This window comes from Idiotropiscis lumnitzeri, chromosome 16 (assembly GCF_059441095.1).
Source record: "Idiotropiscis lumnitzeri isolate Australia: NSW breed Sydney's pygmy pipehorse chromosome 16, RoL_Ilum_1.0, whole genome shotgun sequence".
Classification (NCBI taxonomy): Eukaryota; Metazoa; Chordata; class Actinopteri; order Syngnathiformes; family Syngnathidae; genus Idiotropiscis; species Idiotropiscis lumnitzeri.
Window position 1 is genome coordinate 4,419,980 of NC_142406.1, and position 133,285 is coordinate 4,553,264.

The 133,285-nt window shown below is 38.7% G+C and overlaps 11 protein-coding genes, 2 long non-coding RNA genes, 2 other non-coding genes and 2 pseudogenes across 21 annotated transcripts in view; 5 read left to right on the plus strand and 12 right to left on the minus strand.

Annotated features, from left to right (window-relative positions):
- Positions 1-6,166, minus strand: part of LOC148320946 (gamma-aminobutyric acid type B receptor subunit 1-like) — a 73,476-nt gene extending 67,310 nt beyond the window's left edge. Inside the window, exon 1 of the mRNA XM_088319446.1 lies at positions 5,858-6,166. Within this exon, the coding sequence (XP_088175572.1) occupies positions 5,858-5,921 (64 nt within the window). The 5' untranslated portion in view covers positions 5,922-6,166. The remainder of the gene's footprint in view (positions 1-5,857) is intronic.
- A 12,730-nt stretch (positions 6,167-18,896) lies between these two features.
- On the minus strand, positions 18,897-32,326 carry LOC148320947 (SH3 domain-binding protein 5-like). The gene is made up of 6 exons (XM_088318855.1): positions 31,714-32,326; positions 29,735-29,797; positions 29,481-29,609; positions 26,957-27,118; positions 24,923-25,096; positions 18,897-21,945 (listed from the first exon to the last, which is right to left on the minus strand). Exons 1-6 carry the CDS (start codon positions 31,963-31,965, stop codon positions 21,331-21,333), a joined length of 1,395 nt encoding a protein of 464 aa, XP_088174981.1. The 5' UTR covers positions 31,966-32,326; the 3' UTR covers positions 18,897-21,330.
- Positions 32,327-32,886: 560 nt separating this feature from the next.
- LOC148320948 (general transcription factor IIH subunit 4-like) lies at positions 32,887-45,138 on the minus strand. The gene is made up of 13 exons (XM_088318854.1): positions 44,695-45,138; positions 44,509-44,613; positions 43,253-43,384; positions 40,436-40,621; positions 39,024-39,132; positions 35,726-35,794; positions 35,496-35,579; positions 34,861-35,011; positions 34,621-34,751; positions 34,382-34,429; positions 34,217-34,295; positions 33,819-33,880; positions 32,887-33,203 (listed from the first exon to the last, which is right to left on the minus strand). Exons 1-13 carry the CDS (start codon positions 44,841-44,843, stop codon positions 33,093-33,095), a joined length of 1,416 nt encoding a protein of 471 aa, XP_088174980.1. The 5' UTR covers positions 44,844-45,138; the 3' UTR covers positions 32,887-33,092.
- Positions 45,139-45,642: 504 nt separating this feature from the next.
- LOC148320949 (DNA-directed RNA polymerase I subunit RPA12-like) lies at positions 45,643-48,351 on the minus strand. Its single transcript, XM_088318856.1, has 5 exons — positions 46,639-48,351; positions 46,234-46,353; positions 46,051-46,154; positions 45,842-45,951; positions 45,643-45,779 (listed from the first exon to the last, which is right to left on the minus strand). Exons 2-5 carry the CDS (start codon positions 46,349-46,351, stop codon positions 45,755-45,757), a joined length of 357 nt encoding a protein of 118 aa, XP_088174982.1. The 5' UTR covers positions 46,352-46,353; positions 46,639-48,351; the 3' UTR covers positions 45,643-45,754.
- Positions 48,352-50,519: 2,168 nt separating this feature from the next.
- LOC148320950 (alpha-1,3-mannosyl-glycoprotein 2-beta-N-acetylglucosaminyltransferase-like) lies at positions 50,520-58,088 on the minus strand. 3 transcript variants are annotated; one of them, XM_088319426.1, is made up of 4 exons: positions 57,630-58,088; positions 56,958-57,197; positions 54,413-55,594; positions 50,520-53,438 (listed from the first exon to the last, which is right to left on the minus strand). In XM_088319426.1, exons 3-4 carry the CDS (start codon positions 55,268-55,270, stop codon positions 52,737-52,739), a joined length of 1,560 nt encoding a protein of 519 aa, XP_088175552.1. In that variant the 5' UTR covers positions 55,271-55,594; positions 56,958-57,197; positions 57,630-58,088; the 3' UTR covers positions 50,520-52,736. The 3 variants fall into 3 exon arrangements, with proteins under 3 accessions (XP_088175552.1, XP_088175551.1, XP_088175550.1); XM_088319425.1 differs by having other exon boundaries at positions 56,953-57,197; XM_088319424.1 differs by lacking the exon at positions 56,958-57,197.
- Positions 58,089-60,681: 2,593 nt separating this feature from the next.
- On the plus strand, positions 60,682-62,971 carry LOC148320951 (uncharacterized; annotated as a pseudogene).
- On the minus strand, positions 62,926-66,229 carry LOC148320952 (uncharacterized). 3 transcript variants are annotated; one of them, XM_088278451.1, is made up of 3 exons: positions 66,167-66,229; positions 64,715-65,562; positions 62,926-64,127 (listed from the first exon to the last, which is right to left on the minus strand). In XM_088278451.1, exons 2-3 carry the CDS (start codon positions 65,543-65,545, stop codon positions 63,795-63,797), a joined length of 1,164 nt encoding a protein of 387 aa, XP_088134577.1. In that variant the 5' UTR covers positions 65,546-65,562; positions 66,167-66,229; the 3' UTR covers positions 62,926-63,794. The 3 variants fall into 3 exon arrangements, with proteins under 3 accessions (XP_088134577.1, XP_088134575.1, XP_088134576.1); XM_088278449.1 differs by having other exon boundaries at positions 65,834-66,223; XM_088278450.1 differs by having other exon boundaries at positions 64,715-66,223.
- A 1,055-nt stretch (positions 66,230-67,284) lies between these two features.
- On the minus strand, positions 67,285-82,112 carry LOC148320953 (valine--tRNA ligase, mitochondrial-like). Its single transcript, XM_088318785.1, is given in 31 exon segments — positions 67,285-67,758; positions 67,760-67,846; positions 68,131-68,280; positions 69,356-69,552; positions 69,656-69,767; positions 71,209-71,451; positions 71,544-71,696; positions 72,576-72,706; positions 72,943-73,021; positions 73,114-73,182; positions 73,415-73,519; positions 74,710-74,835; positions 74,910-74,980; positions 75,279-75,372; positions 76,144-76,231; positions 76,416-76,492; positions 76,599-76,680; positions 78,268-78,371; positions 78,498-78,625; positions 78,765-78,855; positions 79,162-79,250; positions 79,452-79,560; positions 79,890-80,009; positions 80,283-80,364; positions 80,440-80,537; positions 80,712-80,778; positions 80,891-81,018; positions 81,124-81,224; positions 81,303-81,384; positions 81,567-81,744; positions 81,876-82,112. Coding segments are annotated over 30 exon segments (3,279 nt in total). The 5' UTR covers position 81,744; positions 81,876-82,112; the 3' UTR covers positions 67,285-67,719.
- A 305-nt stretch (positions 82,113-82,417) lies between these two features.
- LOC148320954 (E3 ubiquitin-protein ligase PPP1R11-like) lies at positions 82,418-87,377 on the plus strand. Its single transcript, XM_088278676.1, has 3 exons — positions 82,418-82,711; positions 83,441-83,549; positions 84,824-87,377. Exons 1-3 carry the CDS (start codon positions 82,634-82,636, stop codon positions 85,006-85,008), a joined length of 372 nt encoding a protein of 123 aa, XP_088134802.1. The 5' UTR covers positions 82,418-82,633; the 3' UTR covers positions 85,009-87,377.
- Positions 87,378-89,128: 1,751 nt separating this feature from the next.
- LOC148320955 (uncharacterized) lies at positions 89,129-94,027 on the minus strand. Its single transcript, XM_088278784.1, has 3 exons — positions 93,796-94,027; positions 92,319-93,557; positions 89,129-89,518 (listed from the first exon to the last, which is right to left on the minus strand). The coding sequence occupies exon 2, from the start codon at positions 93,182-93,184 to the stop codon at positions 92,327-92,329; it is 858 nt and encodes a 285-aa protein (XP_088134910.1). The 5' UTR covers positions 93,185-93,557; positions 93,796-94,027; the 3' UTR covers positions 89,129-89,518; positions 92,319-92,326.
- Positions 94,028-94,645: 618 nt separating this feature from the next.
- Positions 94,646-96,726, minus strand: LOC148320956 (uncharacterized). 3 transcript variants are annotated; one of them, XR_015846968.1, is made up of 6 exons: positions 96,594-96,726; positions 96,335-96,416; positions 96,125-96,191; positions 95,496-95,941; positions 95,278-95,315; positions 94,646-94,739 (listed from the first exon to the last, which is right to left on the minus strand). It is a non-coding gene; the product is annotated as an uncharacterized LOC148320956 (long non-coding RNA). The 3 variants fall into 3 exon arrangements; XR_015846967.1 differs by having other exon boundaries at positions 95,278-95,941; XR_015846966.1 differs by having other exon boundaries at positions 94,646-95,941.
- On the minus strand, positions 95,381-95,449 carry LOC148320957 (small nucleolar RNA SNORD52). Its single transcript, XR_015839512.1, has one exon. It is a non-coding gene; the product is annotated as a small nucleolar RNA SNORD52 (small nucleolar RNA).
- A 389-nt stretch (positions 96,727-97,115) lies between the features above and the next one.
- LOC148320958 (phosphatidylinositol-3-phosphatase SAC1-A-like) lies at positions 97,116-108,721 on the plus strand. Its single transcript, XM_088319564.1, has 20 exons — positions 97,116-97,277; positions 99,535-99,632; positions 100,613-100,687; positions 100,774-100,901; positions 102,792-102,941; positions 103,140-103,199; positions 103,295-103,328; positions 103,438-103,539; positions 103,666-103,751; positions 103,853-103,939; positions 104,019-104,087; positions 104,698-104,777; positions 105,016-105,114; positions 105,212-105,350; positions 105,421-105,490; positions 105,572-105,644; positions 105,774-105,867; positions 106,059-106,151; positions 106,231-106,288; positions 106,680-108,721. Exons 1-20 carry the CDS (start codon positions 97,249-97,251, stop codon positions 106,814-106,816), a joined length of 1,761 nt encoding a protein of 586 aa, XP_088175690.1. The 5' UTR covers positions 97,116-97,248; the 3' UTR covers positions 106,817-108,721.
- A 1,332-nt stretch (positions 108,722-110,053) lies between these two features.
- LOC148320959 (tRNA selenocysteine 1-associated protein 1-like) lies at positions 110,054-113,448 on the plus strand. Its single transcript, XM_088319013.1, has 9 exons — positions 110,054-110,218; positions 110,597-110,694; positions 110,766-110,880; positions 110,954-111,003; positions 111,140-111,271; positions 112,063-112,179; positions 112,540-112,738; positions 112,826-112,856; positions 112,937-113,448. The coding sequence occupies exons 1-9, from the start codon at positions 110,195-110,197 to the stop codon at positions 113,095-113,097; spliced, it is 927 nt and encodes a 308-aa protein (XP_088175139.1). The 5' UTR covers positions 110,054-110,194; the 3' UTR covers positions 113,098-113,448.
- Positions 113,449-114,072: 624 nt separating this feature from the next.
- On the minus strand, positions 114,073-114,208 carry LOC148320960 (U11 spliceosomal RNA). Its single transcript, XR_015839520.1, has one exon. It is a non-coding gene; the product is annotated as a U11 spliceosomal RNA (small nuclear RNA).
- Positions 114,209-116,944: 2,736 nt separating this feature from the next.
- On the plus strand, positions 116,945-119,752 carry LOC148320961 (homeobox protein MOX-2-like; annotated as a pseudogene).
- A 977-nt stretch (positions 119,753-120,729) lies between these two features.
- LOC148320962 (uncharacterized) lies at positions 120,730-121,128 on the minus strand. The gene is made up of 3 exons (XR_015846855.1): positions 121,088-121,128; positions 120,876-120,965; positions 120,730-120,776 (listed from the first exon to the last, which is right to left on the minus strand). It is a non-coding gene; the product is annotated as an uncharacterized LOC148320962 (long non-coding RNA).
- Positions 121,129-133,285: the final 12,157 nt, after the last annotated feature.

Below are 133,285 nucleotides of genomic sequence, written 5' to 3' on the forward strand. Positions count from 1 at the left end.
ATTCCCATTTCTACTTGCGTCCATCTATGAAGATACTAGAAGAAAGAAAACTTCACCCGTGTGCACAGTCAGACTGCACTCGCGCTGGACACAAAACTAGTGACTTTAGAGTTTATTACCGAGACTCAAATTTGCAGTGCTCCTTGACCATGAAACCAGATATGGAACTTTTTGCAACATGGAGATAGCGTAGCAATTAAAATGTTGCACGTTTCTGCCCAGGCTGCTAAGTACTCGATGGCTAAATATAGAATGATGGATTATGTCTGTAGAAAAAAATGCTTTGAAATTTTAAAATTCGAGCTCAAGCGTCTCTGTTCCACGGCATTTCCTCTCGATTCAGATTTATCTTTTTAATCACTTCTCATTGTTTTTTTTTTATTTTAATTATGCTCTATTACTCATTGTTTACGCAGTTGTTAACTTTAACGGCACACCACACTGCAGTTCGGCGAATGCAATAAATAAAACGGCAATCTTTCTTTAATACCAAACTGTCTGATAGGAGGCAGCGAAAAAAAACGCACCAAATCCCATTTGTCAATGTTTATTAGTCACACTGCAACTGTTGGATGTTGTAAAGGAAGACATTGCCTCAAAGTGAAACATACAATAGTTGTAGGCCAAAGGGCTAACAGGGAAGGAATATAATGAAGGCCTGGCGATAAACAATAGAAAACACTAAGCGTTGAAGGCAACGATAAATCTGCACAATTCTGCGCTACTGAGAGAGTGGAAGTCAGGAAGAAAGACCCTTACCGCTATCAAGAGGGCTGCAACCGTTGTGAACACGTATTCTCCCTGTGGCAACGCAGCAAATCTTTACCAAGCAAGCAAGTGCCGCAAGCAGAAACACTCCTATGTGGAAAAAACATCCTGACTTGAAAAACTAAAGCTGACAAGGAAGTGGACCATTTCATGGCATGGGAGAAGGACAAAGAGCACAACCAAGGCCAGACGTTTATCTCCTAAAGTACCTGCAAATATCTGAGGATTACAGACCACAAGGAACGAGAGAACTCTTCAACCCTTCTCCGTCTAAAGGAGCAAGCGCTCACACAAAGTCAGGATTTCATCTAATCTGCGCAGGACACAAATAGTCCCATCATATTTCATTAAACATGTCAAAGCAATTTAATCATTTTCCCTTCTGGCGTTCTGTTGTTTATTAGTCTTTAGATATTCACTTTGAACTAAAAATGTTTCAAACCCCCCGGAGGTGATGTCTCACAAATACAGAGAGAAAAAACAGCCAAATCTAAAATAAATAGAAATGTGTCAAACTAAAGGGGATGCAAAGTTTAGCATGGTCGATCCAATCCATCCATTATCTATTCCGCTTTTCATCAATGAGACGATTATTACTAACTTGTGCATTTATACTGTAATTTTGTATTTTTACAAAGGGAATAAATCATTTGTCCTTTTATTTACGCTGGAGGAATTGTGCAAACAAGGTGTTAGCTGATGTAGCTCAAGAACCAGTTATATATATATATGTATCATATCGGATTATTAAAAAAAATATATGGTATATCAAATAAGATTAAACATATCAGAAATCGAATAAGTCTCATTAGGAAAACAACACTAACTCCATCTACGAGGCCTTTCAACAAATTTTTATGGATGCTATGAAATGTTTGCTTCTATTTGCCGGGATGCAAATGCATGTTTGAGCACGGCGGCATGAACTCTCTGCTCCCTGATGACTGATAATAGCCACTTAATGAATAGTCTAACAAAATGTTGACCAGCAGTTTTTTCACCTTACCTACTGGCATATTTAAAGGTTAACGTTTTAAGCTTGTAAGTTTGTTTAGAGGGGGCTAGTAAATGGAAATATTTTTTGGCGTTGCTTCCTGACCTCCAAGATTGAGGTCAGTACCTATTGTATAGATTTTAATAGACTGTCCTTAAAAAAAATAAAAAAATAAAGCAATAATTTCTACAGTTTGCAAATGAAAATTATATTTGGCTCTTAAATGTTAAGAATCCAAATAATTATTCTTGTTCATCTTTCATCTTAGATGACAGACAATTAAATTACTTAATTGACTTCCACGTAAAATCTTTTTACCTGGCATTTTTAATTTGCATTTGTAGTTTTTTTTTAGCTTCCCAGTGCCTTCTAAAAAAAATGTAATGAAAAGGTAACATTGGATGGATGGATGGGATGTTCATGAGATGACATCATTGCAGCGTCATTTTCTATCTGTGTCGGGTCATACGAGTGTCGTAAAAACCTTGAAGCAAGCACGGCGTGCTCTTATTTGGAGTACTGTGCAAGAATAGGATATGCACAAGTGCAAATAAGAGCAATAGTTTGAAAAGTGTTTCTATTCAGAAATTATTCCGGTGGAATGTTGCTCTCAATATTCACGGCTTATGTTCCGTTTCAGGATGCAATTAAAATGAGAAACATCAAAAGACATGAAGGAAATAATTTCATTGCGCTTTTTTTTTTTTTCTACGCATGTGAAAAAAATCACACGTTTTTAAGTTCACAACACCAAGCCTGACTTCCTTCTTTCCTAAAAATTCAGGCTGTAACTTACTTGAAATTGTCGCTTATCAGACGTTTTTAGTTTAGACGTGGCCCCAAAACACTCGGCACAGCTGCCAAATCACGTTGTGGTCAAATGTTGGCTAGAAACAGGGCATCGCTCACACTACCCAATGTCTCATATTGCCCCGCTCTCTCCCAGACGTAACGCGCCGTAAGCAGCACTTACATCATCATCAAGCCATAAAATGATGATGATGATAATTGTGGTCATTACAACTGTAAATTAATAAATTACTAGTTGGACAAATTGGACACTTTTTTATACTTTATTATTGATTACTTGCCATGGCGACAACTGAAAATCTCTGGAACCTTCCCCCCCACCCCATGCTTCATTTGGACCAGGGTTCTTCGATCCTGTTCCCTCGAGGTCCGGTTTCTTGGATGCTTTCCATGACTCCCTGCTGCAAAACACCTGATTGAAATGATCAGGATCGTTATCCGGGTTCTGCGGACCTAATGTGATCATTGTGCTGCAGCAGGCAGGGATGGAAAGCATCCAGGAAATCAGCTCTCAAGGAACAGGATTGAATGGTAGTTTTCCTTGAGTCTTTTTGTACTTTGACCTTTGCACCCATTTTTGGTGTAATTGTGAATATTGCCGCTGAAAATATTTTCTCTCATGGGTGGGATGAATCCTATCTATACACTTCTATGCTGTTATTTTGAAACATAAAATTGCACCACTTCCGGTAACAGGTACATGAATGTCACAAACTCTCTAACAAGCCACTTTGGTCATCGCTGCAATGGTTCATCATAACAACGCATTTGGGTAGTCGTGTATTTGGATGACTCTATTTCCTCGTCGAAGCACGTCAGCGTACAAACTCGCAATGCTACACGCACATTTGTTTTCCAACTTGCAGCCGAATCACAACGCTGCTCCAGACGCACATTCAGATGTGCGTCACGTCAATTTGACTCTTCAAACAACGACATTATGTAAATGTATACAGCATTAATGAATGTTTAAGGCGCACAAATTGTAGAGAGTAACATTTCCTTAAATGTCTGCGGTTGTTTCTACAACCTCCCTGCAGAGACAACAATAATTTATGTGGCCCTCTCTCGCAGTTGAGGCCCGAAAGAATTCAGCGCCATGGACAGCGCCAAATGGCTACTACCTAATCAGGTTCATTTATTTAGTGTTATTGTTGTTAGCGATCCATATTAAGCATGTTTTATCTTTAAAGACTGTGAAGATTCCATCTTTCAGCAGATTAGCACACACCGCTTGCCATTCTTCACAGTGCAACTTGCATATCTTGATTGCCGAGATTCCCATTAGAGATTGCCACCAACTCAATCCGTTTATCATTTGTTTGTTCCATTTTCAACTGGCAATCAAAGCATATTTGAAAAAAATAAATATACTGGTTATTTGTTTACAACAATTCACATACTCAATATTTGGACATCCTATTTAGCTACACAAAAATAGGAAGCAACTCACAGTATATTGTATTAGTTTTTTTTAACATAAAAGTAGGAGCTGTTATCAAGGTTGTTTATACAATGCAGAATTTTACATTAGCTGTTGAAATAATAGCTTAAAAGTATATTTCTCTTATCATCTGTGTTAATGATCAACCACATTTATTTTCCCCATTCTGAATGCTGTAGTTGCTGGAAATGGTAGACTTTTGCATACCACACATTCAACTTTGCTGATGTCTCATTTGGGAACTGGATGAAACAAATGCAGAAACATAGAAACGAATAAATGAAAACAACCTATACAGCCTGGACATAATTTGAAGCACAATAAAAATCGAAGTTACTATTACATTTTTTTTTCAAAATATTTGTTTTTAATTCTTCCCCTTAAATGACACTTTGTTGTTAAATTACCCTACTATTTTCTTGGAAAATAATGACTGTTTTTCTTCTTGTATATAATTTTATGACATCTTTTTTGCAAGTGGATGATTTTCTTTTTTCCTGTTAAATTAGGATTTTAATCATTACTTCTTGTAAAACGACTACCATAGTCCGGTAAGAGAGTGACTATTCTAATAAATTAAGACTGTTCTTGTACACCTTTATAGTCATAAAATTAAAATTGTATTCTTTAAATATGACTGAGTTATTTTATTTCCTTTCATTATCGCTTTAATATTTATTGTGTTGTCCTGCATGAGTGTAATGAGCAACCCCAATAACAAGTATTTTCTTAAACTAATAAATCTGACTGTGTCTTACAAAAGTGGTTGTTGGCAAAGTTTGGTCTTCTTTTTTTATAATAATTTTAATTGTGAAAGTGACCAAAATAAAGTGTTACTTTCGCAAAGTCCACAGCTTTTCTGGGGATTTTATCTCCACAAATATTGGTATGTTTTCACTACTGTTTATTATTATTAGTAGTAGTAGTATATTTTATATATTTTTGCAATTAATGTCAACATTACACCAAAATAAAATGCCTGCAAAACTGAAGTACAGCTTTCCTTTTCCTCATTTAAACAGTGCCAGCATTGTCATTCATTGTTCAATGAATAATGTAAAGACTTCAAATATAGCAAACTCAGGCATGTACAGCAAGTGGTCATCTTTTGGGTGCAAATATAGTTACAGAATGATTCAAAATAACAGAACTAGCCTGTCAGTCAAAAGAAGAATACAATTTGCGTTAACCAATTCATTAATATACAATCACGGTGGCTTTGTTCAGGACAGTCACATCAAGTCTGCATTTCAAAGCGCGACAATTCCCGTTCCTCGGATGTTCCACTTCAAATGGATTGCAGTCTATTAGAGCCACAATGTAATCTGTTAATTGTCTCATTAAAACACTAACAACTCCAACGTTTCACTCACGTTGACGTCAGCTGCCGGCAGTATACGTTGATGATTTTTATTATTCATTTTTTTATTTTTATTTTTTTTGGGGGGGGGCGATGTACGCTCATATGGAAAACACGTCACTGTGTAGAAAAGAGCAACACCCACGCGTCTACAAGCATTTCATAGTGGGCTCGTTGTGCTAAAGAGCGCACGTGTAAGCAAGTGCCTAATCACAGCAAGCATCCTCGCAAGGGTGCCTTTAATTACGCTAATACGTTTCAACGTGCTCCGAACGTCTGTCATATCGCAACACCGGTACGGTACAATCACGTGACCAGCGAGTCATCTGCACATCACTGGACGACAGATATTAACTGTCAAACACAAAACGCTACAACTGCTTCAAACGTATGCGCCACAACGCAACCGCTGGAGACAGGGGGGGGGGGAATAAAAAAAGTTCAACACCCAGCAATTGAAATGCAGCGGAGTTATACTCACAAGAAGCAGCGGGCGGTTGTGATCGCAGATTGTCATCGATTGAGTGAAGTGTCCGTGCCTGCATTGAGTGGAAAAGTGTCTCCCGTGGATAATTAGTAAGGAAAGCGGCTTTTCAGTCCGAACTCGTTGCGCGCGTGCTCCGCGGCGCTAATTCAATCCTGTCAGCTCACCGAATGTTGTTCCGTTTCCACAAAACACACACACAGTCACGTACACACAATAACAAACATTTGACAGACACACACACACACTCCCACGGCGTTTCACCACCGTGAAGCTTCTGCCCTCACCCCCTCCTCTCCTTCACCGTAATCCCTCGCTCTCTGGTGACGTCACTGAAAAATTCGGCCGCAGATAACATTCAGAAGGGTTGTGTCAAAAATGTGAAAATGCAAGTGCAACACAAATTGAAAATGCGAACGCGAAACTATTTTTTTTAATTGATTGCGTTGCGCACAAGCAGGGGCGTTTGTGGACTGGGTGACAAGAATGACGGTTGAGCCCCCCCCCTAAAAAATGAATAAAACTAAAAAGCACAATGTGACAAAGTTATCCATCTTTGAGTTACACTCGGAAACCTTATAAGAGAACATGTATAATTGCATTCTTACCAGGGAAATCTGTGTAGTGCTTCTCCCAGATTTATTGGTGAAACCATGAAGAGACAGAAAATAATGTGAAAATGTCACGGATAAATCAATGCATTCAAGTTAGGTGAGCAATGTAAGATGGCCTCTGGTGGCTTCACTTCTTGCTACCATAAGTAATGTTCAGCACAGCGTATTTTTTTTGTTGAAAATGATTAATGTCACCTGCTGTAATCCTGCTTTTTATGCCTACAGGAAGCGACGGATATATGTTCATTTTTATTTACTGTATATATTGTAAATTTCCATCTGTGGAAATGATTATTGATGTGTATGGAGAGATGAGAAATTTGTGAGTTTAGAAAAAATGGGAATTATTTACTTTAAACTCATTGAGACATTGGAAAATTGTTACACTGTACAATATTTTGAGTGTTACTCATTGCTCTTGCTTGCTCTCAATATATGTTGTGTTTGAATGTGTTTTTATTATTTTAAAAGTATTTTTAAAGACTTGTAAGAAATAATTACTATAAATGCTATTACAAAAACATGTTTGGAGAGTATTGAAGTCTGGTATTTCTACATCGACTATTTCACTTATTGCTGGTGTGGGCTTGAATTTTTTTTTTTTAGAAATTTTGAAAAAAAAAATTCAATTTGGAGTGATAAAAAAAAAATTGGGAAAATTAAATGATTGGAAAAGCATTTACTTGCTGGTGTTCTCTCTAACTAACGCGCAAGTGGGCAGTTTTAAAAGATTTGAATTTATCGAGTAGCCTGACTGAAACCACGCCCCTCACTTATGCTAGCCAAGGCTGCTACATTAGTAGCACAACTTTGTAGTGGAAAGTCACAATAACACGAAATGTTATCGGTTCATGTCACTGCACTGTCTAACTGTTCGGAAGTACGGACAAATATTCGCCGTCTCTGGAGCTCACTAACAGCCACCAGCCAGCCAATCAACACCTTGTATGGGTGCCTATGCTATGGATTTATTAATGGATATGTGTTGCATTGTCTAAAGCAGTGCCATTGTTGGTTATTGATATGATCAGTGTCAGCCATTTCACTGAGCCCGCTTCAGCTCCGGACCCGTCGTTTGAGTTGCCTGCTTTGTCGCGCCGTCGATGCACACAGACAGGTATGTGACAATAATGTCATGGCGGTTATAAAACAATCTATAAACACACTAGATGCATTTTCTGCTCACATTCACATCCTACAATAGTGTTGTTGTTGTTTTTTTAATCATGACTATAAATGACTCTTTTCTAATGATGATCCTGATGGTGTAAAAATATGACAATTACAGAATGCTTTTTGTCCATTAAAATTAAATACTTGAAATGATTAAAGGGAATCAACCTGGAGCTATGACCAAAGATAATTCCATTTGAATGGTGAAAGTTTTCAAAATGTTTTGTTTTCAATCTCACTCCAAGCATTCTGAATATTAAGAGTGAAGGGATTATGTGCATGCGTGGAAACTGAATAACTTAAAGATAGGCAAATTGGATTCATTAACATATACAGTTGGTTATGATGAAAGGCCTTGTAAATAAACAGAGGTGCTCTCTTTTCATTGACAAGGAGGTCCGGCTGACATTCTGCTACAATTTACAGTGATGGGTCATAAAGCCATCACCAGTAATAAATCTAATAGCAACGTGATGAATTGTATCAAGTGGATTTAATGCAGCGGGGGAGCTTGCATGCATTGTAAGTGACATCTGAATCGCCCAACGCGGATAAAAATGCAGCTTCTGTGCTTCGTACTGCACTTATTTCTCAAATAAAGGCGTCAATATCTGTTACATGTGCATGGAATTGTTATGTTTAGCCGTTTATGTCCTTTAATATTTTTTGTGTCTTTTTTCACTCCCTTGGTCCAACAGCCCAGAATTGTCTTTTTTTTTACCCTTAAGGACCGCCATTGTTTTTTGTTTGTATTTGCCAAGTCAATTCAAGTCAAATTTATTTGTATAGCCCTTTAATCACGAAAAAAAAAGTCACAAAGGGCTTCACAAGTTGACAAATAGCAATGGCATGCTCTGATTTTAATTCTACAGGAGGGCAAGGAAAAACTCAAATAACCCCATCCGGGAGAAGAGAAACCTTGAGAAGGGGTTATCCCGCTTCCGGGATGACCAGGCTGCAGTGGATGCCGAGTGGGCAACGTTTAACACATAATGTGAAGTTATAAAAAGGTTAGATTCGTGTGAGAGCCGTTTGATAAAATAAAACCCTGCAAGGCGACTCCTTCAAAGAAGCGGGTCTTCCTCAAAACCTGGTCCGGCAGGTCAATGCGGAATTCTGCGTAGTCTACCTCAATTTTTGTCCTGATCAGTCGGTGCGGTGATATCCAATCTGTCATCAACTCGCCCCTTTCTCAAAGCCTGGCGCGGGGGGAGCAGGAAAAGGGAAGAGGCAGTTACCCAGGCCAAAATGTAGTTCAATTAAATGCAAGAGTATAAAATTAAGTCTTTAGTTGAGTTTTCGACAGTTGTACTGAGATCATGACTGTATGTTCTGTGGGGAACGAGAGCCCAAATAGAAAATGCTCTGTAGTCTGGAAAATAGAAATGTGTCAAGACTTCAAATTTCATAAAGTAATAAGATAGTATATTACCTGCGTGAGTCACCAAGTCAACAACTAGTTCAGAAAATTAATTTAAAAAGCAAGAGTAAGGGCTACGGAAACAGTAAATAACGATAAAACCGTAACAAGGCCGTGGAACGCATGACGAGAACTTCAAAAGTTTCCGATCCTTCATATGACGATGTGCAAGTCTGCAGGCAAGGTCTCATTTAGCGGTAAAAACTCATTTGGTTTTAACCTGGTCTCACAAAAACCAATCATGTTAAAATTAGGCTCTCTAATGAGATCATGTACTGGCTAGGCTTTCGAGGAGAGTGATCTAATATTCATGAGACCGATTTTCAATAAAGTAGGCTGATCTGTCATCACAGAATTCCTAGTCGTAATATCAATAAGATTGCATTGCCTGGGTCCCGTATTGTACATTGAGCGACTATAGGCGCCGCGGTTGGTTAATATCAGAGGAATCAAACGGTTGTCTGGCGGCTCGCGATTATTAGGTGCAAACACCATGTCATCGTCAATATGCAATCTAGCAGTATGCAGTGAATCGGTATGTAAAGTAAAATGCTATAATCTACAGAGAAATCTATCTGTGTTGTTAGCATCTAGCATAGCGTTAGTTAGCTCTAACCTTAGAGACTCCACTCTCGTTCTGTCAGGTGTGCCTCAGAAGGAAGACCAATTATCAACAAACAGCATTCCTTTCTTGCTACAAAAGCTAGCCAGGCACCGGTTAAGCGAGAATAATCCGCTAAACGATGACTTGTTTTTCTGGCGAGATTTAAATCCGAGCCATGTTGCTTGTTGTAATCTCTGATTGCCTCATCCGGTTGACATGGAGTCGACGTGTATTTCTCTATCCGAGTAGCTAGTGTTATTAGCCTTTTGCTGGTTTCTGGTCCTGTTGACTGCCAGCTCTCTAAAACGTCAGTGTCGGTTGCTCTGGCGGGAATGCCAGATTAATGTTATGAGCGATGGAGTCACCCAAAACTAAAGTCTAGGAGCCTGTAGACAAAAGCGGAATGGGACTAGCTAAGCGGCTAAATCTAGTATGCGTCTGTACAGACTCACCGCGATTAGCAGGCTAATGCTAACGGGCTAGCACATCGGCTACAACCCACGCTATCTGTTATGTCTGCCATCTACAGATACAAATGATTCTGCTCAAGATGATGGACACATCCCTCTAGGAAATTAAATAAATTCTGTCTTACAGATTTTGGGAGGTTTTGTTGAAGCTGCCATCTTGTCTACTGTTGAATACATTTTGTGCTACACTAAGAAAAGCTACGCTAAGAAATGGATATTGTTGAATTGGTCAATGACATTGAGAGGAAAGGCAGTTCATGAAGCCAAGCAGCCGAGACTTGTAAAAATCGACGATTCTCTTACAAAAATTTAAAATCGTCTCCAGAAAGTAAAAACATTAGGTGAGGGGTCATTTTATGGAATATGAACATTAGTTTGCTTGTTCCAATCTACTTTAAAGGATGAATGGAAGCATGTTGTCAATAGAATGGCTTCTAGAAAGAACAAATAGTGCCTCCATGGTGGCAACATTGTTTCTTTGGCACGTTGATCGTTCACTTTTAGAGCTCTTGTGCGAATTACACTGCCACTGAAAATCTGTACGTGGAAAAAAAAAATCTCAGCGTACATTATAGCTTACTTCTCTAGTACAAAAATCAGATGTGGCAGGCTTAGGCATTCCCAAGAGCTTTTACTTTACAACTGTTGGTTTACCTCTGCTCATTAGAAATGTTTTTAAGATAAAAAAAATACACTATAGTCACCATTGCTGCTATAGCTAGATAAGAAAATGTGCACGAAGCATCCTCAGTATGAGACCAGTCTCGTGCTAAGGGAATGACATTTGGATTTCCTTCCTCAGTATGTCACTCAACTCCAGGTAAGAAGTGGGAAATGATTAAATGGATGTGTTAAATACACAGTAATGGGATATCTATTCCAGTGTTGATTGGTTGACAAAGACAGAGGCCTCAAACGGCATGCTCGATAAATTGCTGAGACCGCAGCTGTCTCTGCATCGCTGTGATTCACTCATCGGGCGTGCCAAAATACTGTGAGCGCTAAAGCTCCAATGTGACAAGAACAGCAGTCAGCCGTCTCACACCAGGAAAATCGGCTGTTTTGTGTGTTCCCTCTGTTCATTGTTGTGAAAATGCTGCAGTGTGAGGGTCAATCAGGTGCACTCTGCATGTTCATTTATAAGAGTCCTCAGAGCCATTCAACTCCACATGCTGCTCAATCTTTTTTGCGACTGATACACGTTTTTTTTTTCGATGAAACGTAATTCTGAAGTGACACCAAACCAAGTGGGAGGAAACAGTTCGAATCATGACTTTTTCAAAACCTGCCGCGATGAGAACTGCCAATTTCAGGATTTATTTATTTTTTTTACCATGTTGCTCTAAGCCGTTTTTTTTAATTATTTTTTTTTATATGCGGGTCGCTGGTGATTGAAGGCTATAAGGGAGCCGAAACTTGGTGCAGGAGCCCACGGAGAAATGGTCAAAATTGCCATTCCCACCACATTTGACAGCTGCAGGTTATTAGGGAAAAGCAGTATTACGAGGGGTCATGCATGCGCTCTGCCAAGAGATCGCAAATTACTTTGTCTTCTAATCATCCGAATTTAGAAAAACTAGCCAAGTACTGTGCTTGTCGACTCACCGATGCTGGCGAGCGACAATCTGCCAGAGTGTAATGCTCTGTGGAGAGGAAAAATATCTGACCTCGCTGTACAGGATGTGGATAAGCATAGCAGTTAGCCTCGCAGCTACAGCATAAGTGGGTGTGAACGCCACTAGGAACATCTTACAACATTCGGACCACCAGGCAGGAAAAGGAATATGAGCATCGGTTCAAAGCGAAACTTGTCCGGATTTACATCCCATAATATCTGGACTGTGCTAACATCAATATAGCATACGCTAATGTTAGCATGTTTTGTGTGCATCTTTTTCCTCATCACCTTTTACAATGTTGGCGGGTCCAACATTCAAAGGGGGCCGACAATTTTTAGGAATAAGGTCAAAGGGTCGAGGCCGGAAGGCTACCCAGATCACGACCGGAAGGCGAGGGACTGACCGTCAAAAAAGGGTCAAGTGCCCAGCTCTGGAAATGAGGGTGGTTTTGACTCGTGGTAAATATGTTACAACTCGTCTTTGTATTCCAGTCTCTGTCCTCTGCTGACTTACAGTATCTGTTGTTGTTTGTACTTGAGGGGTAAGATGTTAATGGTGACAACTGGGAGAGAAATTAGACGGGGACCTTCGTTGAAAAAAAGGCTTTTTTGTGTGTGTGTGTGGGAGGGGGATGAGCAAGAAGTGCACAGTCATTGACACGTAGTTCCTGGATGTTGATGAACAAGGTGCTAGGAGTACTATCTGGTTTTGCCAGGGGAAATGTTTCGAAAGGAGTAAAACCATGGTGAGCTGAGTCGGTATCATGCAAGGGAAACGGGAAAGAATTCTCTAAATTTCTGTGGTAATTGCAAAATTTTAACTGCACTCTTAAGTAAATGAATAATTAAAAAATGTAAAAAAATAAAATAAAATGAAAAAAAATATGTTGCCTCGCATCACCTTTCACTCTTTTTTTGGGCACATGTTTTGGTATCAGTTTGTCTTTCACCGTTAATCGAGTCATATTGCTTTTAAAAAAATAACAAGAAAGAAAGGGCTAAAATAGAAAAAGAGCCGTATACCATATGCAGCATCCAGATGCTGTCCAAACAAGAATGAACCCGTGGCACAGTAGTGTGCACACAAATAGCGAATACTCCGATTTCTGCTTGGTGGTTATAAACCCAACGTAATTAGAAAGTCTGGAGTCTCTTTTTCCATCCTTAGCAATGCGTCTCCACAATGCTCTCCATGCAGCAATAATAAATGTATTACGGGTGGTTGTATTTCATTATTCCCGTCGCTATTTTACCTTGTTGAAGTGAGAAATGACACAGCAGCTGAGTACCACAAAGGGCATCCTTGATCATCACCACTGCCATCCATCTCCTTCTGCATTTTCTGTCAATTTCCAATGTGGCCGCTCCCCTCCTCCATCATGTGTCACCTTCACCCACTACAGTCATAAAATTACTGTCTATGTCCAATATGCCCCCCCCCACCACCCCCGACCCCTTGCTGCAGTGTGGCTGCAGCTCTATTTGGTCATACTGGCAGCTAATTATTATTTAAATCGAAACGTGATGAATCAATCTTCCTTAACAATGATAAAAAAAAAAAATAACGAAAAAAAAAAATCAACAATGCACGGAGTGTTAATTAATCCCTTAACCCGTAGTGTAAAATATCCCTCTTGAAATAAAAACCTGGACCAAAAAAAATGTTTCTTTTTAATAAAAAAAATACAGGTCATTTTTTTACATAAGTTTATCATAACTCTAGTGCTTAATCCTCAAAGGATGAACAGCTTTATAAATATTGTGTGAGTTGCTCAATTTAAAAACAAACGCACAGGAGCGTTCATTTCCCCATTGTCTTCATACATACATATTCACAAATTAGTCCATGCATCCATTTTCTTCCGCTTATCTGAGGTGGAGTCAGTCCTTCAGGGGTGTTCCGAGGCCAGCTATGAGGCAAAGTCTCTCCAGAGTGTCCGGGTCTTCCCCAGCAGATCCTCCGAGTGTGACATGCCCAGAACACCTCACCGAGGAGGCATCCAGGAGGCATCCTAACCTAGCCTGAGCTACCTAATGTGGCTCCTCTCGATGCGGAGGATCAGTGACTCGACTCTAATGACCGAATGTCTCACATCGTCTCTAAGGTAGAGAGCCCAGACACCTTGCGGCGGAATCTCATTTCGGTATCTTGTTCTTTTGGCCAAGACGCACAGACTATGGGTGAGGGTAGGAACTCGATCAACGGGTAAATCGAGACCTTTCACCGATACAGGCTGCGCATCACTGCGGACACTGCGCCGATCCCCCTTTCAATCTCCTGCGCTTTAACTTTCTGTGTAGGATTTTGGAAAGTGGGAGTTAGGGCAGTACCAGGCAGATGATGCAACATGTGATTGCGTCATAAAAACACCTGCTTTCTATACTGAAGATAATAATAAATAAATATATATATATATATATATATATATATATATATATATGGTTGTTGTGTTTTGTGGCTGCTGTGACATTTACCCGCAACTACTGTTACTGATGAATCGAATGCCTCAAAATCGTGCACAAACTCGATGATGAAGGTGACGACTTGAAAACAGGCTTTGACTAGTGTGTGAAAACGACTAACACTAAATCCCACTGAGCCGGAAAGGGGGCTGGAACATCTCAACACACTGCTGGAATTAATCTTTTCTGATTTACTGAATCTCCTCACCAGCATGAAGCATCAAGAATGGTTGATTCTTTTCATCTCAGTACGGCTTACTATCCTACAATGATGCGGAGAGATCGTCTTAGCTATACGGATGGAGCGTGAGAGGAAGTTTAGGGGATCTTCTGAAGGATCCCAAACTCACCAAAAATGTAAAGGAGGTCAGAGAGAATGTGTGAGGCTTGAATGTCATATTAACATGCTTATGTCATGGAGAAAGAACCTCGGTGTCGGGTGAATATGATGGAAATGAGCTGTTACCTAACAGAGGGCCAGAAATGCCGAACAGCTCGCTCACCGTCTTTCATAAAGAGGCAGCTAACAAAAACAATTACTGTTGATTCTTCAATTTCACACTTCAGAGAACCAACTTCAGTATTTGTATGTAAAGAATGATATAGGCACACACACACACAGACACACGCACACACACATATGCATACACAAAAGGAATTTCAATGAAAATGGGTATTCGGTCACTTCGTTAGTCAATTTCACCTTGGCTTTAACATCAATACAAGTGCATGCCAAAAATGAGTGTTAAAATTTGTGTGGTTAAAACTAACGAAGTACTTAAGTTTTAACACATAATGACAACTAGTTAAAAAAATGAGTTAAAAAAAATTCTAAAGATCTCTCAAATTTTGGCGGTGCTTGGATTCAATTTCAGGGTGCTTGAGCACCCCCCCCCCCAAAAAAAATGGAATAGACACGTGTGATACAGTTAAAGAAACATGCAAGGAAAGCTTCCTAATGCAGTAATTTCAAGTTACTCTCTTCTAGTAACTCATGTCTAAATCTTGGATAATGGTTTAATCATTTTGAACAAGTGATTGAAATATTCAATCCGAGTCTGACTCGATGCCGAATATTAATGCTAATAACATAATTGGCTTAAAATAAACGCAAGTGTCATGCTATTTTGACACCTGCCATCCGCTGATTTCCACCAGATAGCGCTGGGAGAACATTTCTGGTACAGTATTTTATCTATTTAATTGATCTATTTATTCTAAATGTGGATTTTTGCATTTCATTGTTTGTATGCGTAAGTTTCAAGAATAGATACAGCATAGAATATTGTGTTTTTTTTTCACATATATTATTTATTGCGTAATTGATTTGAAATAAATACTTTTTGTGTTTCATTTCGATGGGTTTTATTTTATTTCAACATTTGTTTTTAAAATTAAATTCGTTTTTAATGCATTGTTTTTGTTTAGTTTTTATTGGTTTTAGTAGTGGCATGTTGTTCCACAATTTTTACAAAAAAATTTACTTACGCAAGGTTTCTTGAGTGAACATTTCCGGGAGAAGGAGTGATTTTCAGTTGGGCAGAAGACACGCCACGCAGTTGACAACACCCTGCTGAGTATTTTTAACCAACCAGAGGCTGGCTGACCTGCATGGACATTCTGCTTCCTTTGGGTCTCAACTGTTCAGAACGCCCGGGCGACATAGGCGCCAGCTTGTGGATCGTTATGTCCATATTGCGAGCAGAGCCGCTCTCGCAAATTAAGCGGCTGAGACACCAAAGCAGCAATCTAACCTTAATTGTTAGCTCGCTAGATGTGGTGTGGAGGACCCGAGAGCAAAGAGGCAGATGGATTAGTCGAAAAAAGTGATGGTTTTATTTAACAAAAGTAAACGAGGCAAGGTCAGGATTCTAAAACATTTGTCGGGTATGCAACTCAAACTGGCCGGATGTACAAAATTATAAGTGAGGATGTTGATCTGGCGATGAAATGCAACCAGGGCCCGGCTTAAGTACTGATGATGGTAATTGATTGCACCTGGTCCCAGCACCACAGTCTCATCGACCCTGAAAGACCCTTTTCAATTAATTATCATTATTTTGAAAGCGCTCTCATTTTTATATTATTTCATTTTATTTTGAGTTATTTCGTTAGTTTTCATCAAGTATTATAACCTTTGTCGTGAAATATTATCATTGGAAAATTTTGTTCCTCCAAACCACACACCTTTCTTGCGAGGCAATCAACAAAAGCAGTTCATCCTTGTTAAATAAAACTCTCCTGTCCATCCGTATAATTGCTTCGGAGCTGTCTGCGCACGCATATGGAGCAGTCAAACAACAGATGGTGGAATTGATATTGCAAATCCAAGAAGGGCAAAACAATAAATTTGCTGTTTTAGGATAATGGGAGGCATTTGATGATACTGTACATTCCTGCTCTTGGTGATCACGTTCTCGTACCAGTTTACAGGAAAGCGATTAATCAAGACCACCAGACTCGTCTTCCTATCTTTTAAAATCTCGATGAAGGCTATGCCCACACGGATGTAAGTGTGAGGCATTGTTCACACAGTGCATGATTGCGCTCATGACCTGGACTCATTATCACATCTGTCCCCAGAAAGATTGTGTGTTTGGTAAAGCACCGAACATGTAGCAGGGAAATGTGCCACCCATTCATCGAAAGATTAAGGGCTGTGAGAATGTGGTGTCCAATTTAAGCCTAGACGCGATTTATCAACTAAAATGGTTTTATGAGAAAAACTATTCGAAAGAGATTTTTCCGGGTTAGATATTCGGGCTGTTTTCATCATAATAAACAATTATTTCCATGGCTAAATAAATGAACGGGTATGATGATGTGTTCAGATGGTAGCGCAAAATGGATGCAGCAATTCCACTATTGCCTACATGTGGCTGTTCAGTAAACCAAAGCAAATGTTTTCGACTAAAGTGATCATTTACAATGACTCCTCAGTGTTTTGCTCATCTGCGTTAAATAGTGACAAAATGGAAATTTTTGTACACAAAGTCAAAATGATCCAATTGTTGTCATTTGAGGGACTATTGTTGTATGGTGTCAGGAGTATGGTAGTCATTTAATCCATTTTATTCCTACACGGCCCAAAAAAGACAAAAAAAAGAAGGAAAAGAAAAATTTGTGTTTTAATGAGGAAAAATATCAATCGATTTAAATTAAATGAATATTTCTGTCACATTGAATTCCCATTGTGCTTCTATATCAGGTGTTCCCCTTCTGACCATCCGGTGGCTGTAAAAGACAATCAGAAATGGAAATATAATATTTATTGAGACATCTCAAATCGTCTCAGCTCATCTGTGCGGCACTAATATCGGGCGTTCTTTGAAGAGGATAAATAATACACGACTGTGAGTATTGTTACATCGCTGCACCATTTGTGTTCAATTCATCGCTTGAAAGGTTAACGGCACAACATTGATGCTATATATAAGGTTGTTTTAAATAAACAAAAATTCTTTTCATTTTTTTTTTGAAGAATTTAACATTCTCTGCCAATGGATTGCTTAACCGACATTAGCTCCAAAAACTCATTTTGTGCATGTTGTCACAAAAATCACCTCACTTGAAGATATCATTTAATACGACACTATCATTGTCGAGCATGTCATTTAAAATTCTTTCATTAAAAAGCCGAAGAACTCACCCGTGTCACAGTGCAGCCAAGGGCAATAAAGTTCATCCTGATGCGGCCTCTTTGCGTGATCAAGGCCAAGCCATCATACGAGTCTATAAGCATTGAATATATCCATGAAATCAAATCAAATTTGGTTTCATAACTCTCCACGCACTTCAAACGAACTGTCAACGGTTCTTTTGTTATGTTGTAGCATGTGAATATGTAAAGTGCTTATTGTACGTGAAAAGACACCACAATCGCTCTGCTTCTCTGATGCCTGACAGCCTTTCATTGGAGAAGCTGAAGATTTGTTTACTTTATTTACACCATGTATGATTAAATGAACTCCATTTAATCGTGCTATCATCCATCAATTATTTTTTTTTTTTTTTATTAAATATTGTACTATATTTTTCTGACAGTTCATTGAATATTCCTCCTGCTTTTTCTCGCGTCCTACTCGAGATCGCATGGCCTTCTGTTTCCCACCTGTCTCCTTCTGTGGATAAAAAATCCAACATGAATTGGATATCAGCCAATGTGACCGCATGTAAATCGACAGATTGCATGACGTAGAAGATGCATCGACACTTGTCCACCTAAATAACGCGGCCGCATTTCATACGCTAAAGAGAGGAAAAGAAAGCCATGGGAGTTCGGGCCAGATTAAACAGTTTGTTTACTTTCATTGTCACTTTGATTGTAACTCTCTTTGCATGCTGCTCGAGTGAGTCGTTAAATAGTCTCCAGCTGGTCTAAAATGCTGTGGTTTGAGTACTGACCAGAACGAGAAGGGAACATATTCCCACAGTGCTAGTTTGGCCTTCTGTCAAATTTAGAATCAAGTTTTCATCAACACAATACGTAAAACATTTTTTTGCGTCAAGTAATCTGTAGATCCGTATTTTTTTTAATCACAATATTATTGTTGCACCATCTCGAATCAGTCATCCTTTAAAAAATGACACAGTAAAGCTTGGTAACTGTAGCAATTAACTTTTTAATATAAATTATTTCAATTTGACAAGTAAAGATTTCTTTCTCTTTCAACTTGCAATGCAATTTGGAACAGTGGAAAAAATAAATAAATCAACATTGCAAAAGCTGCACACCGTTGACCCCAAAAAACAAAGTGCATACACATTTTGTGAAACACTATAAACAACATTAGCATGTTTCAGAAATATAAATGAAGTAAGAACCGCAAGAACTGTAAGACAAAAAAAAAAAATTATGGATAAATATTGCATAATGTTTGCTTACACACTCATCCAAGGAAGGAAATTACTGATTACAAATTTCCCTTGCTTTTTCTCCAGCACATCAAATTAGTAGTAACAATAATGTAATAGCAAATTAAGGGTAAGAACATTTTCAGATTTTTATTTTCTGAAATGCCCCAAAAAAAATAACAATGTATGGTAAAATCTATATCGCACACATTTCTATACATCAAACTAAAAACCAAAAAAATGAAAATCTCAAAAACCAGGTGAGGGCATTTTTTAAAAACTGTCAAAAAATGCATTAAGTGTCACTTCAAAGCCAACTCGGATTAAAATTTACAGTTGACCAATGTTATTTTTATCTTTTTATTCAACCCTCGTGGGAATGTCGTACCCAGTGAGCATATGTACAGGCCCAAAATTAAAATCTGAGATAAAGTACACTTCTGTTTGGTGAATTGGGATCATTTAGCTGAAAATAGCACAAAAAAAAGTGTGTTAATTAAGCATACCCAAGCAACAACAAAAAAGGCACACCAGTGTTTTGTTTAAAGCAACAAAATGAAATCTTGTGAGCCGGAAAAAAAGAAGAAGAACTGAATAAATAGCGTGCTGGAACAAAACACTGACTAAGCGAGTCTTGCGCAAAATACGCTGTCTCCACATAACGTCAGATCATCTTTAATACTATTCAAGGAACTTGTTTACAACATGCAAGGAGCCTCCATACTTAAATTCCCCCGGTGCGATGACAGGGGAATTTAGCGATGTGGATTAACTGGAGTTCAAATAGGCTCAACAGTTGATGCTTGTTCGTATGAATAAATAAAAAAAATGTAGAGGCTCATAATGTTATAAATAAAAATGCATTGACAAATACTTAACATGATGCAACAATGGCAAACATTTTCAAAAATGCAAAGCAGTATTTGACATATTCAAATAACTCATGCAAACTTTAAAAAAAAAAAAAAAAAGCTATTTTTTGTTTCTCACAGTTAAAACAAAATGAAATATTTGGCACATCAGAGGTCAGTCAGTGTAATGTTCCATTCTCACAAAAGTTAATTAAAATACTGTAAATCACCGGTGTCAAACTCAAGGCCCGGGGGCCAGATCTGGCCCACACCCTCATTTTAAGTGGCCCGCGAATGGCAAATCATGTGCATCAACTTCCTGTTAATTGCACATTTTCTTCACTTTTACAGCATTGCGATATGAGATATTGCCATTTATTTGTCACCAATACACCCCTTTTAAAATAAATGGAAGAATTGTTGAACATATAATTACTTACTGGTTTCTGATTTTAAAACTGGCTTTCCATCAATTTGTTGTGTGCATGTGATAATGCAAGGTGATCATACATTTAAATGGGCTCACAGTCATAACGGCCCCCTGTGGGAAACCGGAACTACGATGTGGCCAGTCCACAAAAATAAGTTTGACACCCCTGCTGTAAATAATAACAACTCACCAATTTAACAGGTCAAGTGATTTGGAATTTAGAGCAGTCAGCTAAATATTGTAGGACTTGGACTCAATAATGATTTTTGTGCCTAAACTAAAATTTTAATTTAATACCAATAACACTGTAATTGAAATCACCTTACAATGTACAAGTGCATTTAAATACAAATCGAAGAAATCCGCAAGCCTATTCCAGCTTCCTAATTAATACCAGCCCAGTTAAAATGAATGTACTTATTGGCTTCAATATCCGTCAATGGCAATGAATGAGTTAATGAAGGCTTGGCTTTATGTTTTATTAATTCCCTTGTCCAGAACTTCACCAGAAAATCAAAAACTTTAAACACACCTCTTGGTTTCGTCCCAAAGCTTACTTCAAAATTAAAGCAGTGATGCAAATACAATTCCAGGATTAGAACAATCAATAAAAGAGAGAAAAAACGAGAAAGGTGGAGAAAATATTCCTATGCTTGCCTGATTACAGGGAAATGTGGAAGTCTGTACTCTAAAGACCAATTGAGAGCAAAATGAAGAATCTTGAGTTGAGTTTAATGAGCATAGGGAACGAGTGCCATAAATACATCCACGTCTGGATAGCGACCCCGTCCGTCTCTGTGGTTTGATGACCGAATCCCACCATAGCTGGTAACAGACGAGACGATTTTCTTATATGCTGTATAAATACATCTGGCCAAAATATGAATAAATACAGTTTTTATACTTGTTTATCTAGTCCTCACTCTGTTTATTTGAATGTCAATCATGAACATTCAGCAGCATTCTCCACATATTAGAGACTTACACTTCTGTGGTGCTGCTTGACGAAGTTCTCCTGCTTCTCTTTATTAGCCGATTCGTTCTGCTGCCGTGTTTTGACCTGCTGGGGTCCATCGGTCGCTTCCGCCTTGTTGCCGGGCCTGAGTGGAGTCTTCCTATTCCAGTCCCACTCCTCGCCCAGCGCACTCCCGCCATCGCTGAAGTCACCCAGGTGTTCGACCGAATCACATTTTTCCAGGTCAGACGCGATGGTCTGTAGGCTGATGATGGACATGCGGTCAGAACCGGTGTGCTCCGCTTCCAGCTCCTCTCTCTGGCCCCAGCCGTTCTGCCGGTGCTTCTCCACCCACAGCCGCGTTTTCTCACCATCTACCCAGTCACTTTCTACCTTACCCATTCCCACAAAGCTACCAATCGGAACGCTCACTGCAACTCTGGTCTCAGCTTCGGCACCAACTGGTGAGCTACGGCCACCGCACGTCGCTAGCCGCCCCCTGCTCGCGCGGACTTGGCCTCGCTGCGCATGGATCTGCTCACTAATCTGTTCCAGGTTCCGCAGAGCCACAGAGTAACGGGTTTTTACTTTTGCTACTTGCTCCTCCAGCTGTACTACTTTAGCCTTGTGTTCCTGAAAGATATAATCGAAAAAAAAAAAATGATAAATTAGATACGGAAAACGATTATCATTTACACTCTATAATATTATTCGATAAAAAATGTTAAAATGGTTCTCATTTCACAACGTGTAATACAATAAGGACTATAATTGAGTATTCCATTGAAATTGTTAATTTCGATGTTCCAACAGTTCTATGGCAGTTTCTAAGCAAATAGCAAGAAAACGCCAATGTACTGTTTGTGCAAAGAAACCATACTCATATTTATTAATTATTTTAAGATAAGAGATAAAATAAATTTGTCATGATTTTGTTTTGTACCAACCCAAAAAAATCGTTTGGATAAACGTGATTTCAATTATGAATAAAAATAAAAATAAAAATAAAAATAAAAATAAAAATAAAAATAAAAATAAAAATAAAAATAAAAATAAAAATAAAAATAAAAATAAAAATAAAATAATCAATATTATTTTTTCATAATCGAGCAGCCCTAATTAAAGGGTTGAGTCCGATTTACACGGAAATTCAGGTAACAGCGCTAATGTAAGAACGGAACGTGTTTGTAAATTGAGTTATTCCTCTAGAACAGGGGTGGGCAAACTTTTTGATTGGCGGGCCACAATGGGTTCTAAAATTTGACAGAGGCGCCAGACCAGGAGCAGATGGATGGAATGTTTTGGTAACCTCACTTCATCGGTAAAAAAAAAATACATTTAGTTTTAAATGAAAGTGAACAAAAACATTCCAACAATATATATGTCTTTAAAAAACACACTATTTAGAAAATAAAACATTAACAAGGTTTATACATTTAATTCTTTTCAAGTTCGGCGGGCCGGATTAAAACATTTAATGGGCCTCATGTGGCCCCCGGGCCGTAGTTTGCCCACACCTGCTCTAGAAGCGTTCTATATTTTTATGCCTTGCCTTCGCTTAAACACGAAAATGTATTTATTTGTCAGTGGGAAACCTTCGATGCAATTGACAGGTGAGAATTTTACTTTCAAGAATTTAAATTTTACTTTCATAGGTCACCACGGTCACTGATAATGTAGTGGTTCAGTCGTCTGACTTCTGTACAGTGCATTTTTCGCTCAGTGACTATGTGGTGGCTTTCTACCCATGCGCAGTGAAAGAAGAGCACAGGATGCCTTTCGCCCACAGACGGGTAGAATAACTCCTACCTGCGACACGGAACAGGATAAGCAGTTAAAAAAAATGGATAGATGGACTTCACTTGCTTCTGCATTAGATTTTATTGCGCATAGGCCAGTGAGTGACTCAAACTCAAATTAAAACACACATTTGGACCCCTGTTTATAAACTTCGAGCTTCAAAATGTAAATGGAATCATTTGTTTTTGGATCCAACATAGTGGAAATAAACTTAAACTCTGAATTTAAAGCAGGCTGCTCATGCCCAGTTGAGAAAACCATATAAAGATTTAAACTACCATACATACAGAAGGTCAATGGAGAAAAAAAAAAAATCACATGTCAGATTGCACCAAATAAAAATATTATTTCCAGCCTAATGAACAAATGGGTGGGCGTGTATGTGAAACGTGGCTGCTAATTACAGAGTATGAAACTAATCAAACTAATCAGCACATCAATCACATCACATCCCAGCTCGAAGCACGCACTGACCAGCAGTGAAGCACATTACTATCACTCCCGAATCTAGACAGACGTGTGTGCATTGCCCTCAAGAGAAACCAGCGGAGCATGAACAACGTGTGAATAAATTGCATTTCATTGTGAGTAATCACAACCATCCAAAAGACTCTAAACTGGGCTGACGTCTAAAACTGTAGGATGGTCAACGCTTGTGAAATGTCTCCTTGAAACAGACTTTTTGAACTGCAGCACAGTGATTTCTGTCATTCTCTTTGAGGAATATGCCTGCGTCATCACTATATTTTGGTTCTTCTTTTATAAATAAATAAATGAATGACTAAATAAAATGAGAATTTTAAAAAAAATTTAAAAAGACATAATTCCAATGGGAGACAAAATAAACAATTTGGCTGACCTCAGGTTTTAGGAATATAACCTTGTTTTAGGCAATAAATACATTTGGGTGACAGGAACAAGAAGACTGACATAAGAATCAAAGCAATGCTCTGTATTAAGTATAATGCAAATGAGAAGTATGTTTCGTAATAAGCAGTGCTATAATGCCATTGACGCACTTTTCAGTGAAACAAAATCAGCGCGTCCCGCGGCAAGTAGAAGTGAGATGTACTTGGAAGAAACGCGGCTTAAGCTGCTAAACATTGCAAAGAAAAGTCAAAGTCACTAACGGTGGAAGGCCTTGACCTGAATTTTTAACACCTCTGGGCCACACAAGTCTGCAACTAACCAATGTGCAGATTCACACAGAAGAAAATAGCATGAGGTTAAAAGCATAAGGATAAAAAAAAATTTATTATGGGGGTTGGGGGCCGCGGCTCAAGTTAATCTGAGAGGAATAGTGGGAAGAATTATTACAGGGATATCGTTCTACTTTTATTCAGTTTTTTTGGGGGGAGATTTATTCTACTTTTATTCATCCTAATGCCAAAATCAAGCAAGTATGACATTATATCATTAACTTAAAACTAAAATGTTTGAAACTAGCAACAAAATATATTTATTAAAAAAAAAAAAGGATTCATCTGCAGCAACAGGGACATTGCAGTGCAGCTTCACACGTTGCAATTTTGAGCATTTACATAATTAGCAACACGCCGACGTCAGCGCGACATGACAATTGCTTCAACACAAATCAGTGTTGGCGGTGAGTCTTGGGTGTGAGAAAATTCGCATTTTCCTCAAAGGGGAAGTCAACCCAAACATTTTCTTTACAAGAATATGTTATATGCAGGCCCACTCGTCGAAACATGGCATTCTGTTCAATTTTTTAGCCATCTCGATGGGCGGCTATTTTGTCACTTCTGTTGACTAAAATTGCTCAGGGGATAAAATGCCGCTTTGCACGTACCTCCAGAATGTGGTTGAACTGAGCCTTTAGTTCGAAGTAGGGTTTGGACTTGACTATGACTTTCCTCAGCGATTTTTGGAGTGTTTGGACTTTTGCCTCTGCGTCCTGACACAGCTGTGTGACCCGCTGGTGCTCATGCTCGCTACGAAAGCGCTCCTCCTCGGCCTCGTTCACCTGATCAGGAAAAAAAGTTTGAACTTGGTGACCACGTATATCACTATATATAACAGGAGATTGCAAAAATAATAAATAAATACATTTTTTATATTCTACATTGTTCACTTGAGATTTATTATTATTATTATTTGAACAGGGTAGACATTATATTCAAATTACATAAATCGGTTTTCACAATAATAACTTCTTTCCCCTTGCCGTGAACTTTTTTTTTTTTTAAAGCAAAGTTAATCATTTTATTGTGACACTTTGCCAACTTTGCACATCTCCATAGAGCCATTATTACTAGATTCATCGTTGCAGCTCTGTCACTCTGCATCATTTCCATAACTATTGTTGATCAATATTGCGGCACTACTAGACATTTTAATGTGTATTTCGTAATGACTTTCCGCATCATTTGCTCATATGTTGATTATCAAAATTAGCGCAGTACTGGACAATTTATATTACTTCATGACTTTGCATCAGTTGCAGACTTGCTGATGAATCTGTGATTACCACACAACTGGACATTTTCCTTAATGACTATCAATACTTTTGGGATTATGTCCTAAATGTTTCCAGTTTGGGCTATTTTGGAAGCTGTGACTTTTTCAAATGGTGGTATGATTTAAAAGCAATAACTGGAGATAATTTCTTAGTAAAATGGACAATAAGGAGATAGTGAAGAAAAAGGAGAACCACTGCAATACAGGAGGAGACATTGTCAGAATGCAAAGTGGGGATGTCAGATTCAGGTCACACGGCCTATACGAGGTAATCCATACTGTGTTTACAGAAATGGCCAGCCGGACTATCACAATTCAAATTAAAGTTGAACCCTGCAATTGTATTTTTTTCTCAGTAAAGGGGTGTGCAATAGATGAGTCAGCTTTATTTAATGGAGAGTAATAACTCAGTTTGAAGCATTCTTCTTTAAACAAAGTAGCCACTTGCACGCTAAAAGGTTATTGTGAAATTAGGCGTTGATGAGGTTAATGTGCATCACTGGTATCAAACTCATGGCGCAGGGGCCAGATCTGGCCCTCCAGATTACTTTAAGTGGCCCACTTAGGCAAATCATGTTTGTCTGCTTGTGAAATGCGTGATATAAATAAAGTTGTACTGTATTGTATTGTATTCTTGTTAAAATACGAAAATTGCAAATAGTCTTCACTTTTAATAATATAGTGTAAGCATTTCAAAAATAGTTGAATGGCCATCCGTCCACATCACCGTCTGCGATCATACTGATATGGAAAGCCACAATTGTGCAAATAGATTTTTGTCATACTTCACAAAAGCAAAGGCCCATTTTTAGTCATCTTCCAATGACAAAGCCTCAACAAATGTGATATTCAAAAGAAAAGAGAACAAAGGTAGCTCATAAAAATTACTGAAAGAACATAAGTTGACATGTAAGCACATATGCAACCAAAATATTTAAACACATTTAAGATCAAAGGAAAAAAAAAAAGTAGCTTTCTGAAATTATTCAAAGGCCAAAGTGAAATAGATTTTTAATTATGCCGAAAAGACTTTAATAAAAAAAAATATATATATATAGTTTTTAATCCGGATTTAAATGCATTCATACTTGGGGCAGTACAGCATAACAGCTAAATGCTGTTTCACCATGTTTGTTTTGAAGCCCGGGCTCCACCAACACACCCAAATATGCAGACTTCAGAGCTCGGCTTGATTTATAATCAATTAACATTAGTGTGCGGCTGACAAATGCAACAAAAATCTAATTTTTAATATAACAATTTAATTTTTATTTTGACGTACAGTCGTAAGGAAAAGCGGTTCTGAGAATGAACGAATGTATGAATTACGGGATATGAAAAACATTTTTCATTCAAGGAGGCATACCTTTGCAGTAGCGTGGTTGAGCATCTCCTGCCAGGTTGGATCCATGGTGTTCCTGTCAGCCAGCAGGCCTTGTTCCGCAACATACACCATCTCTCTGGCGGCAGTGTGCATGGACACAGCCCTCTCATACCTGAGAGCAGCTTTCTGGGTCTCCTGTTGCGCCTGAAACAGAAACAAAAATCAGTTTAGTTATTTTTATTAACAGCATATTTCTTAAACAGGGTGACTGATTGTGCAAAAAAAAAAAAAAAAACATGTGAGATGATTGTGGGAAAACAAATCCATTGTGTGTGGATGTCCAGACTTCTGTATCGCAAATTCTATAGATTCTATATAGATGTTCCATTTCCACTTTAGATAGAATCTGTACAAAGATGCCATTGTGAAAATGTAGTTGCCCTCATTTCAATGTATTCTCTTGACCAATGGATTTGAGAGACATCCTGTAGTGCGGCTGTAATGATGTGCTCAAAGCAAACAACAATAAAAATTCAAATTCCTTTCACACCACAAAGCCGAGGAACACGGGGGGGGGAACACAAGATGGCAAACAAGGAATAGTCGTCAAATTCTTGAATTTAGTCTAGGAAATAATCTGCCACTTTAAAAATGCGTCCAAATCTTTGCAATTGATGATTAAGTACACACAATAAAATTTTATTCACAACCTGTATATGACTATTTAACTAGAGCTGTCATAATCAAATATTTTTAGAATCGATTATTTTATCAATTACTTGATCGATTCATCGGATAAAATTTTATTTTACATTAAAAGCTATTACAAAACCATATTTTCCTGACTACGGTTTTTAATTTGCATTGATTATCGAGTAAAAAAAACAACAACAACAACAAAACAACAATTAATCAATATCACATGAGGGGGATTGATTGTTGTATTCGTCAATCTTTTTTCATTACTTGTTTGATCAATGCAAGTAAAAGCTGATGTTTACAAATGTCTAATTTTGATTCAACGCAAATGATTGCTACTTTCATCTTCTACTTTCAATGATTACCCTTGAGAGGCAGAAAACAATGGCTGTAAATAATTACTCTATTATTAAAATAATTGATTTTGCATTCAGCAAATTAGTCCTAAAATGAGAATTTATATTGATCCGCGTCACGACAATAGTCAAACACAGTCCTGCTTAAACTTATATAGCATGTCACAATATGTTTTCCTTGCAGTGGAGAATAAATAAATGAAAGAAAGCCCAACCCCAGACTGCTTCGGTTTGCTTGCATTCGAGAGGAAAATGTACTTTTCGGAGGACAAAAATGGACCGTAAACAGTTTGGACAAATAACGCAGAGAGTTTGAAAGAGGAATGAGAGAGACCATATACGTTAAGGCTGAAAAAACATCTTTGGCAAAGGAGGATGCTTACGACACCATCTATCCATCACATAAAGTGCCGTCCTTTCATCCCTTCCAAAGAGACTCGATAATTTAGCTTTGAACAAAACAACACGTACACTTTTGAATTTATGGTACAATGAATGGAACAATGCTGAGTTGAAACTTCTCTGGAGACTTTAAAAATGATTTTTAAAATGAATATACAGTATATTTAAGATGTCACTATTTAACTGTCATGTGTATAAACGGACTAGACTCGACACACACAGCTTCGTCCAACAGGATGCATCTATAGAAAGTGTTAATCCATTTATCGTTGCCAGTCTATAATATGAAATAAATCTACCGGGTGAGATTTCACTTTTAATGCAAAAGATGCAGCGAAGGATGGTCTTTTGATGGCTCGAAATACACTTCAGAGAAACAGTGGATTAGGAAGTGTGGCACGCAATGTTGTAATTACCCGCATCAAGGTCAGACCGCTGCTTTGGTCCGGTGTCACAGCGGCTTAATTTACGAGTGCCGACTCTGCTCGCATTATGGACAAAATGCTCACAACGCCGCCTGCGCCTGAAAACTGCAGTGAGCCAAGAAGGGTTGAGGGAAAGCAGATCAGTTAAGATCATCTCCCACTTCTTGCTCATTAAACATACTCGGCACAGCGTTTGTTTTTAATGTCACACCTGCTTAGCTGCCTGTTAGAATATACTTTTAGTAAAAATTGTGGGATAAATTGCTATTATGCTGCTGCATGGACGTACCTGCGTGTCGAAAGTGTTTCCATAAAAGGGAAACAAATCAATATGGAGGTGTATTTTTCACCTCTTGTGGATTTTTCCAAGACACACTAATTAATTACTACGAATCTAGTCACACATGTAAAATTGAAGAATTGAGAATTTTTTTTTGTTTTCATACAGTGAAGTGAGATATCCTTTGATGGCATGTGACAATTTGAAGCAGTGTTATCTTCACAGATCCAGGTTTACCACGCAATGCACTGGAGAGAGGGGAGCTCTCCAATCTTGTTGTACACTGAGTATAATGACAATATATGGCATTCTGATTCTGATTCTGGTTGGAACCCTTAAAGCATATTTTTCCCAACTGATTTTGCAACAAAATGCAGTCTTTACTATACATAAAATACACACACCTCTTTGGCCAGTCTGCGGGCTTCATAGTAAGGCCTGGCTTTCTCAATACAGGAACCAAGTTGGGAGCCCTGCGCGTTCAGCTTCCTGGCGGAATCTGTGAGAATTTTCCTGTAGCTGGACCTGGCATCCTAAAGAAAGTATAAACAAGAGAATACATCTAAAAGAGTCTAAAACAGTCAGCCACGATATGACATTCAGTAAGAACTGAGATACACTGTCAGTATTGGCAGTGGTGAATAAACAACTTCCTCACATCCAAATTCAGCTCCAGCTTGTTGATTTCATCGCTGGCTTGGTTGAGGTGCTCGAGTTCCTCCTGGTAAACACAGGAAATGACGTGAGTATAAAAATCATCAATATATATATCTTCATCCTTGTCAAGGGTGCATATCTGAACAAGCTATTTATAACTATGACTGTTTTTATTTTTTAGTATATATGTTGGTCGATTAAATTATTTTTGGTACGATACAAAGATGTTTTAATAAAGCCCTCAACTATGGCATCTCATGGAAACGGAGGTGAAAAGAGGAACGGCTAAAATTGTGGATCATGAATGCGAAAAGATGCATGCCATTATTCTGCTTCCAAGCACCAACAAAGTAAGTTGGGATAAACTGAAAATGAAGTCTGTTTTATTTTGCACTTCGGTTAATTTATTACAAAGGAATCTTAAATCAGAGTGACTTGTTTATGTTGTATTTTTAAAAGTGAAAAGTGACTGTTCTGACCCATATCAGAAATAAACAAAAGGTATCTTTTGAAATTATCTGTCCTTGGTTTTAATAGAAATGTTACGTATCAAAAGTACTAGTGGTATTGGTTACTTGGTATCAGTATCAGTATCAAGAAGAACACCAAATGTGCCCTTTCTAAACAATGCTTGCCTTCTTCTTGAAACAAACAGCTACATAACCAGAAGAAAGACCACATTGTTGTGTATATTTGTATAGCTGCATCTCACCAATATACCTGAAAACCAGAACATGCTTTCAAATCATACAACTTTATTTATATAGCGGATTTCACAACAGCAACAGCATGTGGTGGTTGCGTTCCCTACACGAGGGGAGTCAGCAGGTCGAGGCAAGATCAGATGGATGTAGTCCATATAATATTACTAGTGAGACTTGTTTTCTCAATACATTGCTTTTTTTGTTTCGATTTTGACTTTTGCGCAATAAATATTCTCAATACAGAGCCCATCTTTTTCTCCCAATTTTTAATCCATTTCTGTCAGGAGCAGTTTTTTAGCTCTTATTTAGATTGATATTTATATTTGCGCAGAAATATGTATGTCTTTTTAACACCACTTCAAAATAAAGTGAGAAAAGGTAAGCAGTAATAGTATTTTGTATATATATTCAGGCTCTCACAAAAGCATTAACGCCGGAGATTAATTTAATTTAACTAAGTTAAATATTTTAACTCAGTTAACTCAGTTTGATTGACTTCAAAAATAATTTGCATACTTTGCAAATATTGTAACATGTTAGCTGTACATCTTTTTCACATCATCTCAGAATAAAACATCTCAAGTTAACACTGGGCCTTGTAAACCAACACTGCTGGAGTGTTGGTGCTTGTGGGCTGTTTTGAGAAAATGTCTGTAAAGATTACACCGTTTTGATCATATTCAAGAATCAAATTAAACTATTAGAACAGTCTTTGAATTGAATATCCTTCATATTTGGTGATTTTGCATTAATTCCAAGATATTATTCAAGTAAATATCTGTTACAAGTGGTACAAAAAATAGTAGTTGTAATATAAAAAAAATAATTAATTCAGAATTTCTTTGTGATTAATTACTTTAAAAATGTAATCGCTTAACAGCACTAATATAAATAAAAACAATAATTAGAATAACCGAAAATGTATTGTGGCAAATTGTTATCATGATATAAAGATAAATATTTTTACCCCGGGGGGTCACCAACTTGGCCTCCAATGACTAAATGAATAGCCAACAGGCCAGTTTCTAAAAATAACTCACCAGTGAAGGGGCATTGTGATTTTCTAGGAATGTTGTCAAAGTGATCAACTGAAAATGTAAACAACTGTTAGCGAGTTCTAAAAATATGGAGCTGCAAATTGATATTTATCTGTTTTACCTTTGCGAGAAATCATTGACATGATCACTGTCTTGACATGAATTAATAACATAATAATGACGTGAATTAAGGAATATATGATGAATTGATAGGAGAGGGGCTTTGCTTAGCATCTTACCTGAATTCTCGGATCCAGCTCTTCCTCATATTTGCCAGCATCCTCTTCCTCTCCGGTTTTCATCTGATACTCTGCTTCACACTCAGATTTCGCCTCCTTAAATTTGATGGCTTCGTCTCCTCCTTTTCGCCTCAACACCACTGTGCTCCCGTCTCCGACTTTCGCCTCTCCCCCCGGCGTTTCCTCTCTCAAGTTTGGCCGGTTGGAGCATCCGGCGTCGGTCGGACTTTTACGCAAGGTTTCGGGCTCCATTTGCGGCCTGTCGCTCGCCTTCCGTTCGGACCGTGTTTAAGATTGACACGAAACGAGGCGCGTCCGACATTTGGGGTTTCTTGAAGGAAATGTGTAGTCGCCCGTTAGAACGTTGCCGTTGAGGCTTCGATGCTATATGTCGCTGTCATGCTAATGCTAGCTAAACGCGTTCCATCCGTTAAAGCTGCGCGTGTGGCGAAGTACCCAGATTGGTCGCACATGACTCCCCGCAAACTCTTCTTCGTTTTGGCGTCATCTTATTCCGTTATGAGGGATGGTTGTCTGTGTGAATTCCAACGTCTTTTGACTTAATAAAATAAAATGACAAAGTAAGAGTGGCAAGTCACTGGTGTCAAACTCAAGGCGCAGGGGCCAGATCTGGCCCGCGACCTCATTTTATGTGGCCCGCGAAGTGCTAATTATGTGCGTCAACTTCCTGTTTCTTCACTTTTAACAATATTGATATATGAAATATTGTCATTTGTTACAAATCCTCTCCCTTTTAAAATAAATTGAAAAATTGTTGAACAAACAATTACTGACTGGCTTCTGATTTCAAAACTGGCTTTCCATCAAGTTGTTCTGTATATGTGACAATGTAAGTTGATCATACATTTATATGGGTTCACAGTCATAACGACCCTCTGAGGGAAACCATAACTACAATGTGGCCCGTTTAGAAAATTAGTTTGACACCCCTGGCAGATTGTTCAGTATCGGCACTATCTCCTCTTATTGTTGTGGACGAGTGGCAGCAACATTATAGATTCAGTATTCACCTAATCAAAATACTGTTTCCATCTCAGTTTGCAAACTATGAATGTTGCAATGTACCGACCGGTAATCTACCTGTGAGAACTTGTTTTTTTTTTTAATCAGTTGTAGTTCTCCCCCCCGCATGTTGAAAATGTAAGCATGGCATTCTTCACATTTGCAAAGGTTTATTTTTTTAGGAATACATTTTCATCACTGTTAACTTAAACAAAAGTGGGTCACGACTTGGTGACAATGGGAAAATGAAGGTCCCAGCATAACAGTTGAGAGCAGCTGCTCCACAGAACCAAAAGTACATCAGAAGTGCTGACATAATCATGGGATAGCATCCTTTCCGTTTCCTCTTCTCCTGGTTATGTATGAGACTTTTGTTGTTTCCAGAACCTCTTGACCTCACTGTGTCCATGTGGTGTCACCACCATCACCCTGTGAGCTACATCTTGCCACACCAGACAATCCAGACCCTGCGACAAAACAAATCAATTAGACCATGGACACTATTAGCACATCACTGACATCAAATTCAAGACGGACTTCTTGAAGTAGAAAGAAGAAGGCAGCATTCCTTTGTAGAAATACATTTTTAATTAAAAAGGGACAATTGAAAAAATATACTATTTAATTTGTTGTGTACAAATTGCTGTGTTTATGGAACACTGTCCCATCAATGAAGCAACCAAATAAATCATTTGTGAGCTGCCTATATCTGAAAATGTTTCTGTTGGTCACAGTAAGCTGGGAAAGGCCATAGTGAGGATAATCGGTACACAGAATAATAATGACACTATAATAAGAAACTGAATAGAAATGTTACAGGTGACTGACGGGTACAAGCCTTTAAAATACAAATAATTACCCATTTTTTAAACTATAATAAATACATTGCTTCTAAAGAAAAATGTATACAATATATTTGCATTTTAACATTACCATTATATATATATTTAGAATTAGGGGGAGAAATCATGTACAGTACGTTGAAGTGAGGTGTATGGACTCCTTTTTGACTTACTGTATGAAAGATCCTTGCTCAAAAATACAACAATAACCTTGGGGAAGAAAAAGGACTTAAATCCAACCTGAGCTCTGTCTCGCAACACTTCAAAGTCAGCCTGGGAGAGGAACTGGTTGTACAGCACACCTGAAAGGGAGAAGGGGAGAAATAGTTGAGGTCAATTAATTAGAAATAAAAAGAACATATGAAGGCTAATGGAAGTTTTGCCAAGGAAACAAAATTGAAAACAATCATCACAGCGTAGGATAGCATTCATTGCATTTCATTGTTTCTGCTTGCGTCAGTTTGGGACAGTTAGTTTCCCCCTTAACTCATTCACTGCCATTGACGGGTATAGAAGCCAAAAAATTAATGTGTTAAAAATAGAACTCCAAAAAGTCAGTGAGGATGCTTAGCCTTTTGCTCCGATCTTCAGGTAATGGCATGACATAATTTACACACAACATCAGTAAATGCGCCCACCCTCAGTGAATTGTAGTCTATCTCTCTCCAGCTCCCAAAGTCGAATCTGATCTGTTATGGTTGGAGGAAGCACTGGTGTCTGCAGCACAGAGACATCAGGATGAAGAAGACTCTACGTTGATCCATGTACAGCTAGTTTTTCATTTGACTCAAACAAATCATTACCTGCATCAGCATGATGGGGTGTGCTCTGGTTCTCAGAAAGTGGATGATCTGCAAAATTGAAGTAAGGCCATTTTGATATTGAGGATTCACAGTATTTGGATATGCCAGCATGACAAATATAACCGGTGTGAATATTCCGGCCATTCCTCTGGCAAAAATACAGGAACAGTTCAGAAAATTTGAAATTGGCAGTTTTGTCAGTGATCCAGATCAACTATGTTCTTTTGTTGTTGTCATACCTGTTGTGCAGTGATGCCATTCGCGATGGCCTGTTGCACCGACTCTCTTGTGACCTGAGCCACCACCACATTGGGAAAGCGATACAACATTTCACTGAAGAGTGCGACCAGAGAAACCTGGAGTTCCGAGTCTGGGGTAAAGAAAGATGAAAATAAAAACTATGACATTAAACGAATCCCCGAAACAGGCTTCCATCTCACGACCCGGGAAAGCAGAGATAAATTACATTCTCGACATACTTGTGTAGGCGTAGATGCGATAATTTGTTTCAACCACAATGAAGCCTGCATCCCCAGTACCAGGAGTGGAGCCCAAGTTAGAAGAGTTACTTGTGACTCCCGCAGCCAGACTGATTGCCAGTCTGGTCGGATAGTACCGCCTCGACTTCCTCTGGAAATGGGAATAAAATAAATAAATAAATATGATATATATTTTTTCCAGGTACAAAATAACAGTAAAGTCACACAAACCGTCCCGAACCGGGTCAAGTACCGATGGACCTCTCAGTCCATCACTGTTATATTTTATGCAGCCGGAAGAATGAATAATGTATTTGTGGAATCGAAATTAAAATATACATATATATATACATACACATATATACATATACACACATATATATATATATATATATATATATATATATATATATATATATATATATATATAAAAGCACACCTCTTTTTTTTTTTGCCGTCGCGAATTAGGATTTTACATTCCAGTAGCGAAGCAAGCAGACTTGATGGAAGCCGGCGCTGTTTTACTGCCGCAATAAATCGGCTTCCCCATGTGGGTCATCATGTCGCTTCTCATCTAAGGAAATAGTACTTGAAGGGAATGTAACAAAACCTCTCTTCTCCCTCTCAGTGTCTACCTTCCTTTGGAAGACCAGTCCAAACTCCCGAAGGTGCTGCAGAAATGTGAGTAATGACTCACTCATGCCCTCCACTGAGTAATCCTGAGGCCAACAGAAACACACCCTCAATAACGTTGAAAAAAAGTACAACCAGGCAAGAAACTGGCGACATAAATATGAGCACACGGACATGAGCACATGCTCGCACGCATGCACTCACGCACCCGGGTTAATTATTGTGTACTCACTCTACCCAATGTGGAGAAACTGAGCTGGAACAGAAAAGACAAAATCTCCACCAGGCCCATCCCTCTTGACTGCGAGAGAAAACGATACATGACATACATTTAAATCATGAACACTGAACAGCGGGGCTGAATGTGTGGCAGATATCTGTAATACAGTTTGGTGTTGTCAAAAAGAACATTTCAGATGTCTGCAACATGATTTCACCAACATATGTTGTGAGACTACAATACATTCGCATATTAGTTATCGATTTATTACATATATATTACATACGGCTTGACCGATTAATCTTCCTGCCGATTTCATCGGACGATCGGGCTTTTAAATGAGCTGATTTTTCCTGATTAAAGAGAAATTACACTTAACATAAAACAAAGATAATGACATTAAAACATCGCCCACCAAAAGAAAAAATGGGGGGGGCAGTTGTAATTATTTTTCTTTCTGTTATAAACAGTAAAGCACAAAGTAATGTAAACCATTCTAATCGTGTCCGTGTTATTCAAATTTGTATTGGTGTAACAGTTAAGGCCTCAAAAACGGACTTACTTTAGTCATTGTATATTTTGTAATTCAATCGGCCGAGTAATCGGAATACGTTTCCTCCGGGTACTCGGGTTTCCTCCCACATTCCAAAAACATGCATGGCAGGCCGATTGAACACTCTAAATTGCCCCTAGGTATGAGTGTGAGCGCGGATGGTTGTTCGTCTCTGTGTGCCCTGCAATTGGCTGGCAACCAGTTCAGGGTGTCCCCCGCCTACTGCCCGAAGATAGCTGGGATAGGCTCCAGCACCCTCGCAAGCCTCGTAAGTAGAAGCAGCTTGGATATTTGATGGATGGATAATCGAAATATAATTCTGCCAAATATCGGAATCAGCAAAAAAAATCCATATAGACCAGGCATCACCAAATGGCGGACCGCGGTCCGGTTCGGACCGAACCCATGACCAATCTGTGATGATTTTTTTTTCAGGGCACATTCGCAAAAGTTGGCGCTGCAATTCTAGTAAATACGGAAAAGGCGTCACTGATTTGAGCCAATCAAATCGTTTGTTTACGATCCACTGCCAATTGCGCAGCAGACCGGAAGAGAGTGCTGCTGACAGTATGCCTTGCTAAAAAGTTAGCGAGGTCGATGCGTGTTGTTTTAAATGAATGGACGGAGAAATTAAGTTTCGTTCTGGATGCAGACGATTCTAAACCAGTGTGCATCATATGCTCCGAAACCGTCGCAACATTGCGAAGCGCCACTACGAAACAAAGCACCGCCCTTTTTTGCAAAGTTATCCGCTGAAGTTTGAGGTGAGCGCACGCAAAAACATCGAACTTCGAGTGCAGTATAACAGATTTTTACGTTTTCGTTTACAGCCCAGCGGCATGCAAACGAACGTTCACTAAAAGTATCATGGATTTTGGGGAAAAAAAACTTTCAAGTGATGGGGAAGTTGTGAAGGAGTGCTTAAATGGTTGCACAAACATTATTTAAAGGAAAACACAACGGCCAGATGTGTGAAATAATCTACCAAATCCCAATGGCCCTGATTTAGTTCCAACCCAGAATTAAGTCACTGGCAGGGCAGTCACAAACTCATTTTTTCTCATTAAGAGAAGTTAAAAAAATATTCAAAAGAAAAAGTGGTGTCAAAGCTCATTTTGAATTAGTTTTTCATGAGGACAGCCATTTTTATTGATTGTGTTCTGAACATGTTGACCTGGTTGACTTGGATAATTAGGCTTTCCGTTTCTTCTTTGATTTGAGAAAAAAAAGGCAAAAGATGTTAACTCAATGCTTAGCACTTGATATATTTCTGCAGGAGATATTTTAATGTTTTTTCTGGAAGTGGCAAACTTAAATTCCTGGAGCCACATTTTCTTGAATGTGAAATAAACGCCTTATATTTGTTTGACTGGCAAAGGTGTTTAATGGGAACATTGCCAAATATTTAGTGTGCTCTGTTGAAAAGGACTAAATATTGAAACTAAATAAAAATGTGAAGATAGGCTAGACTAAGGGAAGTTGGACTTTGGTTCGGACCTTTTAATTGGAAGAAATTTTCGTCGTGGACCTCTGTGACTTAATTGAATACCTCTGATATAGACCCTCTAATCGTGGAATTTATACAAATTATATTCTAAAGTGCAGTAGCAGATATCTACAAAGTGATTCTCATTGGTCAAAACTGCATTTCAATCGAAGATATTCTATAATAAATATCTGAAATGGAGACAACGCTACCTTCAATTTAATTAATATAGTATTACACTATAAATAATCAGTAACTGAAATTTAATTTCAATACTCGAGTGAAATTTTGTCCTGAACATTGCAACAATCTGAAATTCTGTTTTTATGGGGGTTTTTTTTTTAGCAAAACTGATCCTATATCTGTTGACGCAACTAGTCACAATTATATATAGATATTTTTAAATAAATCTCTATTCAAGTGATAAATCCGAATCTGTTGTTGATGTAACTGTCACATTTACATTGTAGATGAAAAGTGAAGAAAGTGCCTACAAAATATTTGTAGTGCTTATTCATATCCATGTATTCACCATAACTGATAATCAAACAAAGGCATAATTTTTAAGTCATATGGTGATGATGCCCACTGAATCAACTCCCCTACAGATTGTTAAAAAGCTTCAAATAAACCAGTCCAAAACAAGAAAGTCCTCAGTGGTCGCTTTGGACATGGTTGTTAGGCAACTAACAGCCAAGCTGGTGAGTGAAAGAACAGTCAGTGACACTTTCTGTACTTCTTGGGCTCCCGACCTAGAAAATGACTGATTATAATCACAGTCTTGTGTTGCATTGTAGTAACATTTTCATCAGATTATAGCTGAATGCATTGCTCCTCTACATCGGGCGTGCACACACTTTTTCAGTAAGCGAGCTACTTATATATTTATTTAGGAATATATAGAGAATTCTTTATGTATAATATATCTTGATATTTAAATGAGGCTTGCAAACAAAGGTCAATTGAGTTTGATTGGTTATGCCCAAAAATTCAAAGTATCACCTTTTTAAACATGCCTGAGAAATGGCTGCTTATTCAGGTTGAATTCTTTCACCTGCAAGTGTTTGACGTGAGTGTCCTCAGGTGGCCTGTTTTACAGCTGATCATTAGAACGCAAGTCATGTATATAACAGCCAGGTCTTGTAGGATCTCGTATTACTGCGGCGCCCTCGCCACCCGAGTGTGCGCTAATCAGAGCAATGACAGGCTTTCAAGGCGCAGTGGCACATAGCTCATCTGAATTCTCAAGTCGGAAAAATGTCGATGGTTACCTGAGCGGTTTTAAGGTACTGCAGGGTGAAGTACCACAACTGAGAGGCGGTGTCCAGAAGAAGGAACTGGAAGCCAGCAGAGGTGATGGAGGGGGCTTCTCCTGCCACACTGTGAAACATTCAAGGTAACACGATTCCATTTGATTTCATTTTCAAAATTAAGTCCTTTGCTCAGATAGTTACATCTCTGCATTTCCAACAATTTTTGGAGTCATTTTCTGGTTTTGGTTGGTGCTGTTGTTTGGAATTGATTTTTACACTAGTGTCGCTAATGCACAACAGACATTCTGAACATTTACAGGAAAATTAAACATTTAAAGTTAGATTCGACCAGGGCTTCTCAAATGGTGAGACGGGCCCCCCTGGAGGGGTGCGATGCTGAGGGGGGCATGTGTAATCCTGGGGAACATGCTTTTTTTCTCTACTGCAATAAAGTGTAATTGCACATCCGCTCCAGTAGTTGGCAGTGGCGCTGTCCTTGACCTTTGTGCGCAGCGATTATAAACTCTACGGTGTAGGTTTGTTTTGCGACGAAAATGCTATTATTTATCGTTGTGGCGGAGAGGGGGTTGTGGTGGGGTGGTGCGAATTGTTTTCTTCTTGCTCGGGGGGAGAGGGGGGGCGTAACATAAAATAATTGAGAAGCAGTGCATTAGACCATGCACTTAAAAGAGCATCAGTTTTAAAAGCAAAATAAATCCAAGGGTTTGGTGAGCCTTGGTACTAGTACTAGTCTGAAGGGGATACCATCTTGGAAAAGTTAGTTTTTATAAATTTCGCCATGAATACAGGACAATATTAGATGACAAGGATTAACTGTGTCTGAATCCTTACAAAACATTTTTTTAGGTGCGTACATTTGTGAAAGCATTCTGTAGTAAAGTATAGTATGTCCTCGAATAGAGGTCACCAACCACGGGGCAGCAGCTTGGTACTTTGGACTGCATGGACGAAAGAAAGAAAAAATTGCAGTACTCGCAATACTGGTTTATTTATCATTCAAGGCTGGGAAATACATTTTAAATGCATAGAAAACTGTATAAAATAGGTTTTAGTGCACTTGTAAGAGCGATGTGTGATATTGTAATAATTGGTGGTAGCAAAGAGGCTAAAAAGGTCAGAAAGAAAAAGGATTATAAACCCCACTGCAGGTTTGAAGTTTGCCCATGAGCAAGGTAGTAAAAAGTCCAAATTCCTCAAAGGTGTGATATAGCAACACAAAATGGTTATTCTTGCAGGCAGTGCAATTTTCATGGAGGCTATTGGATTTTAAAAAAAAAAATGCACACGCATGCTTTTGTACTTCATAAATATTCACACCAGTCACGCCAAAGACTCACTCCTGGGAAGGCAGTAATTTCCTGGCTGAGTGAAAAATCAGTCCTTTGCTATATCAAAAGCTCTTAACCTACCTTTTCATGAGGCCTGCTTGAGTCAGCAGCTGAGCCAGGTCCTGACTGACCGCAGCACTGGGAGAACCCACCATGAAGTGCAGGATAACCTCCCAGCGTTCCATGGCATAACGGTCCAGACTCTCAATGTCGCGAGCATGACGGTCAGGGCCCAGGCTGCTGCCTTCGTCTGCCCATGCTTGGCCCCTGCGGAATGACAAACACTTAAGAATCCTTATTTGTCACTGAAAAAACACATTTAATGGGAATTGATTGATAGAAATGCTTCATTGTGCCCCTCACAGTGTCAAAACTCAGAAAAGTAGCCCTGTATTTTGAAAGGCCTTCTATGGAACATGCAAACTTGACATAGGGAGTCCACCACCAAAGGTCTCCAGTTGGTCCAAATTGCTGCTCCTCATGCCCTAAATGGAGCTCGAAGGTGGGAGCACGGAATTCTGGCCTCCTTTCACATTTTATTATTATTATTTTATTTGTTTTTAAATCTTTAAGGGTCTTGTCCCACCTTCCCTCTTCAGTCAAACATGGTAGAGATTCACTAATAGCATTGAGGTTGCTTTGCTGTTTCTGGTACCAGACGCCTCGATTGTGTACATGGAATCATAAAACCTGAAGACTACCAAATAATTTTGGTGTGCCATGTAGGGCCCAGTGTTGGACAGGCTTCTGTCAGAGATTATGTGTCTATCAGAAGAACAATGACCCAGAACGACCAAAATGGCTCGAGGCAAAGCGCTGGAGAGTTCTGAAGAAGCCAGCACATTAAAATCCTGCAGAACACCTGTACAGAGATCTCAAAACAGCAGTTGAAAAGAAGCAGCCTTCGGAGCTGAGAGACCTGAGGCACTTGGCAAAGGAAGAGTTCCAAATAGAGGTGAAAGAAAATGTTCAAACAATTTGTGTAAACTTTCAATAACCCACTCGTGAGCAAACTGCTCCAGGTGTCCATCCATCCATTATCTGTACCGCTTCTCCTCACAAGGGTCGCGGGGGGTGCTGGAGCCTAACCCAGCTGTCTTTGGGAAGTAGGCGGGGTACACCCTGAACTGGTTGCCAGCCAACTGCAGGGCACACCAAGACAAACAACCATTCAAAGTCGCACTTAGGGACAATTTGGAGAGTCCAATCAACCTGCCATGCATGTTTTTGTAACATGAGAGGAAACCGGAGTACCCGGAGGAAACCCACGCAGGCAACGTGGAGAACATGCAATCTCCACACAGGAAGGCCGGAGCTGGGATCGAACCCACGACCTCTGCACTGTGAGGCCATCATGCAAAGCTGTCATCCACCATGTTACCCATGCCCATAATCTGGGACATTTTTGGGTGATTTTACAGTAGCAAGAAGCATGTGACTGAGATCAAGCTTTCTGATCATGAGCAGCAGAGTTCGCTCTGGAATAACTTGACAGTCTTGAGATTTCATTGTAGCCTACACAGATTAAAGACACACTGTGCTCAATACAGAAAATCCGCACCAGAATATAAGCCTCCTCCGTGTTTCACAGTAGGGACAGTGTTCTTTTCTGGGCATGCTTTATTTTAGTTATTTGTGTCTGTCAGAGCTGATGTGCCTCGCCCAAAAGTTTTGTCTCGTCTGTCCATTTCGTGGCTTGTCAACATTCAGTTTGGCATTTTAAAAAAAATGATTTATTTTTGACAGTGGTGTCCTCCAAGGTCGTCTCCCATGAGGTCCACTTTGACTCAAACAACAACAGATGGTTCGATCTGACACTGACGTAGCTTGACCTTGGTGTTCACCTTTCATTTCTGTGGAGGTTGTTCTCAGCTCTTTTGTTAGTTGTGTTTGTCTATTTCATTTGTCATCAATTTTCCTTCCGCGGCAACATCCATGAAGGCTGTCTCACAGATCTTTATTGACAATGTATAATATACGTGCAGCTGAAGTCACAGGAGTTAGCCTGATTATCTATAATTTTCTTTCTAAACTGAAACAACTAAGTGGTCAGCGGTGCTTGATGTTTAGTGTAGTACGCACCATGTCACCAAACATCACAGCGACTGCTTGTCACCCTTTTAAATAGAGGGACTGACTGTTTAGAAGCTTGATGCGAATTGAGGACGACACACCTTGGTGAACTTTGTGTACCTATGGTCAAATTATTTTCACTCTTGTCTTGGCTTCCATATTTTTGTTCATGAGCTAGTTTTTTTTTTAATAATTGTATTGAACCACTATTCAAAAGGAATGTCTGGTTTCCACTGTTTTTTTTTTTTTTTACTTGTTACTTTTGGCAGATTCAAGTTATTTATGTGAGCACTGTAGGTTTTTGTTTCATGAACAAACTTACATGTACAATTGTATTCTCTCTGCAAGAAGTTATTCAGTAAAATGAGCAGCAACAAAAAATAAATACGCCAGAATTCCAATTCATTTTTGTCAATAATTGCTGGATCAATACATTGAACAGAGCAAAACTTCGCAGGCAGCCTTGGCAAGTAATGTGTTTCTCCCAAATTATCACACTCACAAAGGTAACTCTCTTCAGTGTGTGTTCAGTGAAATTTGCTGTGACATACAAATGATGCACAGGTGTTGTTCCACCTTTTAATTGCAACTCCAAACAAAAAAAAAAAAACAGATGGAGGCTGGCCCCAGCTTGGCATGAACAAGCGCAAAGCATACAAATAATATTTGACTTTTTACAAGAAACCTGATTGAATTTTTTTTTTACATCATTACAATAAGTTAAATATATATTTAATACAGTCAGCGTTAAATAAGCAGTTAAGAAAAACTGCAAAGTGAAGACAGTGCGAGAGACCGTCATGTGATGAAACAGAGCAGACATACCCGCCGAGCAGCGCTATCCTCAGATTGTCTTTGAACACTGGGTTCAGGATATATCCCTGCAGACCACCCTGCAGCTGCTGACTGTGCCAAAGGCGGAGTCCTGCCAGCACTGAGACACATTCATCATGATTCCTGTGGGGAGGGGTGGAAAGTGGGAGTGATTAAGTAGCCGGAGATAATGGGGGAAAAAAGAAAAAAAGTTACTCAACAAATTGGCACCGTTGTTTTTCCCACCCCACTGAAAAGTTGATCTTAAAACCTGGAGGCACTTTTATTTGAACTTCTGCGCACTTTTGTTTCCCAACCTTCATTACTTTAGTATCCAAAACATGCAGAGATTCCATTGGAAATCTTATTTTATACAAAATAAGCGTCACGGAATGAACAGGAAATCGGTAATGTCTCTGGTAAATGAAAAGCATGAGATTGAGTCACTGCCTTAAAACGGCGGGAGTTGTTCAACAAAATCAAGAGGATTGCAAGTCCAATGAATCTTAAGTGAATGAGCACAGAATGGTTTCCATGTAGTTAGGCACATCATTCCCAAAACCGACAAGTCAATAAATGGCTTGCTGAATGTATGCGTTAATAAAGAGCGTTTACAACAAAATGTTGTTAAAGAGACTTGTAACATTCGAAAACTGGAAAGCCAGATTAGACTTTGCTAGAAAACATCTTTAAAAACACAATCTGATTCTTCAGGCAGATAAAACTGAGATCAACATTTAGCATCCTGGTTGGAAAAGAAAAATATATTAATATAAGAAAAAAAAACGTTTCCATTTTATTGTTCACAAATTAAAGACTATACATAAGTACATTTAACAGGAATGCTACAAAGGATATTTGCAAAAAAGTATGTCTATTTTCTAATAGTAGCGAGCCATTTGTAAAAAATGGACACTTGATTAGTGATAGCAAGTAGGATAACAAACAGATGGAGCATGTGGAGCCTTATTGTTTTAGGTATGCACCCATGCAGTCCGGCTCTCTATTTTACTTCATAACAATTCATCAACATTTTAATCAAGCAGTAATGTTTCAGCATTGTGGACTACTTCCAATACTAGTGTGTATGTGATCCACTTGAGGTTGCATCCTTAGAGACTGTCTGGGTAGCAACAACAAATCAGAGATATCAACACATGCTAAGTGTATCTTGATAGATCAGATGCCAAAAATGTAAACATGAATACCACACCAGAGTAGCATACATGATGAATTTTGACATTGCCCATTAAAGTTAAGTAACTCACTTCTGGCTTTCTTTATTCACCCATAATGCCACTGCTGCTTGTGGAAGAGGCTGATCCAGGAACAGCATTCGCATCACATAATTTTTGGCCAGAGAGGGAAGCTCCCTGCGGAGTTTAACATCACGTTAATATCATAAATCAAAGTGATTATGGCATTTCCGGTAGCAAATATTACAATCAGCTCACCTGTAGACAGCCAAACATGTTGCTGGATGATTATATAGTCGGTCCAAAATCTCTGGACTCAGCTCTCTGAGGTATTCGTGCAAATTCTTGCACTGCAGCTGGACTCGTAGTTTCATTTTCGAAAAAATAACTTCTATTAAAAAGCACATAAAATATATGCACGCCCATGAAATCGTGTATTTATAGTGTAATGTAAAAGTTACAATTAATAGCTGTAGTAGCTCATCGGAACGAATGTGTGCAATCGTCGTGGTAAAAAAGACTTCAGCTTTATAAACCAGGAAACTTTTCGGTTTTCCGCGATCTCCTTAGTTCAAAAAAACTAAATAGTGTACAAACGCAACATTGTTGTAACCAAGTTTGTTGTTGACTTCATCGGGCAGCCAGATAACAGGATAATATTGTTTGGTTCTGTTTGCAAACGGCATTACCGCTACCGGATCATGTGACATTCATTGAACGCTTTTATTGGTTGAGCATCCTTCTTCTCTATAGTGGATCCGGTAGTTGTATTTGTAGGATGCACTACTGCCATCTAGAGGTATATTTAGCGACTGCGTTGGACTGACAAACGTCAGTGTGTTTTACACTTTTTATTCCTTTTAATTTGGAAAAATTGTGAAACAGCTATTGTGTGTTTAATTCAGACCAATATTTACTTGTTTCATAGAAATCCCCATAGGGCATTACTATTCTAAAAGATCTGTCTTAAGTTGATAGCTTGCCACTCTTTGTATTTTAAGATTTTCCTAGAATACTATTTACCCATAAGTATCATGGGTGGAAGTCAGTGTCATAAAATGAGAGTCAGGTGTCATTAAACAGGATACACCGATTTAGGTTTGCATTCCTTTTGTGTAGTGATGCAGAATGGTCATCATGAGAGCGAATTATCCGGCAAACCACTTTCTACAGAATGTCTAAGAAATCTCAGAACTGTGAGGCGGCTTTGCCTTTTTTAAAAATAGGTATTTTATTACAACATCTATAAAATTGTACATTTTTGGTGAATAAAATCTTCTGAAGGAAACAAGACAGAAAAAAATGTTGTAGAATGCTCTCAGGAGTCTTCCTTCTCTTGATACCTGTAACACAATCACAGTCATGAGCAAATACCACACAATGACTTGTGATTTGATATTTTTACCTGCAGTGTATACACGTAAAGAAGACGGTCTGGCCTTCATCTGCAGATCTCATCTGCCTTGTGTGATAAATCATGCCTTCTTTATTGCAGCGAGTGCAGCGTCTGTCGATCTGGAGAAAAATTATCCATAAAGAATACGGTGATTAACAATGGTCAAGAGGACCCTAATTATACATTTAAGAGTCAGGCACCAGACAATTCTATCGTACCACAGGGCCCTTCATTTCAGAGTCCCCACTAGCCTCCAGAACAACAGAAGACTTGTCCACTGGATTGAAAACGACAGTCGAACGTATTTCTCGGCCTGAGAACTCTAGATGGGAGAAAAATACAAAGAGTAGGTACAATTAAAAGACTGTTATTGTTGTCAAATGTGAATAGTAAAGCAGTACCTGATACACAGATGGAAAAGGAGCAGCGGGGACAGCAGACTGTGTCTTTCATCCCTGGTAAAGGAAGAACATTTCCACACTCTGGACAGAAGTTGGGATCACCACTAAAACAGGACATGACTGTATGAAGAGAAGAGACGTGATTAATGCCCTTTTAAGAAATCATGCATAACCTGACTAAGCCTCGGTTTACAATAGTATTAACCCACGAAACAGTTAGGTTTTCCTCCAAACAAAATGCATTCGCACGATTGTGCGGTCAGAAAGAGTCCTGCCATGAAATTGACATCAGGACTGCATGAGCTAAGCACGTGGCGATTTATATGCTACTGTAGTTAAAAAATGATTAATAAAGAATAACACTAATGTACGCAGTTTCGCATGTGTACCACAATCGCTTTTTACCTTTCCGTTGTCCAAAATAACGTTATAAACAAATGTTACGCGTCCTCGGTAGTGCCACAGTCCTTAGCAATGAGTCGCATAAATATGACGTCACTATTCCTTCCAACTTGATTTAAGCGTATATTTTTAAACTGTGTTAAACTCATGTCCACATTTAGTTAGTAATTATACAATAATCGTCAAAAAGCTTTGATTAGGTCTTGTCTGCACCTTTTGTCATGTTCTTAACAGAACTTTTAAAAGGCAACATGTAAAAACTAATGAGATTTAGTAGAAATCAGCTAAAATAATAAAATAATTTTTAAAAATCTGGTGTCACAAAATTTATATTGCTTAGTTTCAACTGACATTGTCACAGACAGAAAATACGTATTTTGTTTCTTCAACTGAGTTGTACAGGTTCAAGTGATGGTGTAAACCGTTTCTCTCTCTTTTTTAAATGTAATGAATATTTTATTTCAAATTTAGTGATTGCTAAATCCTGGAATTTGAATGCGGATGTGGTCGATTTATATTCACTTTATTACTTCTGATACTCACATAATAGCAAAAGTTGGCGAGTGGTCAATTACCTCACGGTTTTGATGTTGGCTGTTCAAATCCCAGATCTTTGTTTACATTACATGTTGCACTGGTGTTTGTACCCTCGCTTTTTCCTTATTCCAAGTTCATTGAAGACATTAATGCATGTAAACAAAGATACAAGGCTGTGCATGAGCAATATCATTTGTAATGTACAAACTATTATTCTGTAACTTTTAAATGAGTTGAAATTGGAGTATCTTTGATTAAAGTGTAATTCTCCAAGTTGGATTAGTGTAGTATTTCACTATACCATGTATTAGAAAAATGCATTGAAAATTTTCTGTGAGATCAAGACTCAGTCACAAACAAGTGTCTTGTATCTTGCAAAACAATGGAAGAGTTTACCACGTGAAACAGTTTTCACATTGCATGACATATCTCTGCTATTGAGAATTTAGTCACAACAGTATCTAGTGTTGAACCAAAAAAATATCATCTTCAACTTTTATACATCTATGCCCTGCTTGTTGTCATTTGTGTATAGGGTGAGCTGGATAGGGGACCCCATACCAGATGAGTTGTGCAGGGCACATAAAAAAGAAAAAACAGCTTTTCTGCATCTGGAACAGGATGTCTAGAATCCATGCAGGGTACAATGAAATCTCAAAACTATATCAAGGTATTAAAGACAAATGTGCGCGCACGAGCCCTGTGCTAAACGTTATTGAACATATGTGAGAACAGAAATGGCATTTGGAGAACACAACCTTCAAACCTGAGACGACTCACTTTACTAAGGTAAAGCTACCATTTTTTTTTGGCCAGGGTCGTTTTATGTTGCATTTATTTTTATTTTTTTAATAATCCTGTGAAACAGCAATTCTAAAGCAATGTCGGATTTTCATTGGTGATGACCTCTGTGGATTTTTTTCCTTAGGGCTACCAATAATTTTGTCCTTGCGTATACAAGACAGTATATTAAAAAAAAATTCCGTGTCCCACTCATCCATTGTAGGAAAATACTGTTCAAGTTGAAAATGTCTCATCTTTACAAAACATTTTTCAATACTGACTGAAGAATGCAATACACTGCTTAACAGTTTCCCCTCGCTATTTCCAAATCATCAATGGCATTTTCTCCTCCTGTTATTTGATGTTATACAATCCATTTATGAAGCTTGAATGCTTATGCCCTTGAGACACAACACTATGGAATGACAATGAAAATGTTTTCAGCCAATATAGCAGAGTATAAAACAGGAAGTCGAGCAAGCATCTAACAGGATGACTGACCAGAACCAGAGAGATAACTGCTGATCACAGACTGTTCAGAGGATGTTTGTCATGGCAGGATATTGCACCGCTTGCTGTTAGAGAGCTTTTCATTGTTATTCTAAAAGTTGCTACGACCCAAATCCTGGAAACTCAGCAGGTTCTGGGCCAAAATTGTGTTCACTATCCGTTGGTCTCCTCATTTAAAACGTTCCTTACCACAGAAGAATAGTAGCACAAGTAAAAAGTCAAATTATGGATATTCCACAATTTGGGCTTGAAGAAACAATGAAAAAGAGCAAGAAAGAAATTTGTTGGTGTCAGTTTTTATTTGAATTTTTTTTTTTTTTTTTGATCATGTAAATTTAATTGTCCAATTCTGAGGACACAATTACGGAATCATGAAAAACAGACCTAAAAAAAAATGTCAACACTGTACGACTTTGTCGCACCACTTCTGGCATTTAGAACAGCTTGCAGTCACTGGGGCACAAATTTAATCATTGAAATTAGGATTCTTCTTTAATCTAGCCCATCTCCTACTAATTGCTGCTGCCAAATTTTTCTTTAACTTCCATCGCAGATTTTCAATTGGCTTGAGATCAGGACTATTTGCTTGTTTAACACATGGAGATATCAGTACCATGAAAGAAAAGCTGGAATCCTGAACTTTTGTGTCATGTTCATCTTTTGATCTGAACCCAAATGTCTTCAGTATACAACAAAAACAAAAGAAATTGACCTTGTGCTTCAATATATCTGTACATCTTCGTTGGAGGGAAGTTGTTAGGGTTTTTCGCTCAATGGTAAGATTCATTATCTTAAAAAATAATTTCCTCAAAAAATAAATGGAAGTTTTCAAAACCTTGATGTAATAAAGGTGTAATAACTGCGCCTTGCCCAGACATGCAGCCCCATAACATCAATGACCGTGCAAGTTTCATATTTTCTTCATAAATCCATAGGAACGGCCCCAAACAAAGGTTTCATTATCACTTGCCCAAGACAGATTGGCCATTCTTCACGTAGTATCGATTTCATCCAGTCATCCACATGATTGCTTTTCTTTAGCCCACTTTATACCGTATAATTTTATGTAAATCCATTTCCTTTAGGCAGTTTATTATAGTTCTGTCACAGACGCTGACTGTTGTGCATTTTCTTATTTCAAGACATATTGCTGTGAGTTTTTGATCTTGATGCTTTGACGCCCTCTTTGGTTGACCGGGATGCTTTTCTTTTATAGCCTTCCCATTTTGTATGTACTTGGGCCAGAATTTAGACAATGTTGACATGGAAACGAAAAATATCAATTGCAACATTTCGTGCTGTTTTACATTTTGGAAAGTTTAGAATTCATTTGTTTCAACTGACTCTTGTTGGAGTCATAATTCATGTCGATCCACTTGGTGCAACAGCTCAAAAAAGTTTGAGTACTTTAACCGCTGACTAATTAGCAAATTTAATCTGAAACACATTTTTTTTTTAGGACTGGAAATTACGCAACGATTGCTCAATTCTTTACACCATTTTTTTTTTCGCTACTTGCTTTAATAAAATTGTTACTGGCTACATTATATTCCATTCTTTCTTATTGTTGGTGGGGGTTTTTTTTTAAACAGAAGGTTGGTCTTTTTGACTCTCAGTAAATTTTAGTAAGTGGTCTTTAGTTCTTCTTTTAAATCATGTAAAGCACATTGTTACTGCATGGTGCTCATAAGGTTGCAAAACAGACATGTTGCGAAAAAAAATTGCACTTGTCTGATGTAATTTCAAGCGGCAAATATTTTGCAGAGGTCACCAGTCCAAGACTACATAAAAAGCACGAATGACCAAGAAGAGCTGCACATATGCAGGAGTGTCGGAACTATGTGATTCATCAGTCATACAAGAACTTTTTATAGGCCTAAAGATAATATAGTGGAAATATATATTTATTTTTAACCTCACAACAGCACACATATAAATGTGTGACTCTTACCATTCACACGATGAGTAAAAAGCCTCCACTGAATTCTTTTAATATTTCCACACACGCACGCATAAAAGTGAAATTAAAAGTAAAAATGCTTTGAACATTTGCACAAATATCAAAATAGTTGATTTTATTCAGAATGTATTAAAGTTCTAAACACAGGCAGTGTTTCGTATCACCAAACTGACATGTCGGTATATGTCATGGACACCCTCCAAAGCGTAACATAGTACAGTGATGATTTCTTGACATTTGCCAGCCTTTTCTTTTCTTTCTTTTTATTAAGCAGAAACAAAAGAAAAAAAGCAGACAATCATTTCGGTTTTTCAACAAACCTAAGCTGACCAAACCATGGTTTGGATGAAAATGACAACCAGCCCTATAACAGGGCATCAAGTGGAAATGTCACTCTGCTTGGCAAAAGTTTTAAACTTCAAGTTCAAGACAGTTAAGTTACAACTTATAAAATCATCCTCCATTGTGGCAATATTTTTAGACAGAAGAAATTTAGTCCACTGGCGCAAGTGGTTCAATGAAGATTCGTTGACACGCAGATAAGTAACAATCAAGCTAAAGGGAAATTAATATAAAATGCTACTGCGACAATGAAAAAAAAAAAAAAAAAAAACAGTGGACAACTTTTCAAACTAAATGCAAAAATAAAAATAAAGATTGTCAGTCCATTTAATAGTATTTTAAATACACCAAACTGAATAATCAACCAAACATACCGAATTGAGAGCGGCTCTGTTTCATGAAATGCAATCGGTGGCAGACTTCAGACGTTTCTCCACTACACTACTTATCAAATCACATTAATTGATGAGGCACTGTAAAGAGCATGTGCACCGCTATGTTGGAACATGTCATTTTGTTTCATTTTAAGGGCACAACGGAACATTTCTGTGATATGAAATGAATACACAGGAACGAGTCAGTTTGAAGCAGAAGAAACAAACTGGTAGATTTAGCTTGAGGTTTTGCTTCAGGAAGTGCCTTCAGGACAACAGTGCTCGAATTTCAAGCCACAACAAAAACAAAAAAAAAAAAATTAACTCCACCCCGCCTGCATCCTTGACTGCCATATGATTCTCGTAGATAAGATACTCATTCTGCATTTACACGACTGCTTTCATCTTCAAGTACTGGTTTACTTTTCCGAGGCTGGGTTTCCACAAAAGTACAGCTCAGTTCCTTTTTTTCTGTTCCAATTGACCTAAAATAGCTGACAGGACTGAATTTATTTTTAGGTGAATTCTCTTGCAAATTCAAAACGTCTACCATATTTGGCAGCCTGAAAAGTAACCTGAAACGTAAATGTATATTTGAATAAGAATCGACATATAAAGATGTTTTGAAGAGCCTAGGAAAAAAGAGGCCGAGTATTAAAATAAATAATTCACAATAAGTTGTTTGTGACCGCTTGTTTGAAAATACTTAACACATTTACAGCAATAGAATGTGTCAAACTGAACTGTACCATTTGGTGGAAACATGCCGTATTTTGGTTCTTGCAATCGTTCAAATGGTAAAAAGTGAACGGGAGAACGTAATAAAAAGGTAGCGCTGATCCAGGAACCTCCTTTTTAGCTCAAGCAGCTCATGAAATTATTATTCACTTCAGCTTCGGTTTATTACTTTTTGATGCGTTTTGAATTTCAATACACCGTGTTGCAGGACGCAGCAGCTCAGCTCTGATATTTGGCTGTAAGGAAAAGATCTTTTCATCACCGTTATCCATAAAGGCCAAGTATCGCCATATCTGTCGGATGATTTCACAGATTTAAACACATAATCATTGCATTATTTACTTTAACGATTATTTTCATATGGGCGCATTGAGTTTCGAAGTCTTCCGATTTTTGGCTTCCACTGACATGGGAATATGAAACTTCCTGGCTGACTTAAATCCACATCGTCCTCTCTTGCCAAAGATTATTTACAGCTGCTGTGAACATGTGGATTTGTCAGGTTATTTATAATCAACATAGAATGAAATAAAATAATACACCCAACCTAATGGGTCAAAAAAAAAGAAAGGCACTTTGCCAAAAGCTGTTTAATTAAGCTGTGTTCTCGAGTGGAATTTTGCTTTCATGAGACTTGACTCTGTAGACTCAAGGTGGCCTCAATGCTATCTGATCCTGAGTGAGCGCCTCATTTGAGAAGCTTCCTGGCGAACTGGCAAGCTCACAGTCCCACTGGTGTGCGGTTGGAATTCCGGCTAGAACCATAAGGATACAGTCGGCTCTCAAGAGGTGCACCTCGGAGTATAACTCTTCTCACCAACACTTTTTTGCCCTCTTTTGAACAAATTGCATCTGTCTCAACTCCAGCTGACATCATATTGTGTCCAACCTTCTGGTGGAGCCAAAAACACTCTTCGACCACGGTGCAGGAAACTGACGACACCCCTATAGCCTGTCCGCGGGACTCCAGATTTCAAATCATCCATCACCCCCAGATTCCGGGCAAGGACTTTAAAACTATCCCTGCTAGAGTACTTGACTCTGTACGGACCCGGTCCTTTTAGACTTCCCCCCTGTTGCAGCTCCTCGATCTTCACCAGTGGGGCATTGTAAACTTCTTTGATAAACTTCTCATCATACTTTTCTTTAATCAAATGAGAGAAGTCTTGTTTGGTAAAAGGCACAAATTCAGTGTTAAGTCTAATATAGCGAAGATACTGGTCAAAGAATTGACCTAAACTGACGCCTTTTCGGCCAAAGGTGATAGTCCGGGAAATTTCAGGGCGAATGCATGAGCGGTCCTTGCGCTGCTCTGGCAGCCGCATCCAATCGTCCCAGAATGCAGAAGGCCATTTGGGTTCCAGCTCGTCCCACATTTCCTTAAGCAGCATCCAGCCCAGACCAGGGAAGAAGTCTGTCCGGTGAAGAAGACCAACTTTGGATGGATCGACCAAGGCGTCTCTGCCGTTATCATTCCAGGCAGACACACACCACAAGGTTGGGTCAGACCGCAGGATTGGGTACATGGCACGGAAATACTCAAAGAAGTCTGGTGCCACCTGAAAAAGAACAAAAGGGTTGTTTCAGTGTGACAACTGAACAGCTAAAAATAACATCGCGAATGACTGTAATTTCCGGACTTTGGGTTACTACTTTTTTCCCCACGCTTTGAACTCTGCGTTTTTAAACTTAGCATGGTAATCAATGGATTTTTACTAACAAGCTCCCAAACAATACATTTAGCGATAGTGTTGTCATATCTGACCAATGAAATTTCTGAACGCATCGTAATGGACCAATGAAAACCGTTCGAGGTCACACTCGTACTGAATTGTCATGTGACGTGATGGATTCCGATCTGCCATTCATCGTCTCATTCATCATTGAGACAGCTTGCGCAACACTGAGAGGCAATTAAAAACATAACTTTACAAAAATAAATTTGACTTTTAACATTTTGAGTCAGGACTCAATAACCACACAGAAATGGCGCTACAGTGGAACCATTTAACAATCATCTAGACCAGGCGTGGGCAAACTACGGCCTGGGGGCCACATGCGGCCCGTTAAACGTTTTAATCCGGCCCGCTGAACTTGGAAAAACATTAAATGAATAAACCTTGTTAATGTTTTATTTTCTATATACTGTGTTTTTTTAAGACATGTATATTGTTGTAATGATTTTGTTCATTTTAATTTAAAATTGAATTGTATTTTTTTCTCTGATGAGGGTGAGGTTACCAAAACACTCTATGCATCCTGGTCCGGCCCGTCTGTCAAATTTTAGAACCCCTTTTGGCCCGCCAATCAAAGAGTTTGCCCACCCCTGATCTAGACAGATTTCACATGCCACGAGAGAGGCACTTACATGCTCAGTTCAGCGACTTTTTGGAACAGAATCAGATCATTGGATACAATACAAGCAATAGTCTGCTTGAAATGACACGCACATGAGAATGCTAAACCACACCGTACCGTATGGGGTAGGTATAGGACTGCTATTAGAATAAGGCAGAAGCGTCCATGAACTCACCTCAAGGTCATCCTCCACAATGACCACAGTGGACTGCGAGAAAGTGTTGAACACTTGGTTCAGTGCCCAGCGATAATGTCTGGCAATTTTGTAGTAGCCCTGGAACTTCCTGTGTTCTGGTCGCACTCTGATGTCTGAGAGGTCTGGCTGGCTAATATGTGTCACTTGACTGCCATATGAGCCAATGACACCGGCTGTTTCAGTGTGACCGCAGTCCTGGCTGACAATAATAGGATAGAGTTCTTGAGAAGGACGGTATTGAATCAGTCTGTCAAGACTCCGTTTTACTGTAACTCTGTCACAAGCAATCACCAGGATGGGAATGACGACTTCTGGACTTGCAACTGAAGTTGACAATTTATCTTTGTCGGTGTTGTCCGTCTTCATTGTATTGGATTGACGCTCAGCGTCTGGGGCTACTGAAACGAAAGACTTCTGATTGTATTTTAGAGTTTGAACCTTGGTATCCACATTGTCTTTCAAAGGATGCAGAGGGTTTTGGGGCGGGTGAACCACTTCTGATTTAATGTGTTTGGTCACGGCCAGTTCTGATTTCCCAACATCTTTCCGCTTGGACCATGCTGCCCTGTGACTTTCGATCTGCTTTAGCAGCTTTTTCTGGGTCTCAAGCTGAATTTCAACTTCCTCTGCCAGCTGGATCACTTCCTCTGCCAGGTTGATCCGGCTTCCCTTGCCTCTGATCAGACCCCACTCCTCATTTCCTCCTGGTTCTGCGCCGCCACTCTCCCCGAGGCGGCCAATTGGTGGGCGTCCCCAAAGGTAAAGTAAAAGCAAAGCATTCCACGCAACAAACAGAAAAGCACCGCATAGTATAAGGGAACCTTTCCTTCGAACCATGGCCTAAGAACACTAAAAGGGGTAGGTTGTGGAAAAGGATAAAGCTCGGGAAACACTTATTGAAGCCAGAGAGAACTCCGACGGATCCAAGTGGAGAGCCTGTTCGACGGGAATTGAGGTCTGATCACATCATACCAAATTAAAGCCCAACCCTGTCTTCTTTTGACAAGGGTGCCCAGAGGTGAACAGGACAATCAAATTCACGCAACTTTACTATGGTAGACATCAATTCCATTAAATGATGAAGAAAAATAAGGGAAAAAAAATGGGTCACTTTGGGTTGAGGGAAGGCGACTCCTTGGACATTATCCTTCGGCCATCATCCTGAAAACAGACCAGAAAAAAAATGGTCATTGGAAGACGCAAACTTTCTTTGGTGGCTGGAGTTTGAGCAACACAGCTACACGTTGAAAATACAGAAATGAAAATCTATTGCAAATTGTGAACGTGTTTCAAACCGAAAAAAAATTCTGGTTGACAAGAAAGTGAAACAGCTGTGGAAGCATGTTGATGAAATTTGAAACACATGAACACTTGGTGGTTGACATTTTTTTTTTTTATAGTGAATGTCTCTTACCTGAAAAGGATTTGGGAATGAACAGAATTTACAGCTACTAAATCAGGATACCTCCTTCTAATGAGGCATCAGTTTATGCTCTGTGCATGCGCTCATGGAATTATTTTTGTTTTGTGTTACACAAAGTCCAAGTGGAAAAAAAAGGGCTCGATTAAGTTAGGGTAGAGGTGGATTTTAGTCCAGCCTCGGTGCGTGTGATGTGGTCGCGAGGCAGCCAAAAGACGCGATCGGGGGCTGACAGTTTATATGAATAAGGCCGGTGGGTCGAGGCCGGAAGGGCGGGTGACTGACCATCATAAAAAGGGTCAAGTGCCCAGCTCTGCAATTTAGTAAGCAGTTATTTTTAGGGACCTGTTCCTCACATCTATTTTTTGAACAAATGAGTATTAAATTAATCTTTATCACAATAAATAGCAGCTATGTTATAAAGAAACGTTTTGGTCTTAATAAAGGTAAATGAACCACGAATTCAATTGTAAGACAGTTAATCTACTTCAATGGAAGTTGTTCACTTTGTACTTACATTGATTAACAATCTCTAAAGCATTCACTACGATACTGTCACAAAATTCTAGTGAGGGGTAAACATATTTCAGTAAGTCATAAATTAGAACACCATGCAACAACGATACAAACACATCTGTTGTCTCATGATACGATGGTTTGCAAACACACACACACACACAAAAAAACAACCCCTGAGCCCATCGGGACTTTCACAATTCTTGGTACATTGCACTCAGGTTGAAGCAGCCATAATCAAACAAACTTAGCATTTTGACACTGAAAAATTACACATCACTCCCTGAGAAATGTTCTAATGGCGAAAGAATAATAAAACTCCTCAGTGTTTCTGCATTTCCGCAAGACGTTGGTAGTTTTGATGAAAGTCTAGTGAAAATGCCACGTTTGTTATTTTTAATGAGTTTAGGTAGGCTTGGGCTTTTGATAAGAAGCCCATTTTTGAGCCAACAAAATCGCAACATGTAATAAAACCTGCAGTCCGAACTGAACGGCCTCCACAAGCAGCACACATAAATACGTATTAAGCTGCAGGGCTAATAAATGTCAGACGAAGAACAAAATGTCTAAACTTTATCTGTACCTGACCTGGGAGCAGCTCACGGATAACATGTCCAACCCTTGCAAAACTGTTGAAAGTTCAGATTTGCAGACGTGAGGCGGATGATTGTGAACAAGAGGGAGGATGGGCAGTGGGAGGGAACTGTTGCTCCTTTACGAACTGTACCAGCTGGAACTATATTCTCCTTCAACACTCCCTTTGGATTTCCACCCGAGACGTGGAGCTGCCAAGAAGACGCAGACAGCAACCTTTCCTCGACAAAGCAGCTGTGAGGCACCAGAGAGAAATGCTTCACATGACTTCCACCGAGGCACAGCCAATTAATAACCACCCGGCACCGCCTCTTGTCATGTTATCACACATCAACTAACAGAAATTGAATTATTACACAGATCACGCTACAATACGATCATTAGGCCACCCGGACATGATTGTGATCCCAATAGTTACGGTTGCATTCGGCATGCTAAGCTAGCGAAAGTCAAATCAGCAACAAGGGGCTCTTTAAACGCTGTCAGGAGTGTCAGACATCTCTCTCCTCATTATCGAGTAACGACTTGAAAGTCAAAGCACAAACAACAAACTAATACGTTACGTTGACTTGCCTCTAGACTGCTAGCTAACACCAATCGGCGTTGCGAGTCACGAGCCGCTCAGCCCGAGGATACTTTGAATTCAGCCGCCGGGGGGTCACTCACCTCGGACACGGCGCTCCCAACAAAACGGTGTGCCTCTCATACTTGGAGGGGTGCTCGAGTCCACACCAAGTCCAGTCTGGCTCGTTGGTAGCTAGCTAACGTTAGCCACCCTCGTTTCCGCTTCGCTATCACGTTCGCAGCTCATCTCGATGCTGGTACTCAGCGGCTCTCCGACACGGTCTCTTGTCTCCGTGTATCCACCCCTGGCCCCGCAGACCGACCGACGACTGCTAAATATTAACGGAAATATTCGAGTTTTCCAATACGGAGTGTGAGCATGAGTGGCCTGCCGTGCATCCGCAATGTTACTTTACAGTGAGGGGTCGTGGTTTTTTAGTTTCGCTTGCTCCAGCTGCTTGTGCCACGGGCTACCTCCAGCACTTGGGTATGATGACGGCAACGCATTTTCACTTCACTACACTTCCGGATTACTGACTTCGTGTGTAACGGTTCGAGCCGAGTCAAGCCGAAGTCTCCAACAGCCAACCCAAAAAAGTCAACTCTAGATCGAATCTTTTCTGTCTGTGGGTCCTATTTTTTTAATCATATTTTCAATGTCCATAAATTTGCTAAAAGTTGGCAGAACAGAGTAATTTATTTGCAGCGACAACGACCCAACTTGATGCCCTTCATAAACATCTAATTTCCCACATAAATATATGGGAACACAAGAAGAAATAAAACAGACGGTTTCATTTAATGACAGGAAATAGTTCAAATTGAACCCTAAACAGGGGTGTCAAACTCATTTTTGTGGATGTTCCACATAGTAGTCATGGTTTCCCTCAGATGATATAACTGATGACGCGTGAACCCACACAAATGTATGATCACCTTACATTATCACATATACACAACAAATGGATGGAAAGTCAGTTTTGAAATCGGAAGCCAGTAAGTAATTGTTCAACAAATTTTACATTTATTTTATAGGGGGAGGATTGGTAACAAATAAATGACAATATCTAATTTATCAATGTTGTTAAAAGTAAAGAAAATGTGCTCGAAATAGGAAGTTGAGGCATGTGATTTGCCCTTCGCGGGTCACATAAAATGAGGTCCCGGGCCAGATCTGGCCCCTGAGCCTTGAGTTGGACACCTGCAACAATTCAGAAAACAGGTGAGCTGTGACTGGTCGTTACCTCAACTCTGAGCAACTGGGATGTCATTTATAGTCGAGAGGAATTACAAAATGGCCGCCCCCTGAGTTGGTGAAAAATTGATGGATTTTGAAACTTAATTCATATTATACAAATTCAATATGAACCAGAATGCCGTATTTAGACTAGTGAAGGTGCATAGACCATTTTATTCAAAATATATTTGAGGGTTAACTTCCCGTTTAAGTGGCAATGCATTTTATTATTTTCAATTCATTTATTTATTATGCTTTTTTTTGGGGGGGTGGGGGGGTATTTTTCTGTCTAATGTAATTTTTTTTGTCTCGCAAATGAGATGTTGGATCTCAAAGGTTTTTCCCCCATGTTCAAAAAGAATTTTCAACAACATGCCGACGTACAGGACCGGAGTGGTAATCTCACGTTCTGGCGCTGTCCCGGTGTGCCGGTCTGTTAAATGTGCTGCTCGCAGGGCCAATCCAGCAAGCACATGAACCTCCTCCGATCGACAATTTTGTAATCAGCAAATAAAGTGCATTTGTACGGAGCCCCTCTGGTGCCACAGTATGAGAAAAAAATATTTTTTGCTAATCTGTACCCACAGTTTACTAAACTGTACCCACAGTTTACTAATCTGTACCCACAGTTTACTAAACTGTACCCACAGTTTACTAAACTGTACCCACAGTTTAGCTAATCTGTACCCACAGTTTACTAATCTGTTCCCACAGTTTACTAAACTGTACCCACAGTTTACTAAACTGTACCCACAGTTTAGTAAACTGTACCCACAGTTTACTAAACTGTACCCACAGTTTACTAAACTGTACCCACAGTTTAGCTAATCTGTACCCACAGTTTACTAATCTGTTCCCACAGTTTACTAAACTGTACCCACAGTTTAGCTAATCTGTACCCACAGTTTAGCTAATGAGCTAGCGTTCACGCCCATGCCATGACGTCAAACGTTTGTGGGTGTTGCTTGATAGAGCAGTACCCACGCGGTCGTATATCTCTCAAGGTAAATTCTATTAGATGTTATATTGATAGTACGAGAGTATAGTGTGTTCTGCATCGCTTAAAGACTTGTAATTCCGTGATTTATGTTCACGCCCATGCCATTCCGTCAAATGTAAGTAAGGTGTACATCGCTCTAGTTCGTGACTGTTGCTTGATAGAGCAGTATTAGCAGCGAACGGCTACATTTAGCCTCCGTGTTTTCTATTCGTGCGTCACGTTTTAAACATTTTTCGCGCATTATTTCGCTCGCCACAAGTCACCCAATCATGACAACCGTCACCCTAGCCACGGTTTGATTTTATTGTCGTCTTTTTGGCGTATCAGCAGGCATCAGTGGTTTTAGTCGAGCCCTCGTCGGAGAAGTGTACAAACACTCACGAATCACCACAAGAGGAGACAAGTACGTCTCTGACATTCACTGTAAGTACATTGTCTAAAGTTACTTTTATTTCACGACAACAATTTGTTGTGTTTACTGCCGTGCTTGTCGTAAATTGCTTAATAACTCGCTTCTGGGCTATGTTGGGTTGCTAAATATGGCTGTATAATGAAACTGTGAAACGATGGAAACAATCATGCATTCTTATCTATTCATTTTGTCAGGATGACATGACATTTTTGTAAACGTGCAGAATCATATTTTCAAAGTACAATACTGTAGTTTTACTTTGCATCTTGTCTCTTTAATTGCCTTGAGACGATGTGTAATGCAGCAGTAGTGCCATTTTACTCCTCTGTTTCAGAAGATGGACTCGAATTTTCTAAAATTTCTCCAAGACCAGCGAAAGTTAGATGATAAAGTCATTGCCACCTTTATCGAGGAGAAGGTATGTACAACAGGCAATGACATGTCATTTAACCAATGTGGGTGTTTAAGGAAAACTGATGCCCCTGCAAAAGTGCTTGATGAGCCACATGACACCGCTTCTGTGCATTTTACTGCATTGGAGGAAACAGCCAAGGTGCCTCCATTGGACAGTGAAATGGTGGGAGCAGTAGGTGGACTGTTAGAAAATGTTATTGCTGATGAAGAAATAGTCTTCAGACATTCATTTGCTGATTATGCCACTTATGATGTCGATGACACCCTCGACGACACCATCCCCATGGAGCTGTTGGTTGAAAATCCATCCCCAGGGCAAGAATCTCATCCACTTAAAGCAAGAAAACTTAAACTGCACAGGGGAAATGTTTTCCATGAATTAAATGCAGCCTTTCAAAACGGCACTGTAACTACTGATGAGCTGCTGGTGGAGATCGAGATGTTCCAACCCAATGGAGCAATGGAAAAGGGAGAAGATAATGGTGGTGTGTTACGTGATGCCTTAAGTGAATACTGGGAAACATTCTTCAGTAAATGCACTCATGGAAGCACAATGAAGATACCAATGACACGACACGACATGAAAGACGAATGGGTTAACATTGCCAAAGTTATGGTCCTTGGATACAACATTGTGCAATATTTTCCCATAGCATTAGCCAAGCCCTTTATTTTGTATTGTCTCGGCGTTGACCTGATGGAGAATGACCTGCTTTCGGCATTTTTAGACACAATTCCCTCTGAAGAAAAACAAGTGGCTGAACAAGCGATGATTGATTTTTTGTCTATCGCTGGATCTGAGGAGTGGATGGATTTCCTCGAAACTCACGAGGTTAAAGTTATTGTCAATAAGGGGAACGTGAAGAAGACTTTAATTGAGGTGGCACATAAGGAACTGGTTCAAGATCCCGCCTATATTGCTGAGTGCTGGTCCAGTATATTGAAGGAACTGAAATTACCACTGGGAGGCCTGGAGGAAGTATATGGTAGCCTTACCCCAACACCAAGAAGAGTAATCGCCATGTTACAGCATGAGGGCCTCAACATGAGAGAAATGCAGAGTTTTGAATTTCTGAAAAAATTCATCAGGAGTTGCAACGAACGTCGGCTCAAGAAATTTCTTCGATTTTGTACTGGTAATCTTTCACATCTTTACGATTAATCCTAATTCTGTCATTTGTTTTCACTTGTCAAATTTGATATATATATATATATATATATATGTATACATATGTATATATACATGTGTATATATATATGGATATATATATGTATATGTGTGTGTGTGTATATATGCCAAAAGAAATGTGCCCTCAGCTGACTTTGAAACACGGGGGGCAAAATTTTTGATTTGTGGGCCACAATGGGTTCTCTTGACAGAGGGGCCGGACCAGCAACACTTGGATGGAGTGTTTTGGTAACCTCACTTTATCTGAGAAAGAAAATACATATCGTATATGGAGAAAATATATGCTCTAATTTTAAATGAAAATGAATGAAAACATTGCAACAAAATATCTGTCTTAGGGTGTGTCTCCTAGTGGGGACACTTATCAGAATTACGGGGAAAATAAAACATGAACAAGGTTTATTTATTTAATTTTTTCAACTTCGGCGGGCCTGATGTAAACGTTTAATAAATACACAGCTATTGAAGGCAATGATTAGAGAGCCTTCATTTGAGGTGATAGACACGAGTGTTCTAGTATAGAGTTGGTGGTGGTATGTGGTTCTAAACTAATATTTTATTTTTGTTTTCCAAAGGTGCAGATCTTTTAGTGGCTGAGAAGATCCATGTGCGATTCTTTGAGGCTGAGAACCTATTTACACGAAGACCAATGTCCCATACATGTGGCTGTGTTCTGGAGGTGGCCAACAACTATGGGTCGTACCCTGAGTTGTCTGAGGAATTTGGGAATGTACTTGATGCCAACATGTGGGTGATGGACATAATTTAGTGTCTGTTCTGCAAAATCTATTCCCATATACTCTTAGAGGGTTTGGCGGCTGTTTTGTCTGGAATTTGTTCATAATGGTATTTTATAATGTAGTTGCATGGTCTGATTCATGGGGGCCAGATTTACTGTTTTATGCCGGTATTTCATACTCTTGGACTGCAAGTCGAGTTGTTTATATTTACTGACTATTGAGTGAGTCATTGTTTGCATAGTTGATTCTTTGCAAAATTATGAAGCAATTTTGTTGTGGTAAGACACAATTTTGTTGCCTATGGTTGTTATGCAACAGCTTTAAGACGTGTGTTTTTTTTTTTGGTTTTTATAAAATTGCTCCACTGCTTGTATTGCAAGCAGATAGTTGTGTCGCTGGGGTCGACTACGATGTCTTGTTTTACACAAATTTTATAAAAATTAAATGTGCAACTGCTCCTATCTGAATTTTTTTCTCAGTTAAGACAGTGACATTCACTCAGCTCTCAGACAGACTGTATGTAGGAGACATTATTTGCTGAATTGAGTACCCAAATCTCAAGTCTACAGTTATCAAGTTGTCACCTTGTTGCTGTCTGATTTGACAGTGTGCATTTGTGTGAATTTGACCACTTCGCTTCACATAAATAGTTTCCACAAATACATTTAAGGATTGAATAGCAGTTTCAACTCAAGATACTTTGGCGACCTGAAAATGTAGAAGACAATCAATTTTACTTTTAGAATTTATTTGAATCACACACATGTATTTTAGCGAGCTTGAATGTGGCTTTTTAAATACCAATCAAAGATCTTTACATGTTGGCTCAATGCATGTCAATATGCGGAGGAGTTTGCAGCAATTTATTTATTTTACAAAACCATAAATCAGCAACAGTTAATTTGGGTAGAACCATCAAGCAAATTACAAAATATATGTACAGTATATATCAAATGAATTTCAACAATTCTCTGTACATTTCCCATGTATGTACAAGAATGGGTGCACACACAGTCACAATAAGTGTACAAAAAAAATTCTAAGTAAAATTACACATGTTGTAAAACACTTGATAAAATCCATAATGAGCAGAATGCTTCAAACTTAAAACAATTTGTCATTTAGTTATGTGAGGGCTCCATATAAACAGCAGTTGAGGTGTGGCGAGGGGGCACACACACCATTAGGGGGTAAGACAGGGCACATTGATTAATGGTGTGATACGTTATGGATTGTAAAAGGACTTTGAAGCCTTTTACACCTGGACTGCATCCATTAAAGACCTAAGAGTGTTATTAGCTCCTCTCTCAAGTTGAGGTAGTTGGTCGTGGCGATATATCCATCCACTGGGACTTGGAGGTTGTTCTGTGACATTATGTGTGTACACAGAGTGAACACATCAGCATCACAAGCAACATCATTGCGGTGGATGCAGTCACCTTCACACCTCAAAAAATCCTCCTCAGTCACTTGGCACAAAAAGTCCTCTGTGCCATACAGCTCCGGGACCAAGAACATGACATCAGGCCGACCATGAGGGACACGCTCATTCTTGGATGGACGAATCAGATGGCTGTTCCACACCTCCTTGACTGCATCCAACTCATCCTGCAGGTGATACAAAAACAATTTACATAAATGTTTTAAGAAACATATTAACTGAAAATATAAACTATTTCGAAGACTAATCTCAGCTCATTGTGCAAACACAGATGCATTCACGTGGAAGTCACCAAAATATGAAAGTGGCATGGAGAAAGTGAAGGAAAATACTGGCATTAAGTAGTTCAAATATTATCTGATCATCCATCCATTCACTGAGGTCAAATTTATCTGTAGCGTACTTCTGTGTCTGTGTCTATAAGGAGGTAGAATTAAAACTAAGTATGGTAACCATAACTGAAAAAATGCATGTTACAGTAAGGTTTGGTATGTTTGCAGTTACCACTGACCATTGGGTCCTCAACTTTTTACCAAGGTAGGCAAAACGAATGCACTGCAGTGTGAAAGCAAGGTGGACATAAATCATCTACAATGTCACGGAAAATGTCTGGATTTTTTTTTTTTTGTAAGGTTCTGAAAACTTTAAAAGCGAAGTTGTATTCATGAGAAGAAAATATAAAAATGCATTTATAACTTGACCATGATATGGCAAAAATTATTCAATAAAGTGCTTGTGAAGTGTTACTACTTGCCTGTATTAAACCAAGAAAGCAAAATAACATGAGGTTCTTGTCCAAGAAGTCACCATCAAAATGTCCTTCATCTTTAAGTCTGTGGAAGAGGTCCAGCCAGAATTCCACACACTCTCGACGGAGAAAGCCCCACCAACTCTCTATTCTTTGATTTGATGTGCTTCTTCCAACAACAAAGCTTTTGCCACCAGCATGCACATCAGTGTGGGTCCGACGAAGTAATTGCTGCATATCACGGATGGAACTGTTTTCTGTCCCCATGTCTGTTCTCACGATGCGCGCACATCCACCTAATTCATTAATAGTTTCAAGAAAGTAGCCACTGATGACTTTTGGATTACTGCTTGTGTGGTAAGCATTCAGCCACAGAATTCGCCTTGAAAATCCATCGATGGCTCCATTGATGCAAATGCCAAATGGCTTTAATTTGTCGTATGAGTCGACATGCCATACAAAATTTGGACCCTTGGCAAAGTATGCTCGCCTGTGCAGTCTTCTTCTCCTTCTAAATGTCGTGCCCTCTGGGTCCATTGCGGAAAGGAGCAGCCGTACATCTTCCTTTCGTACATGCAGTCCTCTGTCTTTACATTTGGTGTACATCCACCGGTAGCCATGCAACGCTCCAGAGCCCTGTAGCTCCTCTCTGATGAATTCCACAACTGTCTCTGGGTGGTCATAATGGATTCGGCGGAACAATCCATGCTTCTTAAGAATTCGTTTGAGGGACCTCAAACTCAGAACAATCCTGTGTTTGGAGCCCAGCACACATAGTATGTGTTTGTAGCTCAGGCCCAAATGAAAATAGAACTCTATGAGCTGAAGTTGGTCCATGATCTCATGCGTGCATTCTGTAGGTGGAGCAAAATAGAATTATGTTTTGATTTCTGATTACATCGTGGAATAGATAGAATATGTGATCAAATTATTAATTAAAATATTAATTACATTTAAATATGTTTACATACGTTAAAAACAATAGTTGTAATATCATATTAACATAAACCTCATGGCGTGGCAGCTATTAAAGCAATACTTTTAGCTAGGAAAAACACGGGAGAAAACGGCAGTAACCACAAACTATTATCATTACACAAAAATAACCGCAGAAAAGGTACTTACAGTGTTTGAAACCCCAAAGACGTAATTGTATCCTCTTGTAATGCGACCGAGTGAGTGTCTCCTTCTCCAGCGAGGACTGGATGATTGCTTGCGCCGGGCGATTGCTTAAAAACGCAGCGAATGTTCAAAACATGACGCACGAAAAATGAAAAGAAACGCGCTGGCTAATTGTAGCCGTTCGCTGCTAAAACTGCTATATGAACTAGGAACTAGAGCAATATTACCATCATATAATATGAGGGAACGAAAGTGAAAGTAAATCACACCATGCCGATTCGACAGAACACTACACTACACTCTAATACTATCAATAAAAAAACAAATTGAATTTACCTCGACGTGTATACGACGGACCGTGAGCTCATTTGCTGAATTGTGGGTACTGCTCTATCAAGCAACACCCACAAACGTTTGACGTCATGGCATGGGCGTGAACGCTAGCTCATTAGCTAAACTGTGGGTACAGATTAGCTAAACTGTGGGTACAGTTTAGTAAACTGTGGGTACAGTTTAGTAAACTGTGGGTACAGATTAGTAAACTGTGGGTACAGATTAGCTAAACTGTGGGTACAGTTTAGTAAACTGTGGGTACAGATTAGTAAACTGTGGGTACAGATTAGTAAACTGTGGGTACAGTTTAGTAAACTGTGGGTACAGATTAGCAAAAAATATTTTTTTCTCATACTGTGGCACCAGAGGGGCTCCGTACATTTGCGACATTTAACTCTACTAATTTACAAGTGTCACCATGTCGCAATATTAATATTAATTCAAGACTAGATATAACATCATCGTAACAACGCCAAAATATTAATCTGGGAGAGCATCCACAAGCATCAGCAAACCTCTGACACCCTCGCCAGGCTCCTATTTGGCGTTCAACACCTTGCAAGCCACATAAATAACACGCTTCAATCTGGATCATCAGATCACCATGTGTCTTATTAACTTTTTAACCATCCGGTCACAGAGAGGAGCTCTTTGACACCATTCTTCTCGCCCTGATAAAAAATGGGCGGGGAGATGGAGATGCGACTTTGTCCCGCCCACTTGTGTTGTTGCAGCCCAACACTCCAGAGTAATTCAGTTTGTTGACATTGGCTGTCAGATGATTCATATTCACACACTCAATAAGCACAGGAACAAAACAATACATCAACCTCCAACATGGCAACAATGTCACAATTGAGAAATGTCCTTTTCTTTTTTACACGTGGGGGTTATTTTTCAAATTACTGACTAATCTAAAGTGTTGAAAATGACTTGCTCTATTTGAAGATGCAATAATAATTGGAGTATCTTGAAGAGGGATGATTTGGGAGGTACAAGAACTGCGGCTGGCGCCAGCGATTCCCCCCCCCCCCATATACATTTTATTTCATCTTCACAATCAAAATATTGCAGCTGTAAACATTCATTAAAACGGTTAAAAACACACATTTTAAAAAAAATACAAATACATACATTTTATTTTCAGACTCTTAAGTAGTTGCTCTTTCAGCTTTGATAGGAAAATGCCCTCTGTGTTATAATCAGTGAAAAGACATTTTACGTATCATTCCAGCATAACAAGATTTTATGACTCGATTTGCTTAAATCAAGTAATGAGGTAACTCGACGGAATTAGCGGGGATTTGAGTTGCTTGGAGTCAGAGTCTACTTTTGTCCAAATCTACGCTATTAATTTGCATGATATATTATACATGCATACAAGACAACATGATGTATTAGGTTTTTCATGTTTATATTTCAAATGATAATATTATATAATATAAGGTGCATGACACCATTGCGAAAATATGTTTTTTTTTTTTTTTTTTAAAGAACATTACCGATACTCGTTATTTCTATTAGGTCATGATTGTTCTTTTTGAAATAACTTGCCCTCAAGAACTTTGCGTATGACACATATCAACGCCATCATTGTGAATAGCTGCTGGTGGGACAATCTGTCATTTGTAGCACTTTAAGCTGATCCTCAATCGTCTTCAACTCGTGCTGAAAGGCTGACATCTAAAATTGCAAAAAGAAAGCAACTCATGGAAGCAGTTAACCAAAGTACAGAATATTTTGCACAAAGAGAGAATACACGATTAATACTTGTGGCTAAGCATGTGCACAATTTAAGAAATGCATAATACATTTAAGTCAAATGAAACTAGTTCTCGTTGCTGGTTTATTTTGTACATTCATATTATGAAAGCGTTAATACATTTCTTCAATCAAGATCATCAAGAACAAAAAACAAACACTGTGTGGTTTAGTTGATTTTTTTTAACGAAGGGCCCAAAGCTTACCTTTGTATCCATCTGCTCCCTGATGTGTGTCGGGACCTTATTCAGGTAGTCTGGCGATTGGATTTTGCAAAGAATCTCATCCAGCTTGGGGATAAGCTTGCTTCTACGTTGTATAAGCAGGGCCACTTGTTTGTTAATGTTGACGGCACTCTGGGGGAACATTCGAATGGATCATTTATTTGTGTATTTATTCTCATCAGATTCATAAAATTTTATTTATCCCTGTCATAAGGAGCAAAACCAACCGCAAACCACAAAAAAGCGTGATGATACAACCCAAAAACATCCTTGCCCAAAATGTTCCCAAGAAGTTTGAATAAAACGGTTTTAGTAAACACAGTAATTAAGATCAAAGGTGGCACGCCTGACATGTGATTGAGTCATTTACTAGTGGGGGCATCCCAGTGTTTTGTTCATTAGGTTTCAAGTTTTCAACAAAGAATGGAAAGCATGAGTCATAATTATTCTCCAAACTGTGAATACAACTCTGTGTGAGGCAACGTGCATTTTTGCATGACACACCCATTTTCATTTGAACTTGTGTCATAAAAAAATGCTCAGTCACACGCACACACAAAGTGTATTTTTTTTTTGTGATAGACCGATATGCTTTTTTTTCTGGGTCGATCCCGATACCGATTATTAGTAGTCATAAAGGCTGATAACCGATATTTGAAGCCGATATTAATTTGTTTGAAAAAAGGGGTGAAATAGTGTCAAAATCTTGAAAGATAATTTTTTATTAAACAACTTGATTCGCAACATGTTAAAGCTTTTTTTAGATCTTGGAAAATAGTCTGCTGCCTTGCTTTCCTCTGCTCAAGGGACCTCTCCTGTACTGTGTGTGACTCAAGGTGAAAAAGCAAACAGGCAGCTTAGTGCTGATTGGCTGTTGCCCACTGCACAAGGAACCAAACAGGTGGTGCTACGGACTGGACAATCTGCTTCTGCAGGCAGGGCCACCAGCACAGCAAAGAGAGAGAGAAGTGTGCTGCGGCCAGCCAAAATAAACCAGCTTTTAATTTATCGGCCTTGAAAGTTAAAAAAAAAAAAAAAAGGCAGATGCAGATATTCGCCCGGCCGATAATCAAACACGGACATTCTAACTTGTGAAACTTTTTGACACCAGCAATTGACTTAGACGGTTGTGCAACAAAATATGAAGTCACCGATTCCCTAATTTCTTGATGGCCTGTTTCATTGGAGCTACAAGGCTGATTACTACCTGAAGAGGAAGATGCAGCTGACACGCGTGATCCACAACACCTACAAGACAACCTTCGGGTGGGGGAGTGGAAGACAGAGTGGTGTGCGCTTCTTCAGGACAGTAGACATTGAAACGGGCGACTCGGCTCAAAGTCCAAACGGCAGATCCAAAATGAAGTAGAATTCGGGCCTGACTGGGTGAACATACCACCCACACTGAAACAGACAAACCAAACAATCTGAATGTAACTACTAATGATATTTTATTAACAATTATTGGCAAATTTTTGATGGAAACTGCTTACTCATGATGACTTACTTTCAGGCTTTTCTTTGGTCAAACCACACTGAGCCCTCAGAGAGCGAGCCACTCGAGTCACTTCCTGGACCAGGAGGAAATCTTTTTCCTCTTCTGGACAATGCCAGCGTTTCTAGATGAGAAAATAATTACAGAAAGATTAATTACACTTTGTTTGAATTGAATTTTAATGACAGGAAGTGGATTTGAGCAATTGAGAGAAACTATTTTTCATCACTTATCAGCGATGCTCCAAACAAAATGTTCAAAATGTTTGGACAGCCATTTTAAAGAACAGATAAAGCAAGGTGTTCTGGGAAATGAAGTGCTTCTACCATCGTATGAAACAATTTCAAGGTTTTTACTATTAATTAATGATTTATTTTATCGAAGCAGACTTTTAATGGCAATTAAAAATAATAACACTATATTTTTTACATAAAGAAGTTTAATATTGCAACATGAATTTCAGATTTCAATTCTACTTTTGGCAATTTCAATTGCAATTTTGCATCCTCTTCGCCTCCTCGATTCAAATTCAAATTCAAGAAGTCAATTGGAATTTAGGGCTCATTCCCAGTACTGAATTTCGTACAGCCCCGTGTATATTCAACAAACCAACTTGAATTATAAGTTTACAGTATACCATACATCAATACCCATAGAGTTACGTTCTAAAATGATCCTTTCACTTTCTGTAAGTGTAAAAAGCAGGATTAGAGAACCTACTTTCTGTTGTCACTCCTTTTCTTTCAAATGTGCATAGTGTTAAACAAAATGGTGGACCGCTATCTGGTAGCCGACAGTGGAATTACATCCCAAATAAATAGGGGGGGCAGAATACAACTGAGCTTTCACTGCACAACAAATATCTTGGAATAAGCAGGAAGGCAAAGGGAGCAAAGGTTTACTGTAATTATTTACAGTGGTGTAGACTTATAATACATGAAAGCAATGTGTTTCTCATATTTTGACCTCTAAAACAATGTACATATTTAAACGTTTCCATTGCAGATATAGTTTATGAATCCACTAGTGCAAAAAATACATCGCACAATGTCACAGCTCCTTCCTTTAAGATTAAATTCGGCACATTTAATTTATGAGTCAGAGCCAAGTGAACGGGAAGATGCAATATCATCACTCGGAAAATGAAGATTAAAATTTGCTTCATGAACCAGTTGTCGTATTTTTTGACTCTTCTATTTGGCACTGTTCGTTTAAATGAAGGGGTTTAAGAAATAGCAAGTGTGCTTTAAGCCCTACGGTGAACAGAGAGCGCCATCTAGAGGGCTCAATAAACACGACTGGTTCATGAATCATCTTGAAGCTTCATTTTTCCAGCACTATTGCTCAGCCAAAATGCAGCTTCAAATCATATGCTTTTAAAAAAAATACTTTTATTCCGTGCTGATTAATTTAAAAAAATCTGTTACAATTCTTCTAATTGATTAGATTTTTTTTTTTAATAGACCTCAACACATAGTAAAATGTTATATGAAGCGAGTAGCAAAATTAAGAGTCTATAATGTGTTTTGCTTTGGATGGTGAAGAATCTGTAGCGTTGGGGGTACCAGTTGAGATGAGCGGGGGTAAGGCTGGAGACACAGGCTCTTCTGGGCTGCAGCTTCCGTTTTGAATGGCTGCAGTCTCTGCCACAGTTCCTCAGTAAGGAACGGCATGATTGGCGAGAGGAGGGCCAAAGATGCCGACACGCAGTGATAGAGGACGACACTTGCTGCTGGTCTCACTTTGTCACCGTGCTGCATCAACCCAGTTCCTTCATTTTGTTTCAGTAGCACAGGTTTCACACTTTCCTACAAAACACACACACAGATACAAAGGGATACCGCCGTTTGTATCAATCTTCTATACGTTGTAATTAGTTGATTATGCGTGTGTCTCTCACCATATAGATGTCACACAGGTTGTGGACCCAGAATGAGTACAAGGCAGCAGTGACAGTGTGCAGCTCATATTCTTCAAAGGCCTTCTCTACTTGCGCTACTGTGCTGTATAGTCGCGAGCAGATCCACCGGTCCATACTGCTCAAATGAGACACCTGATCACAAATGGGAACGTAAGAAAAAAATTATTTTAGTGAGTTTTTGGGAATGATGATACCCTAAATTGCTGCGCCTTGTGGGAGGAGCATGAAAAAAACTCTAAAGTTAGCACGCGTAATGTGATTTATCATATCTGTAATTTTGTATCTATAAATAAAGCATCTGAAGGCAGGTGCAAACTTGCATGCAAAGCCAAAATGAGAGACAGTGTGGAAAACCTTTCTGCTTGTGTATTGTTTAAATACTTCAAGTGCCTCACTTTGCAGGTGGAGTCAATAATGGATTAATCGATAAGTAATCGTTGTTCAAATGAATCCATGATTTTTTGGGGATAATCGATGAATAGTTTAGGCAACTTTTTTTAATATAAAATTGTTAAAAACTCAGCATTTCAGCTTCTCAACAGTAAACTATCCATTTGTGAAGCCCTCCAAGGAAGCCAAATGATTATCTTTGTGTTGAATCAAAATAAATCAACATTTGTTCCAATCTGACTTGCGATGTACAAAAACAAAAATTATTGTATTTTTCATACTATTATTCTAATAATTGAATAAAGGGATTGATTTTTTTAAAATCAGATTCATCTGGATCATTTTAGTGCAGAATATTTGCAGAAATAAAAAAAAGTTCATCAGATTGAACATGAAATTACGCAGTGCATTCAATTGGATAGAGGTTGAGAAGGATTTGAAAATCACTGCATTCTCTTTTTATTTACGTTTTACACAAGGTCCCAACTTCATTGGAATTGTGGTTTGTAGGATTGCTAATGCAACAAATGTCATTTAACAATAATGTAAAACTGGAGTCCTAATATTGAAAATTAAACAATGCTTTCTATGTTGCTCAACATTTGCAAAAGCTGATTGTACCTCCTCCAGATTCCCCACTGGTGTCGTGTTGTCGCCCAGCACGCCGAGCGTGAATCTCAGCGTCTGCCACATTTTATTACAGAAATGTCTGCAGCTCAGGACTTGAGATACTGATAAACTGATGTCTTCTCCTAAAATTAAACCAAGAAAAAAAGACACCAGAAAGTGTCTCTTGAGCTTGTTTTTTCATTTTTCAAAAATACTTTAATAAACAAAACACATTAGTATTTTGCAAATATATATATAAAAAAAAAAAAAGATTGCTTGCTTGTGTGGTCAGGTTCTCTGTGTAGTGCGAAACATTAGTAAAAAGCAGAACGGCCACTTTCCTTTGATGAATTAAACCTGAAGCACAATATTCACTCACCTATCATTTTGTGAGAGCAAAGGGCAAATCTCAGAGCATCAGTTCCGCATTGAGGGATCCCCTTAGGGAAGTCTTTCCTCTGAGGGAATCAGATGGAGTTACGTAGATTGATGAGACGGTAAAGACATCAAGCATTCAGTCAGAACACAAATCCGAACGAGGGGATCTGACCTGCGCTTCCATGGCAACCAATTGCTCCCTTGGGTCAAGGTTCCCCTCTTTAACTCTCTGCTGAAGCCTCTAAGAGGAAAAAAAAAATAATTATAGATGTCGACTTTTTTTTTTCGAAAACTCGGACATGGACAAAATTGTTTTACCTTTCCATTAAAGAAAATAAACAAAAAAATGGTTACTTCAATTTCTGACCACGGTGGGGTTTTCTTTATACAATTGAACTGTTTGCTTTTCTTAAGAATAAAACACAACTGAAAGATTGTTAGTGACTGACAGAAACATTTTTGCTGTTACACACCTCCAAGGAAACGCCATGTATCACATCCAAGGGGTCGATAACATTTCCCAAGGACTTACTCATTTTCCGACCATGTTTATCCCTCACCAGAGAGTGAAGTAGTACCTTCGAATCAAGAAACAGAAAGAATGAGTTAAAAAAATAAAATTGAACTTGGAACACAAAAATTACCCGGAATATTACACTGACAAGGTCTGGCAAATTAGCGGAATGAAGGATGAGGTTAATGGAATTAAAATGTTTTTCTCAATGTGGGTCCAAAACTAGCAACAGAAAGAAAGAAATTTGCCGAGGAGGATTAATAGAGCCAGTTACACAGACTGGCTGTCCGAGGGAACTGCTGAGAAAAAGGAAATTAACAATATCGTAAAGTAAAACAAGAATAAAACGTCCACTGATGACTGACCGACTATTGGAAAAAAATATGTCAAGGGACTGGACGATTTAATTGAAAAGAAAATAATTAATGGGGAGCCAGTATGGTTTTAGATCAAACGGATCAACTTCCATAGTATAAATTGATCTTGTAGAGGAGATCATGAGATATAATAAGAGATCAAAAATATATATAATAATTATAATATATATAATAATTATTATTTTATATATATATATATATATATATATATATATATATGCAATGGGAATTTTCGTTTACTTAATAAAAGCTTTTCATAAGATTGTATGCGATTAGAGAGGTGGCACTTGACTGGTTAAAAAAGTTAGGAGGTAATCACAAGTCAGAGTGGTTAAACATTAGTTTTGGTGTCCCACAAGAGTCAGTCTTGGGACCCATAATGTTTATTCTATACATAAATTTAATGAATTGAAATATGTTGTTTTTCGAGACAATCCAAAAACTGTTCCGGAGAGAACGTAAGGCAGCTTTCAGAGGTGGTCATAGATTAAATGCGCGGATTGAACTTTTCCCAGGTTGACCATCGATCACAACACAACGATCGATCTTCTATCAATGATCGTTGATGACAGGCATGCCCAGAAAATATTGTGTGGATGACTTATTTTTGTTTCGATGATGAGCTCATTTATTTATTTGTAATTATTTTCTATTTCTGTTTTATTTTTGTTATCAATGGTATTTTGTGGTTATTAATAGCCATTAATTCAGCATTTTTAGGTCTTTGAGAGAATTTGATATGTTAACATCTAAACCATAACTATCGTAAAAAATGACAACCTAAGCATATTTATTGAGGCTTTATAGGTTTTGATAGTTCAAGATAAATCAAGAGCAGATCAAATTCAATCAGATTTGCCACTCAGAGCCCAAGTACCTGTTTAAAAGGCAACTGGTCTGTCAACTCTGTACCCAGCATTACCATCCTCGCCACCCAAAAGAAAATTAGGTCACTGCCTGTCTCCAGGATGGAGTTTGGGTAGAAGCGCTGAAAATCTCTAGTCTGTAGAAGGAGGAGGAGGATGTGATTAGAATTATGTTATTAATGGCTACATGGTGCTGAAGAAGACGAGGTACCTGTTGAGGCCAGCCCAACATAGCAAAAGGAAACAGCGCAGAGGAGAACCACGTATCCAGAACATCAGAGTCTGACCCACACAACATGCACATAAAAAGATTTCATTTCAGAAATTATTGTCATATTTGATGATACTTTAACAATTTCTCTAGAAAGCAAATGTTTGTTACTTTCAGTTGAGTGAGGTAAACATCTTTGTTTATCTTTGTGTGATTAAAAAAAGTGATCACAATGGTTATAAATAAATGACCATGAATAATGTAAAAAGTCTAAGTTCTAATCAATTATCTTGGTATTTTACAGAACTTTTGACACCGGAAATATTTAATTGATACATTGTGGGAATGGGATTAAAGAGGTTAGTGTACCCCGAGTCAAACTGATGTCCTGCGGTTTCACTTCATATTTGACGGATGCTCTCTGACGGGCCTCATCCTCATTATTTCCCCAGACCCATTGATCCTAACAAAAACAGAAACAATGATATTTCCACCTTTGGCTGGGAAATAATCTTAACATTGTTGCACTACTACTATATGTGTGACTCTCTCATGCAAAACTATAGGTAGAACAAAATACAGTGGTGACTTGAGATGCAAGTTCAATTCATTCCGTGACCATGCTCCTAACTCAAATCACTCCTAAATTAACTCATTCCCCCCCCTCAACTGAAATGAATCTGTTACTGCGTTCTCAAACAACACAATACAACTTGATTTATATAGCGCATTTCACAACAAATTGTATTTTTTTTTAAAATGGGGAATAGAAACATACTATTGTACTTTATAAACGCATGCAGTAATTACATTGTAATTATTATTTATTATCATTTTTTTTCAATTCCTACACACATATACTTTATATACAGTAAATGTATTTATGTGTTTTAATTTGTGTTCTAATTACCTATTAATTTATATTACAGCATTTGTTATGAATATACAAAATGGAATTCTTCTAGTTATATATTTAGTTTGACAGTATAACATCAACTGGGAGTGGCATGAAACATCTTGAAGCCTCGTTCTTTGAAAAAAATTGCTACGATTTGCCAAAGCGTTGCTGTTTTGAAGTGAGCAGTGTTCACTACCATCACGGAGCACTCGGATCTCAAGTTTGACCTCTCATGTCAAAGCACAAAATCGGCAGGGCAGTATTATCTCCAAGCACCACTGTTCACACGTTATTTTGCACTGCGGTTAGATGGCCATGATGATAGCAAAGCCCAACCTCTTGTTTGTCAGTAGATCTAGGAAACTCCACTCTGTAAGCAGGGATCTGATGCCCCCACCACAGCTGCCTGGAAATGCACCAATCGCTGTAAAGCAAACAGAGGAGAATTGTTCACTCCCATACAATGAAACAAGGATACATTCATCACAAGAATTGTGTTATTTCACACACATCACGAGACAATAGATGACACACAGCTGTTCACATTTCGACAAAAGTTACATTATGTGAACTTTGTCAACGTGAGTCAAAGGTCAGGGTAAGCCTACCTGATGTTCGACAGCCAGTTCTTCCATGTTTTAGTGTAAAAGTGAGGGATGATTTGCAGATGACCATCCTCAACAGCCTGACAATAAAAGAGGGAGGGACACTGAGTGGTTCAGCTGTCGGCCAGCACCACGACTACCAGGCCAAAAAAAAAAAGAAGAAATTACATAACCAACATTAGTTACCTGTATAGCATTTTGAGCCATTCCGTCACAGCGGACGAACCATTGCTTCTTTAGAAGAGGTTCGATCACATCCCCCGAGCGGCTTAGAAATGTGGGAAATAAATAGAAAAAAAACTTGATTTAAAAAAAAAAAAATAAACTGAATTCACATAGAGTGCACTTTGTAAAATGTTTTTTTTTTTCACACTAGTTCCATCCGTTATATCGGCCTCACTCAAAGCAGGTGCTGAGTCAGTATTTGCGGCCACCACATGTCAGGATGTGAGGACCCCCCTGATTCTTGACACACAAACAATAGACATACTTGCAAAGAATATTAATCAGGATGCTGTCATTGTTTTTGCCTTTTGGCACCCTGTCTACTCATCTGTGTTTCAACGCAGTGTTTCACATCAACTGCATTACGATGGAGGACTTAAAGTGCCCAAATTAAATAAATAAATACACCATGAAATGTTTAATTAAAATTTACATTAATAATTAAAAAATTTTTATTAATTAAATGTGAAATTAAATAAATACATGTGGCATTAATTAAATTATTATTATAATGATATGTAAAAAAAATCAACATAATTATTTCTGTATTTAATTAATTATTCCTGTATTTAATTATTTCATAGTCCCGCGTTGTATTATTTCATGAATAATTTTATCTGTCGAACTCGCCCATCAAAGTTAGTGGGCGGGGCTAATCACAGACCAACTCAATTCTTTCTAAGCCGTTGCTTTGGCCTGAAGTGAATGCAAACGTGGCGGTGACCACGATGGAGGACTTTCATGAGCTCCCTTGATTGAGTGGTCACGACTTGTATTTAGTTGTTTTGCTTGAGTATTCAAACCAATGTGCGTGAGACCATGAAATAATTAAATACAGAAATAATAAAGTACAAAAATAATTAATTAAAGACAGAAATAATTATATAGATTTTTTTCCATATCATCATAGATATTTATTTATTTAATTACACATTTAATTAATAAATTAAGCATAATTAATTCATGACAATGTTAATTAAACATTTCATGGTGTATTTATTTATTCAATTTTGGCACTGTCTGCCCTCCACACATTACACTCATCTTAACATAACATATTCTGACAAGGAGAAACTTTGAACTACTTTTTCCAGAGAGCCCTGGTCGATCGTCATCACACATGCACAGAACTACAACTCACTGCTGCAAGACAAAACCACGTTTTAAAATAAATATATAGTGGCTTAGATAATGGACGGATATATAATTCATATAGAGTAAGATGTACAGAGAATAGATGGGTGGATGCTATTTTTAGTTTTACCAGACCACAAAATGGGGCATCTTAGAGTCAGCAGGAAGATAATATAAATGCCAGGAAATATAATAGACCAATGCTTAGCTATTATTTTTATTGCTGAGATTATGATCAATGCCATTGGCGTAAAAAAAAAAATATATATATATATATATATATATATTAATTATAATAAATAAATATTTAAAATATGAGTATTCATTTTTGTGTCAAGTCTACGTCTATAGCCTACTAAAACTCCCTTTTCATGTTTTCCCATCCATTAAAAACGGATCATTACTTGTGAAATGTATTTTATTTGGGCAATGTTATTCATTTAAATCTTTATGATTGTGTAGGTGATGTGACAGACAGTTTATGGCATTGGTTTACCTGCAAATTGGTAAAGTCATGGCGTGCTCCATCTTTCCTCTGAACAGCTTTTTCTCAACCAGAGCATCTACAACCAGCTGTCTGGCATCAAAACGCTTCACTCCCTTAGGAAACATTAGATGAAAAAATATTTCTAAGAATAACATAAAGAATCACAGGGATCTCCGAATACGTTCCAATAAATCTTTTTCGAAGGAAATACGACAGTAATGACAGTAAAGTTCATGCACCTCCAACCATTGTCCACAGAGTGGAGTCATCTTCCCATCTCCTCCAATTACGGTGAGGCGTGGCAGATCATGTTTCTGTGACAACAGGAAATCTGTGTGGTCGTGAGCAGGAGTAACCTTTACCGCACCTAAAGACGAGTCAACAGAAATCAATAATCTTCCCCTGCAAGTGAACTTTATAAAAATACTGTGGAAACTGCAGTGACGTTACTACGAATGATAGACTGTTTTATTTGTTTGTGGCTGCATCTGAAATAGACAGCAGACCTGTGCCGAGCTCCATGTCCACAATTGTATCGGTGACGATGGGCAGCAGTCTGTCAGTGAAGGGGTGGCGGCATTGCTTTCCGTGAAAATCCTGGAACAAAAGAAAATGAAAACTAATTTGAAATGTTTTATTTTCCCCTATTTGATTAGCCTTTCTATATTTATTTTTGATAGGCCGATATATTTACTAAAAAGGCATTAAAATGTCAACAATCAACTTACACAGAATATTAGTGATGTATGAAATCGCGCATTATTTGGATCGCAGGATGCAGACTTTAATACAACTGGTGGCTTTAACTAGATTTTTCAAATATTGTCTGTACACCTCTTTGACAGATTGATTTACCCCAAATTCCAATGCATTGAAATTTCAATTAAAAAAAGAAATTCTAGCCTGGTATCGAGGATCATCAGGATGAACAGCTACAGCCACATCTCCAAGCATAGTCTCTGGACGAGTTGTTGAGACGGTTATCTCTCCACCTGAATGGTTTGAAAACAACAGAACACAAAAAAGTGACGTCTGGCCTTTTAACAATTCTCAAAGTGAGGACTAAAACAGACAGTTAGGTTGATTTTTGTCACTATGGTCCATGTTCGTCGTTCCCATAAAACACCAGACATCTTGGTAATTAGATGGAAAACCGAAAGTGTTTCCTGTCTGTCATCAACAATCATACTCACCGTGACCATCTATGGGGTATGCAAAGGTGTGCATGGTTCCAAATTCCACTTTTTGTTCATAGCTAGGCACAGACAGCATCGTTTTCCCAGATAGTTCCTTCGAATCAACCTGACAAAAAATACAAAAGAAGACATTTGAGCATTTTTTTCATTTGACTAGAAAAAAAAACAGTCAACAATGATCACATAATTCCAGAGCTTTTAATGCTTCTTGTAGTCTTTAAACAGATTGATATGTGAGCCATAGTGCAGCAACAGGAAACATAAAATATTAATGGGAAACCACTAGGTACCAAAAAGATGGCTATCAGTTACACATGCAGACTGTTTACAAATTGGATTGCACAAGAGCAGCGTAGTTGTGAGCAATGTTAAAAAAAAAGTTGTCTTCTTTTACAACATATCCATTGCACACAGACGCGATATATTTTTTATCACCTCTATGTCTGAGATGGCGGACTCCAGAGCACAGCTCCAATTGATGAGACCTTCTGAGCGATAGATCAGACCAGCATCACACAGACGCACAAAGGCCTCAGTTACTGCCTTACTGAAAGCCTGAAGCAAAAGAGAAAGGAACAAGAATTACATTGTTGCACATTAAAATGATAATTTTATTACTAAACATCATACTATGATTTTTTTCTTAAAAAAAAAAAAAAAAGTAGCATCCTGTCTTATTCTTATTTCAAGTTCTGCCGGCTAATTAAACGCCATCATCCAACCCATCCATTTTTGATTTGTCTAAATTAATCTGAACAGATTTCTGGATCTTTCTATTTCCTAATCAGTAATCTCAATTTTATTGAATACAGTTCAAATGTGTCTTACTTTATCCATGGTGAAACAGGCTCTACTCCAGTCCAATGAAGCACCCAGTTTCCTCAGCTGGTGATATATCTCATCTCCTTTCCTGACACAAAACCGGCACAAACATGCATTCAAAAATGACCATACATAATACATAGTGATAAAGAGAAAGACTCACTCATTTTTCCATTTCCAGACCTCCTGCAAAAACTCTTCTCTCGTGAAGTCTTGCCTGTGTTTCCCTTCTTCCCGAAGCAGCATCCTCTCCACCACACTCTGAATCAAACATATGAAATTAAGATGCAGTGTTTGAGAAACAAATCAAGTCTTTTATTTATGGTTCTCACAGGTGGAGCATCCAATTATTTTGCGAGTTTGAGCCACTATTAGGAAAAGCCACTCAAATACACAATTGTGAAAAAAGAGGGGTGAGAAATTGAACTTCTTTACCTGTGTTGCGATACCAGCATGGTCACAGCCAGGGACCCATAGAACCCTTTGACCCTGCATCCTTCTCCTAATGGATTGAACAAAGCATAGAGTATGTCTGATCCATCGTTTGTACAATACAATCATAGTAAAAAAAAAACTAAAAAAGGCAACATCCCGAATCTGTTTTTGGCATTTACCATCGAACCAAAGCATCTTCTATTGCCACAGTCAAAGCATGGCCCAGATGCAGAGTCCCTGTCACATTTGGCGGTGGTATACACAAAGAGAAATTTTGATCCACAGCATTGGGTAACTCATGAACATCCTAAAGAGAACGACATGTCATATAGTAAATACCACAACCCATAGCACACGCCCACCTACTTCAGAGGGGTCACCAAGATGGTGAATGATGTTTAAAATATCTCACATGGAGCTCAGGCCTGAAGAATCCCTCCTTCTCCCACCACTGATACCAGCTGGATTCCACATAATCTGGACTGTACGAGGATGGGAATGGCAAGCTTGTGTCTGCCAAAACACATTAACAAGTAGGGAAATGCATTTTCAGTGCTGCAGACAACATGTGTGAGTGAGGGACAAACTCACTTTTCTTTGCCCCAGGTGGTGTATGAGCACTGTAAAGAATTCTCTCCTTCTCACTCCATTTTAGAGCATCTTCTTCAGTAGTCTGGAAACAAAACACCGCAGATGGATTAAAAACCGCAGATTGCATGATAAGAAACAATCACACAAATGTTGGAGGTCATGAAAGGACAAATACGTTGCAGGCTCCCAGAGTTTGCTTATAAGGCGATCTATTTTCACTGTACTGTCTTGTATATATGAATACAGGTAAATGTTCCTGCTCACAAGGTGTGGAGTGGATAGTATGGCGTTCTCCCGCAGTTTTTTCCGCTTCTCTTTTTCAACTTGGAGACGAGAATGCGAGGTTGACCTGGATGCGGATAATGTTGAAGGCTTGTTACTGGAACAGAGCCTGATCGCTTCACTCCTTGCGAGCCTTACAACAGGACCGGTCGACCACATCCTCAATGACAAAATGTTTTTATTAACATGAATAACATCTCATCTCGGTGACTGGTGTCATTTCAAATAAGGGAATTGGAAAATATGGATACGTTTTCAAGTATGACTATTCATACGGGATGGAAAACTTACTTGGGCTTTCTAAGTTCCGCGAAACGCCTTCAACGACCTTTAAACTCCTCGTCTTTGTAAAATCTGCATCTGTGTAATGTTACTGGTTGCTTTTAAACATTAGGTTAGCATAGTCCCGTGATAAATGTGTCATTTAAAAATATTTAGCGAATTAATAATAAAAATGAAACTCAATGTCAGGATGATTTTTGTTTGTCGACGGTCTATTTTGAACAACGGACGATAGCAACTCAGGAAGGAAGTCCTTTATGTCCGTCTAGAAATATCTTCCCCCCAACGTCAAAATATCTGTAATGCACAAAACGGAAATAGATAATCCTGTCAGTTTTCAGAATAAAAACCATTCCTAGCGAACATCTTTAAAAGCATGGCTAAAACAAATTATTTGTTGCAATAGAAAAGCAAAATGACCCATTATAGTGTGATTTATTTCAATCTCAAGTATATGGTGATTTATTTATAGAGGTTATACATAAATCTATGTTAACATTCGACATCCCCATAACACATTTCCGTTTCGAGTCCAATTTACTATTGGTCATTCTCGAGTATTGACTATTTTGGTTGGCCACATCCCATTCCATCAGAGTGCTTGACAGCTCATATCTGACATTCATCAACGTTTCTTCCTAGCTTCGAATTTATCTATAATTGTGCTTTTTTTTATTGATGCTTTTCCAATACGCTGTTAGACAGCGATTTTTAGACGTCCATCTTAAAAGTTAGCTGACGTTCGCGTTAGCAAACGAGCTCCAGGGATGGCGGAGGTTCCCGGGACATCAAGTGAGACGATAACGGAGACTGTTCAAACCAGCACGCCGCCACCGCCTCAGCAGGTAAACCATGAAATAATTCCTCGTGAAGACATCTAGTTTCTGGTCAATACGCATTACTCTGGCTAAACATACCAGTTGCTCAAAAAGGCCACTCTTGCACGTAACCTTAACGCATAAACGTTAAATGTACGGGACATTAAAATGGGCACATGGAAGAAGAGCACATTAATTCTTGTGCTTATTATTGAAGCATGCAACATTCCAAGTGTGTTCTCTCAGCATCTTATGTTGTTAGAATACAATGGGGCACAATCCGATGTACATGGCATTTTTATTCCATGACAATCCGTATTCTGCATTTTAGGTGGCGAATTGTGCAGCATTTAATCTACCTACCATTAGTGATTAGGCCTTACGCTCTGAGGCTCTGCAGTGTCAAGAATATTCAATATCTCATTTATTTTCTTGTTAGTTTGTAGTTTGTTCGTTGCAATAAAAATAAAAAATCAATGCATTTTCTGTAATGCTCACTGGGGTAGAGGTTGAGCTGGTGCCTGTTGTACATTCACACCTATAGATTTAATTGCATTTGAAGTGCTAGTGGGGTGGGGTTGTAGAAAAGTGGACTTCCTGCAGAAAATTCACACAAGCTTGGAAGAAGGTCAGTGTTTCCATTGTGAAAAATGTGACAGAATGCTGAGGAATTGCAGTTAGAAAGGGATGTTGTCACCTATCATTGATCCAAAGTTATTACTGTTGTCCACGTATTTTTTTCTGGCATGTTTCCAGGAGGGACGCAGTCTGACAATCAAGCTAAGGAAGAGGAAAACCGAGAAAAAGGTGGAATGGTCCAGCGACACGGTTGACAATGAGCACCTGGGGAGGAGATCTTCAAAATGTGAGTAGCTCTTCCCTGTGCTTTGTTAGCTCTTATTTTTGCAACACTTGTAAATACAGTTGCAGTCAATTAACATGTTAATTTCAAGGCTTTTGACACAAAGACAACTCATTCCAAATGTTGCTGACTTGGGGAGATAAACTGGCCTTGCTCTCTCAGTTTTACGAGATGACATGGCTCTGGTAAAAAAAAAATATATATATATAGTTCAATCCCGAAACCCTTTATTCATGCTGTAATTCTTTACTCTTGAAGTGAAATAAAAGGTAAGCCCTGTTGATATGTCAAAAATAATATTTTGCAAAATCTTCCGTGTTGTTCCGTTTTGACACCAGCGTACTATGGGGATGATTTTCTTTAGCACGGATAAGGAAGCTGGTGAGGGTTGATGGGAAGATGGACGGAAATAAATGCTGAAAGAAAACCTGTTGGAGGGAGGCTGAAAAAAAATCCCTTTTCTCACTGCACTCACTCAGTGTTAAATGCTTGTGCGGAAAGACTACAGGCGCCCCGCCCTGGTGGCCAGTGAGCCCATTCGTGGAAGTGCTGACAATGCAGTCTACCAGACGTAAACAGGGAGACTTTTGCCCCTGGTTTGGACGAAAAGTAGGCCGCAGGTGTATGTTTCATTGTTGCAAAAGAAATCCTGGCTTTGCTCATTTCAAGAAGAAGAAGGAGCAGACGTGCAACACAAAATGAGGGCATCCTTTACTATAATGGCTCAGAGGGAACTTGAGAATTTAATCTTGTTGCAGTTCCACTAAAACCACTTTGAGGTTCAGTGGATCTATGTATATGATTCGCTGTTCGGTACTTGCACATTCACCTATTTTGCAATTTTTTCCCCAATATTTTGTTTAATTTGTGAGAAGCCAATTCCTGTTTGTCATGGGAAACACATATTTAAAAAAATAAAGACAATTAAAAAAAAAACAATTTTTAGGGTGTTAAAAAAAAAATTAATGCATTTATAATGGCTGTCAATTATACACAGACTTTTGCTATTCACAGAGAAGGGTGGTGCTACAAAATATTAAAGTAGGAGAGGCTGAATACAGATGCACATCACATTTTCCGATTTTTATAAGCGCAACAGAAAACGAATGGAACGGATGGCTGAATTGTGCTCCACAGCAGGATTCCATCCCGAGATGCTATTTTTATCACAGGCTCCCGTTGGTTGATATTTATAACCAAACAAACGTCTGCAGGTGTATTGGCATCATTTCAGAGGCTCACCTAGATCAGCACTAATCCAGCGTGCTGTGTTTCAGGCTGCTGTATTTACGAGAAGCCACGGCAGTTCGGCGAGTCGTCCTCCGAAAGCGAGGGAGATGATGACGATGAAGGGTGTGGCAGCGCTCACTGTATCATGGGCCACGGACGGAGGGATCACGGACAGAGGGGGGGCGGGGGACCCACTGCGCCCCCGAAGTCTAGAAGGTCACATGCTCACTAGGTAGCCCTGTAGATGGGTGAGTGGCAGGGTATTGGGATGGAGGGGTGGGGGGTTCTTCATCACAGCACAGCCACGGGCCTACGGTCTACCGTTACGCTCCATCATAGTGACAAAAAGAGACAAACATGCTACCTTCCACATATGCTACCATCAAGCAAACAGAGTCCCGGATGAAAATGTTGCTTCTATAAAACAGAAACGCTCCCCATCTCGACAAGATGTGTTATCGAGATGACTCTTCTTTTACTTTACTTTGGTGTTGTTTTCAAAAAGACATGGTATAAATAAAAACCAAAAAAAAAACTAGCATCCATTACTCAATTTTCAGTTTATTCCATGTACACATCAAGATGCTCCATATTTAGTCTCTTCTTTGTCATAAAGTTGAAGATATGCCCTCAATAGGGGCACATTATACAAAATCAGGCCTGACAGCTAAAGCAGGTACGCCGTTTTGAGCAATTTTAAAGAAAGGTATCAATTTTATATCGCCGTCTAGGTGTGATTCTCACCATCAATCAATCCAGTCATTTCGAGTTGCCATGTCATGTCCAGCCAATTTCCGGTCAGAGACTTCTTGCATGCTTCCAACAGGAGTCCCATTAAACATTCATTACGTTTTAATTTTAAATCGATTTGTTTTAACTCATTCACTACCAGCCAAGTAAAAAAAAATGTATCTTTGACGTATTTATCCGTCAATGGTAGTCAATGAGTTAAAAAAAAAAATATATTGACTAAGAAAGTACAAAGATGGATTGATTGCGCTTTTCAGAAACATAACGGTGCTTTACATGGCAAATGGAAAATTTACTATACAAACAAAGGAACATTTTCAACTACCAAATCTTCTGAATACCAAATACTGTTTTGGTATGCAACATCTTAAGGAGTGTGCGTATTTATTTAATAATGACATAGTCTGAATTGATTGTAGATAAATGTGCAATGATGCAATGTGGAGCAGGAAAAGTGTTTAGTCATTCTCAATGACATGGTTTGCCGTCTAAAGAACATGAAACTCCTCCGCACATGATTTTGTACATTTCCATCAAAAATAACCTTTTTTTTTTTTTTTTTTTTTTTTTTTTTTTTAACTACAACACTTTTTATTCGACAGGTATAGTCTTTGACAGAATTTTGATAGAGACGTGACCCCGCCTCACTTTTATTTTTCAAGTTCAAATTAAACAAAAAAAGCAACAACATTGTATCGTCAATGTCCAATGAAATACATGTACTATGTTTTTGTTCTCGGATAAAGTAATACAAAATACACAATGAAAAAATGTTTTCATGGGATTGCAATTATATTTATAGCTTACTCGTCACTTCATTTTTTTTTTTCTGATTGTGTGAGGTTTAAATGCCCTAGAGCAGGGGTGTCAAACTCATTTTTGTGGACGGGCCACATCGTAATTAGGGTTTATTCAGAGGGGCGTTATGACTGTGAACCCATATAAATGTATGATTACCTTACGTTATCACATAGGCACAAGAAATTGATGAAAAGCCAGTTTTGAAATCAGAAGCCAGTCAGTAATCATTTGCTCAACATTTTTTCAATTTATTTTAAAAGGGGAGGATTGGTATCAAATAAATGGTAATATCTCATATCGCAATGTTGTTAAAAGTGAAGAAAATGTGCTAGAAACAGGAAGTTGACGCACACAATTTGCCCTTTGCGGTCCACATGAAATTAGGTCACGGACCAGATCTGGCCCCCGGGCCTTGAGTTTGACACCTGTGAACTAGAGTGTTGATATTTTTTAAAAGCTAAAGGCGTTCATTTGCATGGGATTTTCCTTTCTTCGGACGGACAGTCCAATAAATGATGATATTTTGCATCGTTACTTAATTTTATTTTTAACTTTGCAGACTGCGATGTCAAAAGCGTGATTTACTGAACCCATTGCGTAATAATCACTCAAACATGAAGTTCTGCAGCATGTTGTTTAAAAAAAAAAAAAAAACACCTACATTCCAGAACTAAAAGGTGGTAGTGCTTTTGCTACTGTGTTGTGTTGAGATTGTGTAATTTTGGATTGTTGTCGGAGGTTTCTACGATGAGACATCTCATTGCTGTATGTCAAATAGGAGAAAACGAACACCAAAGGTGCATGAGTGTCAGCCCGAGCTTTTACTCGCATTTTTCGGCACTGAGAGATTTCACTTCACTGAACATCGCGTTCTGCCAAACACACGCACTTATTTTATTTCAACATTTTCTGTATTATACGTACCTGCCCACATGCACAGAAATACAGTATGTATGGTACATTGGTCTTGTCCTGGTAATGCACATTTCTGTAAATACAATTAAGCGTAATGAGATCCAACTGAATGTGAATTAAAAGTTTTGAACTGTGTTTTCTATGTCGTGTTTTACTAAATGCCGGGTTGGTAAGTGCATAAAAGCATGAGGGCGGGTGGATTGGCAAATACTAACAAGTCAAAAAGACAAAAAAAAAAGTATTGACATCCATATTTTATGTCACATTTAATCTGCTACATTAACATTCAAGAGCTGCTGTTTTTTTTTTTTAATTACAATTAACTAATACTGAAGATGTCTGCACATTACAAAAACAAATTCTATCAAAGGTAGGCTATATTTTAAAGACAACAAATGAACTCCCTAAAGTGTGTTAGATACAAAAACTAAAATACATTTACAAAAATCAGTTTTATTGATCATTTATTGGCATTAAATTATTTAGCATATGTTGTTTTGACGATTGTCCCTAAATAATCAAAAATGTTTATAAATCTTAAGTAATCTTCTCTGGACACAAGCTCGTCTGAGATGGACTGACACAAAGTGGAAAAATATGCTGTGGTCTGACGAGTCCACATTTCAAATTATTTTTGGGAAATCATGCATATGGAGTTGTCTGGTGTGAAGTGGAAAAGAATCGTCCTGATTGTTCTAAGCGCGATTGTTCAAAAGCCAGCATCTGTGGTGGCATGGAGATGAAAAATCTGAAAGAATTCCAACTATAAAGCTTCAACAATTAGTGTCCTGAGTTCCCAAACGCTTTTAGGAAGACACATTTCTCTGATTTTGAATTTGTCATCACCTCCAAAAGTATCGAAACTGCAAGGTCAATCCCTTTGTTTTTGTTGCATCCTGAAGACTGAAGTTGTTTTAACACCATGAAATAAAATACAGATTTATGAACATCTTTTAATCTGAAATTAAAGTGTCTTCAGTATACAACAAAATAATTTGTCCTTTTGGAGGGGACTGAATAATTAGGATAATATTTATAGTCGATTGGTTTTACATTATGCAAATGTAGTAATTGTTTTTCATACAAGCAGGGATTCTGCCATGCTTTGTGATCACCAAACTATTTATTTATATGGAGAGTACATTTGTATGACCTCTTTCAATTTATCTACACAATACTTGAAACTGCTCTTCATGGGATTCTTGGTTGTTTTGCAACACACATCTACCCATGATACACCTTTCCACAATTCAAACCTGTTCAGTGAATACTTTATTTAATATTTTTGTATGACTTACAATTCAAAGTAGACATTCACCATCACAATGCGATGACTGTAGGTCACGATCGTGTGCTGCAGTTTGTAAAAATAAAGAAAATGCATCTTGTGAACTTGTTTTTAATGTTATTTAATTTAGCAAACAATTCATGCCAGAAAGGATGGATGCAATTTTGACGGTCATTGCAAAGGACAGTGATGGCTTCAATCAGAGTGGTGGTTGACTACACTGACGAAATATCCCGTCTTAAGCATTGAGCGTCAGTCTTGGGTCACTTATTAAACAATGCACAATTAACTAATAAGTAGCTAAACTCGACCCTACTTTTTAAATACCAAAATCATAGCTACTTCACTCTTTTTGATATGAATGAACAGAACAATTGAGAAAAGTTGTTACTGTTAACCAGTTACAAGCATCAAAGTTAGGCTTAAGGATGGTGACGAATCTTGTGTGGTGATGCAGTCACCCTTTTTACATATTCAACAACAGGTTAGGTGTCAGAACGCAGGTGTTAGTAGTAAAACAAAACGACAGTGGAACCTCTAACGTTGAATGCAGCAAAGGTGGTAGAATTTGATGTTGTTGGGTTTCGGCTAAGTTTAGTGGCTCACTTTGGTGCCCTTTGTGCATTTTCTCAGTCACTCTCTTAATACCACCACATGGTCATTGCAAAAGTATACACAAATAAAAGTAGACACGAAACAGCAAAAAAACAAAAGCAAGTGTCCTACAAATCTTTGGCTGAAGGAGCATTTCAAGAACATTCAACAGTCCACCTTTCAATGTCAACATTCCGATGGCAGCACAAAACGTTCCGAAGAATAGTGTTGAAAGTGACTATGTCATAAAACGTGTGCAAGTCGGTAATAAATGTGCAACGCAGTTTTAAAGCCTAACGGCTTAAGAGGAGTGGTGCAGGCAAATCCGCTTTTCTTTCTGCTGTGATGTCCAACACTTTCATGATGACGTATGGTATTATCTCGATGTCACCACCTGTGGAGGACAGAACACTTAGTTAGTGTGGTTTTGGAGACAACCGAGATTTAACCAAGACTGAACTACAGGGAACCATTATTTTATTTTTTTTTTACACTTAACGACAATAGGTGGCGTCACGAAGAACTTTTTAAGAATCTTAACTGCCATTGACGACTAAAGACGTCAAGGATCCATTTTTTTTTACTTGGCTCGTAATGAATGAGTTAATTAGTTTAAATCCTTTTTTTTAAGGAATTTCACTCCTGGAAACTTCAATGCTAATTTTTATTACAATGCATTTTTTTGTTGAGTGTTTAGATTACAGTAAACTCCAAATGGAGTGTCAAAAAACATTCACGAAAGAATATATCAAGTCACAAGCTTAGTGCAAGCGACACGGTGCATTCAGGGTGCGGTCATAATGCAGGAATTTGCATAGACGCCCAATTCTATCAGCACATTAATCGTTTTTTTCTTTCTGTTGTGATGTTTTTATGATTTTGGGATGCCAAAATCCCAATCAAATGTTCATAGATTGCCCTGACCTAGCAAGTTTAACTCTATGAAACCGCTCTCCATTATTGATAGGAAGGAAAATAAGAACTTTTTGCACTGTGGATGAGTACCTGGAGAACATACTGTACACTCCTGCCCTGCATCCAAGAATCAAAGGTTACAAAAATAGAAAGTGCAAATGTGGCGCATTCCATTACCCACTGTAACACGATTTTCTCCACAACATGAGCACATCTACCTTCACCCACACACATCATTTGCATGAAAAAAAAAGACCTTCTCTCAAACAAACACGGCACTTTCTGCAGTTGAGAAAACACTGTGCTCTCATTTTACACTACTATATATAGTTTATAGCCAATTGTTACGTGTGAGAAAAAAAAAAGCGTTGTCAAATCACTATTAGCGCTTTCAACAGCTCTTTCCGTCACGACAAACATTCCAGGGCGTTTATTGGTGTGCTCTTAACATTTCCATGCCTGCAGTTATGCATGACAAGACTTGCTTGATTTAAAAAAAAATTGCCTGAAAACCTGTACACAGAAATGTCAGTCCTTATTTGTATTACTTAATTGATTTGTCATTGATATAAGAAATACAAGTTCTTCCATCTGCTATTTACACTGCTCTTTAACTCTTGGATCGGAGCCCAACCCTGTTTTTTTATATTTTTGTGGAAAATGTATATTGGAGGTTTATCTGTTTGTTTTTTTTTTGTTATTGGGATTTGAAAAACAAAAATTTCCAGCGCATTTCAAACTATATGCAGATTTCCGATGTCCGTGAGGCCGACACAGTCCGCTCTATAGTTTTAGGTTGTCATATCACCACTGAACACTAGATGGCAGATATCACTTAGTTACGCTGGCGCCAGGTTTGACACTACTCCACAATGCAACGTTTGGCCTAACAATTTTTTTTGCTGGTTTGGAATGACGTACAAGACAAAAATAGTCCCTGAATAATATTAAAATTATGAGTGTGTAATTATTTTTTTTTAATTCAGAAAAAGAGTTAACGCACTTAACTTTGGCTTCTTGAATTGTATTGCTGTTCAGCGGTTTTGTGCCATTCTTGAAATGGTCATTTTTATGCACAAGGTGGGTGAATCACAGTATGTCGCTCTTTATTTATTTTATTTTCAAACCCCATGCTGTTGAAGGCTTGGTCTTTTATACAATCTTTGAGCATAACATATTAATATATTGTGATGTACATTGGTTCACTAAAAAAAAAAAAATAATAAATTAAAAAAAAAAGGCATGCACACATTTTGTCCTTATTTTGAATGACATATTTGTCATATAAGTGGTTACAAAGTATGTGGTGAGCTTCTACCATGTTTGTCAAAAATAAATAAATAAATAAATAAAGTGCCTGTCTGATGGCTGCATGTGTTATTGGCTGATTATAAGTGGTCAAATGTTCATTGAAATTAGGATGAGTGATGTTAAAATGATATAAATAACACATATACTGTAGTTCAGTTCTATTTGTTATATACCTGAAATGGTTTTCAGACTTTTTACCAGCCAAAAATGTATTGATTTTTTTTTTTTTAAACGACACAAACTCGATTACTTTGTGATTGGTTAGTCGAGGGTGCGAAGGTGGAACGTCAGGCTTTCGCTCACATGACACCCGACAAGGCTAAAATAATTCACTTTCGGACTTGCATAATATACACTAGAATGATCCTGGAGTGAAGGATGTTGTTTGTTGTGATGTCTTATTTCGTATATCCGATCAATAGCATCATTGATAGATCGCATAAATAAATTCTGACATAACAGTTGATCCGACGTTTTGCATGAAATGATTTTGATGCAGCTGATCATATCGGCGGTAAATGTAGTGACAAGCACACTTAATTTTGTGGCACATGACTTATTTGGCTGCAACTATCTGTGGTTTCTGACCAACATCGTTCTAAATTCCTCTGCAAACATATCACCAAGCATTTGGATATGTGAAGAACAATCCATCTTTTTGTCAGTGGTTGAAGTGACTTTCACACTTGATTTTCAATGGTTTCAAAAAACATTTTTTACTCAACCAGTGATAACCAAGCATATAGTAAACATAATTACAGCAAACTAGTGTGATTATTGTATTTTATTTCATGAGCAAAAACATAGTGCCGGGATTGAGTTGGAGTAGAGGTTCTGTATTTAATGTTCATTTATTGCATTTGTAATGAGGCCATATCAGTTTTGCCGCGAATTCATTTCAAATATCAAGAAAATGTCGAATATTTTTGTTTCGCTTTAGCCAAAGCCTTTCTTAAACTATTACTTACCAAAAATCTTAGCTTGTCTTCATTTTGTCACTTGCACAAAGCATTTCTTTGTCTCCGTCAGTCACTTCCCTGCCCTCGTCCTCCACTTGTGTTTTTTCTTCTTCCAATCCAAGGAGCACACTTTTTTTCAGGCTGACGGAGATCACCAATGCTTGCACAATTCCATAGATAAAAGCAAACTCTGGGAGATGCTCCTGGATCAGCCAGAGGAGTCCAGCCATTCCAACCGTGGACACGAAAAACATGGCCATGCCGTGTAGCCAAAGCCTCAGTGGTCCCTGGATTCCCAAAACTTCCAAGATCAGCTTGACGGGAGGCGACACAATCCACAGGAACCCCACCACTAACAGGTCGAACAGATGGCGGAGGAAATTGAAGCAGATCTCGTAGTGCTCAGGAAACAATTCCACATTCCAGCTGTGCACAAAAAGGCGAAAGGGAGATGCTAGCTGGGAAAGTGGAGTCGGGGACGGAGGAGGTGTTCCATAGTCTGAAAAGTCCCCGTCGAGATCCCGATCACTACTCTTGATGTGACGTTTTTTTTGCTTGATTTCACTTGGCTGTGTTTTCCTTCCCCAGGGTAAGAAATATGTCGGAAGATATCGATTCCACCATCTTGGAACACGTTCAACAGTTATCTCCACTTTTTGTTTTCCTGCACATAGATCTTCTATTTCCATGGGTTGTATCTTCTCCTGGGCTTCCCAGAACTCATCGTCTCCTGCACTATTTAGGTCTTTTTGTCGCTCAAACCCTGAGACAATCTGCGTTTTGATCTCAACGTTATCCAATATAGTTTTGTCTGACGCTGCACCCCTACCCCAGGAACGCACCCACCCCCATGCTCTTCCTACCACAGCTGTCATGGTTCCTCTTGGAACTTTTTTTGCACCTCAATCAAACTGAAAAACAAAGGCCAACTTGTTTTGTCTAAAATTGTTTGAGTAGTTGTTGACAACCGGATCATCAAATTAACTGGCAATCATACAAAAGGAGAGTGCAGCTCTGTAAAATTACGATACGACCTTTTGTGGCTTGAAAGTCGACAAAATGCAATGTTCATCACGATTCTGGTCTTCATAGATTGACTCCACAACACTTGTTTCGGTTCGTCAAATGCGGAAGTAAATACAGACCAGTTTCGATGCGCTGTTTTGACGTTTTTGGCGTCATGTAGCCAGAATTCGGCAAGCTTATCCAACTTCTCCAGACTTTAGAGCCCTGCTTCGCTCCGTGTACCTGGAAATATAAAACAAGAAATGTTCAGTCTGGAAATTTTCCTTCCACGTAAGCAGCGCCGTGTAGCTAATGCTGCGGTTACGTGTCGGTAACGTTGGGAAATTTGGCAAGACTATTTTTGACGACTGATATAAAAAAAGACACCTTAGGTAAAAAAATCGGCGACGGAATGCCGTCAGAAGTAAATATGCCTAGAAATTTTGTTAACCAATAACTTTTACTCAAAATAAAAGATCACCTTCATCGACGTTGGCTGGGTGTCGCTGCTAGCTTCTATGGTAGCTTGAATTGTCGAATCTCGAACCCAACCAATTGGTGCTTGCGGGGTGTCGTATCATTGGTTTGCCACTTTGTAATTCGGAAGAAAATTCCAATTCGGCCTGTAGCAGGTTGACGATTCTTGCCAGGGAATTGAAGGTAAGGCGCATCCCAAAAGGAGAACAAAAGAGGGCGGACTACCGGTTTTCTCCTTCAAAATAAAACTGTTAAACCTGTAAATAAGGTTGTGTTGTATTGCTACTGCAATGGTAAATTAAAACTAAACAAAGTAGTCGTATTACTTGTAGATTTGATCGCACAGAATCACGTGTACTTTAGCTCAGTAGTTACTTTCGAACTGTGCCATGATAAAATGCACAAGATTCAGTTCAGTGCAACTATGCCATGACCAGTGTTCACAACGTCAGTCGTTTTATACTTTTTTTTTGCAGTTACTGCAATTTAAAAAAATAGAACAGATTTCCACTATGATTAAAGGACGCATTTAGCTGCACAAATCTTCACTTAAGTTTATTAGTTCTAGATGCACCCCAAAAAAATACTTCCAAAGGTTAATAAATAAAAAAAAAAATTGCAAAACAGTGTAGAACCACTGCCCTAACTAGTCAACCATGATTGGATTCATAAAGGCTTTCATCTTGGTCGGTTTAAATGCATACTGTAGTGCCCAAAACACAATTTTAAAAAAAATGAAAAAAATAAGGGATTTTGTTCAGATATTTGATGCACATTTTTATACCAAATGGTGCAGACTAATTTTGTTTTTAAGACAAAAAATGATTTAATCAAAGTTCAAAGAGCACACCAAATCAAGTCAGATTCAAATTTATTTGATCACAAAATGCATTCAACAACAGACAAGTCGGCAGCGTCAACAAAACCTCCCAAAATTTGCTTCAGCACCTGTAAAACACAGTTAAACATTTCAGCATCTTAATTTGGAATTACTGAATGAACAAAACATTTTCAAATTAACTGGATGAGTGCCTCACAATCATCTGAGTTTAATACAGCTCCAGTATTGTTCAACATTAAATACTTAAGATTAAAGAAAAACTTTAAAATGGTCTGAGTGTCTCAGTGCGCTGCGAGTAAACTTCAGCTTTAAATCAGTAGAACCGAATCATGAATCATCATCGACAAAACAGACCACTTATACACATTTAGGGTTTGTCCATTATTCAAAGCCTGCACAAAAATAAATCTTAACACTGGATGGATGCACAAAATATAATTTGTAACCCAATTGTACTTATGACTGAAAAGATGAAAGTATCCCGTCCACTTTGAGTCAGGAGCGGCAAGACGAAATGTCATCATCACAATCATGTGATAAAATTCCACAGAAAATGTCATGACACCATTTTGGAAATTAGTAGCCTCTCATACGTCTGAATCATCACTCAATCATTTAGAGTAGAAACATTTCCCAGCAACATACCTTGAGAGGAACCTGCCATATAGCAGTCATTTGGACACCTGAAGAACAAAAAGACTTAAAAACATGTTTCACTTAAATATCTGTTCAGAGTAGAATGCATGCATGCTCAGTGCACTGTGAAAGATCTTCATTTGGAAACTCAGAGACTCTAGTCTCGTAAATCATCACTGCAGCAACAGGGTAATTCAAAACTTGTGGAAAAGGTTACCAATACTCACCATAGAGGCAGCCAATCTGGACTTCGCCAATCTCTGCAATCAAATGCAAAGCAGTGTGGGTACATTGGGCAGAAGCACAAAAGCATGCGCCCGTTTTAAATAGGTCATCTCATATTACTCAATTGTGAGAGTTCCTTGACATTTACAGCGCTCACTAGCAAGCTCGCTTTTCCTACAGCACGTTGCAGATTTTAAATTTGTGCACTCTTTCAAAGAATCAATGTTTTTTTTAGTGAGTGCCTCTTGAGATTTTATTTACATTTCTTTTCATATTGTGCTTATACTGCCATCCATTGATATTATTGATCAGACCTAATTAAATGTTCATTTTTGTAGGCTAATGAGTGCATTTACTCAATATTAAATGGGCAAATCTTTTGTGGCCCTGCTGCCCGGCATACCCATAATGCTGGTTTTGGCAACATCAACTGCAGGCCTTTCAACACCTGAACAAGAAAAAGGAAGAGTTAAAAAATGTGTTACAGCTATGCAAATTCTGCAGTGTAAAATACATGCATTTTCAGTGCACTGTGAAAGAGCTTCATTGTATAATCAGAGACTCTAGTCTAGTGAATCATCATTACGGAAATTTAATGAATGTTACTCAAGGACTATCAGCCAAAACCCACCATTACTCATTGTATGAGTACTGGAAAGCCAACGTTATTGTAGGGCATTACATCCAGCAGAGTAAGCCTGAAAGAAAGGCAGAATTTGCATTTTTTAACTTTATAGCTGAGAAAAAGAATAAATGTAATGTCAAATAGACAAAAATCAAACATGCACGCAACAAATGAAGGCGATTATCGACACACGCAGTATGCAATATTTTCACTCACTTTTCTCACCCATCCCCGATCTGGGTTTCTTGGTCTTCATTAGACAAGTCGATAGCCATCAGCAAATCTTCGTGAGTACTAGCTGAAAACGAATAAAAGACATTTAAAAAAAAAAAAAAAAAAAAAAAAAAAAAATCTACGCTACATTACCCTAACGCGCTAGACCACGTGCTTCTTATTACAGTTAGCGCAACATGCGGTAAAACTAACTTTGATATTTCTTTTCTAATGCAAGATTTGCTAATATATACTTTATTACCGTTCATCGTAGCTCTTTGGAGACCACACTACTTTCGTGACAAATGCAGCAAAACTGGTTCTTCGTGGTAGATGTAAACGATTCTGCATCCGGAAGAAAAGAGGCTGAACGGATGGCTTTTGAGGCTTTATAATGCGGGGTCCTTCACATTTTGAGATGGGTAGTGACAGTAGTGCCTGACAGGAAGTCATGTTTAAAAAATATTTTTTTTAAAAGTTGGCACATTTAAAGCGTAGGGAGAAAAAAATGCATGACTTGGGAAACTTTATTTGCGTAATTATCAATATAAGGTAAATTAGATATTACTGATTTGGTTGGCTCTTTTTTTAATGAAAATAATAAAAAAAAAAACAGGAAAATATTGATTCTTAAAATAATTTTATTCGTAATTTAATTTCGATGAAAATACTGCAACGCTCCTCACAGCTACCAACGTGCGAATCCCAAAAAAGATTAGCGCTTCATTCAGGCACACTGTTTGCTCATTTCGGGCGGTGATGTCGCCTAAGAGTCACGCCTTTTGTGGTTGCCAGATTTCACGTATAAACAGCCATTTAGACACGTAAGTTTGTTGCGCGTTTAATATTTTTAGCTGGCAACACAACATCAGACGCTGTCATTCCTGGGTCGCTTTGCTTGGATCGACGGAGCGAAGATGGCGACTGCCTACGAGCGATATAATTTGTAAGTACATTTAACTCAGTTTAATTTTGAAATGCACTATCTCGACATCGGTCAAACTGCAGCTCGGAAGCAAGCCGCAACCTGGGCCGAAATGATCTCTTTGGAACGAAATGCCAGGACAGCTAAAGTTCATTGAGTGACTCTTGTTTAAACAGGAAGTACTAAAGTTAAAACCACTATAATTTCATTTCTCTATATCTTTTAAATAAATGAATATTTGCTGTCAGATTATTTCTACAATTTATTTAATTGCACCGCGTTTTATTTGTGCAACAATCATGGTCTTGGAAAACATCTCGTGTCACATGGAGGCGAAATATAAGCCAGAAATGTTTATTCCATGTATGGCATCCCCTTTGTTTGGTAACATTCCTTTACTATATTGATCCCGTTGGAAATCTTAACTTGCCACAGTCTGTATTGTTATTTTTAACTAAATTAGTCCATGATTTATTCATGAGTAATTGAAAAATAGGAAATATCATATTTTTCCTTTGATGCATTACCAAACCCCCCTTGTCGCAAATTATTTGTAAAGGTCAAAAATGAGCATTTCTTGAAACATATATGGGAATAATACTGTGGATAGACTAAACCCCAATACTGATTTTTGAGCGCCCGTGAACATGCAGTGTTAGTTTGGTCCCATTAGTCTAGTTTGGATTATGAAAGGGCAACAATAGGGTGTTTGTGCAGCTCACTCACTAGAGCAGTTTCATTACATACATATCGTCAGTTCCATTTGCCACTGCGGCGGAACAGGTCACACTTTTCCTCTGCAGTGATCTTGACCTGTTTTTATGAGCACTACTTTTTTGTTTCTTACTTAAAACCATCAAACCTATTTAATATCTCACCAAACAGAACAAGGATATCTAAAATGCAGTTTGATGACGATTTTATTTACCAAGGGGGAAAACGGTCCAAACCTATCTGGCCCTTTGTGAAAAAGTAATTTCGCCCACCACCCTTTTTGTTATATCACCAAGCAACTGTGACTCACAAAAGTTTTGGGAAAGCTGAGTTCAATTTCACAGGCAACACCCAACCACCACCTTTGTTGTATAAAGAAATCATTTAAATAAAATCTGTTTGACAAAGTGAAGTCGGCTACAAAAACGCATCATGCCACGATCCGAAGAAATTCCAGGGAAAAAAAGGGATTGAAATCAATTAGTCTAGAAAAGATTGCAAAGCCATCTTCAAGACTCCAGTGACCCCTGTCAGAGCCATTATCCACAAATAGAGAAAACTGGGAAGAGTGGCAAATCTTCCCAGGAGTGGTTGACCAACGGAGTTTACCTCAAGAGTGGGACAACGACTCATCCGGGAGGTCACAAAACAACCTAGAAAACCATCCAAAGAACTGCAGGCGTCGCTGGCCTCAGTTAATGTCAGTGTTCACAACTCCACCACAAGAAATTAACAAAAATGGCATCCATGGGAGGTTTGCCAGGCTAACACCACTGCTGTCACAAAAGGACACAAATCTTCGTCTCACATTTGCGAATCATCCTGATGATCCTCAAGACTTTTGAAGAAATATTCTATGGAGTGTTGAGTCAAAAATGTAACTTTTTGCAGCCCGTTACATCTGTCGTAAAAATCGGCGTGAAAGACTCATCACCAATTATTGCAAATGTTTGATTTCAGTTATTGCTGCCAAAGGTGGCAGAACTCAATATTATGTTGAGGGAGCCATCACTTTTTCACATAGTCAATTAGGTTTTTATTGGTTTTCTCCTTGGTAAATAAAATTTTCATGGCTTACGGTTAGGGGGAAAATACTTGATCACAGCACCGTGTGGAACCTCAACAGACTTTAGATATATTTTTCTATTATTTTTTTTGGGGTCTCATTTGTACAGCTTTCTTCATCTTTTCGGGGCATTACAGTATTAGTTACTTGCGCACAACAAGTATACAAACTAATTGTATAAACTGTTTGTTTCATGAATAATTAAACTGTAGTTTTGTTGTTTTTATTCAAGGCCTCCAGCTATAAAAATGGGGGACAGAGCGTTTATTCATCTGTATTTTTAGGATTGTGCTATTTTATGAACACTTAAATTGAAAGGAAGTGACCTGTAGCTAGCAGACATGAGATTTAATTCCAAGCACCGGCCTTCCCACCTTTTATCCGCGACCCTATTGAGGATATACAACATGGAAAATTGACAACGTTTATTGGCATCTATCAGCTACTGTCTCTCTTATATGTACCTGGAAAAAGATGTGTTTCCTAATTTTTCTTCAGACACACCACCGCTGAAAAGTTTTTCATCGAAGCCTGTGATGAAGGGGCTGATGCTGTCCTGGCTATCGACAGGGTGTCATATGAGATGACCCTCAAAAGTAAGAAGACTCTTCCAAAAGCTATCTAGAGCTATTTTGGACCGTGCACGGTGCACATTTTCTTTAGATTCCTTTGAAGATTACGACCGCAACTAATATGATCTACTGTGATTCAGTTGCCTTTACTAATATCCACACGATTCATCCCGTGTAATTTTTTTTAAACAAAAGCTGTCAAGAGTCCTTTCTTATTATAAAAAGAGTGGCTACGGTATAATTGGGTCTATCAGTGCTATTCTTATGCTGAGTGGCCACTTGACTGGTGACATTTATCCATAATCATAGAGTGGCTTCCAACCAGTGGTGGTCGGTCAAGGCCTACAAAGCCTTCTCTGATGGCCTAACATAATCAAGGAAAATGATCATATTCTTTACATTTCTATCATATAATATCCTAGTGTTGCATTTTCAGGTGAGAGTTTTTATCCAATCAGAATTCCGCTAGCTCGTGTTGCCAGGCAGGTTTCACAATACCAGTAGCACACACTAATCTTCCGGGGGCTTTCAGATACGATTATGCAGGCATCTGTGCTGTCAAAGTAAATGGAGTTTCAGAGTTGAGAGACCATTGTGATAGCCAATCAGATTACGAGTTGGTTACTGGCCTTACGCTGAAGGTGATGAACAGTTTTGTGATTGGATACTCACTCTAACACACCTGAAAGTCGTAACGGGCGACTATTTGAAAATATGAAATATATTCTTGCTTTTTTAAACCACTATGGCCGAAGGAGGGAAAATTGTGGATTTAATTGCAGATACACTTGCGAGGCCATTTTCAAGACGGACCTTTCGAGAGAAGCTAGGTCGTCCAACACTCACTCAGTACTGTGTAATTGTGTTTCTGTATATTATTTGTCCAGCCGTGGTGTCATAAATGATGCTATTATGAGGGGGATTCATTAAAGTAGGACTTCACTGCGTGCGAAATGTGCGGCCCGCCACTTTTTAAAAGCATCGAATGTGTGATGTTTTCACAGGTAAAAAGGACATTCCTGCCTCAGCGGTGACCAGGCCCATTTGCGGCATCGTGGGGACCATTCGCCTGGTGGCCGGTAGGAACTACTGAGATGGATTTAATTGGAGCATATTCAGTATGTCGTTCAGTATGATGGATATCGCTCCAATCGGCTTTGTATAGGGATGTACCTCATCGTCATCACGAGGAAGAGAAATGTGGGCAGCCTCCTGGGCCATGCAGTGTGGAAAGCCGTGGATTTTGATATCATCTCTTACAAGAAGACAATTTTGCATCTGTCAGAGCTCCAGGTATAAGAACTCATGCGTAGACGAGAAACACACAGGAAGGCGGCAGTTATAACCAAGAACGGTGATATTGTCAGGTAGTCGTGGTTTAAAAACTATTGCTGAACAAACCCTGACAGGTCATCATTGAACTGCGGGAATGGAGGTAGTGTTGTTCTCAAAAGATGTATAGAGTTATGTTTGCGCAATCAAACACAATTCATATGCAGTTAAAACAATATAAAATAGTGCACACATCAAGTGGTAACAATGCCAGAGAGCATATTGTCTGTGACCAGAGAAATGTTGGCAGTTCACATCAGGTTTCACTGCTGTGCAAATTGGCTTAGCAGTCTTATCCTATTATCCCAACGGAGACGCGCAAAGCCCAGAAAGCATGCATCTCATTCTAATACAACGTCCACTGCTGTTGCTTAAACCACAGCTATTGCACTTAAGACCACTCACTGCAGCTTTGTGTGTACAAAAACAGGCACATATTTGATTACTCGCTTTGGAGAAGAAGAAAAAAAATACGCACTTATCCGTCAATTTGATTTTAAATATTGTTGTGTTGAAACATGTCAAACTTTGACCAAACACGAAGGTGTTAGTTTAATCGCTTGGACTTATTTAGAAAAACGGTAACATTTCCAAACTTAAAACATTTCTCCCATGTCTTAACTGAAAGTCTGTCCCATGCTTCAGATGAAATAACCCAAGGATGTGATTTGCAGTACACTTAACGTCCTCTTTTTGCTCACTTGTTGAAATCAAACGGCTTTGGGGATGTGGTCAGGGGTGTGAGCTACTTTTCACTGCCATTCTTTACTGCTCGTGTGCGTATTCAAGAATGGCTTTGAAATAATAATGACGACCAGGTGCAGTGATGTTTCGAGCCCCGACTCATGAAAAATGCTAAGCAGACAGCAGTAAACACAAATGATAATCTGTAAAAACTCAAAAGTTCAATGGATGCAAGACTGCAAAGCTTTTACCAAGAGCTCCCATGCTAAAATGTAACTTGACCTTTAAAGATGTTTATTGAAGTTGCTTTTGAAATCTCGAGTGCAGCCTCATATTCTGCAAATTCAACAAACAACTATTTTCAGTTCTATATAACCTATAAAATGTCTTAACACTGCCAAGTAAATGAAAATTTGGAACAGTGCATTTTAACAAAAACATTATTTTTGAACACAAGAACCCTCAGAGGACAATTAAATGCAAAAGCAAGATTTTCCCCCCAAAAAAATCAACCCACAATGTTTGCTATTTCTTTTTCTGAGTTTCAAACGATTGTTTGCCATTCTAGCCTTCTTCTCACCCTAAAGTACAGCGGTGGGCAAACTTTTTGAATGGCAGACCACAATGGGTTCTAAAATTTGACAGAGAGGCCGGACCAGGAGCAGATGGATGGAGTGTTTTGGTAACCTCACCTCGTTGGAGAAGAAAAAGATGCATTTAATTTTAAATTAAAATGAACAAAAGCATTACAACAAAATATATGTCTTGGACACACCACAGTATTTAGAAAATAAAACATGAACAAGGTTTATTCATTTAATTTTTTTCAAATTCGGTGGGCCGGATTAAAACGTCTAACGGGGCCGCATGTGGCCCCTGGGCCGTAGTATGCGCACGCCTGCTAAAGTAGAATGAAAAAGACAAGATAGCCCAATTGGTGCGGCAATAAGAAAATAAAGCTTAGAAAAAAGATATCGGTTTGGAGAAGCAGGTAGTTATAAATATTGGTAGAATTTTTTTTTTTTTTTTTTTTATTGTGCAACCTTTGTTGAGAAGTTTGGAGAAATCAATAATAAGATATGCTTCAGTGTGCCTCTGTCACACGTCAATGAGGGGATATATTTTGCCAACCCCTGTAAAATGTGTTATTTTTCTGTCCTTTTCAAGTCTCAGGAAAATAAAACCTTCCTGTCCATGCTAAATAACGTGCTGACTACAGACGGATTCTACTTCTGCACTGATTATGACCTGACGCACACCCTTCAGCGACTGGCCAACACCAGCCCCGACTTCCAGGAGATGAGCCTGCTAGAGCGGGTGAGTGATCCAACAAATAAACCTGCCTCTGATCAAAGTGAATTTATTCTGTATGACGCAGAAGTCATGTCTTTATTCAATTGATCTTTTAAAACATCATGAAATAGGATGGCCAATAAAAAAATAGTTCAATCTTATATTGGTGATTGGTGAATCTTGAATAAGATAAAGATTGAGTGTGTGGCTGATGTTTTTCAGGCAGATCAGAGGTTTGTGTGGAATGCAAATCTCCTCCGTGAGCTGGCAGCAGAGCCAGAGGTAAGATGACCATCAGAGGCCAAACTCACTTTCCCTTAGTAGCACTGTACTTTTTTTTTACACTCAGTTTTAACTTCCAATTTAACTTCCCATAGCTCCACAGGTTTGCTCTCCCCGTTGTACACGGCTGTATCCTTTTTACACTATCTTTAACAGAAGCTGGAGAGAGAAGAAATGTTGACTTTTTATGCTTTAAAGGAACACTTAACAGGCTTGTTTCCTTGATCTGTTGGGGCAGTCATTGTCATGAAACCGTGTCGTATCAACGGGAAGATCTTTGAGTGGATCCTTATATCCCGGAGAAGCTGCTTCCGGGCTGGTGTCAGATACTACGTCAGAGGTAACAACACTGATTAGCTGCATTAATGCTAATCTTAGTTTAAAAGTTGTTTTGTTTAGTTTGACGCTGAGAAGTATGTAAGGTGCACTTTGGAGACAAATTAAATTTCTCCACTCTTCCATCCAGGCATTGACTCAGAAGGCCATGCTGCAAACTTTGTTGAAACTGAGCAGATAGTTTTATACGAGGGAGCCAGAGCTTCCTTTGTGCAGGCAAGTATGATAACTGTGGCTGGCCTTATTTACGTCAGTCATTGTGAGGCATTTTTCAAATTTACTGAAATAATTTCACCATGATGGTTTTTGTCCCACAGACAAGAGGTTCTATGCCTTTTTACTGGAGTCAAAGGCCCAACCTTAAATATAAACCTAAACCTATTATCAGCAAAACAACCAGTCATGTAAGGACAGGTCTTCAGTCATTATATTTTTCTTTCGATGCAGGGAAGTTGATACTCACTACTTGGAAATATGTTTCAGTTGGATGGTTTCCAGAGGCATTTTGACTCTCAGCTCCTAATCTATGGGAAACAAACCATTCTTAACCTGGTAAGTCAAATTCTCAAATTTAATTGTGCCAATGGCATTATTTTGATGCATATTTCGCAGCATTCATTCAAAACAAGGAATACGGTGCATACCAGGAGTTAGATAAAGTTAGCAGAGTTGCATTCATAGAGCAAAAACATGGTATGTCTAAATTTTTATGACATTTGCAAGACCAATAAGCACATTAAAGTATTACCAAATATATCGAGTGTGTCGTTAATAATAAAAGTAATAATTTCCATCCTTTCTTCTCTAGCTTCATGAAACTGATTGTGTTTGTCCCTTTTACTGGATGAGTGAGTAAAAAAAACAAAAAAAAAACATCGGCAGAAGTCACATGGCTGTTTTGAGCGCCCTCCCCACCAAAAAAATGAATAAGCGATTTTCATATTTGCGATTCAAACATGATGAAAATAAGTAAAAATTATTTTCCAGTTGGGATTGATTGTAATGTTTTATTTCAAAACACATATTTTATTTTTTTAATATTATATTATATTATATTATATTATATTATATTATATTATAAGGGTGGCACGGTGGATGACTGGTTAGCACGATGGCCTTAATTATATTATATTATATTATATTGTATTATATTATATTTCAGGTAAATCAAAAAGGCTCTGAAAAGCCACTTGAACAGGCATTTGCCAAGATGGTGGCCGGCGTGAACAATGATATGCTCAAGTAAGTTGTACTCTTTTCACTTTTATTATTTTAATTTTTTGGACGTTTTCAAAACAATGAGAAACAAGGCTCGAATACTGTACATGCGCTATTTATATGGCTTCCCACACTATTCTAACTAGTATGGTTAAGTGGGTATTAGTCTCCTGTTAGGATTTGAGTAATTATGTGAGGTTTATAGTTTACCACCTGAATAGAAAATATATACCATTCAGAATGTTTTACTCTCCATCCTCAGTTACATAGCCTTTGATTTCCACAAAGAGTGTAGCCACATGAGATGGGATCGTCTCCAGATCTTGGTGGATGCTGTAGCGGAAACACAAGATGAATACAGGTACACTCAGGAGCTATATGAAAGGATGTAAGGCATTATGGAATTGCTGTCCCAACAAGAAAGGGCCCATGTTTTTTATTTATTTATTTCTGTGCAGTTACTTAATGATGAACCCGGACGCAAGGGTACTATCCCAGCAGAGAGGTGTCTTCCGCAGTAACTGTATGGACTGCTTGGATCGAACCAATGTCATCCAGAGCCTTTTGGCAAGACGTTCTTTGCAATCTCAGCTCCAGGTAAACAAACATCCGCTGAAAAAAAGGCCAATGAATTAGGTTAACAATATGTCTTTGATTTTGTCGTCAGAGAATGGGTGTTCTAAACGTCGGACAGCGTCTTGAAGAGCAGGCCGACTTTGAGCAGATCTACAAAAATGGTAACATGCTTCTAATGTTTGCACGTTAGCATGTGTCGTGTGACTTGAGCGTACCCTCACATCTGTGTGCTTTCTAATCAGCATGGGCTGACAATGCCAATGCATGTGCTGTTCAGTACGCAGGAACTGGCGCTTTAAAAACAGACTTCACGAGGTACAGCAACACTCATGTTTCACATATCAAGTGACTAACATGGTGTTTTTTTTATTGCTAATTCTTAAACTATTCTTCTAGCTTTTTTTTTGATAGCCGTTTTTCTCCCCCCCCCCTCCCCCCACTCAGGACAGGGAAGAGAACACACTGGGGATTGTTGATAGATGGTTGGAACTCCATGATCCGCTATTACAAAAACAACTTCGCGGATGGCTTCCGACAAGTATGTTACAGACGCTATGTCACCACGAATTGACAAAAAAATCTAAACGTTTTTTCATACTCAAAGTAGATTATAGGTGTATTGTCTAGATAACTTTTCAACTGAATTACAAATTAACTTTACCCATTAACAAATTAATCGTAATTTCCTCTCTATTTAGCTTAATGAAAATACTGTTTATTTGATTTCAGGATTCAATTGACCTGTTTCTGGGAAATTTTGCCATTGATGACTTAGACGGCCCCGGTCCTCTCAGGGTGCGGAACGACTGGAAGTACCTCACGGTCAGTTGGTCAATATTTTGTCAGTTTGTAGCAGGAGCAAATTAACTTCAATGTAATCACTGAATCCTCTTTTTTACAGCTACCTGTCGTCATGTTGGTGGCATTCTCGATGTGCATAATATGTCTTCTCATGGCTGGTAAGTTCTTTACTTGTGTTCATAACTCCGATCATTTTGGAAGGACGGGTTTTGTAAGGACAAGGCTTTGGTATGACATTCCATTAGCATGAGCACTTGTGACCAAACACGCCCGTGTGTTACTTACGGATTGTTGCATTTCCTGATTGACGATGAGAAAACGCACTGGAATTATTCTCATTTTTAAAAAATGATGCAGTCCATACTGTCTTGCACAAACCTGTGCTTAAAAAAAAAAAAGAGTTAAAACGAACTGAATTTAAAATCAAATAAAAACTGCATTATTGCCACGGTAACTTTGATACATTAAACCTGAAAAATGCCCATAAAATTGTAACATGTCCATACTAAATCATACACACAATGTTATTATTCACAATTTGTCTTTCAGGTGACGCATGGACGGAGACTTTTGCTTATGTGATGTTTTGGGGCGCTTGCAGTGCCATTACAGCCACCATCATCCTCTTTAACGGGCAAGACTTTGTGGATGCTCCTAAACTTGTTCACAAAGAGAAGATGGACTGAGCGAGTCATGTCTGCGCATATATGGGTAACACGATAATCAGCTCTCGCACCAGACTAAGATGTATATGTATATGAATATGATACTCTCTGATGTGTCGATACTTCTCTGAAGATGTTTTTAGTGCGTTACAGAGACGAAAGTTTTGATGATGGCCAAGCTGTTCCAAAATGCATGTGGGAAAAGGGTTATAGTTTGGCCGTGCTCTAAGATTTTCTTCACTGCAAAACACTTTTGGTTGTATGGATGCCGCCTGTCAACTTCCATTCTTCTAGTCTTCAGTCGCCTTCGCCTTTTTTTGGGGCGGGGGGGGTTCTATAATCTTCATCGTAATTTTCTGTATGCAATGAGCCCTCACAATTCACAGAGGATAGGGAGCAAGTCTTGCCTCAAATACAGAAAATTAACAATTGCCACTACTACCTAAAAGGGTTTATAATTGCAAAGAGATGCTGCATGATGGCGGCAAATGACTACTTTTGTATAATTCAAGCTCCTCTTCTCATGTCAAATTCTTCCGTTGGCACAAAGATGCCGCCAGATGATGCTAAACCAAACGCAGTGTTGATTCAATGTCATCTAGTGGCATCTGGGACTTGGACACATACGAGCGAATAACAGAATCTGCTGCAAAAAAATCAAATAAACAAATTAAAGTAGGTGAATTTACGAGTGCGGAACTGCAAATATACATGTTTCACTCACTGTGCTACTAAAACCTAAAAATGAGGTCAGTCTTGGAACAAAATGTAGTTAATTTAATGTCTTACTACATACAGGTCCTTTGAGGCATCTGTCTTGTCAAATCAATAAATACCAAATAAAAAAACTTCATTGGTAGTTGATGTTACCTTAGCAAGATACATCTGTTCCAGAAAAAAACGAGATTGTTTAGTTTATTTGGTTATACTGTGTAATGTTTATTCCTTGGTGTCAAAGTAAAATAAGATGGGTAAAAATATATATATAAATAATGCCTTTGGAACACACAACTAAATCTAACATTTGGTTGCCACTGCATTTTTTACTTTGTATATTATCAATAATTAATTCAGCCATGATTCATACCGAACATTTTTGTCATGCAGTGCACAAGTTTTAGTTGACTTGTTATACTGCAACATTTCTCACAAAACCTGAATCATGATTTTAATTTCTCGAGGCGTCTTACGGGGATACTGTGCAGCCTTTTAAATACTGGCATCAGTTTATTATTAGTTGTAATTTAAAAAGATTTTTCCCCATATGCTTGCACAGAAATGATTTGTAATCAACATAGTGTCATGTTTGGAACAATCTACTCATTTACCTCACTTGATATGTGTGTATGGATATAGTATGTTATTAACACTAAAGAATAGAGGGACATATTTTTCCGTTATAATTATGCACAGACAACGTCATGTCGTTTAAACCCGATAGAAAGTTTTGGTACTTCATTTTTTTTGTTGACACATTTTGCATATGACTGATTCCCAGGTCAAGAATGTCTTTGTGTGGGTTTGTATTTACAGTCCAAATGGTTGTTTTGTTTTGTAATTATATTGAGATATCATATAAATATATATTTGCTTTGTATTATAATTATAATAAGTGATAAATATTTTCATATACAGCATAAATATAGCTTGAAGGTTGTATAATCATACCGTATTTTGTTCTCCTGTAATTCAATGTCTCATCGGTTCAGTGGAGCTAGCGACTTAAAAAATGTCAACTTGGTCATTCATGGGAAATTTCGTGGTATCTCAGATGAATCTCAATGTGCGATTCTAGTATGTAATATTTTAAATTCAGGCAGATCCATTTGTGAGTTTTTTAAGCAGTCATCACTGCGTTTAAAATTCTGCTAAGCCATCATCAATTTCTTTCTACATTATATTTAACAATAAACTACTTTGAACTGACTTCTTTTGTGGCACTGTCTTCTGTTTTAAAGGCTACTTAAATGCAAACAAAATTCATTTATACCGTATACCATCTCAGGCCTACTAACACCAAGATGGTTAAAAAGATCCTTGATAACACAGCCGTGAGATTAGATGAGATTCAACTGGAGTTGTTGTGGTGACTGTCGCCGGAGTGTCATCATCGCATGGAGACCGGGTACAATTTTATACGTTTGATTACAAGTTACATGTATTCAGTTTAATGCAATCAAGATATTTACTGACTGTGCTTTAATTCAATGTACAATAAAAGGTCAGGGCAGGCTGTGTGAAATGCATAGGTGGCAGATGTTTTGTACAGGACGAGCCACACGTCTGAGAACTGGGTGTGCTGACGCAGAACGTTCCAGACATCAAAGCAGAATAACAGAACCAGTGGCTCATTGGCAGTTGAGCACAAACAACTGCCCTGGCGCGCACGTCTTCTTTTGGATACTGAGACGCGCAGAACTGTGCTGAGAGGGACCGATCCCCAGGCTTTGTACTAGATCTGCTGTTAGGAATAAATCCGCTCCCGTGTGGAACTGCCGGCTTCCTGGTCATTTCTCTCTCAAAACGAGCGCGCATAATTGTTGGGTCGTGTTTGGTTAATGGAGTCAGATAACTAATTCGTACATTTAGTTAAAATTCCAACAGACCTAAAATTTTGGCGGGGGCATTTTTAAGTGCATATATTCAGTTAGGGTGGCGGGGGAATCCCACATTAAGAAATATGAATTTTATGTCCAATTATATTTTTTACACTTGTGATGTTGATACTTTCATCCTTTAGATTCGGAGGCGTTTCTTTATGAAATGTACCTTACTGTTTTAAGGGTTTGTGCAATTTGACTTGATTAAACAGATGTGAGTCATGCACAATTTGTTGTTTGCGCTTGCCTAGTTTACCCTGCTGATGCATTATTTTGCACTGATGACTTTAAATTCTATTGTACCTGTTACAACGAAAATAAAGCTTTTCTATATTTGTCCAATTGCATTTCAGTCTGGATTTGCTAGGCCTTTGACTAGTCGCAACACTACACTTCTCCACAACTCTTGACCCACTTGTTGTTTTCCTTAGGCTATATGATGCAGTTTGGGTTACGTTTAAAAGCAGGTTGACCCCAAAGCAGAGTGTTGACGGAATAACTCCAGAGTCTTAATTGTTTGTTACTTCTGATCAAGTTGAACCTCCTAAACTAGCGTACCAAGTCCATCACATTTCACACAGCAGGTGGCGGTATCCACCAAAAAGATGGAATCCGTCAGTAAATTAAAAGAAGAAGAAGTCCCCCACGTGACGCATTGCGGAAGTCCTCTCCTAGTGGTGACGTCATACGTACAGCTAGCACGTCTGCTCCTTGTTAGCATGTGGACGCTAACACATTTATTTCGAAATTACTTTGTCTTGTAAACTCCAGTTTGAAAGTCTGCATTGTCTACCGCACCATGAGTACATTATGGATGGGAAATGTAAGCTAATAGTTGTTTTTATTGTGATTAATGTAACAACACAGCGTATGATCATGTTAGCTTGTCTTCACGACAGTGGTGGCGTGCGCAGGGAATTTGCAACGGTTAACGATACACCGTTGAAACAATTTCTTTTTTAACATGACCCCCATGTCTTACATTATACGATGAAGTCCTAACGATGGTCTTGTGGTTTTCTTTTCGTGTGGTTGCTTCGCGTGTTACAATTTCGCTGTATTTGGGTGTACCTACGCAAAGAAATAGAACTGAGAATTGACGCTCAAATAAATACAGATTTTACTTAAAAGCATCATCATGTTGATGACCTCAGCATTGAATGTATCCCGATCTGAATACTGTTTCTATTCTGAACTATAGCTGGATTCTTATATGGACGAGAAGTTCATCACCAGAGCCTTTTCTACCATGGGTGAGCAGGCGGTCAGTGTTCGGATCATACGCAGCAAGGTTACAGGGTAAGAGTCAAAACTTTGAGTAGTTTTTGTTGTCGTTGCTGTACCTGTGATTCTAATTTAACTTTTGACAGTGCGCCATCGTCCAGCAGTGCCTTGGGTTATTGTTTTGTGGAAATGGCGGATGAGGCCACAGCTGAGAGGTGTCTTCGTAAAATCAATGGGAAATCCTTACCTGGAGCCAGTCCAGTATGAAGAATTCGTGGGGAGTATGTCGTTATTATTTCTGGTCGGGTGACACATTTAATTTTTTTTCTTACAGCCTACAAGATTCAAGTTAAACAGAGCTACCTTTGGGAAACAAGAAACTGGGTGAGACGTAATGAAGAAACAGCGTCTTAACTCTAACTTGAATGTGACGATAAACACACAAGGCCTATTATGAGTCTTATTTTAATGTTGCCACATTGTGTGTTGTCTTAATGGATTATTTTTTTATCTTTTGTAGTCAGATGTATTCTTTGTTTGTGGGAGACCTCACTCCAGAGGTAGACGATGGGATGTTGTACGAGTTCTTCTACAACCGATTCCCTTCATGTCGGGGAGGAAAAGTAGTGTTGGACAGCATGGGAAACTCCAAGTAAGTTTACGTCATCTCGCTGCTTAGTATGGAGATAATCAATTGACATGGAGATCATATGATCATAAACTAGCTAGATTTTGAACAAGCATTAGGCCCACGCTCAGCCTAAACGATTTTGAAAAGTAATCTAATTGCTTTTTTTTTCCACCCTCAATATTGCAATTTGATGTGATTGTTTTTTTAAGGTCCTCTTCCCATTTATTTTTTTAACATGCGTTAAATTAATCTGTATTACTATAAATAATATCGGATGTATGTTTTGGTCTTAGAAGTTAGTTTTATGCACAAGGCAGTTTGTCTATTTAAATTAATGCAAACAAATCTGTGCCTTTAACACTTCAACTTTTTATTTTTCATTAAATAATTACACGTAAACGTGTGGAGTGCTTTAAGCACTGAACTTATCTCGACACTATAAATATACAATATCTAAAAATAGAAATCCGACCGACCTAAACGATTTTTTTTTTCTCAAAATTGCAGCCTTTTTGATTTGCAAATTGCAGGAGACTGAAGTGTTGATTTGAATTTGATTAATTGTTCATCCCTTATCCTAGACTGAAAAGAATAAATGACAAAGAAAAAAAACCTTTAAGAATAAAATTGTATTCATAAAAGTGGGGAAAACTCAATAATGAATGAGACAAAACTTGTTTTTGAATAGAAAAACTTGAACGGAAAATATTAACTCCACTACAAGTCTACGCAAGCCCAGTCTTGTTATATTTCTGTATCAAATTGTAAAATGATTTGCAACTAACTTTGAGACGATGCATGTTTTGCCCTAGGGGTTGCGGCTTTGTTCAGTTTCCCGACGAGCGCTTGCAGAAGCGAGCGCTGGACGAGTGTCAAGGAGCTGTGGGGCTTGGGAGTAAAGCCCTGCGACTAAGCTTAGCAGCTAGCAAGTAAGTTTGTTTTCGGGGTCTTCTTGCATATTCCATATTTATGGAACTAAAAACGGACACCCATTGAATCTACAACAGAAGTTTTGCAACAATACTTTAGTAGAGAGGTCTTCAATCCTGTTCCCCGAGGTGCGCTGTCCTACCTGTTTTCCATCTCTTCCCGCTGCAGCACACCTGATTCAAATGATCAGATAATAAGTAAGGAAGACAGAAGCGAGATAACGATCCTGATTATTTTGCAAAACAGGCAGGACAGCATAATTTAAGGAACAGGATTGTAGCCCCCCCTGCTCTTGAGTATTTAATGACTGAAACGACTGAGACCAGATGCCAAAATGTCAACTGCTCTCACTCGTGCAGTTTAAGGAACAGACCACTGCAGCCGGAAACCAAAACCTGGCCAGCAAGCACCACCTACACGCCAACCTATGACCAGTACAGCCAATACCAGCAGCAGGCGTATCCGAACTATTACTCCTCCTGGGGATACGATCAGACCGCAGCAACGTACGGCTACACGTATCCGCAGTATGATTACTCACAGTATGCCCAATCACAAGTAAGCTCTCATTTTTTTAATCCAACATATATATTTTGCAAATATGATTTATGGCACCCTGTGTTTCTTTTTTGTTTGTTTGTTTAGGAAATCGATGTTCAGGATGATGGTCTTGAAGGTTTGTAATTAGATTGACGATCATGAACAGTCCAAACTTTTGAGAAAAGGTTGTTTCATTAACTGTGTCTGTTGTCGCAGATCCATCAGCGGAGCTGGATGTGCTGGAAACAAACAAGAGGTTCATACAGAACAGCGAAGAACTGTATGACGCTCTAATTGACTGTCAGTGGAAATCAGCAGAGTTCTCATCGGAGCAGGACCAAGTGATGTTAAGCATACCAGATCCACTTTGCTACTAGACCTGAATTCAGTTGCTTCATGTTTTATTTGCAGCCGTCTGCTGTGGTTTAATAGTGTGGACTTTTCTTAGGACAAGGGAAATATTTTGGGGTACTTGTTCAGATTCAAGTGAAACTAGCGGGGGAAGACATGTTTTCTTTTTTTTTAGGACAGTTGAAAAAGTTTTGTAATTCTTTTAGTATTAAATTGGCATCCAAGGTTTTTACCACCAAATCTTGGCTTGTCGTTAAAATACAAAATAAAAAAAAAATGTCACTTGCTCATGTTTTTTAAGAATGTGTGTTTATTTCTTTTGTGTTCATTAAATCTCAAATTGGGATTGTGCCGTGTTCAACATGGACCCACCCGAACAGTTTTGCATGGATACTCTTTTCTTTCAGAATTTATTTTTAATGCCACACTTGAGCCATCCTTTAAAAAAAATGAATATACACTACCGGATATAGTTAGAAATTTGGAATATGATTGTATTCCCCACCCAAAAATATTTCCTTAAAAGGGGATCTTGATTGCAAATGCAATTAAAAAAAATAAGTACAGATTGACAGAAGAGAATAAATTGTTGCATGAGTATACAGATTGCCTTCATTATGATTGCAAGTGAAACTGCTGAAACATGAAAGTGACAATCTACATCTTTTTATTGACAAATGTCCAGTTAACGTTGAAGACACTAAAATGAAACTAGTGCAATTTCTAGGCTTTGGTAACTTTGTGTTTCGCACCGTTTAGAAATATAAAAAAACTGTTTCGGTTCTTTCACAAGAATAATAAAAATTTAACCTTTGCAAATTTATTTGTGAACATGAAACTAATGCGAAGCAATGCGTGACGTCATGGGGTTTAAGATTTGGTTCCCAGTCATGGCCATTTCGAGATACGTCGAGAACCGTCGTCCTCTTGGATTCTGGCCTAAATTGACGTCGCATATCATAACCAGCTGCGATTTGTTTCTTTTTTTTAAACAAATTAGGCGGGACACCAGAACACTCGGTTACTAGCATTCCCTGTTGTAAAAATTATGCTTCCGAAATCTCTTGATTTAGATTCCGCGAATAACGCCCAATTAAGGTTGTTATCCGAAACACTGACGTTGTTGAAGCCCTTTTATCGAGGTTGTGTTACCGTTTCATATATCTGCATTGGTAGAACGTTCCTCTGTCATGGTGTCACAACGGTGGTAAAACTTATTCAGCTGCATATAAATTCTTATAGAAGTGGTGGTACTATTATACATAATACATTATAGAGGAAAATGTCCACTTTAGTGAAGCTATCGTTATTATTTGGCTGTATTTGTAGTATGCAAAAGTGACAGTGATGCATTGTGGGTAATTCTTCCGGCAGCACGGTTCTTGGTTTTGGTTGATTAATTTTACTGCTTGATAGTTCAGCGCGTACGCTGACAAGTAGCAGAAAAACGGATAGAGATATTAAAAATAAAAATAAATAAATGAGAGGACTTTAGCACTGCCCATTTCGTCTCGTGTTGAAAAAAACGTGGCCATCGCATGGTTTCTGTAAAATATCGCAATGTTTGGGAAAATATCACACATGTATTTGCTCACTGTGGTATTCAGAAATGATCGCCTACAAAGTTCTGCAACTCTCAATTTACTTGAAATTGTAACACTCATATTTTTCTGTCGCCAATACAATAAAAGCGATTCATTCTGACGTCATGCCGCTGTTCCCTCAAATTGCCAAAAGAGGGTGCCATCGTCATCTTTCAAAATCATCCTTGAAAAATTCTGAGTTGCTTCACGTCTACAAATACGTTCCAACCGGAAAGTTCAAACGATTATCACCACTAGGGTTGCGGGTGTTAACCGGAAAGTCGGACATATATAGAACCATAAAACCGCAACTCTGTTACTTATCATACGAGATATCAACAGCACAATGATGATAGTTTGCAAAGTTAAGTCACATATCATCTTGCCTGTTTGCAATTCAGTGTTCAATCAAATAAAGTAATTTAGTGGTACAAGTTCTTTTTTTAATTTATTCAAATCCATCTGGCCTGTCATCACTGACATGCATTTATATATATATATATATATATATATATATATATATATATATATATATATATATATATATATATATATATATATATATATATATATATATATATATATATATATATATATATATATATATATATATATATATATATATATATATATATATATATATATATATATATATATATATATATATATATATATATATATATGATGGCCGAGTGGTCTAAGGCGCCGCGTTCAGGACCCAGTCTCCCCAGGAGGCCTGGGTTCGAATCTCGAATTTCCCCATTGTGGGACTAATAAAGGGAATATTATATATAGGTTAAGATCGGGGATGTCGATCGTGGCTATGTAAAGCCCTTTGAGACTGTCTGTGATTAAGGGCTATACAAATAAAACTGACTTGACTTGACTTGACATATCACCCACAGTCAGGGTTTCATGAAATAAAATTTCTACCTTTCTAGAACAACCCCCATCATATTGTACCTCTATCTCAATCACCGATTCACTCGCTAACCGCTAATCAGTGTCGCGTACTGCCATCTCTGGCTCATATATTCAAATCATATCTAAAAACTCTGTGACACAAGCATCTCTTAATTCTTCACAATTTTAAACATTGCTTTTTGTTTTTGCTAGTGTGTTCCTGTTGGTATTATGAGTGTGTATGTGCAAGTTTGATATTTGTATGCATTTTATTTCATGAAGGCATGACTGTGGATGGCATGATAAGCAATGACTTCTCAGCCATTCTGCTTACTTGGTGCGAACGTTATGTTTTTCTATTGATCCTGCCACGCAGAATCAAAAGTTCTTTACTTAAGACAATTTGTTTATAAATTTGTATTCAGATCAATTTTATAATAAATATGCAGTTAACATTAGTAACTTGTGGCAGAGTATCAGTGAGTCTAAGAGTACTGTATCCGTGTGAAAAGGGCAGAAAAAACTCAAATATGAAATTCTCCACTAAGTGTGGCCAAAGAGTGACAAGGGGTGGCCATGACCACGCTTTGCCACCACATATCTCTGCCCCTGAAGAGAAGATTCCTTCACTTAACTCATTTCCTACCATTGACGACGGGTAAACTTGTCGTGAATGTCAAATGGAATCTTTCGATTCAAAGCATTCTTATGACTTTATTGTACAATACTTGTTAATCCTGTTGGCCTTTGTTTAGTGTTTTAGGAATTGAGTTTGACACCCTGACTTTTAGGCATCAAACCGAGGTAGGGAATATTTGCATTGCAAATGGTGAAGTCACTCATCATGAACACAATTATTGCCTTGAAATGTTTTTCCCATGTTTTTCTTTTCTTTATAGTGTGCGAGCAAGTTGTGCCACACCTACAATATATTAGAAATCATCACATTTCCATGTGAGCTCTTAAATGGCTAACTATAATTATAAGGTGAACGAGCATAGTTCGGATTTATTGTGCATCGTTAAATAAATATGGTCGGTCGTAGTGCGGCAACGAACCAGCCTTTCATCTCAGGTTACAACTCGTATGTGATACTCTCCTCTGCCTCCTCCCTCCATCCCCTCTCACTCTCCTTTCCAGCACAACTTCTGCTTAAGTGGTCTTGACCTTCCTTGCTGTCATCAGTGTGTGACTACTTGTTTAGATTTTCAGACTTGGCCTTAGTCTTACCAAGTCTTACCATGAACCGGATTTTCCTGCGAATTAAGTGGATCTGAAGATTTGCAACAAAAAAAAAAAAAATCCCCATTTTTTTTTTTTACTTCTCAGGAGAGTGGCTGCTTTCCTCCAACAGGCTGGAGTGAGAGTTTGGTGGCGCGCCCCCACCATGGATCACTCCCTTTTTGATTGTTTACGCAGCCCTCACACACCAGCTCAGGACGTACTCCCTGCCATTCCCCCGTTGCCTCTCCACAGCCGCAGTAACCTCTCACCTCCCCGTAGCGACCAAGAAGCAGAGGACAATGACACTCTTCATGATACAGCACGCCAAGTCCACCTTCCCCAACAGCAACAGCAGCCCTTCTCGTGGCTTATCACTCAACAGATTCCCTCTCCTAGCGCTCGGAACGGTGTCTGTTTGCCGTCATTTGAGAATACAGCTTCGGAATTGTGCTCCGGGGATCTAGATAAACCGAGTAGGGAAACGACGGGAAAATCCTGTGAGGAGGACAGTCAAAAGAGTGTCGTCTCATCGGATGAAACTGACATGACGACTCCGAAAGGTATGAAGGAATGTTTTTTTTCACTTTGGAAATCATCTTCTTCTCTTAAACTTTCTAAAAATGTGTTTTTCCTGACAAAACCTCCTGTGACCATCACAAGAGCCAAGGGATGGTCCATTAACGGGCTGGCGTGCATGAAATGTTTCCGTTGAAACAGTAGTATTGAATGGAATAATTCAGTGAAAATAATTCTATTGATAATTGAATTCACAAATTCTTGTATTTTCCGAAACTCATTAAAACTTGCAACAAGTTGATTCAAGTCAAAACAGTGAGCTTGATAGTTTGAAAAATGATTTTATCCATTGTGCCCTCATAATTCTCCAGATTTCCTAACAAATGCAACCTGGTGATCAAAAGCTCTTAAAAACCTACAGTTTTTTTTTTTAACTTGGACTTGTCTCCAAAGACATAATAAAGGGGCCGTGACCTCAGCCTCCTTAGTCCATCAATGTATCTCTATACTCTTGTTGGTTGACTTCCAATCAGACAGTCAGTTTAAAAAAGTGCTTTGTAATTTATCAGAGCATGCAACCTCATCCTGGCAGAGTTTTTTTTTTTTTTATGCAAACACATGCGGTATAAATCACTGAACAGTAAAAGAGACTAAAAAGGACATATCCAGGAAGATTTCAAAACGTGGTGTTTAAATCATTTAGCAACACCGACAAGCGGTTTTGGAGAAGATGCCATGTGGAGAATTTTGTGATTCCCTGGGCTTAAAAAAAAAAAAAAAAAACTATATAGAAGCCAGCAGCTGAAAACCACATTCAGTTTTTGCGCTCTATTTTCTTTGCCGCTGAAACAAAAATATGGCAAGATTTTGTTTTTTTTTCAGAGTTGATATTTGTTTAAACCGATTCCTAAAAAAATGCATCTATTTGAGGAAATAGGGTATTTAAAACGTTAATCCAAGAAATAATTCGCAATTTTCACATTTTATTTTTTGCAAAGACTTTTATACAAATACTACTCATAATAAAAAAATAGCTTTTTAAAAATTTTCATTTCATTAAAGTGAGATTTTTTTTAACATATTTAACAATAGAGGTTCAACAAAGCTATTGTGTTATATTTTCAACATGTTGAAACTGTGTAATCTGTATTGTTCAAAACCAAACAATGAGAATAATTCCCAAATCCTGTGATTTCTTACAATAACGGCACCCCCTTTTGACTCTCCTCCCCCACCCTTTGGTGGACTGACTGGAAAATGTTCTGCTTTTCATTTCAGAGTCCCAAGACGCGGGCTATAAGTCAGACATGATCAACAAGCCCAGAAAGGAACGCACAGCCTTCACAAAAGACCAGATTCGAGAACTGGAGTCCGAGTTTGCACACCACAACTATTTGACCAGACTGAGACGCTACGAAATAGCGGTCAACCTCGACCTGACGGAACGACAAGTAAGATACTTGTTTATTTACATTAGTTATGAGGAGTCCGAAACATAGAAAGTCATTCTAATCTATTACAATAACATCTGTCATCTTGCTGCAAGTCAGCGAATGCAAATACAAAACCATTACTTTTTATTGACCTCGTTTGACAACATGAGGGTCTTTCATTTTTTAGGGGTTCACATTTCATGCAGTGTGGGACCAGTACTTAAGTGTGGCGGGAGGGCCTATGCAGTGCCACCTAACCCTGTAAAGATTCGAGCTGCACCCCACTGCATTTCTCAAGCCTTTCCTAAACCGCAACCATCCTATACCTATATTGACACTGGTTTTGTTCAATCATTACCATTACATCATCAAAACGCGCAAGCCATTTCCAACACTTTACATTGGTTAATAAAATTGGTCAATGTTTTATTTTTTTGCAAAATCAGAGTTGCAAGTAAACTTTTTTTTTGTTCAGGGCAAAAGAGGTTCCCGAGCATCATCTAGTGCAGGGGTGGACAAAGATTTTTGATTGGTGGGCCAGGAGCAGATGGATGGAGTGTTTTGGTAACCTCACCTCATTGGAGAAAAAAAATACATTTGATTTTAATGAACTAAAGCACGGCCCCCGGGCCGTAGTTTGCCCACGCCTGATCTAGTGGCGATGCGCGCACATGCCTGCTGGATGGCCGTATGCAGTGTTATTTCTCGTGGTCTAGAGATCTTGAGAGGAATAACTTGTTGTGATTTGACCCGATATAAATTCAACTATCTCGACTCGACTTGATTTTAATTTATGACTCCCCTCAGGTGAAGGTGTGGTTCCAGAACAGGAGGATGAAGTGGAAGCGTGTTAAGTGTGGCCAACAGGGTGCAGTAGCACTCGCGAGAGAACTTAAGAATGTCAAAAAGGGAATATTGTTGCCCTCAGAGATTTCGGGTATTGAGGGACTACAACGCTCCGAAAGCTCCCCCACAATGAGAGCCCAGACAGCAACCTGAGCTCAGAACATCCTTACCTTTGACCTTCTTTGGTTTCATCCTACGCTGTATGCTAGAGAATATAAAATGGTGTTGACATTTTACTTTGTACGAGATTCCTATTTTGAAATTTTAACGGCCCTTTGTCACTTGAAACTCAGATATTTTTATAGCCCACTCTCCGGGTATTACCAATCAACCCAGGAGTAAGCTAACTAATCTTTTTTTAACAGTCGGTCTGAGCGTAGCATTGAACAAACATTGTACATTACAATGTACACAACTAACAATCTTTGAAAACTGTATGAACAGATATTTTTCATATTTTTCCACTGGATTTGTTTTGTTTTTGTTGATCAAATGTTTCTGAAAATATATGACTTGAAAAATGATGCTAGGCTGTTCATTCTACCAGTATTCCTCATTCCACATTACCTGCCCAATGCAACTGTCACGGGTTACGTGATGTCAGGGTCGAACTGGCACGGACTGCCTAGCTCTGGCTGGAGGAGTTTGCTATTAATGGTTTCTTCTCAGTCTTCAACATCTGAACATGCTCATGTTGCCATCAAAACCAATGACCCTTATTCATGCTGATATTCTTTTATTAATTTCATAACACTATCTTAAGACAAATCAATACTACAGAAGGCGGTAAAATAATCATACTAAAATTTAACTAGGCGAAATACTGTTGGAAAGCAACTAGTTCGCAAAATATTAGAAAGATATAGTTAAAAAGAAACGTGTTCGTATTTAGGTAATGCCGGTGTCCAGACCATAAGTGGCAGCTTGATTTGATGACAACTCTCTAATAAGCCGAACAAACAGCATCTCTTTCTTAATTGACCGAGGCTGAGCTCTTGTTCTGCAAAACAGAAAAACATTCTTTGTCATAAATGTCGGAACATTACTCACCAATTTCCAATACAAGCCCCGACATTAATTCTGTAAAGTGGCCTTTAACAACAGCTGATATACCTGCAATGTGGCGTTCACCGCCATTGTGGTCACGTTCATCTCTGGTTTGGCGTTGGTCGGTGGAGTGGTGAGCAGTTGCGCAGTGGTCTGTTGTAGGCATAAATGTTGCAACCTTATCACCCAAAACCAACAAACCAACGGGCACAGTACATTTTCAAATCAGACAAGAGGATTGGCCGTTTTTACCTGTTGATTTCCATGCACCGTGGGCTTCACCGAGGCTGAGTTCACATTCATTGCTGGTTCCTGTTTGGTTGATGGAGTGGTGAGCAGTTTCTGTAAAACAAAACACATTTTTCAAACCGGTCAACCTGTCAAAAACCAGCCAATCATTTATCTCCCAATTTTTTAATCAATTCCCTACTCCATGATTTCAGAATACAGGAGTGGCCTTTTACCTGCAACGTGGCATTCACCGACGAGGCTGAGCTAACGTTCACCAGTTTCTGCAAAACATTAAAAAAACACAATTAGAACCTTTGTCGGAACAATCATTCAAATCATGTTTTGACTAAATAACCAATTTTCTCATCAAGCCCCGACATTTTCTGTAAAGAGACACCTGTTCATACCTGCAACGTGGCGTTCACGGCGGTTGCGGTCACGGTAGTCTCTGGTTTGGCGGTGGTCCGTGGCGTGGTGAGCAGTTTCTATAAAAATTTGCATTTGTCATGTTGGTCATAAATGTTGGAAGTTGGAAGCTTATCACTGATTGACCAACCAACCAACCAACGGACACCGTACATTTTCAAATCACACAAGAGGATTGGCCGTTTGTACCTGCTGATTTCCACGCACAGTGGGCTTCACAGAGGCTGAGGTCACATTCATTGCTGGTTCCTGTTTGGTTGATGGAGTGGTGAGCAGTTCCTGCAAAACACATTCAGCATTTCTTTGTCATGCTGGAACTCTATACACACTTCTTGGTATAAGAGGATTGGCCTTTTCACCAATGAATGGACAGTACTTTCAAATCAGACGAGAGGATTAACCGTTTGTACCTGCTGATTTCCATGCGCCGTGGGCTTCACTGAGGCTGAGGTCACGTCCATCGCTGGTGCCTGTTTCTGTAAAAAAAACAAAAACACAAAAGACACATTTAGCATCAAATCGTTAATTCAGAAAAGAGGAGTGGCCTTTCACACCAGCTGATATACCTGCAATGTGGTGTTCACTGCAGTTGAGGTCACGTTCGTCTCTGGTTTGGCGGTGGTTGGTGGAGTGGTGAGCAGTTTCTGCCAAACAAAAACCAACCAATTTCATAATCAACTTCCGAAACCATGAATTCAGAAAAGAGTGGCCGTTTACACCTGCTGATATACCTGCAATGTGGCGTTCACTGAGGCTGTGCTCACGTTCGTCTCTGGTTTGGCGGTGGTTGGTGGAGTGGTGAGCAGTTTCTGCCAAACCCAATGAGCATTTCTTTGTCATAAATGTTGGACCTCTCAACCAATAAGCTGGCCTTTCACACCAGCTGATATACCTGCAATGTGGTGTTCACCGCAGTTGAGGTCACGTTCGTCTCTGGTTTGGCGGTGGTTGGTGGAGTGGTGAGCAGTTTCTGTCAAACAAAAACCAACCAATTTCATAATCAACTTCCGAAACCATGAATTCAGAAAAGAGTGGCCGTTTACACCTGCTGATATACCTGCGATGTGGCGTTCACTGAGGCTGTGCTCACGTTCGTCTCTGGTTTGGCGGTGGTCGGTTGAGTGGTGAGCAGTTTCTGCCAAACCCAATGAGCATTTCTTTGTCATAAATGTTGGACCTCTCAACCAATAATAAGCTGGCCTTTTACACCTGCTGATATACCTGCAATGTGGTGTTCACCGCAGTTGAGGTCACGTTCGTCTCTGGATTGGCGGTGGTTGGTGGAGTGGTGAGCAGTTTCTGTCAAACAAAAACCAACCAATTTCATAATCAACTTCCGAAACCATGAATTCAGAAAAGAGTGGCCGTTTACACCTGCTGATATACCTGCGATGTGGCGTTCACTGAGGCTGTGCTCACGTTCGTCTCTGGTTTGGCGGTGGTTGGTGGAGTGGTGAGCAGTTTCTGCCAAACAAAAACCAACCAATTTCATAATCAACTTCCGAAACCATGAATTCAGAAAAGAGTGGCCGTTTACACCTGCTGATATACCTGCGATGTGGCGTTCACTGAGGCTGTGCTCACGTTCGTCTCTGGTTTGGCGGTGGTTGGTGGAGTGGTGAGCAGTTTCTGCCAAACCCAATGAGCATTTCTTTGTCATAAATGTTGGACCTCTCAACCAATAATAAGCTGGCCTTTCACACCAGCTGATATACCTGCGATGTGGCGTTCACTGAGGCTGTGCTCACGTTCGTCTCTGGTTTGGCGGTGGTCGGTTGAGTGGTGAGCAGTTTCTGCCAAACCCAATTAGCAATTCTTTGTCATAACTCTCAACCAACCCATTAATAAACCCATCAAACAACCAATTGACTAATCAAGCAGCAACAATCTTCAGAAGAGGATTGGCAATTTGGACCTGCTGAGCTCTTGGCGCAGTGGTCTTCACCGGGGCTGAGCTTGCATTTGCTGGTTTCTGATTGGTGAGTAGTTTCTGCAAAACACATTTATCGTCTGTTGTTGGCATAGACAGACCCCAAAACCTACCAGCCAATCAATTTTCAAGTCCTGATTTAAATGCACCTTCTTTCTGCGCTTCACCGCAGTTGTCCCTGAAATCTGATTGGGCAGTTTGTGTAAAACAAAAAAAAATACATTTAGCATCTCTTTCAAACTGTTCAATTGATAAACCTGTCAAAAAACAACCAGCCAATAAATCATTCAAGTCATTTTTAAAAAAATGTTTTTAATATCGACTAAACTAACTATTTTCCTTCCTACACTGATGATATACCTGCAACGTGGCGTTCCCCGAGGCTAAGGTCACGTTCTACAAAACCGAAAAAACACACTTCTGAAACCAGACAATTTTACACACTTTGCTAATCAACCCCCTAGATGATCAATTCAGAAAAGAGGAGTGGCCTTCTACATTGCTGATATACCTGCAACGTGGCATTCACCGCGGCTGAGCTCACATTCTGCAAAAAAGAAAAAAAATACATTTCTAAAGCCAGACAATTTTCAGCTAATTTGATTAAATTACCAAAACAATTCCCAACCAACACCCGACATCTCAAAAAAGGCGACCTGCTGATATACCTGCAACGTGGCATTCACCGCAGCTGAGCTCACGTTCTGCAAAACAGAAATAACACAATTAGCATCTTTGTCATAATTGTCGGAACTGTATCATCTGCCTAATTGACCGACCAATCAAAAAACACAATTCAACAAACCCCTAGATCATTATGGTTTTTTACACGTGCTGATATACCTGCAACGTGAGGTTCGAGGCTGAGCTCACATTCAACTCTGGTTTGGCGGTGGTCGGTGGAATGGTGAGCAGTTTCTGCAAAACAGAAATTGTCGGAACTCTGCCTAATTGATCGACCGATCTAAAACCAGTCAATCTTTCACCCCGACATGAATTCAGAAAAGAGCAGTGGTATTTTACACCTGCTGATATACCTGCAACGTGGCATTCACCGCGGCTGAGCTCACGTTCTGCAAAACAGAAAACACAGCATCTTTGTCGGAACTCCTTGACCAACCTATCTTAACCAATCAACCGATTATTCCTCATGTTTTAAATACAATTACTTTCACTTGGATTAAATGACTAATTTCATAATCAATCCCAGACATCATTAATTCAAAAAAGGAGGGTGGCCTTTTACACCTGCTAATATTACCTGCAACGTGAAGTTCGCGGCTGAGCTCACATTCACTTTTGGTTGGCCGGTGGTCGGGCAAGCAGGGATAAATTTCTGCAAAACGGAAAACACATTTAGCATCTTTGTCATAATTCGGAACTCATGATTGACCAATTGCCACGAGGTAATGCACACTTCTGGGAGCATCTTGAAATCAGAACATTAAAGAGTGTCCTTTTGTACCTTCAGGCTTTTCCCCCAAAAAAACACTGGTTTCCAAGTGGTAGAATTCTTTTTATGATGTATCTGTAAAACAAAACATATTTAGCATTTGCTCAGGGCAAAAACAACTTCCAAAAACATGAACAAATCAATGTAAATTGATTGCTGAAATAACCAGCCAATCAACTCAGTACTTTTTGGCAAAGTAACTCAACCACCCCAGGGGAACACGCACCTTCCACAGGAATCTTCGCGAGTGGAACTCTGGAAAGAAGGAAGGATAGATGGAAAAAGGGAGGAGGTAAGGAAGTAAGCAAATAAATTAGGATAAAAGGACGCTAAACTCCAAGATTCTATTGTAATGTATTTCAATATTGGCGACCATTTGAGCAGCGTAGTTTTATTTTGACTTGTACACAGGGGGCGCTAAACAAAACTCATCTGCAGTCAAATATTTAAGTTAATGTACGAAGCAATTTGCGAGTTCCACTAATGAAACGCCATACAATTTGTATTGACCATGACTGATCTTCTAAAAAGGTCAAATGTTTCGAAAATGTCTCATAAAAGCATTCAAATAAAAATAAAAATACATTTAATGTGTGCTCACCATAATACATGAAGGCGCTGAACGACAGAACGAGCATGGCCGCGCCAAGTACAAACGTCTTCATCTTCAATTCCGAAGAGTGAAGACAGGATCGTGAAATTTATGCCGTTCTTGTGCAGCACGCATACCGGCAGACTTTCGACAAGTCCACGCGTGAAGCTCGTCACAATCAGCAAAATTTTCGCAGGGAGGCAATGTGCGTCTCTTGCCTTTTTTTTTTTTCCTGCGAGATTGTGACGTCACTTTCGTCCGCTATTTCTTTCACTGGCTCTCAACTTTTCACCCCAGAATGATTTAATCATTAAGAATAACAAAATACATTCTATACATACGGAAATATCGGTTATTTCATGCATCTAATTACATTTAATTATACATTTAATATATTTAATTGACTTTTTTTTTCTCCTGCAAGATGATGACGGCGCTTTCGTCCGCTATTTCTTTCACTGGCTCTCACTTTTTCACCCCAGAATGATTTGATCATTGAAAATAACAAAATACATTCCATGCACGCGGAAATATTGGTTATTTCATACATCTAATTACATTAAATTATACATTTAATATATTTAATTGACTTTTTTTTCCTCCTGCGAGATTATGACGTCACTTTCGGCTGCTATTTCTTTCACTGGCTGTCAACTTTTCATCCCAGAATGATTTGATCATTGAGAATAACAAAATACATTCTATACATACGGAAATATTGTTTATTTCATACATATAATTACATTTAAATTATACATTTAATATATTTAATAACACATTTAATAAAAACATACATTTAATTATTTTTTCATCACACTAAATGTCACATTCCATGTTATAAAATCGTTGGAAGAAAGTCATATTTTGGTGACATTCACCGATTTAAATATGTTTATAGAGGCATGAGGCAGCTGTCACGATCCGTGTCTGTCATGCCATGTGCTTTTGTTTTGACAGGTGTGGGGGGCGTTCCCCCAGCGATCGTCTCGGGTCAGGCGGTCAGCAGCTGCGGGACGCGCCCACCAGCTCCACACCGGACTCCTATTCACTCACTGATTAAGATTAAGATATTTAAGACACTTACACCGACTCCCCAGCGTCGGATCGTTATCCCACATCGCTCACGTTCATGTACCATGCTCTTGATCGCACTCTTGATCGCACTCTTGATCGCACTCTTGATCGCACTCTTGATCGCACTCTTGATCGCACTCTTGATCGCACTCTTGATCGCACTCTTGATCGCACTCTTGATCGCACTCTTGATCGCACTCTTGTTAATAGTTCTCTTGCTATCACGCAAAAAAACAAAAAAAAAAAACAAATGTGGGTCCAAAAGGGACCGAACACTACTCGGGTCAATTTGACCCTTTTTGTTGTATTGTGAAAATAAAAAAGTTGAAAAAAGTGAAATTGACCGAAATATGGCGGCCCATTTTTGACCCCAAATGTGTATTTTTTCTGGTTTTGACAGTCATCAATGTCAAAGAAAAAAAAAACTAAACAAAAAAAAACAAAGCATGTAAAGGACTGTGACACGTTACATATGCAACGTGTACGTTTCGTAACAAGAAAAATGTATTTTCAAAGTTTGTGAGGACATATTGTCATGTAACCACTCTCCAGTGTGGCATCAAAGTGGGACTGGATGATTATGTAAAAAAATTATAATAGATTATTTTGAACAAGATTGAAATATCTTATTCTTGATTCATTCTTAATTTGTTTTGTCCAGTACCAAAAGACTTCTAAATATAATTTGCACTTCAAGACGCTTGCATTTTCATTCTCCAACACCCACAGCTTTGTTGCCTTGCATCTTTGCACAAATTCGAACCTCGAATAAGCATCTTCCTGTCATAGTTATTTTACGTTATTGTTCATTTTCACAAATCTTGAGTAGTGTTAAGGTGGGACTTTTGGTATACTGTATTTTGTACAATATCGTGGCAAATACCGATTGTTCCTGCTATGTGCGCGTTGGCCTCTTCGGGGCTGCATGTAGAATGAGATACGATTGAACTCTATATAAATGTTAACTTAACTTTCATATAACTCACAGTTTTTTACTGTTATGTTTCCTGTGTGAACGTGTTTCTACAGCGTTTACTCATACTCACTTTATTTGAAGGAATATCACTCTCAAAGTTGATGCCAATCTTGGATTGACTTTAGCATTAGTGCTAGCGTTGATTTAAAAATGAAGCATTTCTTCTGTTTAAACATACAATATATGTAATTATTTTTATTGTGTGTTTAGTTTTACAGTAAACATCAACTTTGTGTCACTAAACAGCTAAACCAGGGGTGGCCATGTCAGGTCCTTGAGAGCCACTTTCAAGCCGGTTTATGTCTCCCTTAATTTATGATCATTTGAATCAGGTGTGTTGTAGGAGAGACAGACATCACAAATGGATAGGATAGGGGCTCTAGAGGACTGGACTTGTGGACCCCCGGTTTAAAGCTTGATCAGGGATGGCAGAATCACATATGCGACACGCTTGGTAGCAGTAACGGCTCACCCTTTAGACCAGACGTGGGCAAACTACGGCCCGGGGGCCACATGCGGCCCGTTAAACGTTTTAATCCGGCCCGCCAAACTTGGAAAAAAATTAAATGAATAAAACTTGTTAATGTTTTATTTTCTAAATACTGTGGTTTTTCAGAGACATATATATTGTTGTAATGCTTTTGTTCACTTTCATTTAAAATTAAATGTATTTGTTTTCTCTGATGAGGTGAGGTTACCAAAACACTCCACTCATCTGCTCCTGGTCCGGTCCCTCTGTCAAATTTTAGAACCCATTGTGGCCCGCCAATCAAAAGGTTTGCCCACCCCTGCTTTAGGCAATATACTCATATGCTAAGGGCACCGTTGACTCCAGGGGGCGCCAAAACTCAGGTGAAAATTGACTTTGAATCTATTGTAACAACATTCAAACGAATTAGCACTATTAAATATTAATTCCGAGTAAAAAATAAAGAGGGGTAAATTGACATCATTACAAATGATTAAATAAAGGAAGAAGTGCATTTTGAAATCAACATTCCTGCCCAGGCTGAACAGAGGCTTACGCAATGTGTGACCTGCTTTGAATGAACTGTTCTTCAGCGACCAGATTAATTGCTTTACGTTTAAATGTATTTTCTGGTAGTTGCACTTCACATGGTATGTATATAAAAATGAAATGATTCCATGACTGAGAAACAAAATTTGAAATAACCTTTTTTTTTTTTTTTTAGTCAAAGACGAAGGGCATTTAAAAAAATGTAAAGGCATTATTTAATGTTAAACTAAAAACTAAACAAATAAAATCTCACCTGGAGCTTCACATTGGCTGCATGTGAGGCAACATGGTGCATTACGGTTACTTTCACAATGTCTGGAAATTGCAAACGCCCAACGGCTGCATTTTTATTTGAAATTATAATAACGTTTTAAAGATAGAAGCCAAAATCGAAAACAATATTCCATTTCGATTAATCGGCCAGCCCTACACCCATGGTGAGATTTTATGTGGTGCCCCCTCCTCCATCAACAATTTACTACAAGATAAGTGGAATTTTTAACATTTCCTTTGATAATATCACACTACTCAAAATATGAACTGGGCCATTTTTTCTATTCATGACTGTATATTGTTACTGTAAAACATCATGCGAGAGACTTTGAGTTGGAACACCTAATTGGACAAACCAATTTCCCTCCTCATTGTTGATCTTATCTTTGTGTCGGATAGTTTTGGTCATTGTGACGTGTTCACAAAGTTCTATGGTGCCACGTCAATTAATCTGCTTCTCCACACACAAAAAAGCAGCAGTACACCAATCAGCCACAGGGGGGACTACTGAATATCATTGATTGTCGTCACTCATTGGGCATAAATTTGATCTTTCATATTCACGGTTAATTGTCAGGTTATTGTAAATATGCAAAGATTCCTTCTCTTGAAAAAGATTCATTCTTTCACTGAAGATTTTTCTGGATATGGAATGCTGAGTTCAAATTATTTCACCTTGATTTCAATGTACTCATATTTCCTTTTGGCTAGAAATTAAGTGTAAATTGTAATGATACCTTTAAATAATGTGTTAACGTGAATTAATATCACATTTTTAATGAGAGGCTGTTGACAATGGTCTGTGCATCAAACCGGAAGATGGCAGAGATTACAGGATCAATTCTACTCACCGATTACAGTATACCAAGCACCCTATTCATGTCAAACATACAAACATATATTTACAAGTATTTTTACAGTAATATTTCATTTTTATTCTTTCATTTTTGTGCCTTTCAAGATGATTGAGCTGGGCAGGATGGTGGCGTCCAAGCATGTTCTATTGTTCGCTATGCTATGCTGACTATAGTGGAGTTTACTCTATTAATCTATACGATATATTACGCAAACTAAATATGCCGATGCAAATGGGCAAAATGTGTGATGGAGAATTGGACTGGACTGTATAATAATAATAACAAATACTATGTTGCCTTATGAGTGGTTTAGTCTGCGTTAATAGGTGAATTTATCAATCTCCGTTGCATCAATCTGGCAATTGAAACAAGTTCCAGTCCTGACATAATGGAAATAGTAACAGAAATAGAGCACATTCACTGCATGGTCAAAACAAAAGCAAAACAGATCTCATCTGTCCTAAGCATTTGGAAGTAAAACTTGTTCATAGACTGTCTGCAGAGAGAAAGTGGTCAGACTTGAATCCAGGTTGTGTTGCGGTGTGAAAATAAGAAGCCTGGGGTTTTGGAATGTGTCTCGTCACAGTCTCTTCTGATATTGGATGAACTTTTTACTTGGACCCAAATTGGAGCAATTTCTCTTGAACAGGAAGGGGGCATGCTGTCATTGCAGCACACATGCCAAGATCAACTCAGCCAGTTCGAGACTTTTCCACATTTGCCTGCAGGACTTGTTTTGCTTTCCTAACTTAATAATTTGAAATGATTTACAATTGCGCCCGAGTGCTGATTGGTGATGCACAATGAAGAAGCATTCAAGTCGCATTTGGAAAAGTAAAAGTTGCAGGGTTGCAAGGAAATTCATGCTCATGGCAGGAGAAAAGAAAAATACCTCGAAATAGAAATAAGACAAGTCTCCCTCAGATTTATGACGACCATGATGCGTTCCCTCAAATTTTGTCTCATGAAACAACAACATAAATCTCCGGGAAAACTACTGATGCATAAGGTACTTAATAATGTCGGAATTTTTACTACTAAGATCAAATTTTAATCACCGCGCTTTCTTTAGACCTCCAACTCGACAAGGCGAACAAATCTCGAGCCTGACAGAATTCATGCTATCTGCTACTCACGTTACTACTGTGGTTACATTTTGTTGTAGGTTTGTAAGGCTTGGAAGCGCCGGGAGGATGTAACTCCAACGTTCCAGTGGGAAGAGGTCTAGATTCCGACTTTTAGTGGGATTTGAACACAGCAACACGGGTGTTAAAGAGAGAAACGTTTTCTTTAGCTGTTTGTAACAATTTTTTTCTTAACTAAATATGTCGTTTAGCTTGTACTCTACAGAAATAAGGGAAAACAAATGAAGGAAAAAATAAAAATGATCACAGCCTTTTTCTAAAACAAACAAAGTAAATTGCCTTATCCTATGACCATTGACGAGATGTAGCTGTTAATATTTCTTTAATGTTGAGTAGCTAGTCACAATAATAAAATATGAGGAATCCACACAAAAAAAAATAAACGACATAATGTTATTGATTACAATAGAGTCCATCTTTTATTTCAAATAATCAAATTACAATGTATGTGTGTAATATATATATATATATATATATATATAGAGAGAGAGAGAGAGAGAGAGAGAGAGAGAGAGAGAGAGATAGAGAGAGCGAGCGAGAGAGAGAGAGAGAGCGAGCGAGAGAGAGAGAGAGAGAGAGAGAGAGAGAGAGATGGCGTTTTGCACTTTTCAGGGGTCCTCTTTCAACACTCAAAAATGCGGAAAAATAACACCCAAATGTGTGGACTGACCTATATGAGGAAAAAAAAATAAATTTACTAAATTGAGACACACTTCCGATATGAGCGATATCTATCTATACGCACACACACACGCACGCACACACGCACCCACGCACGCACACACACACCCACAAACGCACTCCCCACCACACGAGCACACACATTTAGTGTGCTTAAAGTGGGCCAGTCTGTCAATGACTCCCCAGCCACTAAATCTCCCAAGTCTGCCCCCGTGGTTGGCTTACTTTAAATAACATTGGGTTCATTCTTTTTCTCATACATTCTTCTTCTCTCAACACCCCTAGAGCCAGAAGTGTGAAGTAATCTCACAAACGGTGCTGTTGAGAGCACAGATGACAACAACACTATTTATCAGACTTTGACCAATACAAGAACAACATTCTGTTTTTCAAGCTGTCCACTTTGTTAAACTTTGTCAGGCCCTTTCACTTCATCACATCGTTTGCGAACGAGTCGGTGAACGTACACCCATACTGCACATTTGTGCCAAAAATATGTCGTTGCGCCTATTGTCATGACGTGTCATTTGACTCAGTGTTATGAGGATGTATTGTTTGCCTGGGTCGTGTGGTATGTTGTTTAATCAAAATGTTTCATTTCACGTCGTTGCTACGTGTCGTTCGACAATGCCAATGCGCACTTTCAATGAAATAATAACAGAAGTTGGCAACGTAAGACAGCTGCCATCCAGCTTCAACCGCGAGGGACATATTCCATTCCTCAACGAAAGGCTTGATTCTCGGGAAACTAGTTTTTAATTTTTATATATTTTTTTATTTTATTTGATCATTGTGGAAAATACTACAAAGTCCTAGTACGTTTTACCATCGACGTCTAACAACGACACATATACAGTACTGACACAGTACAACTGATGCTTCGTTTCATTCCTGTACCCTTTTTAGTATGTTATTTATCATAATTTTAAATATTAACTGGGCTTTGATTTTCGTTTGAATATATGTTTGTGTTGACATTTAAAGCGATAATTATAAGAACAAGTTTTATAAGTTTTAATTAAAGTTTTTCTTTTCCGAGTTTGTGGCGCCTCTTAGAGGACACGTTGCCTTTACGTGGGGAGCGATCTGACGCTGCAGTCTTACTCTGTAGTACCATTTTGCACCACTAGATGTCAGTAGATTCCATTAAATAAACTAAAGTACGTATGACATCAATTCCCATGCGTTACAACTGCCCTGACATTATAAAACGACATGATTTATATCTGCACTATATAAACTTACATTACATTTTATCGACTTTATCACTACTTAGTAATATTGTCTAGTAATAGCCAGTCAGTTCTGAATGCACAGTGGCTTTTGTATTTTTCATGAGGAATCTGTTGTGTCCTGATCAGGGGCGCTGCCAGGGATTTTGTCCCCCCCCCCCCTCTACACACACAAATATGTTGATGGACATTATGTGGATCTCCCAAAGTAATAAGACACGTATATGGACAAAAGGCGAGGCAACAACAATATTAATAGAAAAAGGTTGGTTGGTGCCATGCTCAAGGGCAGCAGTCAGAAGCAAAACTATCTTTAATTCAGAGAGGACCAAACCGCTGCCGCATAAGTTCATGGAGGTATGTATTATTCACTTTAGCTTTGTGGCATTACATAATGCACTCTTAACCGTTTTTTTTACATGTACATTTACTGTATACTGACCTATGCTGAATTCCACAATCTTGTCTTTCACTGTATTTCAGAGAGTTTTACACATGGATGATGTTGAAATCCCCCATGAATTCATCCACACAGAAGAGGCAGAGTCCACCCTCTGTAAAGCAAGAAGCAACATCACCCTTTGTACTACTAGCTCACATAATGCGGTCCTCCATCGTCATTCCAATATGGGCCCAAACAACACACGTGACATCCTCACCTTTTTGGACCATTTTTCGTCACCGTGAATGATCAAATGCACCAGATGGAACTCATCAGGGACAAGGACTCATTCCACTGCTTTGCTCTGGTGCAGAACATGTTTCAACACCATC

Excerpts from the sequence above, each read along its gene's own strand:
- LOC148320947 (XM_088318855.1), bottom strand. The coding sequence starts at position 31,965 with ATGGAGCCCGAAACCTTGCGTAAAAGTCCGACCGACGCCGGATGCTCC. Across the intron at positions 29,798-31,713 it reads AGCTGGATCCGAGAATTCAG|GAGGAACTCGAGCACCTCAA; the intron begins GTAAGATGCTAA and ends TGTGTTTACCAG. Across the intron at positions 27,119-29,480 it reads CCCGCAGACTGGCCAAAGAG|GCGCAACAGGAGACCCAGAA; the intron begins GTGTGTGTATTT and ends TTTCTGTTTCAG.
- LOC148320948 (XM_088318854.1), bottom strand. The coding sequence starts at position 44,843 with ATGTGCTTTTTAATAGAAGTTATTTTTTCGAAAATGAAACTACGAGTC. Across the intron at positions 34,430-34,620 it reads ATGGCATCACTGCACAACAG|ATCATCCACTTTCTGAGAAC; the intron begins GTATGACAACAA and ends TCAATTTTGCAG. Across the intron at positions 33,204-33,818 it reads TGTTGCGAGACAGAGCTCAG|GGTCTGGATTGTCTGGTGTG; the intron begins GTTGGATTTAAG and ends GTTTTGTCGCAG.
- LOC148320949 (XM_088318856.1), bottom strand. The coding sequence starts at position 46,351 with ATGTCCTGTTTTAGTGGTGATCCCAACTTCTGTCCAGAGTGTGGAAAT. Across the intron at positions 46,155-46,233 it reads CTTTTCCATCTGTGTATCAG|AGTTCTCAGGCCGAGAAATA; the intron begins GTACTGCTTTAC and ends TCTCCCATCTAG. Across the intron at positions 45,780-45,841 it reads TTTACGTGTATACACTGCAG|GTATCAAGAGAAGGAAGACT; the intron begins GTAAAAATATCA and ends ATTGTGTTACAG.
- LOC148320950 (XM_088319424.1), bottom strand. The coding sequence starts at position 55,270 with ATGGTTCGAAGGAAAGGTTCCCTTATACTATGCGGTGCTTTTCTGTTT. Across the intron at positions 53,439-54,412 it reads TTGTGGAGGATGACCTTGAG|GTGGCACCAGACTTCTTTGA; the intron begins GTGAGTTCATGG and ends GTTCTTTTTCAG.
- LOC148320952 (XM_088278451.1), bottom strand. The coding sequence starts at position 65,545 with ATGGACCAACTTCAGCTCATAGAGTTCTATTTTCATTTGGGCCTGAGC. Across the intron at positions 64,128-64,714 it reads GCTTTCTTGGTTTAATACAG|GATGAGTTGGATGCAGTCAA; the intron begins GCAAGTAGTAAC and ends TATCACCTGCAG.
- LOC148320954 (XM_088278676.1), top strand. The coding sequence starts at position 82,634 with ATGGCGGAGGTTCCCGGGACATCAAGTGAGACGATAACGGAGACTGTT. Across the intron at positions 82,712-83,440 it reads CGCCGCCACCGCCTCAGCAG|GAGGGACGCAGTCTGACAAT; the intron begins GTAAACCATGAA and ends GCATGTTTCCAG. Across the intron at positions 83,550-84,823 it reads GGGGAGGAGATCTTCAAAAT|GCTGCTGTATTTACGAGAAG; the intron begins GTGAGTAGCTCT and ends GCTGTGTTTCAG.
- LOC148320955 (XM_088278784.1), bottom strand. The coding sequence starts at position 93,184 with ATGACAGCTGTGGTAGGAAGAGCATGGGGGTGGGTGCGTTCCTGGGGT.
- LOC148320958 (XM_088319564.1), top strand. The coding sequence starts at position 97,249 with ATGGCGACTGCCTACGAGCGATATAATTT. Across the intron at positions 104,778-105,015 it reads GTGAACAATGATATGCTCAA|TTACATAGCCTTTGATTTCC; the intron begins GTAAGTTGTACT and ends CTCCATCCTCAG. Across the intron at positions 105,645-105,773 it reads TTAAAAACAGACTTCACGAG|GACAGGGAAGAGAACACACT; the intron begins GTACAGCAACAC and ends CCCCCCACTCAG.
- LOC148320959 (XM_088319013.1), top strand. The coding sequence starts at position 110,195 with ATGAGTACATTATGGATGGGAAAT. Across the intron at positions 110,219-110,596 it reads GTACATTATGGATGGGAAAT|CTGGATTCTTATATGGACGA; the intron begins GTAAGCTAATAG and ends TCTGAACTATAG. Across the intron at positions 111,272-112,062 it reads GACAGCATGGGAAACTCCAA|GGGTTGCGGCTTTGTTCAGT; the intron begins GTAAGTTTACGT and ends GTTTTGCCCTAG.